This window comes from Molothrus ater, chromosome 1 (genome assembly GCF_012460135.2).
Source record: "Molothrus ater isolate BHLD 08-10-18 breed brown headed cowbird chromosome 1, BPBGC_Mater_1.1, whole genome shotgun sequence".
NCBI classification, from domain to species: domain Eukaryota; kingdom Metazoa; phylum Chordata; class Aves; order Passeriformes; family Icteridae; genus Molothrus; species Molothrus ater.
Genome location: NC_050478.2, coordinates 40,011,973 through 40,133,868, shown reverse-complemented (window position 1 = coordinate 40,133,868; position 121,896 = coordinate 40,011,973). Strand labels below are relative to the sequence as shown.

Here is a 121,896-nt window from a genome sequence, read left to right as displayed (position 1 = left end):
GGAGAGAAGTTTCTTGTGGATCCAGATCAATGATTCCCTGTAGTAGGATAAAGGCTTGTTTAAAAGACTAGACATGGATTTAATACAGTGCACGAGTTCATACTGTCAATAGTTGCATTTTGGGTAGTTCTGTGATGTGAGATTGTATAACTGGAAGAATGACTCTGATGTTCATTGGGAAGGAGCAGCTTCTGGTAGTTTACAATGCTTTTGTTTCATGACCAGTTTTCTTCTTCTTCTTTGCCTTTATGAGGAGGAGAAGTAAAAATCAGTAGCTGAGGAATTCAACACTGCACAGCAAGAAAAGGAGGCCATCAGGTTTGATACAGAAAATCCTCTTAAGGACACACCAAAGGGAACATCCAAACAGTCCATGTTTAGTGAACAGTAAAATAGGTGGAAAGGATCAGACAGCAGTATTATATCTATGGTTTTTAAATTGAAAGTGCTCTACCATTATGCTACAGCTGTATGTAATTCTCCAGGGTAATTCTACAGCCCCAGCCTGTGCCTGACCATTCTTTTTTTTTCACTCAGAGAAGGATCTATATCAATATAGTTGCTTTTGTTGCAGCAAGAGATTCCTCTTGAATATCCTCTTTCCACGTCTTTCTGTATTTTTCTAGGGCTTTAGAAGATTTTCAGTGAACAGGTGTTGTGTACTGTGAAAGTGAGTAGGTCAGGGCTTTTATGGGAAGTCAGACCTACAGATTGAATGTTTTTATGCAGGGATTTAATGTGTGCTAATGGCCCTGATGAGGCCATGCCATACAGATCTGCTCATCTGGAAAGAAGCTGTGTGTCCCACTGCAAGGAAAGCAGATAGGTTTGGTATAAGACATTGAGAAGGCCAAGATTCAAAACTGCTGAAAATTTCTGTTATTCTTTGACAGACTGTGTGGTCATAGATTCACAGAATGGTTGAGGTTGGAAGAGACCTTAAGATCATTGAGTTCCAAGTCTCTGCCATGGCAGAGGTACCTGTAACTATATAGCAGATTGATCACAGCCCCATCCAGCTTGACCTTGGACACTTCAGGGATGTCCACAACTTCTCTGGGCAAGCTGTTCTGGTACCTCATCACCCTCACAGTAAAGAATTTCCTCCTGATATATAATCTAAACCTGACTTTTTTGGTATAAAGTCATCATCCCCTTGTTCTAACACCACATACCCATGTAAAAAGTCCCTTTCCAACTCTTTTGTAGACCCCTTTAGGCAGTGGGCTGCTGCTGGATATCTCCCTTGGAGCCTTCTTTTCTCCAGGCCAAACAACCCCCTCCTCTCAGCACAGGAGAGGTGCTCCAGACCTCTGATCCCCTTTGTAGCCCTCTGGACTCACTCCAGCAGGTCCCTATTGTGCTGATGGGAGCCCCAGAGCTGCATGCAGTAGTCCAGGTGGGGTCTCAGGAGAGTCAAGGAGAGGGAGAGAATCACATCTCTCAACTCACTGTATGCATCTCATTTTTTTGTCAGATACCTCCTTTTTCTACCCTTCATTTGACTTGTTTATTTGGATAATAAAACTATAAATTCTCTGTTGCCTGGACAACAGCTTGTTGTTGACAACCTTGATGTTAGCCTGTAAGCATTGCTCTAACATAAGCAGCCAATTCACAGAGAGAAATAATGGCAAGAAGATGAAATAAAAGGAAAAGTCATAATAAAAAAATACATGAAAGAGCAAGACAGTATTGTCTATGCATGTGTTGGAAAACCAAGGTTTCTGTATGTTAAGTTAAAAGCTTTCTTATTAATATCTGGAATTTCAAAGGATATCCTGATATAATGTCCAAGGCTTCATGCTGAGAAAATGGCAAAGTTGGTTTTTTTTTTTTTTCCTAAAACCAGTATCGGTTGATTCTGTAAGTAAACATGTGTTCCTTTTGCTGCAGTGATATAATTCTCTGTATCTACTTTGCTTTTAAGGAAAAGAGTTTTTAACCCCATCATGATAATAATGATACACAATGCCTGATCAGGACAAAAAGTTGAAGAGCACAGAAAAAGCAATAAAAACAAAAGCCTCCTGGGATCTCTATGAGGTGTAGTATCTGATGTTTTACTTTGAACTTCAGTGGGACTTGTGTGGAATTTACACTGGCTGCCAAAGCAGAATGCTTCAATTTGAAGTGCAGTATAAACATGACAACTGTTACTCTGGTCACAAAGTTTATTTACACCTATGTTGACTTAAGGCATTCTGGAGAAGCTGTGAATTCTTCTGTACGCAAAAGTGGACACCAGGCAACGACAGAAAACTTTATTTTCTGTCAGTAGCATTGTTGCTTGTTGACCTTTTTTACACTTATGGAAATACTTTTATGTAACTATTAACACACACTGTTGTGGTTTTTTCCTAGGGATTATTCTGATCTAAAAAGGCTTCAGTCTCTCTTAGGTGTTCAGTCAAGGAACTAACAGGTATTTTTCAATAACTGTTATTAAATGTGCTTTAGAATTATAATTAATGGTGATTATGGTTTCTGGCATATGCTTAGAACATTAAGTACTATAGTGAATAAAACATGTTAGCAAAATCTTGAATAGAAGATGTCTTTCATCTTGTCTCTTTTTTCTTGGCAACATTAGACCTTCCATGTGGCACAAATCACTTTTAGAATGGGTAAAAGAACAAAACTGATCCATTTCCCATTCTACTATACCATATTTTTTATTTTAACAGGAAAAAATTAAAATTGCTTTATTTTGTATCTTGAGCAGGTTTTATCCAGCTATTGTTGCATATATTAAAGTAGCATAGCAGATTTTTTTTCCTCTGTGCCCTTTCACAATGTCACACGAAGGTAGGCTTAAAGATGTGTGAGTAACAGCATGGGGGAGAGTGGTACAGAATATAAAATAAGATTGGCATTTTAACCTTAAACAATTTGTCCTTGAAGAATAACACCTCAGCTAAAAATATCCAGGGCTTAAATACCAACTTACAGGAGAAAGTCAAATCTCCTTCACCTCAGCTCACTTAGTAAAGCTTGTATTTGCCATTTGAAGCAAAGAAAACCAACGCATGATTTTGGGTGTGAGTCTTTGGAATCACAGAACATTTTCTCCCTTTCAATTCTGTAAAAAGATATGACAGAATGACTAAAGGATTCATCCATGTGAGGTAGGAGTTATGCACTTTCTACCTGGTTAGAGGCCTGGAATTGCTTCTGAGCAGAAAGCTGAAACATGTGAGTTGTACAACCTAAAAAGAATGTGAAGGCTGTGCAGTTGTGGAGTTGGGACAGGTAAGAAACACAGATAATGAGCATGTGTTGCAGATTTTGTCAAGCTTTGATATCATAAATTTAAAAAGATGTCCTTCTTCACCTTTACTTACCTCTCAGTACTTGTTTTTTAGTCTTGCTTTGCATCCCTTTTCTACCACATCAGTGTTGTTTTCCAGAGGAGGTGTGGGTATTCTAGAATGGCAAGTTTTAGGTCCAAAGTTCAAGTCAGAACTTGAGAAAATGTACTTTGGCATGATAATATTCTCAGAAAACTTAAATTGCAGCATTTGCCTCATGACTACTATCCCTCTTTAGCTTCCAGCTATGTATATTGAAAGTGGTCAAACCACTGTGACAAGAACTTGGCAAAATGTCAAAAGGATGAACAGCAGTCCAATGGTCAATGCCAAGAATCAACAGAAGCTGTTGAGCTTGAGAAATTTAGGTAAAAATAATTTAAAGCTGATGATGACACTCTCATATCCCTGAACGAGAGATACCTTTATGTATCTAAGGGTATCACCTTGTTGAGGTGTTGAAGGCATTTGTATTTTTACATATGTACTATTTACTTGTACTTTTCATGTTAATCCAGTATTTGAGATGAGAATTACGTACTTCTAATTTTTAAACCTGTTTATGTTCCTGCCTTTGTAAGTTTCAACCTTTCCCACTCAGCAGAGTATACTAGTGAGAGTTAATAAACTCATTTAAAATGCTGGAAAAGTTATACCATTCTGATAGTCCCAAATTATGCATGAGACAGACTGTTAATGTCTGGCAATCTGAAATTGTGTTATTCTGTGGTAACTGCTGGTATGACATTTCTTAGTTTTTGTTGCTAATGTTAAGCTGTAGCAGAGCAAAACTGTCTTGTGGCAAGTTAATTTGTAATTCACCATTTTTCTTTTTTTCTTTCTTTTTAGTGTGACCTACAAGAATGAGAAATTTTAGCAAGCATCCCAAGCATCAGCTGTTTCAAGATATCTTTACAACTTTAGTTAAGGACAGACTTACCTGCAGATCAGTATATGAAGCACATTCATAACCAAGAAGGCAGGCTACTTTCTTGCCTTCCATGAAGAAGCAAGATGCATGGATAATATCCCATATTGCTACAACACACCTTTCTGTGGGAATTAGCAGCAGCATTTGTGGTTGTTTTAATTAACCACTTGTGTATTGGCTTTGAGGAGCCATGCCCAGGTTAGTGGGACAGAAGAACACAGGACTGGGTATATGACAAAACTTGGATGACCAAAATTCTAACTGCTGTGTTTTCTTGATCATTCATCTGTCTATGATGTCTGTAATCTGTGATTTGCTTCTCTAATTTATTGTACTGATTCTGTTTGTATTTTATGGTCTACTGCCTTTATGGTGAAAGGCCTGTGGTTTCCATAAAATTCAGATGAGTTGATGCCACTTGTTTGTGTTTATTTGTATTTCTGTGTATGACAGGTTTGGAAAGGGTAATACCTTTTCTTATGCTGCTCTCATTTATGTGAGGAATAAGTACAGGACCTTACAAAAATAGAGGGGGCAGAGAAAGATATTTTCAGGGGAAAAATGTATTTTCCAGGATTTTTTTACTATACTCCTTTGCAGTTTATTGTATTTTCCTTTTAAAGCCCAAATACATTTTCTAAAAAACCCTTAAGTGGTACAGAAGTTTAAAGATGGAATGCTAGAGCATTTAAAGGTATTAATATATTACTACTAGAGGAATCTAAAAACACCACATGGTCTGCTTAGACCTTTATTCACAACCAACTGGGGAACTAGGGGTGTCTCTTGATTATCTAAATGACAGTGAGTTTAAAACAGATTATTTAAATGATTTTTAAATCTGGTACCTCTTTTTCACATGTGAACTCAGTATTCACCAGTGGGAAGTCAGTGGCTCAGCTTCATTTGCCAGAAATCCAAGAACAGCTTACACTGTGATTTCCCAAGTTCTGTTTATACATTGTGACATACTTGGCCTATATTTTGGTTTTCTTTGGGGTTCTTTGTGATAGTGATATGGCAAAACAAGCCTCTTGTGTTAAGAATGAAAGCACCCAGGCAAGGTTGGTGAAACAAGCATAAATTAGTAGATATGTAGATAAGCTGGATATACCCTGGTGTGTCTAGTAATGTGTGTTGTAAATGTAACTGTAGTCGAAGGGGCTCTCAAATGTTAATCAGGCTCAGGGAGTGACTATCGACCATGGTAATATCTTCAGGCCACTTTAAAATCTGACCTACAAATTTTGCACGAAGGTATATGGTTGCTGTTTTCTTTCCATGAAAGTTTTGTGCTGTTCTGAAGCAGCCAATTATGGACTCATAATGATAAATGGTATTACTAGGGCAGAATATTGGCATAAAAGGGCTGAGAGTTTGTTAGCATGTATTTGTAAAACATTTATTTTTATGGAATTATTTTTAGCTGTTGGCGTCATTCCCAACTGCAAATGATGAAATGGGAAGAGAACTGCTATGACCCATACACTTTTTCTGTTTCCAAGAAACCTATCCAAACAAATTTTGTCCTCTCAGTTGAAACAGCAACAAAAAATGCATGGCAAAGATGTCTAATTTTAGGTTTATTTTAAATAGGGAAATGGGGATATATACTTTCAACAGGCAATGGAAATAGTGATTCCATTACTGGTGTTTTATGCGGGATTACTGCCCCTGGACACTTTCTGCAAATCTGATTTGTATTTTCTGCCATGTCTTATGCTGGTGAATCATGTGGAGAACTATAAAGGAGGAAGTTCTATATCAAAATACAATCCTATTTCAAGAACATTTGAACTAAATAACAATTTATTTCTAGCATAATACAATTTGAGTTTTTAAAAGCCAGGATATATTATGATAATTCAAAATAATGTTTTAAATATAGCTATTTTTACTTCTGTAGCACCCATATTTTTGCATAAGTGTATTTTGTGCACTGAAGTTTGCTCTGTGGTTTCTCATTTATTTTGCTCTTTTGGGCCTCAATTCAACGACTAAAAGTTTATATAAAAGCACAGTTAGTTTGTTCTTACAGATGAGCATGTACTTTCCCTCATCAGTCCAATGATAATAAGTGATGGCTGGTAATGCTCATATAATGTAATAAATTTATTTATAGCTGCCACTGTGTTACAGTATAAATGGTATTAAAAGTTCTATGGTATAGTATGTTGAACAGTTGTTGTAGCTCACTAATCATCTAGTCAATTGATCCTGAATCAAACTGTTTTATTTAAGTATTTAAACACTTTTAAAATTGCATTTGGTTTATGTTTTGAATATTTAATTTACAACCAATGGGTTATTCAAGCTCCGTGCATGCATTTTCTTAGATCTTATTAATCTGCCTGAGATTATTAAGAGATCCATGCTACCAGGTCAGTATGTCAAAATGTTTCTTGCTTGGATAAGGGGATGCTTGTAAGTGTCACGTGTACAGTTGTGTTGGTGCTTGTGTATAAAAACATTTGTTCTCATGAATGCACACGTGCATGTGCGTATCTATATTTCTGTATGTGAGGATGGGAATTGCAAACAAACTGATTTCAAGGGTGGTTTTAAACCATTACTGTATAACTTGCTCAATTTCTGTTGTTCCTTATGTCATGTCTGTTGTTGCTGACCCTAACAAGGAAACTGTAAATCTCCATAACAGATGGCTCGGTCATTGCTCTGAGCCCTAGACTTGGTATTTGACTTTATCATAAAGATATGTAAAATTCCCATAATGTATTTACTAAAGGAAACTGAAAGCTCGAGTTTAAGAACCTTTAACATTCCACCTCCGTACTTTTATTTATCTACTTATTATAAGTAATTCTGAACTTTTTTTTTTTTTAAATTTTCCTGTAGAAAATGCTCCACAGCCTGGGTGGAATTGAAAATCTAGGTCAGGTAGAATTCCTCATAGTACCTTTGTCCATTATGTTGCCTGTCAGTTTATTATGATTAAAATGATATATACTGTAAAAAGCAGTGTACAGATATTCTTGGTTTATGGAAAGAAGTGAGTCTGTTTCTCTGTTTTCACATGAGAAGTTGGTGTGGGTTTTTTCACTAGTTTTCAAAACAACTGTCCTATAATCTAGGTGCATTCATCTAGGATTTCTAGTTAGGAGACTAAGAAATGCCTCCTGAAGTGGGAGAAGAATTAGAAAAGTCAACACAATTGGTTCAGTCAGAAGAAACTGTAGACTTTTGAAGGGAGATGAGAAAAGTCACCCTGCACTGTAGCAAATGACTTTTTAAAGGGAGAAGCATACTGATAATTTCTTTTTTAAATGTTGAAACAGGTTTAAACCTTGTGGCTACACTACTCTTGCATTACAGAATGTTTTTCATGAAACAGATGCACCACCTACAGGCTCTACCTGTGAAGAGCAGTCTAGGTTTATGAAGTCTGCAAACTTTTTTGCCTTAATGGTATCCTTTATTTTTCCTCCCCTTCTTGTAGTATATGGAAACAGTAGCAAATGGTTATCTTAATTACAGAGAAGAGCAGCACAATGTAGACAAGTTGGTCAACATGACATGTAGGTGCAGTAGCTGATAACAGAAATTATAAGGCTACCCACAACTTTTTGTGTGAGGCTTAAAATGTTTGAAATACTTCAGGTTGTCATTAAGTAAGACAGTAGTATATTTACTGTAGGCATCATCACATGAGTAAAAGCTAAAATTCCTGTAGAAGGGAGCAGCTTGTTTTTCTACATAAGTAATATTTCTTTAAGAAATTAGTATCTTTTTATGCTTTGAAATAAAAGAGTAAATTGTGCTAGTTATGGTTCAAAGAAGTTATACAGTATTTTTCTCTGTTATCTGACTGGTAAAATAGAAATATTAGTGAGAAAGAGTCAATTTGTGTGTCTTCCTTTGTTCCACAGATATTTTCCAAAAGCTTGCTGCTGTTAGAAATCAAAGAGAATAAGTTATAACAAGCAGAGCACATAAAGCAAGTGCTTTATAAAATTGTTAATTTTATTTAATTAGCTACTTAATAAAATAGCGCATGCTTTACAGATTTGACCTAGGTGGGAATAAATTCCTTACCTTGTCAGTCTTGTAAGGTAAGATAATCTCTGTGTTTTACAGATGTATTAATAGTATCATAAAAAGAAGTTCTTCTCTGTAAGTTAATTGGTCTGATGTATTGGCTGTTTGAGATAAACAGATTGTAAACATTTGGACTAAACATTTGTTCTATAAAAAGTAGTGCTCCCGTATACACTGTCCTGAGCTACTCCTTACTGTGATTCAAGTAGTTTTATATATTTTTAAAATGTAAATATATTTTAAAAATTTTTTGCACAAATTTCTGCTGTGGTTTTTCACTTGTAAAGTGTTCTGTGTCTAAATATTCTGTGTCAACCCAGACATCCCTTGCTATATATTACCATCAGTCTAAGAATCTGTACTTGACTATTGCTGGTTTGTGGCTAAACTGAGATACAGTTGAGATCAAAATCAGTATAACTAGGGTTTCATGATTCTATCATGCTGCAGAAAAACAAAGGAAATTGTGATCATATAGTAGCAGACAACCTATTTTTAGAGAATCTAGACAAATACAGAGTTTACTTAGATGTTAATCATGAACAGAAATACAGACAGGGCCTTAAATTACTGTGCTGTTTAAATATAAGCTGAATATTAACTTTTACTTCAGGAGGCCTGAGTTAGTGTTCTGAAGTGTTACACAAAACCAAATTTTTACAATGGTGTAATAGAGACATTTTAGCAGTCAAAGAGATACTAATTGTAGTTTGAGAAGAAACATCCTTGCTTGTCCTACTGGGTGTATTCTAAGATTTTAGGTGTATATTTAAGTGTTCTTTAAATGTACCTAAGACTTTTAACATATTGTGTAAGGACTTGGTACCTGAATTTTTACTTTTCATTAAATATTTCTATATGTTTCTGAGTTGTAAAATAAAGTAATATACTTTATATTTACACAGAATCACACATTTGCTTACTTTTTTTTCATTTTTTTCCAGACCTTAGTAAATTTATTATCTGCCAGAGACAGTTATGTGTTTTTTGGTGCCCTCCTTACTCTGACTAGCTTAGTAGAATGGTAGGTTCAACTTAATGTGCCATAAATAACAAAAGCTTTTTAATGTTTTCTCTTGACAGAATATTAAAACTGCTCTTTATGAGGAAAACTTAAACGTTCTTAATTTTATATTGAAGCAATAGAAACTAAATAGAAACTTTGGTCCTTGCAGCAGACTTCTTGTTCATATGGGTGGCTCTGCAATACTGGAATCACAGAATCTGTTTTTTTAATCCTCATGCAGGATTCTTGAATTCCTATTGACTTCCTGCATATAAAAATCTTCTGTCCTCAGCTTAATATAACAGTGCCTCACAATAATCAGGTAGAATATTGTTCAGTGTAGTAAATAATAAAGTCATACAGCCAAATCCATGTATATGTGCCCTCTTCTCATTAATTAGTGGTAAATAAAGATTAAAAGAGAAAAAAAGGAGCAAAAAGGGGGGACAGAGCAACTTTCATCTATAATGGTATTATAGAAGAAAAACTGCTGTTATTGATCTGCTGTCTCCCAGACTTCCCAAAACTCTGATTCAGTTTAATTTGTTTTTAATATCTGTGTTAATTTAAATGATGTTGTGCATACATTTTCAACTTCCATTTAACTTTCTTCACTGAATGGAATGTAGGATTTTGTGTTACATTTGGACTGGGCAAGAAGGAGTTTGAGCTATATTACAAATCTTCATAGAAATTGTGGTTGTTTTTAAAAATGCACTCCATTTGCTTAATTATCAGTAAGACACAAAATAGAGTTGTCTTTACTTTTATGCATTCAAATTGACTTTTTTTTGTACTGGGAGAACTGGAAAATTGTTGCACTGTTACTATTGATCCAGCATATATTTGTGGCTTTAAGTGCTTGTGTGCACAAGTTGATCTTATTACTTAAGACTTGGGGGAAAAATAATTCATCAATGCACAAAGAAGGAGTCTAAAGAGCAATATGTGTTTTTCATATAATTTCATCTGATATAAATGTCAGGAATGATCAATTTGTAGTCCAGAATGTAGGGAGGAGATAAGTGTGATTGTTGAGAACTTGCTGGTGATATTACTTGAATATGATTTTCTAACAGGTGAGACTTTTTGTGTGGATCAATTGTGTTAAAATAAATTTTGACTTTTTTATTTAAGGATGCATGTATTTAGAGGAATTAGAAAATGTGGCACTTGAATATACCCAAGGTCAAATTCTGAAACCTGAGTTTTTTCAGTCACATCCTGATATAGCAAAATCTTTTCCAGCAGTTTCATTGTAATCCATCTTCTCTCTCTCCACTGTTGGCCTCCAGTTGCAAATGAGTTACAATGTTATCATAAAGTGATTGCAATCACTTTTCTTGATCCATCTCTTCCTTGCTCCTGGCAGACCTGAGTGGTTAGATGGGAAAGCATGCTGGGCCCTGACAGTTCCTGGGATGCTCAATATGAATGAGTGAAATTGCAGGACCTAGAGCTGCTGTAGTCTATGCCAGAGGCTGAGTCAGATCCCACATCCTCTTCATCAGAAAATCATCAATGTTCCTTCAATTGTTTAATCATCTCAGCTAAGACTGCTAGCAAAGCATTACTGAATTTCAGTGAGAAACAGAAAGACTTTCAAATTTGATAATACATCACTTATCACCTTTAAAATTCTGAAGAGGTTTTTAAAATTTCATGCTTAACTATTTCACACATATAAGTGACCTTATATGTGACTAAGAATAGACAAAATTAATATATGAAAAGGTTTTATTTAGTTTCTGTGTTTGAAAATTCTGGGTTATATGTAAATCAAAAGTTAGATGTAAGAGTTAGAATTTGAATGTAGACAAGAAGATGATGAAGTTCAATGCCAGTTAAGGATAATTTTAAATTCAGATGTGAATCTAAATTCCCATGTTTCATTAAACACAAATGGAGCTTTTTTGCTTAAAGTGGAAATGGATATCCTTAACCATATTTTCTATGTGAAGTCCACCTTCATTGCATTTAATGAAAGTCTTATATAAACCTTTTAAATTGTATCTCCAATCACTTTCTAAATATAATATTCAAACTATACTGGAGAAGAATGATGCATTTTTGTGTTATCTGTGGAACTAGGCTATTTGAGTTCCACAGATGGACTTTACAAATTCATGCAGTCAGTGCTACTTGTACTACTAATGCCATTAATAAGAAGATGGTAGCACAGATGGCTGCAGCCCACTTGGCCACCTCCCATTCTAGCTGGGGATGCCTGGTTGACTTTAACTGGGTTGCAGTGACTTTAAGTTGTTTTCTTTAACTGTTTTTTTTTTATTAAATAGGAAATCTCTGTTCGTTTTTAAACTTCCTGTGGCTTTTCCCCCTTTTCTACCTGACATCACAAAGTAATGATGGAGTTATTGTTGAAATTTCTTGCTGATTTTTTTTTTTTTGGGTTCACAACAGAGTTGCTATGACTCCTTTGTGCAGAGTCATGAGTCAAAGAGCAAATAAAAATGAATGAAGGAGTTCCAGTCTTGCTCAGTTTGCTCCATTCTGATCACATCAGACTTCTATGGAGTATAGTTTGGATTCTGGTACAGGTTTGTGAAGATCCTGAGACTAGTGTGGAAATTTGGATCTGGGGTAGAATCAAGCAGCTCCTTCATATGTTACAGGAGTAGGTTTTCAGTCCTCAGCATTGTGGCAATTGTACAGGACTGTTTGTTCTTTTGAGATATATTTGACCAAGCGCTGTTTTATCAAAGAGCATCTTTGGCTTGTTCAGCTGTATGTGATGCCAGCAAAATTTAAAAGGCTATTTAGAACATAATGAATAAGCAATATTTCTCCAGCCTTTTGTATTTCATTGTTATCCTAAGGTGTTTTTCATATTTTTAATGTATAAACTAAATAATGAATAAGTCATAAATATGGCATTACTGTCTGTTTAGTTTTCCAATTAATCAGACACCTATTTAGTGAGCTAGAATTGTGGATGTAATTGATGAACATGGTAAAGGAATTTTCTGTTTAAAGGCTTGTTTACTTTTTCAAAGTGTATTAGCTAATTTAGTGAAAATATACAAATTTTCAGAACTTTGGGAATGGTTAACAAAGACATATTAAGCCATTTTTAACACTGCAACTTGATTTTTTTTTTTTGTTTTGCTTTTTCTTTCAGGGAAAGAAGTCTTGTATCTGACTCTTGTATCAAGCTCTTTAGTTGGAAGTTTATCTAGTACAAATGCAGCAGGGAGAATCCAGTATCTTCATTTGTCAGATGGGCTGAGTTCTGATGAGATACAAGAAAATACTTTGTCACTTCAAGCAGGTAGGTTTATAAGGTCTAATACTCTGTTATGTCTTTACATACACTTGTGCAAAAGGATTAAAATGCTACAAATTTGTAAATAATTACACCTGCTTTAGGGAGTAGGAGCATCAAATTGGATTTATTTATTTTCAAATGAGTGATACCAGCACTTATTTTCAAAAAGTATACTTTTGTTAGAAGGAAGCAAAGAGTAAAGTATTAAGAATCTGGGAATCATATGTATTTCTTCACCTGTAAAAAGAGTGACAAAAAAGTTATTTATTTATTTAGTTAGTTAGTTAGTTAGTTAGTTTTGTGTTTAGCATGAAATTATTTGATCATATTTTTCTTCACTATTTAAATTTTCTATGAAATATCAATATGAATCAAATGATTTCAAAGTGGTATTTTAATGACTTGTATTCAGGTGAGGATTCATTTGTAGTTATGGAGCAAATTCCTTTTGGAGGAGATTTCTCAATAAGGTCAAATGGCCCTAAATGTTACTTCTGGATTTTTATTCTAGCTAATTGTGCTGCAATTACTGAACTAGTGGTCAATGAGACTAATGCTTACCAGGTTGTACAGGTAGGAAGATTTTATTCAGTAAAGTAAGGCATTATAGTTTATAATAGCACTATAGTTTATATAGTTTATAATTTCACTTACTTGTTGTTCTGTGTTGTCATAATTTAAGAGATTGGAAATATGCCTGTCTATAACTTTAGTACTTTTGTTTCTTTATCATTTTACACACAGAGACATAGACACAAAGGTTATCAACATAGGTGTCTGGAAGAATAAACAGCTTTATTCAGACAAGATTCATTTTGGCATCTCTTACCATGCTTTTGTCATATTCAAAATAGGATAGTAAATAAAAGTAATCACAGAATAAACTGGGAAATGCAAATTCTGAATTTATTGATGTTTATTACAAAAAAAACTATGCAGCTGAAAATTGACATGTTGCTGTTTCACAAACTTTTTCTCTTTTCGTAAGAGTGTGGTATTTCTGAGAGAACTTCCTGGCATTCTATCTCCAGGGATTAAACCATTCTTAAAATCCCTGGCTGTATTCCAGACCTGGTCAAAGATATAAATATTAAGGGCATTAATATCAGCTAAAAGCTGTAGCCACCTGTTAAACTATAAATGTTAAATCAAAACCTTCAAGTTAGCTTAAAACCCAACTAGAAGTATTCCTGGAGGAACCAAGAGAACAAGAACCTTAAATATGAACAGGAAAGAAGTGTGTGAATATTTCAAAACCATTGGTTAAGAGAAAATAAAGGAAAGTAAGTCTAGAAAAAAAAATGTTATTTTTCCCCACTAGATTGTCAATAAACTGTACTGATTTAGACAACTTTTATCTAAACAATATAATGATATATTTTATGCTGAGACTGATTTCAGTAAAATAAAATATCACTTGTTTAAATTAAATGGTTTTAACAGAGAGGTTTTCTCCATTGCCCCAGCAGTGCATGGTGACTGTTGTGTCAGTAAATCACTTAAAAATTGATGGTACAATGTGTAGAGCTGGAAAAGGTGTTTCAAACTTAACTTCTTCTGCTCATTATGTTAAAAGACACAGACCTCTCCATTTGTTTAAATGCCAGCCAACATCCCCCTTTCAAATCAGGACATAGCCTCAAGCATGTTTATTTTAACTGGAGTCCCAGCCTCCAATACCACTAGAGTAATTTTAAATCCTACTTCTTTCTTTTTGCTAATATAACTTTGAGAGTTGCATAGTGAAGCAACTCACTTGGGTTAAAAACAGAGGAAAAAGGTGTGCAGCTTTTTCAGTTATGTGCCAAGGAGGTCAATCTGAGTAACCTGTAAAGGTTTATATCATTGCTGTCAAAGGACTCTTGGGAACTTTTGCTTCTGCTGTAGCTGCTCTCTACCTGTCTGTCTGTCCTTGTCACAGCCTTGGCAACAGTCTGCAGTAATTCTGGTAGCAGACAGAATGTGTTTGACTCAATGGCTCTACTGCACAGCCCAAAACCTAAGCTTAACCATGGTCTAAGCTTAATTCTGTCTTCCTGATCAGAAGAAGAAAACATCAGGAACTGCAGATGAGCCTCTGCAGAGCTGACACATATTCCCTTCAAGTCTGGTAAAGAGGAGAGTAGCATCCATCAGGGACCTTGTCAAGTAACTAGGAGCAGTACTCCAACTAAATCTGCCAGTGCCCACCTATCAGACATACCAAGTGGATAGAATAGTGACCTACCAAGTGGATAGAATAGTGGAGGATACATGGTTGCATGAAAATGGAAGCTGAATTCAGTATGGTTTCCACAAAATTCTGGAGGTGTGGACAGACTTCTCAAGCTATTGCTTTTGGTGTCTCTCCAATTTATTTTCATTAAGACTTTAATTTTGTTCCTGACAATTCAAAATATGGTGCCACATGATGACAGGAGATCTATTGCTGCAATTTCCTTCACCTATAGAGATAGAACATTTCTTCTTTATCTGTTCACAGGCTCTCTTTGTGGTATCAGTTTAAATGTAACAATGATTTAATTCTGATACACATTTAAGCTTATATTTTAGGTGTGCAATAGGATGTTGAGAACATGTCCATTGCTATTAGCTTCTGATTTATCTGAACATTAATTTTTATTTGTGGTTTGCATGCAAAGGGGCATTATTAATGCTGACCTCTTTCTGTTTCCAGGCAAATGCAATATATACAATAGCAAAGCTAATTTTATCAAACAAAGAAAGGAATGCTGAAAAAGCCAGTTTATTACAGGTAACTCCCTTTATTATCATTGTACAATGAAAGCCCCAACAGTCCCTGAGAAGTTTTTTATGGATTAAAGTTTATTTTGAAGTACAGTAGAAAAAAATCATATTTAAAGGGGAACCCTTACACCAAAACAATAGCCCAGGAACTGAAAGTTAAATAGAGACTCAATTTCTGTTCTGATTTACTTTGTTTCTGGCACCTCATATAGTGTAAAGGAAAGTCAATATTTTTCTTGTGATAATCTTTCCTCTACTTTTCAGGCTGTCTAGCATCAGACTTTTATAGAGCCTTGATCTTCATTGAAACTTGCCCTAGACTTGACATTCTACTAATATCTGTTTATTTCTGGAACATTTTTCTGTGGATGTTAAATAATATACATGAAAGCAGTGTATAAAATAGAGAAAAATTTAAGTGTAGAATAAATATAGGCCAAATAAGCATAGAATGCCTCTTGGTTTTGCGTGTCATTATCCCTGTAAATGTACTGGTTAGAGTCAACTTAGGCTAAAGGTCATCAGTAGTAATTAATTACCTGGTAGCTTTTCTCAGGCTCTGTGCAGTGGTGAGTGTTTCTCTAAGATATGGGAATGTAGTGCTCAGGGGTTCAGGGATTGTGGATTCTCTGTATTTTCCACCTCTGTCAAGGTCGGGATTGAAGGCACTTGAGACAGTATTTCATGTTCAGACTCAGGTATTTATTATTTTTTATCACTGTAACAGCCTCACAACCATGAGTCCTGCAGCCTTTCATTAGAAGGCACAAAATGGCTAACTATCTCTTGTTCCAATGTCTTTTAAGACTAAACTATCCAATTAAGAAATGACACCTAGATTATTTTCCTTTTCAACCCAATAATTGATCCCTCAACGCCCGCAATGTGGACTTTTCTGTCCAATTACAAAATACCACCCAAACCCATGAAGAAGAAGGTGAAGAACAACCTGCCTCCACCCTAAAATCTCCATCTTGCTTCATATTTAGTACTATATTCTAAAACCCCAAACTAAGTTTTCCACCCTGTGATATTGCACACTTCCAACCAACTACACACCTGTAATCTAGTGCTGTTAACCAAATTTGGAAGTCTTCTCCACACCCTCAGGTCAAATGCAGTGCTCTCTAGCGAGTCTGTGCCTTTAAGCACAGAAAGTTTAAAATTCTCCAGGATTCCAACAAGGAATGAGCACAGCTGCTGCTGCTCTAGTTGGCAAAGTCCTTAGCACAGCTGAATGCATTCATGATCCTGCCTCTCACGTGGTCTTTGTTCTGACAGAGCCCCTAAAATGTGTATATAGCTACTCCACTAGCTAATCAGGTAGATGTGCTTGGATAGCAAAGAAAGGCATTTCCACCAAAAAAAAAAAAAAAAAAAAATCATTTTAGTGTCATCTTTCTCAGCACAGTTCTTCTAGATTAGAATTGGAGGGCAGATTCAGTACAGTAGGTGCCTTTCTACTGCAAGGAGATTTTATAGTGCCCTTCATCTTAAGCGTGAGATAAATGCAAACCTTCCTGGTGGGTAGGTATATGGAACTAACATGTAGTCTAACAAACTGGAGCATATGCTCAGCATAGTTGCCTCACACAACTGTAAGGAGCTTAATTTATGCCCACTGAGGTTTTTAGAATCCAGTAGAATGTGTTGGAAATAACTTACAAGAGCTACCAAGCAGCTGTAGTTGGGTTGAACATGAAGCTGTATGGATTAATAATGGATTTAATGATCACATATGAAAACTAAGTCTGTTTTGGACAAGAAGTTTATGAAACCTTGTTCAGCTTCTCATACTGCTACCTGCATTGCCTTTGAAAATGTTACTGGTATGAAATAGAGTTGCAGATATGGGAATATCCTTTTTGAGTTTCACAGATATTTTTCTTAGAATATTTGCAGTGCTTGTGTGGTTTCTCTACTGCCCCATTGTGTGTGTTTTCAATGATGAAATTTTCATCTTCCTTCTGCCATGCTACCTTAGTGATCTTAATTCATGACTGTCTTTGTTTGCTCAGCTATAAATCTGCTATATCATTGAGTCTTGACAAACAGAGCTAAAGATCAGTTGCATCAAAGCATACATATTAGCCACCTGTCAGTAGCTGTTTTAAAGGCAAGTAAAAACCTTAAACCTTCATAGTTTTAAGAAGTTGTATTCTTGCATATTCTTAGCACAAGAAAGGCATGAAATATTTTAAATTTATTTATTTGTCATGTAATTTATGACTAGGAGGATGTATTGAAGCAAATTGCTGAAAGTACTGAGAACATGAATCAGAATAAGGCACCCACAAATCATGTAGGCAATGATGCAATTTAGAGCTACCTTGGCAGTGGAGCTTTTGGAAGTGTATATAAGGCCAACCTTTCTTTTGCTATTATTTTACAGACTTGAGGAGAAGCTTCATGGAGAGGGTCTAATACCTGTTCTAGGCACAACTGTCTTTTGAATTTTAGTTGGAGAATGTAGGTGCAAAAAGACCTTTGTGGATCTGAGCTTGTTGTTAACGTTTGCTGTGATTTTGTTTGTTCTATGTTGTACTTTTATGATTGACCAGAGTATCTCTTAGGTTTCCTACCTTATCTTCTCTTAATTCCTTTCCACTAACAGCATTTGTCTATTGCAAAGTCTAATCAATCTATGTAAAACGACAAAAATTCAAGCATGTTTCATCTGAAAGGCAACACTGGGCACAGATAATATTGCTTCAAATGCTGTGCAAGTTCAGAAGTGTACTGCTAACCTGTACTGTTGGATTGTAGTTCTTCTACTAATCACATCATACACAAAAAAAAACAATGATTACATATTCTGTGAGAAAATTTTGGACTCTGATAACTAATCTGGTAGCCATAATACCATTCTTCCTGTTCCCATCCTATATTTATTGTAAAAAGCTTTACCTTGGTTATAGGTTAGAAAGCATAATGGACAACATCTCCTGGCAATGAAAGAAGTCAATTTACACAATCCAGCATTTGAAAAGGACAAAAATGACAGAGATAGCAGTGTCAAAAATATTGTCTCTGATTTAACCATCATCAAAGGGCAGGTGTTTCTCATGAACTCTAGTTTGATATGCTGGCATTCTGAATTACTGACTGTGAGTTCTCATGTGGGAAGCTGCCTGGTGGAAAAGGAGACCTGGGGATGCTGGTTGGCAGCTGCCTGAACATGAGCCAGCAGTGTGCCCAAGAAGGCCAAAGACATCCTGGCCTGTATCAGCAGAGTGTGGCCAGCAGGACCAGGGCAGTGATTGTCCCCCTGTGCTCGGCACTGCTGAGGCAGCACCTTAAATCTTGTCTTTAGTTCTGAGCCTCTCTCTACAAGAGGGGCATTGAGGTTTTTGAGCTGGTCCAGAAAAGGGGAGTGGGGCTGGTGGAGGGTCTGGAGCACAAGTCCTATGAGCAGTGGTTGAGGGAGCTGGGGGTGTTTAGCCAGGATAGTACCCTATTTTCCTGCTGATTACTCTAGTAATGTGCAACATTTCTCTGCATTTGGGGTAACAGTGAAGGAAGGTGCGCTGGAGTTCCTAGACAAGTTTGTGGAATCTTTGTAATATCCTTCCTTCCTATGTGTAGCTCAGTATTTTAAGTACTGTGCCGTCAGTTAATTTATTCTTAGCATCTGCATTTCTTTTCTCATTGTAGCTTTATCATCCAAATGTTGTATGGTATTACAGAACCTTCTTGGAAAGTGAGTATAAATGCAGAGAATTATCACATTGTACATAGTGAAGAAATAGAAATATATAATAAAACGATTTACAGGTTGGCAGGAGCATGTCAAATATGAGCAATAATCTTTCTTCCAGAGCTGCTACAAGTTCAAACAGGCCTATATTCCTTTAAAATAAAAAAAAAAAAAAAAAAAGAAAAAGTGTATGTATTTGTTTATCTATTAGTAAAACTAGATGCAATGTAAACAAGTAACAAGCATCATTATTCTCCTCTAAAGATCCAAAGTGTACAATTGAAATGCTAAATAGGGAGAAAAACTATGGTGAGTAGTGGAGTGAATGATACAGATTGCCAGCCATATTGTTTTAATTTTCTTTTCAATAAAGAATTACCTACATACACCTGCCTGCTGAGTGATTATCAGGCAGTGGTTTCCTTATAGTTCCTGACATAAATTGAGGAAAAACAAAAACAAAAAAGAGTGGAATGAGATACAGGTGTATCTATCTGTACAAATACAATTTTTAAAGACTAAAAAATAACAGCTTTTAAAATACATTTTAACCTCAAATACTCTATTTAAAAATTATTTCTGTATAAATACAGTATTCTATTAATCTCTTTTATGAGATGACAGGTTGTATATAGTGATGGATCTCATGGAGGGGATGCTACTGGGAGACCAGTTTCACTATTTCAAGGAAAAGCAACAACAGTTTACAGAAGACAGAATATGGCATTTATTTATCTGAGTAAGGGCCTCCATTCTTTTTGCCAGGATTTCCCTACCTGTAATTAGTAGCACCATGTCTTTAGGCTAAAAAATGATGAAGTAATGCTTATTATATCAATCACTAATACATAGCTATGAATTTAATATGTCTTTATTTAGGTTGTATTTAAGAATCTTTGTGAGGCTCTTTCTGTTTGTTTTTAAGCTTTGTCTAGCTCTTCATTATTTGCATAAAGAGAAAAGGATTGTTCATTGAGATCTCACTGTGAACAATATCATGTTGGAGGATAAAGACAAAGCTACAATTATTAAGTAGAACTGCTTTGCTTGGAGACAATTTCTCAAGATGTACCTGAGAAGCATTTCTTTACTGAAACTCTGAGAAGGTTTCAGATTCCTGCATGTTGGTTATCATTCTTAGAAGCTAGGAAATTATTGCATTATTATACTGTTGTGTGAAATCATTGAATCACAGAATGTACTGGATTGAAAAGGATCTTAAATATAATCTATTTTCAACACTCCCCCCGCAGGGGGGCCTTTCTCTAGACCAGGTTGCTCACAGTCTCATCCATCTTGACCTTAAACACTCCCAGGGATGGATGACCTGTTCCAGTACCTCACCACCCTCACAGTAAAGATTTTTTTCCTAATATCTTATCTAAACCTACCCTTTTCCACTTTGAAACCATTCCCCCTTGTCCAGTCACTATGTGTTGTTGTTAAAAGTCCTTCTCCATCTTTCTCGGGGGCTCCCTTCAGGTACTGGAAAGCCACTATTAGGTCACCCTAGAGCCTTCTCTTCTCCAGGCTGAAAAAAACAAATTCTCTCAGCCTCCCCCTAACAGGAGAGGTGCTCCATCCCTCTGATCATTTTGTTGGTAATCCTCTGGACTCACTCCAAGAGGTTGATGACCTTCCCATGCTGGGACCCCAGAGCTGGATGTGGCACTCCAGGTGGAGTCTCACCAGAGGGAAGCAGAGGGGCAGAATCCCCTTCCTCACCCTGCTGTCCATGCTGCTTTGGACACAGCCCAGGAGCCATTTGGCTTTCTGTGCTCTGAGTGCCTATGGCTGGGTCATGTCCTCTCATCCACCAGCACCCCTGAGTCCTTCTCTTCAGGGCTGCTCTCCATCTGTTCATTCCCAGCCTCTGTTGGTACCAGGGGCTGCCCTGACCCAGGTGCAGCACCTTGCTCTTGGTCTTGTTAAACTGAGTGAGATTCCCATGGGCCCATTTCTTGAGCTTGTCCAGGCCTCTCTGGATGGCATCCCATCCTCCAGGTGTGCCAACTGCACCCCTCAGCTTGGTGTCATCTGCAATTTATTTAGACTGATCTCTCCATTTATGTCATTAATGTATATATTAAATAACACTGGTCCCACTATGGATCCCTGAGGGACACTATTTGTCACTGGTGTCCATTGGGACTTTGAGCCATTGATCACTACCCTCTGGATGAAAGCATCCAATCAATTTCTTATCCATTTGGCAGTCCACTCATTAATTACTATTTTGGGAAACCATGCCAAAGGCTTTTCAGAACTCTTGATGAATGACATTTGTTGTCCTTCCATTGTCTACTGATGTAGTCAGTTGCTCATAGAAGGTCACTATGGTCAGGAAGGACTTGTCCTTGTTGAAGCCATGCTGACCATCTCAAATCATCTCCCTCTCCTACATGAGCCTTAGCATAGGTTCTAGGAGGACCTGTTCCATGACCTTCCCAAGCACAGAAGTAAAATAATCGCTGATGCAAATATTGTGTCATCAGCCATGGCTATATTTTTTGCAGCTATGGATGGTAAATATGATAGAGATGATTTAGCCTTGAAATATTTAAACTATAGTTATGCTTCAAGGCCTGTTTTTATCTAAATTAGCAAGAAGATAGAAATAACTAGATTAGAGAACAAGTGCTAATGAACATATAAAGTGTAACATCTGTCTATTCCATTCCAATTCTGCCATGAAATTGCAGTGAGGTGCTTTTTGTATAAGTCTGTAGTAGTGAATATTCTTGAGTAATGCTTCTGTAATCACCACAGGGTGGAGGAAGGAACCTAGACAGGTTCCAAGACAGACTTTGAAACCAATATGTGTGTCAGCAGTACAAAGCATGGCGTAGTTTTAGTCTTTGAGCAAATTAACACAACCTGGTACACAGAGCAAGCCTTCCAGGAAATTCAGATCCTGTAGTTTTTAAAGTTCTCAAAGAACTACTGCATGTTTTCTTGCTGCTCATGACACTGAAGAAAACAATTTGAATGCTGCAGAATTGTTGTGAGAAGTCTTTATGCAAAATTCCATCTCTCTTCTTTAAATATAACAGTAAACTGAAGACACACTGCACACCCATCCACAAAACACTCAGCTATAAATAGTTAGCAACTGTTGTTTCATAGTAAATATTTTTACCTCATGATCTACATATTTAAATTTATTCATTATGAAATTGTATGCACTAAACCCCCTCAGATTCTTAGTAATGATGCAGTTTTGAAAGAATGTGATTTAATGGTGCAATTGTCCTTGAGTGATGAAAATAAATATTCAAAATATTATTTTAAAGTATCATATAATTGTATTTTATATCAACTACTGCCACTGAGGGGCACTCTTGTCTCAACAACCTTTCCTTATCCTTAGTCCATTCTAAATATGGAGAAGTCTAAATGTACTTTCAAGTATAAACTCAAAATTGCCCTTGAAAAGCATTTATATTTCTGTCAAAGATTTACAGGAGTTCAGGAAAATTGGAAGAACAGAAACTTATTTGGATCATTTCTACAGCAATTAGTTCAAAACTATTTCAGTATTTAAACAAACACTCACTTTATTTAGTCCTACAGCTACTACACGTGTAGTACCTAGTGAATTTTTGGGGAGAGCTGAAGACTTTTATCTATTGTTTCTGAATTTTATTAAGCCTTGCTTTTTTACGACCTTAATGAAATTAAGATGAATTTACTTTCTCTCTGATGTTGGTTAATATGTACTTTATAGATGCATGCTATGGTATTGCTGTAACTCAAACAGTCTGTGTATGCCAAAGACTGGAGCATTTGTGATCTTAATGATTATGTCTCACCATAGCTGAGGATAAATGTACTGTCCATTTAGTACATTTCAAGTGCTCTTGGTGAAAGTTTGTCCTGATTTTGTTTGGGATAGAGTTAATTCTCTTTCTTGTAGCTGGTACAGTGCTGTGTTTTGAATTTAGGATGACAGTAATGTTGATAACGCTGAGGTTTTAGTTGTTGCTGAGGACTGTATACTCTAAATCAAGGACTTTTCAGTTTTCCATGCTCTGCCAGCAAGGAGCTGCACAATGAGCTGGGGCTGGGGAGTACATCCAGAATGGCTGCCTGGAACTAGCCCCAGGAATATTCCATACCATTGGGATAATTTGGCCAGGAGGTGCCAATGGCCACTTTTGGACTGGCTGGGCATCTTTCAGCAGGTGATAAGCAACTGCAGTGAGCATCATTTTTTTTTCTTGAGTTTTATTCTGCCCCACATTCTTTTAATTACAATTGCTACTAATAATAGCAATTATATGTATATAATTTTATATAAATTATAATACTATAATCCTGAAATATTATAATATTTTATTTTGTTTCAGTCGTCAAACTGTTTTTACATTGACCCATGAGTTTTATTTCCTTTTTTTGTGATTCTCGTTCCCAGTGGGGAAGGTGAGAAATTGAATGTGTGGTACTTGGTTGTTGGCTGGGGCTAAACCATGACAAAGTTACAACAAAATGTCAGATGAATGTGAAGCATATGCTAAAATGCTGAGAAATCTCTGAATTTAATTTTTCCTGTCAGCTTTTTAAAAAGAGAAGGTCTGCTCTAAGATCTACTAAAAACGTTGCTTCTGTGTTTACAAGCTGCATGCTCATCCAAAATAGAGAGAATTCAATTTTCTGGAGTCTTTCAAATCTGAAAAGTGACCCAAACTTGCCTTGATCTTACTAGAGTAGTAAACTGCCTATGAAGCAGTGTTGTGTGACTGTAAGTGGGATATGGCTGAAATTATTTTGCTTTATAAAAGAATCTTATAATACTGCTCTATTTTCTTTTCCTCAATCAGTCCTTCTGGAAATAGTAACTCTTGTTAATCTACTGCTATAAGAATCTGCAGGCTGACGGTATAATAAAGGCAGATCATTTGTCTGTTACTAATGTTCTTTAAAAATATTGTCTTTAGAGATGTGCCTTTGTTTCAGACTCTTATGGTGTATTTTGATTAAAAAAAACTAGTGAAGTGATCAATATAATGGAGAAAGACCTTTTAGAGATTCAGACTTTAATTTGGCAACAACCACACCAATGAACTGCTTTTAGAAAATTCTTGGACTCACAGATAGGCATTTTGTACCTTCTATATGAGAATGGGACCACTCATATTCCAAATCCCTTGAAGATCTCTTACATAGTTTCTTCTTTTACGTTGGTTGAAAAGGGTAGGAGTGCATAGAGTGGGAGACACTCCCACCTTGCTGTCAGAGTGGAAAAAGAAAAAGAAACACCTGAGATAATACCTCACTCTCTGATAAGACCTTACCTGAAGTACTGTGTCCAGCTCTTGGGTCCTCAGCACAAGAAGGTCATGGACATGATGGAGTCAGTCCAGAGGAAGGTTATGAAGAGGATTGGGGTGGTTTTGCGTGGGAGATCTGAAACTGACGAACCAAAACCACTGCACAGATTAGAGGAGTGGAGCACCTCCCCTATGAGGAAAGGTTGAAGAGTTGAGATTGTTCAGCCTGGAGAAGAAAAAGCTCTGGGGAGACCTTAGTGCACCTTTCTGAACATAAAGGGGACTATAAGAGAGCTGGAGAAGGACTTTTTACAAGGGCCTGTAGTTGCAGGACAAGGGGCTATGGCTTCAAACTGAAAAGAGTAGACTTAGATTAAATATGAGGAAGAAATTATTTATGGGGGCAGGGGGTGGTGGCGCTCTGGAATCAGAGAAGTTCTGGATGCCTTGTCCCTAGAAGTATTCAAGGTCAAGTTAGATGGGTCTCTGAGCTGCCTGGTGTAGTGAAAAATGTCCTAGCCCATGGCAGGGAGCTTGGAACTAGATAATCTTAACATCCCTTCCTACCCAAGCTATTCTACAATAATATTCTGAAGAATTTTTGAATATTTATAGTCACACTGTGTTTTCTTTTTCTTAAGTAATGTGTGTGGTTAGATACTTTCTTTATTCAGATCTTTCTTTATTGTTTTGTTTTAGAACTTATGCAAGACAGAAATGAAAGTTCTAAGCCCAGGAGGTGCTTCATTCTAACGTGAAAATGGTATAACTTTTTTGTATTTCCCAGGCCATCTTTTACACATGTCAATTAAACTTGAATTATCCTAATCTTTTTCAGGCTCTATAAAGTTGTGTGTTGTTGCAATTGTAAACAGACATTTACAATCTGATCCCAGCCGGCTGTTTCTGACTGTAGAGAACTTCAGCATGTTGTTGTTTTGTAGTCTCTAGAAGTGCTCACCCTACTCATTTTCTGTTTTATTTTTGACATAAATTTCATAGGAAAGGGTCCATAACTGCCATCTCTTATTCTGGTACAGCATTTAATCATAATTGATTGAACTACCAATGCTATGAAAATATAAATATTAAATCATGCCAACCTGCAATTTTGTAAGACATCTCAGTCTAAATTGATAGAAAAGTACAACCAAAACTGTACATCTCTGGTCAGACTGAAAGTCTCATGTATTGTGTCAGACACACACAAAAAAGGTGGAATTTTAGGTGCAGCCTGGTTGAAAGTTGTTTTGTTATAGGGTTTTTGAGATTGATTGAGCCAATATTATCAGTGACTTTCCTTTTAATCTGCCCAGCCTTTTTATATAAGACATTGAGAAGTTACAGTTCTAAATTGAAAATGTGTATCTGCTTTTATTGCAGCTATATTTTACTGCAGCTGTATTTTGGTTCTAGCACAGTGTATTTCTGTCTATACTCCATAGCTGCATCTGTTTGTAGGACAAAACAGAAGACTCTGTAGATCATCACTTTTCCTCAGTGTCATTTAGCTGCAGAAAGGTTTGCACCTTGATGGTCAGAGGGCTGTGTGGAATCACTTTCAGACACCTTTCAGAGCTGATATCAAGGAGAATTGTGAAGAGTACCCTACTCTGCTTTAGGAAGCATGTTCTGTTTAATGCTTAGTTCACATGATAAAATAGCAGTTGGAAAGATCTGTATGGGTCTGAACCTAGGATTATATAGCAGCAGAATGCTTGTTTTGAGACAACTCACCTGTTGGATGAACTTCTAATCATAGCAGGCAGCCATGGAGTGTTAGAATGGTTAAATGAATGTGACTTGGAAAGTTCAAAGAGTTGCTGGGTGCTGGAAGAAAGCTCCCTGTTAGTTTTATAATTCAGAATATTTGCTTGAGTGCATTGTATAAAACACTTACTGGCTCTGGATTGTGTTCCATGCCCAGAGAAGCAGTGGCCATGAGATAAAGTGGACATAATCAGTGTCTGTTGTATGTTAGTCACTGCTCAGATTCTCTTGAATCAGTCAGTGCTATTTTTTTAGCAGATTACACGGCTCATTTAACTAATATTCATAATCAGAATTGCTACCCTTCACACTGAGGTTCAAGGAAGTCCTTGTAGTACTTTATTTTTAAAGTTATTTTCATAATAGGCTGAGTGGAATCTTCTATTTTTTTATATTCACGTTGTAAATCAAACTTTCTGAAAATCATTGGTGGATTAATACCATGATCACATCTCTCCACAAATCTCAGTTCTAGATGTGGATCAGTGCTTAGGTTCCTAGTGCAGGAGTTACAAGCTTCAGTTACAAATCTAGCAGTAGATTGTTTACAAAGCATTAATAAAAGCACACAGAAAGACGAATGATAGAATAGCTAAAAGATTTATTTGGGAATGAGAAGTTAATTCTGTTCACATTCTACTAATGGGTAAAAGTAGAATAAGTATGTACTGTTGTTGATTAAATTGCAAATTATCTTGATTTTAGCATCTGTTTTTATAGAAAATGAAGTTATAATTTTATACTCCAAATCGCTGTACCTCAGGAAGTTGCTTACAAATCTGCTTGATGACAATTGCAAACTTGCTGAAGAGAAGCAAAGGGTTTTTCTCACATCCTGAACCCTTCAGGGTAGAAGAAGAAACTGTTCAGTGGTTACACAGTGAAAATCTGATGCGAGCAGCTCTGAAGTCCACAGATGGGGTGGATTTGATGTTCTTTTTTGCTCTGCTTTTGGAGAGCAAAAAAGAACATCAAAGCCATTTTGTATTTGATTTTAGGAGAAATTAATGGCATTTTCAAATGGGGTTCAGATATAAATTAAGGCAAGAAACTTGCAGATATGAAATCAGTGTTGTTAAGTTGTATCCGGATAATTTTTGTCTTGTTTATATTGCAAAAGATAAATTTAGGTGAGAATTTTGGGAAATGAAACAGCAAATGAAAATCCAGATTCTCTTAATAAAAAGAGTAATAAAAAACACGTTGCAGGTATCGAAAATGTTCATTGGAAGACTGCTAAGATTTGGAAAGTTTTTGTAATTTGGCCATCATGAAAACTGCAGAGACCATTAAATAGAAGATTAAGATACTAGCTAAGTAAACCTAATCCTATTTTCATAGTTCTATCTTTCCTTCATGCCCTCTTCCACAGATTTTTAATCTTTTTTGAAACCACCTTGCTTCATTATGACTTATTCTGCACCTCTAAACATAGTGTAAACAAGTGAAAAAAGTGAAGGAGGGTGATCAGAATCTAAAGGATTATGACTACATCATATTATTTTAATTTTTCTTCCTGTTTGAGGATTGTCTTGTATAGTTGTTTGACTATTTTTAAACAAATTTTAAAAAATTAAAATAAAACTAATTAATAGGGGTCACCTTCCTATTTTGTCATACCTTCATTTAATGATACATGAGACAGGCCTGTCACAGTTCTTAGAAGTTATTTCATTTGTTTGTTAGTCATTGTAGGAACTTTTGGCATCACATACCAAATAATCATGGAATATTAAAAGTTTTAGACCAATTTATTTATTAAGACAAATGCTTAAATAAATTAAAAGAAGCAATGCCACTAGTTTGAGGTAGTTGAACAGTTGGCAGCTCTTTTTCATTTGAATCTCTATTATAGGCTTGAAAAAGCTAAGAAAAAAAAATTATGCTTAATGTAAAGCAGATTGTCCTGGGCTTTACATTCCTTAGCTCTGGCAGCACCAGTTTTATGTAGGAGTTTCTTGCTGGTATCAACAAAGTTTAGCTGATTTTGGAAAAAGTAATTGCCACTGAAAGGGTTTTATCCCTCCATTTCTGAGGACTTGAGCTTAAAATGAAGAGAATATACTTACTCCATCTGGCTGATTTTTCCCTTGCTTTCTTTATTTCTCCATAATCACTCATGTTGTATTAAAATAAACTGCTTTTTTTTCAGAACTGAGATGTTCAGCTGCCTTCTTTCTTTTACTAAATCTCTTAACAGGAACTGAATTTATGAATTGTTGTAGTGTCTCAATACTCTTCCTTCATCAAATATTATTTGAAGAATTCTGAAGAAAGGAATTTAGAATGATTCAGCCCAATTAATACAGGGAAGTATCAACACTGCAAAAAACTCTGGTCCTCTGGGGATTGATATTTCTTGTAGTGAGCTGCCTGAGGACTGCCTTAACTCAAGGGAAAAGGGAGGCTTCTTGGTTATCCTGTGAATTTAGCATTCTTTCTACTTACATTTTCCAAGCACTGCAGAGCTAGTCCTTCTTTGGACATTTTGTTCAAAGAAAAATGATCTGTGGCTTGAGCGTCTAGATTTGGCTTTCTTATCAAAGGCCCTTTCTGAATTCAAGAACTGCTCCTTTTCAGACCCTGAAGGCTTGCACTGAGCAAGAACCAACAGAAACTAATTTTTCTTACCTGTATTTCTTCTCATCTCCAGCTTCTTTTGATGGGTAGTAACATTTTGAAATAAAATTTTTATGAATTGTGTCAGAGTGAAAGCAATTGGAATAGGCATGCTATGGGCTGTGTCCAAGTAGAACAGAAGTTCTTAGAATATTTTAAACATTGTGATTTGTTACTTACAACAAAAATCTTCTTCTGAAGTAGCATTGCAATACAAAAGTTATTAACAGGATTTGTGAAGTGCAATAATGTTTTCTGCTCTTTGTGCTTGGACTTAATGAAGTATGATGTATCTTAACTGCATTGTTGTGTGGAGGCAGCAGTAGAATATTGAATTGGAAAAAACAAACTTGAACTGTTTGCATGGAACTTTGATTAAAAATATAATCTCTAAAGAGTGTGTGTGCCATTTTGTCAAAGACTACCTGATAATTACACAAGGCACTTTATTAACATAATTACATGATCATCTAAATCTACAGCTTTTTTCACAAGCTAAGGCTAAGAGTCACTATTATTTCTTACCAAATTTCATTTTTGAACATGAACTACCAAGCTATTAGACCCCCCCCCTGCCCCCATGCTCCTTTGAAATTAAATTTCTTGGAAAGTCCACCCTTCCCAATTGTCATAATTTCAAGGAAAGAAAACTAATTACCATAGATTTAGATTATTAGAGATTAATATGAGATCACTGCTTATTAGATACATAGCATTGTCATACAGTTTATTGAAATATATTAATAGAAACCTGAAACTGGTCATATAGTTTACACTGAAACCATCAGAAGTGTGCTTATGGTATTTTTAAAGCAGATAGGCCTAATTCAAGTGTAAGTTGCTGATGAATGTGGAGATAAAAAGATATTATAGTCCAGTTCTGTGAAAAGTAAAAGATAAAAAATCCCAAACCTCCCTTCCACCCTCCCCCAGCTTTTCAGCTGTTGTGACTGAGCACTGATTGTCATCAATCAGTGGAGGTGGTGGCTATTGAGATGTGAATCTTTTTGTTCCTTTTTTTTATTATTGTAGCTGAATTTGGTCTTGCAAAGTGAAGGCAAGAAATCTGCAAACTTGCATAAGTAGTGGTATCCTATAATATAGGTAATCCTATAGGTGTTTAAAGACATATATATAAATAGGTATATCTATCTATCTATCTAGGTGTTTATATATTACCTCTAGGTAATCCTATTATCCTATAATAATAGGTAATCCTATATTTGTGGTAAGTACTCCCGCATGTAACTTTTAGTCCAGTGACTTCCTTCTTCATAGTTACTCTTGGAGCAGACAGGGAAGTTGCAATGGAATTAGGAACAAGGTGCAAGTCGCTAGCTATAGTCGGTTGCCTCCCTATTTTGATGTTGCCTGTTCTTAACACTTGGTGGTTACTGTGGGTTAAGTTGGTGCAAAAATGAACGAGCTGCAGTAATGTAGTAACTTATTCATCTATATATAGAATACCCTTATAGATAAGGAAATGGGTGTTTAAATTACAAAAAGGTGTATGTAAACAGTATCAATTACCACCACCACATGTGAAGGCCTTACACCTGTGAGAATGTTTGGCCTGCAGGCTGTGATAAATGATTAAAAGGTCCAAGCCATGAGGGGAGCTGCTGGTTGTTCCTCTGAATTAAGAATCAAGAACTCAGGCATTTGGCAGTTGAACATAATTCATTTTGCCATTTTTGAAATTGTTGCTTGTGAATTCCTAGTGCCAGAATGATAATGATTGACACTTATTCCCTAGAAATCCCTAAATCCTAAAATGGCTTCAAGAATGAGACCTTGTAATATGTTAAATATTCAAGTCACATACCTTGGAAGACATGCTTATAGATCTTAGTGAGCAAAGGTAAGGGGATTGCAAGGCTGCCTTAATTGCTTTTCCAAATATTCCTGAAGCGTTGCACAATCTCTGAGTGACATTGGATCTATGAGTGATAGTTGGGGTATATAAAGTGTAGTAAGAGTTTGGTGTAACAAGTTATGTGCCATCTTTTTTTCAGCTTCTCTGAAATAATTAATTTGTTTTGTTCACTTACAGCTGGGAAGAGAAACTGTTGATGAGAATTTATTCTGCTCTTTTAAACATCAGTTTAAAAATAGAGGTGTCAGGTGTCAAAACCATGCTGCCATGGCCCTCAGGCATACTGAATTGTAATTTTTCTTATCCCATCTACATTTATTTCTTCTTTTTCCTCTGTTAGATGCCTAATATGTTTTCACTGATATCTTTTGGGTTTTTAATATTTTGCAGGAAATTTTTGTTTGAGAGTAGTGTTCTGTATATTTAAATACTTTTTAAAATATAATTTTTGCTTATACTATGTTTATTATTATTCTTATACCCTGTCTTTGTACATGGAAGTTCATATCTGAGCTAGAACTTTGGCAGATCTTTTTCTACCTCTTTGTCCAGTTATTTGGATGCAGGATTGAGGATAAAATGTCCCTTACAGGTTGCAGTCTCTCAAGTAAGTGGTCTTTTGGGACATTACTTGTCAGTTCTACTCCACAGGCAAAATCATGGAAGCAGTGATCCTTGTCTGTCTGCAGTCAGGAAGGAGAACAAGGATAGAGTACAGATGTCTTTGTATTTAAAATATATGCTTGAGTAATATTTAAAATGACAGGCTAAGATATTAGTCCTTCCAATGTCATAATAATTTAAGAGTGCTAAAGAGGCTTTGCAAACAGCACCATGCACTGGAGGCCACCTTCAAGGTGCTTGGTTAGTTCTGGGTGTGACAGTGGGCTTTTTGAAATGGAAGCCTGTTCGCAAGGAATAAGATGAACTGACAGAGTATTTTAGCACAAGTCTTGAAGGAGAAATCAGACCCTATAGATTTAAGCAGTGCTTGGACTAGACTTTTTAATGGTGCTTTTTTGTATGATTTAAGTAGATGTTAAAGGCTATTAAAAAAATTAAAAAGTGCCTACCTATCAATGCACAAAAAAACCTCCCAAACCAAAAAGAGAAAGAGAAGTGAGAGATTTTTTTCTTCTTAGAATGGCAGAAATAGCTTTCTTCTGAATTGACAGGTAATAGTTTTGAGTAGTTTGAGATGCCACCCACCCTTCTTTGAGCAGACAATACAGTGCAGAAACAAGACAATAAATATCAAAAGTAGCATTTGATGCTTATTGTTTAAATTTGACTAAGCAATATTATGCAAAATGGTTCAGATAAAAACACATCACTGTATGTACCAAACATGTTTGTATTTGGGCTTGGCTGAATCAATTTGGTAATGCAATTTTTTGAACCTTGTGTCATCATAAAATAACTGCAGACACTGTTTTTTGTTTAGAGAGGGGCTTATATAATTATGCTTTGTAATTGTGATGGTTTTTAATTTTACTTCATACTAGGTTGCATTCTGCTATCACACTAATTAAATTCCTTTTAATTGGTTATCTCCCTGAACTTAAAAATCCAGCAGTGTGTGTGTTTAGAATACCAAATGTATTAAACGGATGTGTTTACACTTAATACATTAAAAGTTGAGGAAAAGACTGCTTTAGGGAATTGATAATGAATCCTGAAGTCTTTTCCCAGCTCATAAGTCACTAGAAACAATCTGCTCCAAGTTAGTGGTGACAGTCTTTATTATTGTGCTGTCTTAAAGGCCTTCCCAGAAGAGACACAGCAATTGTCCATGGTTATAGAGAATGATGTTTCCTTTCAATTATACCTTCCATTTCTTTGTTTCAAAAAAAGGATTGTGATTTAGGAAGAGAGGATATATTGCCAGCAGATCAAGAGATGTATATAATTGTATATGTATAGAGACAATTTAGATGAACTCTGGGAAATTAACTTAATTTTGAGATTGGATGGAATCGAGAGTCCCATCATAATTGCTTGAGAACTTGACTGATCTTTAAAAGCTGTTGAGAAACTATGAGTAGATCCCTTAGGTGTCATTAAGAAGCAGGCAAGAAAGTTCTACCTTAGTTGGTGAGCTAACTTGATCTTTCTGAAACAAAATTGTTTTCAAATGTTAGAAAACTGATGCACAGAACAATGCTGTTTATTTAGCTTTTTGTGCCAGTGTTGGGGAATTTTCTTGCTCCGGTGTTTTAAGGAAACTCCCATTTCAGTGGTAATTGGAGGTATTATTTTTACTCCCTCATCTTCTCTGCTGTGGAGGAGAAAATATTCCTTGATCTTCATTTATGTTTATGGACTACACACTGGGTCTCTGTACTGTATTATGTTAACCAGATTTCTTTTCTAGTACTGGTCACTGCTTCTCTTTATAACCATATCTTGTGACAGCATTGCATAAATCAATAGTCTGGTATGATTTCTCATGTAGAGACCTGCAGTAGCTGCATTGCTTATTATGGCGACATAATATTTTCACTTAAAGCATTTTTGTTTTGGGAAAGGTAATTTAAGATGAGGGAGTGTGTTGTATTTTCAGAAATACTTTATTTTTAGCCTTTATGATGCTATATGGTCAAACTGATGATGAGATTTCCCAGCAGTACTTTATTCCTCCAAAAATAGAATCTGAAACATTTCACTAATTTCAAGCATGTTTGAGTGTTTAGCTTCTTTCAATGTTTGTGAAAATTTGGTGATGGATATCAAGTAGTGAAACAATTCAGTCTTGGTGAGAAAAGTTTTTAAACTCAGCTGAATTTTTCCAAATTTCCAAAATAAGCTGCAGTATATGCTGTTGTGTAACAGCAGTTTGGTATGTTTAGACAACCCAGAGAATAGGAAACTGAAGGTATTGTGTAATGGTGAGACGAAACAGAAAACTAGTGGAAAATTGGTCTTGTGCTAGTTTTGCCATTCATGGAACAGATGGCTCCTGGAGGGGATTTGTTGATTTGAATAGAAAGGTAACAAAAGTTAAATAGTCCTTTCAGTACATCAATACTGATTTTTTTACCAGAGGATCTTCTGAAAGTTGTTTAATACAAGTGTTCACTCTGAGAATGAAAGATAGCAATGAAATACAATTGTGAAAATTTGGTTGTAGTGTAAACATAAGTTTATAATACTGGGCATCAGCAAAAAGTCCAGTCCAATTAGAGATGGAATCCACAGGGAGAATAAAGGTTGGACAGACAGGCAGCGCTGTCCCTGTGTGTAACCCATGGGACAGCTCGGTTTAGAACATTATGTTTCATTGTGAGCACCTGGTGACTAAAAAGACACCTGGAAAAACCTCAAGGAAGAACATTATAAGTACTTGACAGAGACTGCCTTACAAAAAGATGTTCAAATGATTTAATTTTATATAGTTTTTATTAAATAAGAAGTTTGTCTAGTTTACTGTCACCTGACATTTGAAATATACTTAATACCATGTTGTGTGTGAGATAGCATTATACTTGGAAGTAAAACTGGAATTATGTGAAACAAAGTAAGAAAGCATGAAGATATCTGTATTTATCTCCAGAAAAATGTTCCAGTGGCAATTATACAATTCTCACCATAAGAGATAACTTAATACCAGACAGGAAGGAAAAGGAAGGAGGAAAAAAAAATCTTGGACTAAAAGACGACCAGCCACACTATAAGTAACATGGACTAGTCCATATTATGTATTTTTCCTATCCTGAGTAGAGTTGTACTCACAAGGGTTTGTAAGTAGCTTAAAGTCACAGCACAAGTTGTTTACATGAAAGGGAATGTGAAAACAGTTTTCTGTACTTCTTTTCTATCAAGTGAATGGTGCTGATCCAGCTTCTAAAGAGTTACTTTAATGCTGAGGGGTGGGATGTAGCATCTAATAATTTTATAGGCTCCATGGTGACTTTAGACTGCTACCTTGAGGGAAAAAACTAGTACTGTTTTACTACCATAATACATTATAAATCAACAATGTACTGCTCAGTTCTTAAAACTTATACAAGTTGTACAGCAATTATTTTCATCTATAATAATCATTATATTATTATCTCTTTGGAAGAGATAATAATGATAATGAACAAATACTTTCAACAGAATAAGATTAGTCATTTAATCAGACTAATTTATCATCTTCTAAATGTCTTTTAGTCCAATGTTACTGGCATTTGTTTGCTGAAATTCTTCTTTCATTTTTATTTTAAGAATGTTAAATGAGCTACATTAAGATAAACTGTGTTCTTATGACACCTGAACTGCAGGACTTAGAGTAGTTTTGGTGAGTTTATTTCTAAATAAACTTTTCCATTCTATTCTATATGCAAGTTTTTAGCTGTATCAGTACCTTAGCAAATCCTTACTATTTCTAAATCTTACTATTTCTTGTTCTTCTTTACGTTGCTGCTCAGTATATAGTATGCTGTTTGAATTTCTTGTGCCACTATGTGTCATCTTGCTGTCTTGGATGTTTCCTAAAGAGCCTCTTTGCTATTTTACCATTTCTTTGATAGTCAGTTAAAGCTGTTTGCTCTTTTCATTTGGGTCTTGGGGTTGAGTTTCTTGTGTGACCTTGCTTCAGTTGCTTGCTTTTTCATAGAAGCCAGATTTCAAAGCTCTATCAAGGATTGTTCAAACTTAGTCTTTCCTTGGTTTGTTCTATATATTCCAACTGAAAGAGTTTGAATTTAAATACCCCATGGTTTCAGACAGACTCATATGTCTGCATTTGCTATTTATTCTGCCGAAGAAAGCTGTTTTCCTGGGTTACTGCCCAGTATCTCTCTAGGTTCTCCACAATTTAATCTACACAAGCAGGGGTAAATGATTTTATGACTAGAGAGAGAGTACAGTGTTACTAACTATGTGATCCCACTCACAGACAACTAGTTTGTGTATTTTTATGGAGAGCAATGTGCCAAGTTATTAAATTGAGAGAAGAGGATATGTAAATGTAATTTGTGGGTGGGTTTTGTTGATTATTATTTACAAATTAATGTGTATGTTGATTCTCTTTCTACTTCCCATCTCAAGGAGAACTTATAAAAGCTTTAGTTTATCCTGAAAAGGATTTTTAGAGAGAATTTGGAGAAGAAAGCTGTGGAATTAAATGTTTTTCTCATTGGAGGATCATGTGACAGCTCCATTTGGATGTCTTGTCTTATTTTGCTTCTGATCTATTTCTCAAGGATGCCCATTGCTGGGGTTTGTTAGTGGGCTGAACAGAATGAGGTGATGTCTCAAATCTCTTCCTTCTCTTTAGTCTTTGCTGTTTCCCATGTAACCTTACTTTTCCAGTTGATGTAACCTTACTTTTTCAGTAAGTGAGGTAGGAAGCAATACATTTTAATAAAAAATACAATAAAATATGTATAGATTATTGTGTTATAAGCCTGTGTGTTTATTTAACCCATTGACCTTTGTCATGATTGTTGGGGGCATCTGGATCAACAGATCCAGATTTTATTTAGATTGGAGAATTTTAAATTCTATGCAAAAGAAAACAATGAAATCCCCATCTTATTAGGTAAAATTTTCATTTGTCTGCTTTTTTTCCTGGTTGTTTTTATTTTTCCATTTAAACCGTACTGAATGTGATTGCTAGACAGAAGAGTTGTTATTAGTTAATTATATTATGTATTAGTTTCCAGCAAATCCAAATACTTGCAAAGTCATCTAATTCATACCTTACTGTGAGACACAAGTTACTGTCAGAAACAAGTCTCTGTGTGGCTGGGATTCATCTTGCTTATATGCAGCAATTTAAAAGCTGGGCATCTTACTCAAGCAGCTAGATTATTGAAAGTAATGATTACTGAAAGTAATGGAAAAAATGGGCATTCTGATAATGAATTTCATCCCATCTACCTTAAACAGTTATGTTTAGTTGATGAGATGAATCAACCAACTGGTGTGTCTATCTCTCTTCATTTGCTACAGAGGGATCTTAGCATAAATCTCTTAGAGGAGTTTAAAGTTAGATGAAATTGACACCTTCTTTGAAATCAGTTATCAAAGATCTTGGTTTATTTTAGAGTTGTTGTAGAATAGGATTTGCTATTGCTTGTGTTGTCTTTTTGCAGATACTTACTTTTCCATGTCTCCCTCAAAAATGTAAATATTCATGCAATTTCTTGATAAGCTTTGTTATCCAGCTTTTAATCATGATAAAAGCACTGAATGAAGTTTATTCCAAAAGCATGTATCTCAAAAAGCAAATCCTTTACCATTTTTTAACTGTTCAGATTTCTGTTCCATAGATAAAAGGGAAAAAAAAATATTTTCTTGTTCTGTTATACAGTTACAGACTTATGGCAATTCCTGATATATTTTATGGGAAATTGGGATATTAATTCACTAAAAAACATCTCTAGTTGGAGGGAAACTCTTCTTAGAAGAATCTGCAGATGCATGTTAGGAGTACCTTTTTAGAATATGAGTGGTTCAGGTTTTTATATGTATGGATAGCATTTGCCACAGCTAATTGTCTACAGCATTTGCCACAATTTGTCTACAGCATTTCTTTTAAAACTGACAGCTTGACAATTTGATAGGTATTTTTGTATAAATGGTATAACATCCCATGGGTGGACCATGCAGTGACTCTTAGTTTTGATAATATAAATAATAAATCATATCAAAAGGAAATTTTGGTTTCTTTAAGGTTCAGAATGCAGCTTATACTTCCTCGTGTTGTTTTATACTTCATCTTGTTCCATGATGTGTCTGAAGGAATAACAGATATAAATTACAACTTTAATGTGTTTTTCTGTTTTAAGCCTCCCAGCAGTTCTGTATGTAATACTGGAACAATAAATTACAAATTAATGGTACTGTGATTTCTTCTTATAACTTAGTCAAAGATGCATATAATACTCTTGAAAATTCAGAAGCAAAAAAATGTTGAAACAGCTGTGCACATTTTAAGTTTAATTAGATAAGTGTATTTTTATCCCAGTGTGAAAGGTGGTACTTTGTGACATTCTTTAGTAACAGTTATACAACTGAAGAAAGAATTGGCTTGATGTAAACATGAACTTTTCAAATAGAGGCTGCAAGGCTTTTAAAATTGTCCTTGACACAATTTTTTTTTTTTTTAATGAAGGCCTAGAGAGAATAGTATTTTTCCACACTGACTCCCAGCAAGTTTTTTCTCCAGATGGACAGATACAGTATATAGAGGAGAAGGCCAAATTCAAACAGAATTGTATCTTTATGGGACATTTTCCCAATATGCCTATGCACCCTATCCTGATGAAGGGTAAAACACATTGCCAATAGATTTGTGTCATGATTTAACCCTGGCCATCAAGCAAGTCTATGCAGCCACCAGTTGTACTGGGGAGAGAATCAGGAGCGTGAAAGCTGAAAAACTCATGGGTTGAAATAAAGGCAGTTTAATAGGGAAAGCAAAAGCTGTGCATGCAAGCAAAGCAAAGCAAGGATTTCACTGCTTCCCATGGGCAGGCAGGTGTTCAGCCATCCCCAGGAGAGCAGGGCCCCATCACATGTAACAGTTACTTGGGCAGACAACTGTCGTCATTCCAAATGTCCCCCGTTCCTCCTTCTGTATGTACAAAGAATGATGTCATATAGTCTGGAATATCCCTTTGGTCACTTTGGGTCACCTGTCCCATTCTGTCTCTTTCCAGCCTCCCATGCACTCCCAATTTCCTTTCCAGCATGGCAGTACAAAAAGCAGAAGGGGCCTTGGCTATGTGTAAGCCCTGCTCAGCAGTAACAAACACATTTCCCTATTTACCATGACTGTGTTCAGCACAAACCCAAAACACAGCCCCATTCCAGCCACTGTGAAGAAAGTTAAATCTACATCAGCCCAAACCAGCACATTGTGTAACTTTTAAAGAAGTGCATAGAAGTGCTTCAGTTGAGGGTAAATGCACATCACAGCCCATGAAACTCTGATATTTGTGATCTACTTGTAATAGATACCTAAAGGTTGAGACATGGGCCTTCGGATTATGTTAAGAGTTCTCCCAATTTTTATAGCCAATGTAACTCAATAGTACTGTACTCTCTAAGTGCTCCCAAGCCTCTTCGTTTCTGAAATGAAACATTCTGTCTGGAAAATTCTAGAGATCCAAAATACGTCTTTGAGCAGTAGTACTGTGTATATATGCATACACACATATGTGCATGTACATATATATGCATATATATACTGAGACACACAAGGACATGCACATACACACACATATATGTAAAAAATCAACGAGAATGTTCACAGTTGTAGGGACTTTAGTTTACAGAGTGTAAAACAGATTCTATTATGTTTAGTTTTGTGTTTGTTTTTTTTTTTGGGGAGGGCAGGGAAGGTTGTGTTTTCTTTTCTTTGTTTGTTTTGTCTTTGTGGGTTTTTTGTTGAATTTGTTGTTCCACAATGCCAAATTAAACATAGATTGGATTAGCAACACTGTTTCTGGCAAAGCCACATATTCAGAAAGTTGCTATATTGATGTCTCTCATGCTTTCAACCTATGACATTTTACATAATGAGAATTCTTTTCTTGTTCTACCTGCTATTGATACTTAAGCCAATGTGTCCTAGCAAGTGGTGTCCTAGCAAGTAAACAATTGCCATACCTGGGAGTTGTTGGAGGGTGTTGTTTTCTGTGTATTCAGACATGGGAACATTTAGAAATGGATGTCCCTTAGAAACATAATCAGGAAATATATGTGAAATATATCCTTTGGTTTTAAAGATAGTTTTAAGAAGACACTTGTGTAATGAGCTGCATTGCTCTATGAAATTCAGAAAGGGCTGATATTTAGCATTTGTTTTCTCTAGCACTAGAAGTTCATATGTGTAAAAACAGTGAAAGTGTAAAGTTGCCCCAAAAAAACAGGTCTGTCTGCCAGAGATGTACACTCTTGCAGAAAAGGTACAGAGTTCAAAGATAGGAGAATGTGTAGTAGTTGAATATAACTTGCTAGTCTTCTGAGTATGAAAACAAGTCCTGACAATAATATTCTTCTGTTCCTTTCACCAGCTTTTTATCTAGGCTTTATGCCCAGAAAGAGGAACTGGTAATAGATAGGCTGAAGTTTTTTATCCATTTTCTTGTATGGTTATATTTTGATTGACTTAATTTTTCTTAGTAAAGGTAAAAGAGAGTTTCAGTTCAGCATTATGAGCTAAGGGTAAAACTGAAAGCTGTGTTTCAGTGAAAGCTGATTTTATATTTCTAAAGCTGACTCTTTGGCAGTTCTATTTAGTATCTCTCTTCCACAGGAAAAAACCTCCCAAACTTCTGCCAGTACCAGTTGTTTCTGAGGCTGTGATATAAACTGTGTCAATGAAATGATTCAAGGCAAAAAAATGCAATTGTGACAGCAACCACCCAACCTAAACCAGCCATACTCCAGGGCAACCACAAGCATTTAGGTAAACATATAATGATGAACTAGATTAGAGAACTGAGCTGGCTTAAAAATATTTTAGGTCTTTGATGTGTAAAGCAGCTGTAGAAGTACTTGTGCTGGCACAGGAGAGCAGACCCTGGTGAAAGAGAGTGACTGGAAACAGCAGAAGCAAGACACCATCTTGGCTTTCAGTATCTTTTGAATATACAGCCTAAACAACTTACCCCACATGAGGCTGTTGTGATCGTCACAGTTTCATTTGTGGTCTAAATTTTTGATGGAGGAAAAAAGTAGTTACAAGTGCCTCTTTGCACTTACGAATTGAGAAGAGGACCTTGTGCTCTGAACATGCTTTTGCCTTGGGTATTTCATGATTTAGGTATGAAGAAGGTGTTTGTTTGTTTGGTTTTGTTTAACAATGCAATATGAGTAAACAACAATAGAATAAACCTTTAAAAATGTAATTTGATTTATATTCATATGTGGCAAGGGTGAATTAGAAGTGAGTTGGTGGCAGTTTTTCATGTATTCTGGAACAATATCTTATTACAGTGCTAGGGACCATAAGTTATTTTTCAAATTTAGTATGTTTGGCATTGCTAAGCAATGTTGTATAAAGTTGGCATGCATAAAAGCTTGAAGGTTTGTAAATTCAAAGAAATATGAATCTGTTGCTGAATGTTAACTGGATGTCCATATCTTTATTTTCAAAAATATAGAATAAGCAACCCAAGAAAGTAGATTGTGAAACTTCTTGATTATTTCAAACAGAGAGGTAGTGAATTGTGCTGAAAGGAAGCAGTAAGTTAGTGAGTTTTCTAAATTTGTTGATCAACGGCAGTGTAACTGAAATTTACACTGGTTTATTACTGGGATCTTGTTTTTACATGTTTCTCAATGCTCATTAACATTTGAGATTGAGACAGACTACACAAATTTACAACTATTTGCATTGAAAAGCATCCTTCCACATCAAACCGGGTGGTTTTTTTGAAGATATTAGTAAAAATATAAGGCAGGCATGATGCAGTCTGCTATATCCTACAGTTATTAGTGGCCTGTCACTGACTGTGGATTGGTTTTGCCTCTCTATAGAAGAAATTATATGAATATAGCAGAGCTTTCTGGGCAGAGGCAGGCAATGGTTGGACTAGGAAATGAAACTGTTGAGATTACACTGATGAGAGAGCAATTATACACATGAAAGTGGTCTCTCTTAGCTGACTTCACCCATTTTAAAATTACATTCCCCACCTGGTGGCGCGAGGATTTATCACAATGTAAAATTGCCATCTGAAGATAGTAAATTTCTTCCCTACCCCTGTACATTTTAAAACTTGGTGGAACTGATGAATAAGTGATGAATTTTTCTCTAAGTGTCAGTAGAAGTTTAGGATGTCTGCAAAAATGTCTTTTGTGAATAAGAAATTATAGGTATATTTTTTCCCAAAAAATATTTAACATAATTTGTATGAGAAAAATGGTAGCAAGTTAGACAACAACATAATAAATTATTATAGACTTCCTTGACCATACTTTTTCCATTTCAAAATAGAAAACTGTGAAGGTAAAATTTTAACTAGTGATTGAAAATCCTGTTCCTGCTTCATCACTCAAGGGATAGACAGACTATCCCCAAAAGGCTTGTGTTGAATTCTTTATGTGGGTGAGAAATGCGAATAGCTTTCAGCATTATTCACAGGACCTCTTTATTCAAACTGTCAGTTTTGTGGCTCCTGTTTCTTTTTCCATTGGTTTTAGTGGTAATTATGAAGCTATGGTAATGAATGTGTATCTGTAGCTTGCAGCAAACTATCCAGAGAAAAATTGTGATATGCAGCAACTGCTTTTCTATTTTTCATTTTGGGATTGTGCTGGTGGTGTTTCTTTGTTGTTTTTTTTTTTTTTTCCTTTTCCTTGCATTATTCCTCTCTCTTTCTGTGACTCAGAGAACTGATTCTAGAGTAAATGTAGGGGTTTTTTTGCAGTGGTCTCCAAATACTCACGTATTATCCTGCAGTAGTTTGGTAAAATGAAGATGGGTTAGTAAAAACCTAGAAATGCTGTCCAAATACAAGCATTTTCTCATTTGTTGCACTGCAATTCATGGTCTTGAATCTTTTCTGAGAAAATAGACATAAATTGAAAGAGATTCTAACTTGATATATGCAATTTTTTTTTTCTTACTTGTAACAGTCAAATATGGAAATGAGAGGTTGTGTAGTCTTTACCTCTGAAGATTTTCAAGGCACTACTGGATAAATCCCCGTTTATCTGGGCCAGGGAGCAGCAGGTTTCATTTTTATAATACTCATTTTAATTGTGGCAGTCATAGGTACAAAGATTGTGAAAATCCTTTTCTCTGCTTTGCTTTGGTGAGTCCTGCCAGCAAGTAGTAAGGCTATCCATTGCAAGTGAGTATTACTATATTGCTATTTTAACAAGGATATCGACTTACCTGAAGTAAATAGAAGCTGCAGAGACTCTTTTAGCATTTGGGACTAAAGGAAACAAAAACCCCCCATTGATCAGTGTATGGCAAGCTTGTCTACTGTCTCTCCAACTGTCCTGCCTCCAACAGAGGGAAAAAAACCAATATTCTTAGGTAAGGAAGAATGGGATAAGCATATTGGATTCTTTGCTACTTTCCAGTTATTTTCAGCTTGGATTGTTTCCTGAAATAGTTATGGTTTCTAGGCATGAGTGTTTGTATAGCTAATACCTACTGCTGGAATTCTCCATCAAAGTTTAAGTAATGAATTGGAGTTATGTTAAAGACTAAAAGCAATAACTGTCATTGTTAAAATCCTCACCACTGGCAGATGATTCTTTGTTTTGCCTTTCATTATAACCACCACCTTCTCTGTGAGTCAGCCTTGAAGGATCACTGCTGTTTTCATGAATTCCTAACTGTCCAGTTGAAACCAAGTCTCATTTAAAAGTGCCCCTCCTACTGCAGAATGCCACATACCAGTGTGTTCCCACACCTGTTGGAAGCACCAGTGAACACTGCACCAAGATAAGTCATGAGTGGCTCTTTGAAGTTCTGTGCAGCTTGGGAAATCTTCACTGGCAGTGTCCCATGTAAAGTCAGCCTGAAAGTATTGATAATGTTCTTTAGAAGCTTTAGAGGTTCTAGAAAATTAATGCTGTTTTGAAAACATCATTCTCTCATCTCCTCTTTTCCTTCCTCTCCAAATTTAGGACTTCTTTTTTAATTTTGGCACTTCTGTCCACTAATAACTAATGTGGACAGAAGCTAATCTAGTGAGGATAGTAATCTTTCATATAGCTGTGTGGTCGTGCAAATGTAGCAGACTGGGATACAGTCTGTTTAAATCTCTGTTAAAAGAGCTCTTGAAGAAAAGCAATGGTAAAATAACATCACTAAGCAAAATTATAAATAAAAGCTTGATGGTAAAACTATCTCCAAGGCCATGTAGATGTTATTTGGTTAAATGTGTTAATGTGTTTGATGTTTTGCAAGTAGCACTATACTGACAAGATTTGGTTATTATTGTTTCTTTTTTTAAAAAATCCTCCTAATTATAAATGTGCTGTAGTATGGGAAACATGTATTTAAAATAGCTGCTTAATTTTGTAAAAAGGAGTTCAGAAGGAAAACCAGCTATTTGGATTAAGCAGTGGCTCATTTTGAGGCCATGGTCACAGATGATTCTATTATTAAGAATAAAAGCAGTGCTAGTATGTTGACCTTTCTAAGAAACAATTATAAAATTGTCTGTTAAAGGATGCTGAGAATTTGGATGGTTATTCTGTGGATATAATTCTGTCTTTCATTTAAAAGAATTTAGTCTTTTATTTGCTATGGACATTTGTTTAGTGAAGGACTCTCTTACAGTTAGCATAATGATGCTGGAGTAAGCTTTTTCAGCTTGAATATGTAAGTTGGAAATCACCAGTGATTTGCAAACTTAGATGAAAATTATCTTGAGCTATTAGATGAAAAATATCTTAGAGCTATTATCCTGAATATGTTAGCTGCAAGAATTACATGCTGCCACTTCTAGTAGCTGTGGCTAATAGCATCAGCACTGCTGCTTAGTGGCAGTAAGCTCAGCCCTTGGAGCAATGGAAATTAAAATCTTCATAATCTCTTAGGGGCTCCCCCTTTCTGTATTCTGTTTTAAATGCATTTTATGATGTAGACATCTGTTCGCTAAAAATTTAATTAGTACTGCTATCTGGTTTCAGTCAATTGAGTTATCTTCAGCTAAAAGTTAAAGGATGAGTACTGCCTTTACAAATAATAATAAAAAAGTCATACTAATGCTTGTATTCTCAGTGTTTGTGAGTAAGACTGGTTCCACATATTCTTTCTGGTCTTGACCAAGCAGTGACAGTTTATAGACATTTGTCATCTGAATTAGGCAAACCAAATGTACTCCCACCACGCTCCTGTTGGTGGGTGGCAGTGTACAGGAACAAGATCTGGGTGCTTTCTCTGCTTGGCATCCCTGCCACTGAGGATCCAAAACGTGCAAATTGACTGCAGAACTGTTTTGCTAATCAGCTACTGTACCCCACCCACATTTCTAACTAGCAGATGGTGAGGCAAGCCTGTAGAACATGGTGATGGGTTTTACTACGTCCCTTGAAAAGTAAATAAATAATATTTGAAAATCCTAGATAAAAATCTAAATTACAGAACTAACTAGCTACAAAAGCATAGCATCATATAAGTAGGGGATTTATATTCTCTGTAAAACTTTCATGGACACATTAAATAAACACTGCTTCAGTAATTTAAAGTACTTCTTAAGCAGGAGACAGTATTTTTTAAGGTGTTGGTCATCCTAATGTTCTCAATATCTGAGACTTCTGACTAAGACATTTGTTCTGGAAGAAAAGATCAAACACTATTCTGCTACAAGTCTTTTTGATTAAAAAAAAGAGGGATTAGATAAGCATTTAGAACAAGAAATCTTTCAGCATGAATAAACAGAACAAACGACTTCATTAACTTTCAGCTACTGTGCTTTTGTGTGAAACCATGCTAAAACTATAACCCTGTCAGCACTGTATTCTTTCTATGATTTCCAAATCATAGTATGATTTTTCCATGTCACCAGCTGATGGGCTGCTGTTTGCTCTGGACATCAGGCAAGATTTTTCTCTGGAAAAATCTTCAGGAATCAAGATGCTGTAGGCCAGGACATGGTTGCCTCTGTTTCTCTCTCAATTGTATTCAGCTTATTCTTTCTGTGGCTGCTACACAGATTTTTCCATAATTACTTAAATTTGGCTTGAATAATCTCAGTTTGGTATTTTAATTAAATTAATAATGTAAAATAATAATTTTTAAGTTGATCTTTCTGTGGATGAAAATTATCCTTAGAACAAAGACTAAAATTGAGTTCAGATTTTTTTTCTGATTCGGAGCATGCTTAGAACTTGACTAAGATAGGGGCTTTGCCTTATTGAGCTCACCATCTCTATGATAAGTTGCAGTATTAATGTTTGCTAGTAGACACTTTTAATACACAAAAAGGAAATTTTCACAAGGACATCTAATGAATTAGTGTCTCAGACAGTGTGATTACAGAAATACTGTTATGTCCTAAAACAACATTCAATACCCACTCTGTAATTATGTAACAGCAGCAGCAAGATTCAAAGAAAATTGCTTATTAGATTTGACCCAAGAATCTGTATCTTGCTTGATAATTTCATCAGGAGAGTGTGACCTGTCAGTCCCTCTCACTTCCCTGCACTGTGACCTCTCTTCTGACTTTCTATGGTAAAGTTCATGTAATTAATCTTATCTTTTGTCTAGGGACCTCATCCCATATATTTTCAAAATCTGCATTTTGTATATAACAGCAGGATATCCTCCAGCATCATTAATTGAATTTACACAGTACCTCTGAGCACCAAAATAAGGCATTTTACCAAAGATATCAGTACTATAATTATGAAGAAAAAGTGGCTCCAAATTCTAAGCTGAAGGAAAATGGTAAACAAGTTGGATTTCAAATTAATTTTACAGATGAAAGAAGTCAAGTATTTTTCTATATCTCTGAATGAAAAAAGAATCAAACACATTCTGTGATATGATCTTTACTTACTGCTAAGACTTGAACTCCAACACAGAACACACCTATTAGTGTAAATTGTTATCATCCAGGTTCATGAAAAGCACTGCACTGAGGAAGTTAAACAAAGGAAATAAATTCTGTTTTGTACTGCATCAAAATAAAATTACTGCCTTCGTCCATTTTCTTTAAAAGTAACTTTACAATGTTTTTTTGTATTATCATTTGGCTGCCGGCTGAGTGTGCACGTTACATCCTCACAAGGAATGCGTTACAGTAGTTTTAAGAGGATGAAAATGATACAATGAGTCAAGTTCATTTACTTACATTAATAGCAAAACTACATCAATTATCATTCGAAATAGCATAGTTGTATTCAATCTTTCTGATATCTGAATTATGAGATGAGAAGCCATATTATCTGTTCTCTAGTCTGTTTTATTGAAATGTCATCATTGTAAACTTGTTCTAAATGCTGTAGTTCATGTCCAGTAAGTCCAAAGACAATGTGAGTGGAGAGGAGAAGTGAACAAAATGTAACCCCCTGCTCTTGTGAGAAAAAGTGCAGCAGAAGTTGAAAATCTATTAATTGTACTTCCCCTTAAAGAATTTGGCTGGTGAATGACACATATGCAACATTTTGAATGTAATTGTGTGTGTAATTATGTTGTAATGAGTAACTAAATATTGGGTGAGTTGGGTTTTTTTTTTTGTTTGTTTGTTTTTTGTTTGGTTGGGTTTTTTTTAAGAAAATAAGCCTACTTCTAGGGGAATTAATAAAACACTTGTGGCTTGCATTGCTTTCTCCCTAGTCCTGAACTTGTAAAGGGTGAGCTGTATGGAGAGAGGGCTGATGTCTGGGCTGCAGGATGCATCCTTGAACAGATGGCCACTCTGAGCCCACCAGTTTACAGCACCAATATGCCCTCCTTGGCAACTGAGGTATCCACATTTTCCAGATCAACCTCCCAGTTATTTCTGCATGTGTTGTCATGATCCAAGAGAATTTATATTTAAGTTTATTGACACATAAACTGCTCTCAGCTCTAATGTGTGTGGCTTGTGAACAAGCACAAGTGTTTATCATTGTATGAATTGCTGTCTTACCATTTTACCAATGCAAAAATTGCTTGTAAATGTTCAATATTGTAGCACTTTAACCTACAGTAAGTACACTGATGTGGATACCTGACTGAAGGAGACAGTCTGCATCTAAGTTGTTCTGCAAGTTAGAGCTGGTGATGTAATGCTCATCAGATAGTTTCAAGGGACAACACTTACCATACTGGATGCTGAAATAAATACTGGAGTATTTTTCTTCAACAAACTGTAGATTTTTTTTTTATTTTTCAGATAGTAGGGGCTGTGTATGAACCTGTGCCAGAAGGACTGTACTCTAAAAATGTCTCATTTACCATTAAGAGGTAATTACTCATTTTATTTCAACATCCTGCTGTAAAGATGTTTTTGTTTTGTATGCTTCCAGCAGAGATAATGTGTCAGTTTGCAGACTTAAGCAACTGCCGGTATTTGTCTCTGAATAGGAAATATCTTTGGATTTAAAGAAAAACAGAGCTATCTCCTTACACCCATAATAACATGTAAAATATAGCTGCACACATGCAACTGGAAAACTCATACCAGTATAATCAGGGCATTCATTTAGCCAGTATAGCCTTTATATTCAGTACTGAAATTTACATTTAAAGGTATCAGTGCTGTACTTAATTCCCTGCACATCATTTTTTTCCCAATAAAAATCTATAATTTGAGTGATTTTCAAATGCAGATTGTGGTCAAGGAAATAACCCCATCAGAATATATTATTTATAGATCACTGTATGATCATGTTCATAGTTTTTTCTGTTTATTTGACTGATAGAAATATGTTTTTCATTACCTTATAATTCTGTTTGCACAGCAGCAGAGGTAACAAAGCAATGGAGGAAAAGATGAGCCTGTACTTGCTACACTCGCTCATCACAAATTTCTTAGCTATGTTTATATCTTCCTGGAGATAATGTAATGTGTAAGGCAAAGTATAGAGTGAATTAGAGATTTAGTTAGCTCCCTTGATTTTTCCATTTTAGAAAAAAACCCAAAACACTTAGTATAAAAATGCTTATACTTTTTCATTCAGATATTAAATTCTGTCTCTAAAAAGCATGTAACAAAAAAGGTTTGTGTAAGGTTATAAACTAAGGTTTTTATAGTATGTTTTAGTGTACAGAAAGGTTTCTGTTGCTTAAAGACCTTGTGGATAAAGGACAACAATGGAGAGTACAGGCGCTAATAGAATTAACATTTAAGTTTAAGAGTTTCTGAAATGAATTTTAATGAAAATGTTAAAATCTTAACATTACACAAGAATTTTTCTACATATTTTACTAACAATGTGAGGCATAAAGTTTTTCTGTTATGGGTAATTTTTGGGGGTTATTGTTTTTAATAATATCTCTTACTATGGGTTAAATCTTAAATGATTTGTTATGTTTAGGTTTCTGCTAATGCTATGTGAGCTATTTAGAAAAAATAAAAACATCAAAGAAAAGCAGTAATAATGAGATTTTAGTTATATAGATGAGGAAACTAACAGATAAGATGTTATTTTCAAATGACTAAAACAGAACACGTTTCAAAGATGAATATTGAAAGTGAAAAAATAATTTCTTGATAATGATTTGAAGAAATATCGAAAGCTTCTTGTTGCAGCTCTAAATTTTCATTTAGTGTTATCATTACTATTCTTTAGTATTGTTATTAAAATAGGCAATTAAAATAGTTTTATTGCTTTAAGCTTCTAAAGAAAGTATGGCTATGGATTCTATTCTGGAATCATAGCCATAAAATTCCTTCAGAGTTGAACATCAACCTACTTGATGTTTAGTCATAAATAATTTTTAGATGCATGGGAAATGGATATAGGACTTATTAAAAAACTCTTCCAGCTCCCATTGGTCTTGGAACTTTTGTCAGTTTCAGTGAATTAAAATAAAAAATCAAAAGGAAACCCTAAGCCAAAGTATTTTTTAAGGGTGAAAACTTGCACCTCTTTAAAATAAATACAAAATTTAAAGTAAAAAATATTTTTAAAGTTATGAAAATTAGTGAAATTAATCAACACATTTAATTTAACACATCAAATTCAAACAAAAATATTAAAATCAAGAAGTTCAAGCATTGTAAAGCATTTTCAAAAGTGCTACTATGCGTGTCAGTTGTGTTTTACTTAGAAAGAACTGCTGTACAAATCATAAGTCATTGTATGACATTTTCTTTGAGGAACAGTGTTGGGTTATATGTTTGTGTTAGCAGGTCAATGGTGCTGTGCAAGTAAATCGTAGTAAATTACAAGATTCATTGGAGTTAACAGATTTAAGACACTTTTTAATACCTGCACGACTGTCCCTAGCAGCTTTCCTGTCCTACATTGCATACACTGCAGAAAATATTTTGGGGATTTAAAAATAGACCTAATAATACATTATTACCATTACTAAACAGCTACCTAGGGTGCCTTTAACATAGACCTGTTGAAGTATTTTAGGTTGCAAGGGACCCCTGGAAGAGTCCAGTCCATCCTGCTCAATGCAGATACAATTAGATCTGGTTGCTCACTGCTCAGGGTTTTGTCTATGTCGTTTTTGTATTGAAGGATGGAGATTCCACAGCTTCTCTGGGCCCTCTGTAGTGTTTGTCTGCCTTTGTGATTAAAAGTAATAGTAATAATAATAACAAATTTTGGATCTATCCAGACTTCCCTGTGGTTTAACTTATGTCTCTTGGCTCTTGCTCTAACACTGTGCACCCCTGAGAAGGATCTGGCCATGCCTTCGCCTTATGCAGGTAGCAATCAGATCTGAGAATAGGTGATCCAGGTCCCTCTGACAACTGCCCTGCCCATGTATCCCTGTAATTAATTCATTGTTCACAAACCTTTGGAAAATGCACTCTCTCCCATGATCTAGGTCATTAATAAAGACATTAAATAGTGCCAACCCAATCCCCCAAGGCTGACTCCATCTCTCCCATCCCAGGAGAAGGCCCCAGGCACTCCTGAGTGTGTCTGGGAGTGCACAGCCACAGTTCCCAGTAGCAGTTCAGTTTGGGTCAGTGTCAAGGATAATTGCTCCAGCTGATGCTGGAGGCTGTGCTGTGGTGTGGCAGCACCAAAGCTGCCCAGCATCAAACTGTCCCAGGCAGGATGAGGGAGCAGTGCTGGCTGGCATAACTCCATAATTACCAGGGCAGAAATTCAGTGGTGGAAAGGAAACAAGTAAATAGAGAATGTTTTTCCTGTAGCTGCTTGACTCCTGATGGAGAGGCACGTCCAGACATGGTAGAAGTCAGCTCACTTCTGCCTCATGTGATGATGAAATATCTGGAGTTTTTATCCACCTCTCATCTCATGCTGGAGAAGAAACTGGATTGGGAGAGGAGACAAACCCAGTGGTACTTCATGGAGGCTAATTGAAATGCAATAACTTATCACCATCAACTTCCCATTTTATCACAAGTAAGTACATGCATTAGCTTTACTTTTTGTTATTGTTATTTGCCATATCTGAGAAAATAAGGTGCAGCAAAGCAGAAAATGAATCAAAATTAAAAGACACATCCTTCTGTAACATTTTTCCATTCAGGCTCTTTAATTTATTTTTAACAAGGTATTCATTAATTTTTTTTTTGGACATTCTTATGCAGGAAAAATGACAGTATCTTAAAACCCAATGTCATTCTATGTTGGAAAATGTCATTGTTATGGAGGTTCTTACCTCCAAGCTTTGATAATATCTGATAACATTTAATTATTATGCGAGTGGTTTGTGAATAGGAGAATATACACTTGTTTAGGGTGGAACAAGTTGATAATCTTGTGAATGATTCATAAACAATGACGCCTAGAAAATGGAACCTACAAGAATAAAATTTTTAATTACAGATTGCAAAATACAGACCAGTGGTGCTGATAAGGTATTTGTTCATGTTTTCTAACTCTCTGATACAGTTCTGCAGAAATACTTACAGTTCTTCCATTTGCTTCAGGCTGTGTTTTAAGCATCCTTCATGAAAAACATTGGTAGTTTATCTACCATATATAATCTCAGAGAATTCATTTAAAAATACAAGGACAATGCTTTTGTGTAGCAAAATTGCCCTTTGAAAATTGTTAAAATAATTCCAGTATAAAGTTATAATTTACACAGCCACTCTTATCTGTTCAGATATTGCATCTCTTAGATTCCTTTTGTCAGGGCTCAGTAGCTTATACAAAGAACCTCTGTGTAGGAAAATGGTTTTCTAGAACACTTGGTACCAAACATTCTAGTCTTCACCTTCCAAAAATAAGTAACTTGTATCAATAGTTAATATTTTTTCAGGAGTTTTTTTACCAATCAGTCTAAGATAATTATTTATATTGCACCATTTTTTTCAATAAAAAAGAATGCCAAAACCTGCCGGCAAACTGTAACAAACCACTGCCTTTTAAAATGTAAGAAGTATTGGTTTGAAAGAAAGATACAGAGTGGGATTTGTAACTTAAAATACTATAAGCAACTTTTCCATGTGTTTTTCATTTAAATTTTCTTAACCTACAGATTTGGAAGCTTATTGTATGCCATTATCTTTTGTATCTTGATATAGTCATTCTCTTGCATAACTGCGATGAAATTTGCAAAAAAATGTGCTATAGATGTAAAGATGCTAGATTTAGGATTTTGATGCAGTTATTGTGTCTTTGAGAAAAGAATGCCCTACCCAGATATTTGTGAGATATGATAGAATGGATAGTTTTACACTGAAGTTAGAATAGTTGTATTTTGTATCAATACTTGGAAAATACACCTATCTACAAAACTGCCTGTGTATTTTAGGCAATAATGGCTAGTTTTCTCAAGGAGGAAACACTGAAGTTCTAGTTCCAATTGATATTTTTTTATGCATATTAAAAGAACAAGAGATTCTGACAAAGATCAAGAACACTGAAGAAATGGAGGGGAATATTGCTTAGTAATGAGTCCTAATGTTGCAAACTGTTGTAAATAAGAATAAATCAGGCTAGGATCTTTCAAATTTCAGAGGCATGTTACAGGGCTTAGAGACAGAAAGAGCCATGTTGTTTCTTTCTTCCTGGTATTTAGGAAAACTTTATAAAGTTGAAGGGTTTCTAATAAGGAGAATAATTATTCCTGAAAAGTGTGCTTTTTGAAAAAAAAAAAAGGCAATGTTCTGACTAAAAGCGCTTGGAAGAATTTCAAGCAGCTGCTCCTGAAATAAAAGCTCTGTGAGATGTAGATGGCCTAATTTATCTTAGTCAAGGCCCCAGCAAGTCCACACCCAAGTAATTTGTCATTTTTCCATAGTGTCAGAGGATTTGGTGTTTGGAATTTGGAACCAGCTAGCTTATATGCTTTCTCTACTGAAATGTACTTATGGCCTCCTTTTTCATCCCAGTTGTGTTACATTGTGAATGTTTCTGAAATTAGGACTGTACTCTCTGTCCTTGTATATGGAACTGAAGAACAGAGATATTTTGGAGCCAGAGTGGAATTTGTTTTATAAGTAGTTTAAAACTACAGCTCGGTAGCTGGTAAACAGGCAGTTGAAAGGCAGATCAGTCAGTTAGTTACCTTGTGTGGTAAATATACCATAAAATCTATTCTTGAAAATAATCCCAGTAAAAAGAATCGTCATCAGCTCCTCACACAAATTCTTATATTTCCTAGTTTTCCCCAGCAACTATTTATGTTAGAGCAGAAACAGATATAGGGGTGGCAGGTGTTTGATAGATTTTGTGTGTTCAGTTCTGAAAGGTCAAGGTTGCTGACACAACATGTGCTACAGAAGACCCACCCAAACAATTAAGTATAATGGCAATAATTCTTTCTTATTAACATTAATAATTCATGTTGCACCTTTCATTTCAAGGTGATCAATATTATATTTTCATGCTCTGGGTAGGAAGAGGTGGAAAGGAAAAAGGTAGTTTGTGTAAGGTCACCAAACAGACCAATAGCAAATTTGAATTTTCTGTGTTCCAAGGCAAGTATAAGTCTCAAAACAGTAGTTGATCTAGCTAATGAATTGTCTTTCTAATATTTTCCTTTGAAGAGATGAATGTATAGCCAAACTATGATTTGATTGCCTTTTGAAGTATATAGGTTTGAAAAATGGATTTTGTCTGTTTAGAAAACAGTGAAAATAAGTCACTTTTATTACTTTGGAAACATGTGTTTCATTACATGGGCATCATCCATTATTGTTTCATTTACTGTATATATCCTAAAAGGTTTTCAACTTTTCTCTCATTTCCACATTTTTTAAATGTAAAATATGTAAAATATACATATACCCAAAACAATATAGAATGATACTGTTCAGTCCTGTCTTTTGAATGTGGTAGAGGAAAGTATAAGTTTTATAATTGGAGTCCATCAGCTAGAAATATATGACAAAATATGAGCCATTTGTACCTTCTACTGCTCTGAGAATATATTAAAAATGGGCAGATATGGTAGACATTCCACAACAACTTCCTTTTCTCAGTTTCTGTAGTTCTGATCTATGCATAAAGCACATATATTCTGTCACTTTCTTTCTCCGTGCCTCTCTGTGTTCTTTGGGAGTTTATACTTATTTTCATTTTTGTATCAATGATGTCACTAGAATATGCATTTCATTTTAAAATTCACATATGCAAATCTGTGTATTCAGATCAAGTTCCCAATTACTCAGAGTAATGGGGATGATGCTTAGATAGTGGGAAAGGTAGGTTCAGCATTTTTTTCTGATCTATGGAGTGTCTCCCCATTCCATGTCAGAATGGAAGAGTCAGAATTCATTAATTGTGCTTGGTTTGAGCAGGTTCATTTAGGTTGCCCTTAGCTGAGTGTTTTGTCCTAGTGTTCAAATGCATGAGAATGCCCATTAGCAAGGCTGCTCTCTGCATTTTCCTGTTTTCACACTTGGACTGGTCTTTGCCTAACCCAGCATATAGACCACAGTGACGCATCTTCTATCTAGATAGGATTTTTAGCTGCAGGTCAGCACTGGCCCTCCCAGGCTAGGTCTGTAGGTATCAAGGTGCTGTGCTACTGGACTAGGTTGGTGCTGACAGAAAACATACTCTGATTATTCCTCTTGCAGGCAGCTTGGCTAGCTACAGCCCATGCTAGGAAGTCTGCCTATCTCTCCTGCAGAGGCTCTTCAACTATTTGTTGGCTGAAAATAGTAAATGAAGCAGTGTAGCTGTTTTCAAACTATATGTAAATGACTAAATTTAAACTAAAGAACCTGACCAAACCTGAAATAGCTGATGCAGTTTCCTGACCTTTATCTCTGACATAAACCTTCATACTCCACATCGAGATGAGTATGAGTTGATTGTATTTTTGAGGATCATAGCTATATGAAGGACCAAGAAACACAACATAATTTAACTGTTTTTTCACCCAGTTATTTTTCTCCATGTCCAAATTCAGTTCTGCTCTGCTGGCAATTGTTGTGCTAATAATCGTGTCAGTTTCTAAGCATCACCACATGCATTGCAAAGTAGTACTTAATTAGCAATTCGATTTGAATTAATCAAGTTTTTTTGTTAACTCAGAAAAAGACATAAAGATTGGATTAATGTTCATTTTAATTTCCTTTGTGTTTAGAAATAGATTTTGTGCCATTCCGTGCATAAAAGATTTTCTTTCTTAAAACCGTGTCTGTGTGCAGCAGTTGTTTTGGTGTTGGTTAAAGCAATGAGTATGCTTGGGTTTAAAACACTTGGCATGCAACAGGTTATTAATATTTCAGAAATATAGTCAATATAGAACATTAAAATATTTTTGTTAAAATTATCACTAAAACTTGTTAAATTTTTATAAAATAAAAATGTGGATGATCATGACCATGCACTGCTGCATACATATCCTTTGGAAATGAGCGAGGACTCAGGAATGTCATGAAGACTTCCACAAATTGTTTTCTAATTCTTCCACCTTTCACTCCATTGTAACACCATTCTGTTCTGCTAATTAAGTAGCAGGTACTAGAACTTATGCCTAAATTTTAAAAATGTTGGTGTGATTAAAAGAAAGGAACCTGTTAAAATTTATACTATTTAACTTTGGAGAATAAAGTGACAATACAAGAACTGTTTTGAATGTATAATTTTTTAAGAGTTGCTGAATGTTTGTTAGTGCATCAAAGCTTTTTAATAGAATTGCAGAATATAAGGGAGGAAGAGTTGTCAAAGATTATCTTGTCCACTTCCAAGCCTTAGAAGTCACTCCTGACAGGTCTTTGACCAGTCAGTCTTAAAAATGTCATGTTATAGAAACAGTTTGGAAACAGCAGAGATGCAAATACTGTCTTTACAGTAAACAGTCATATGTCTGATTAAGTATTTTTTTTTCATATGAAGATAACATCTGCATTTAGTCTGATGCTTGCAGAAAATTTTGGTCTTTGCTTGAAAGGGTTTATATTTCATGTATGTCTGGTTTCCAGGAGACATTAGATTGACCTATGCCTGTGCACCTATGGGATGTATATGGCACTTGGAATTTTCAGACCCAATCTGAAGTGTCATATAAGGGCTCTGATAGCACTGAGTCCAGAATATCCCCAAAAGCTGTTTGCTGTGTGCATTCAAACCTGTTACACAGTGAAATATGAACACATATTTCTCTCTACAGGATCCCAGATAGATGCAATAGTTAAACACTTAATTACTGAAAATTTCCTCCCCACAGTGGAAATATGTAAAAGTTATATATGGTTTTTCTTTTATGTTGTATCCCCCAGGTTTTTTTTTTCTTTTTTTTTTAATTTTATTTGAGCTGAATAATAAAAAAAGTGGAGACAGAGAAGGAAAGAAATGAGAATGATCAGAAGTCTACAGAACATGACTTAAGAAGTAAGATTGACATGATTTTAAGTGTAGTGATCAAAATTGGACCTAATTACTCCGAGAAGCTTCTTGATACAAAGTAGAAAGAATACAAAATTTTCAGAATTAGTCTCTTTTTATATATCCCAGTATGATGTCTACCTTTTCGAACAGCGTGGTATTGTAGTATAATCAGTTTCTGATCCAGTGAACTCCCCATGTCTTTTACTGCAGAGCTACTGTCACCAGTCCTTCTCTAGTCTGTGCAGTTGTATGGTTGTTTCTTCTTGCTCACAGAACTTTGCATTTTCCCTACTTAAACTTCATCAGTTCTTTTAGTTTGTCCAGTTTCTCAAACTTCCTTTGACACCCGCTGTCACTTTGAGTGGCGCAGCTCTGTGTATGATGTATGTGCTGCAGTGTGATATACGATGTGAATGGATCACAGGCCGGGCACTGCTAATAGGCACTCTGTCTATCCATTATGCAGATTGTCACTGTAATTCAGTGACAACATTCAGTGCTTTTGGAACAAGGTCAAAAAGGAGCCTGATAAATTGTGCTCACTACCCATTTTCAGTTTAGCAAACACTCAAAGTAGTTACCAGGTTGAGTACAGTTTTTATGGTCAATTATTCAGCCAACTGGTCATGATTTTGTTTAGCTCACACTTCCTAGCTTTCTTCTAGGACCTTATGAAAAACATTGTCAAAAACCTTGCTAAAACCCACATATGTAACATCTACTTCTTATTCCTAATGCACAGGAGCTGTTACTATCTTACTGAAAAAGATATATTGGTTTAGCCTGGTTTTTCCCCTGCCAATTTCATGTTATATATTACTTTTTTATTGGTAGTTTGCCAGTGGAAATAGGTTGTAGTTTGTTCTTGTTTTTGTTTTTATTTTTTTTTAATAGAGATTCAATTGACTAGCATAATGCTGTAATTGTACATGTCTCTAATAAAGAAGATTAATTAAATGTTGTTTGCAAATGCCACTAGAGAGCTCTATATTTCATGAAGACAGAAAAGTTAATTATTCTGGACATCAGTATAACAAAACAGAGCTAAATAAAAATCAGTATCTTTATTTTATTTCAACCTACTTTTTTTTTTCCCTAATAGCTTTTAGATTCCTGTTGGAAGTCAAAAGCAGCAATTCAGGTTTCACTTTTCCAAAAACAAAGTATATCTCAATTTTTGTGTTGATAGTTACCAATGAAGAGATAGGGCAAGTATACAGGATCTGAATGAATACATAAGTTTTCTTCACTGCTGGGACACAAATTTCCAGAGATGATTTTGCTCAGTAACAATAGTAGATGAATGCTGGAAAAAAATGTTAATTGGTTCATAATTTGAACACTTTTTTGTGGGAGACTTTCTCCTTAGCTTTCCTTTTCAGCTGTGTTCTTTATACAGGAAGGCAGAATTGGTTTCAACAACAATCTGATGAATGGGGAAACTGAGGCACTAGTTTATAAGGAAAATGTGAAAATACACTGTATCAGCTGATGGAGCCTCCAGAGAGAGTTGCAAAATACTGGACTCTAGAATCAAGTGTAGGTATGAGCACAGTTCAAATGAATAAATATCAGCCTAATTCCTTTTTCAATGTTTGGGATATTTTGAATATTCCAGTTTCATAGACAGATAAGCATCTGTCTTTCTCCTTATCTGAAAGAAGCTTCTCTGAGACTTCAAGGCATATGAAAATGATTGTTTCAATGTGTTGGCATACACTTTTCTCCATGAACTTACAAAAAAATTATGTTATTTATAACCTTATATCCTTATGTAGGTCATTTTGGTCCCTCTGCTATGGTGAGCAAAAGTGACACTGAACTTGCCTTCCATCCTCTTCTAGTCAGGGTACTTTTGTTCTTCTAAATCAGCCAGTGTTTTACTAAAAAGAGAAAAAGCAGTACATAATATCACTTTTAAATTTATTAGCTATTTTCTAGGTGGAGCAAAATATATCACAGCAAATTTATTTATTATTCTCAGATTAGTAATGAAATACTGTGGTTTTTCTATATTCAAGTGCTATGGAAATGGACCAGATTTTTTTTCTAGACAGGTTATAGCTTTACAGTTTGTATAACTACTTTAACGCTTTAGGATATGTTCCACTGATATTTAAGAGTTTCTATAGTAGGTTTGTCCATTATTTTCAGGTTGAGGTCTATGGAATTCCATTCAGACATTTTGAACAGGTTTCCTTTCTTAAGGGACAGTGAGATCTGGCACCAGATGATATCAGATGTCTTTTTGATCTTTTCCCCCCCCTCAGTTCCGCCTGATTTACAAGTTAGTGTTAACAATTAGTCTTTTGAGTATGAGGTTCAATACTGAAAATGTTGAAAGGAGATTTGAGTTTGAAATGTCCATGCAGTTTGACCCTTCTCTGTCTTTGCTTTGATTCCTTTGATGTGGAGCAGGTGAACTGTTTCTCTTCAGTAACTATGCACTGAGTGTTCAGGGCACAAGAAGTGTGTTCCTGTGCCAGGACTGGAGTCCTCTCTTAAAGTCAGCTTGAGAGTCATCGTTAGTGGTTTTCATGCCGTGCTACACTGCAGTCACTGCTATTGTGGCATCTTGGACATAACCACAGCCCAGTACTGAAGTATAAAATGACCTTTTTCCACCTGAATTTAAAGAGAAAACCTTAACAAGCCATCTCTTGGCTTGTTATAGATATGGGACTAGAACAAAGGATGGGAAGGTAGTTGAAGCAGATCATTATGTAGACAGTGGTATGTATAGTGAATGCTCAGAGATACAGTGAAGTTTCTGAGGAGAAAGTTTCTAGTGCATTCACTTTGCTGTGTCCTAATAAAGTTAAAATACTTAATGGGAAAACCTTTGAATGACTGTTGTCTTAGATACAAGACAAATTGCCTTATGCAAAGTCAGTAAGAATATAAGTATTTAGGAATGTATTATCTTCTGAAATGACTTTAATATTAAATAAACTAATTTGTTTAATCTGATATAAATATATAATTTATCTCCTGTCCACCTTTATCATGCTTTACTTTGACAGGATGGAGTAAAAAGAAATATGAATTTTTTTACACACAAGAGAAATAACAGAAATAATATGCGAAGATTTGGAAAAATAGGAGATCATAAAAAGTCTTCCTTCAAAATATGTTGCATTAAAATAGAAGCAATAGCAGGGACTGGGGATTTCTATTCATTCTGTAAAAGTGATAAACATCGACAGCTGCAGGAGCAGAATTTTATATACATCAAATAACAAACAAGATGCGGCACTTAAATGTTACAAGCAAATAATTTGTATTCAGTGTTTTGATTTTTGTAGCTCTGCTTGATAATGCCAGCAGCGTTTGGTCATTTCAGCCTTTGTGTCTCTCTGGCATCACATCTGTATTGGTTTGGCACAGCCTGGCTTTAGGTAGCAGGGAGTCACAAAGATGGATCCTGTGGGAAGCTGCTGGAAGCTTCCACCATGTCCAGCAGAGCCAATGGCTGATGGCTGTGAAGATGGACATGATGCTGGCAAAAGCTGAGCCAATGAGAGAGGCTGGTAACTCCTCTGTGATGACATTTTTAAAAAGAAAATCAAAATAAAGTTACAGGTTTTGTTTCTAGTCAGAGAAGAGGAGGAGGTGAGAATACGTGAGGGAAACAACATAGAGACACCAAAGTCAGTGGAGAAGGAGGGGAGGGGAGGGGAGGGGAGGGGAGGGGAGGGGAGGGGAGGGGAGGGGAGGGGAGGAGGTGCTCCAGGTGCCAGAGCTAAGATTCCTCTGCAGGCCCTGGTGATGATCATGGTGAAGCAGCTGTGCCTCTGCAGCCCATGGGGATCCACAGGGTATGCAGAGATCCACCTGCAGCCCATGGGGGAGTGGGTGGATGCCTGGAGGAGGCTGAGATCTAGTGGAAGACCTGGTGGAGAGGGAGGGCCCTGGCTTCCAGGCTGGAGCAGCCTGTCCTTGGAGAACTGCACCCCGTGAAGAGAGACCCGCGCTGCAGCAGTGTTGGGAGGACTGTGTGCCCGTGGGAAGGACTCATGTTTGCAGCAGGTGCAGAAGGCTGCTGCTCATGAGAGTGGCCCCACGATGGAGAAGTTAATGGAGAGGTCTCCAGTGGGAGGGACCCCATGACCTCACAGGGGAAGGACTCCTCTCACAGAGCAGCAGAAGAAAATCCCAGTGATTAACTGACCAAAACCCCCATGCCCTGTCTCCCTGCACTGTTGGTGGGAAGGAGGGAGGGGCTGGGGGAGCAACGGTGTTTTAAGGGCTTATTTTACCTCTCATTATCCTCCTCTGATCCAGTTAGTAATAAACTTCATTTTACTACTGAAGTTGGGCCTGATTTGCCCTTGAAATATTTCTCCTGGTCCTTATTTCACTCACAACATAATTTCAAGTTCACTTCATATTTTACTACTCTCTTGACTGTTATGTAGGTTTTGCATTATCCAGAACTGGACTGCTCTTCGTTATCTAAGATGGAAGAGAGCAAATCTCCCAGTGCTTGTCCTTGGGAACCTACTACCTTTGTCCAGTCTGTTATTTTTTCTTTGTTCAGTATTTGCTTCTGCTCTGGCATTTGTTTCATTTTTCTCACTTTCAGTGGTTGTTGTGAAAAGACTGTCACCAAGAAGAAATAAATTGTTTAGTTTAAGAGTTTGAAAGTCTTGCTCTAAATTTAGAATCAGTAACTGAACCAGGTACTGTGCAGTCCTGGACTAACAGCTAAGTCTAGTTCTGTGTGTGCATGCACAAGTGACACTTCAATTTTTGGTTTTTCTAGTAAGTGTTGAAAAAGGACAATATCTAACATTGCCTTTTTGTTCTTTCTTGTCAGAAAAATGATGAGAAGTTGAGTCTGCGTCATAGCAGCAGTGGAGCAGCCAGTTGCAAAAGTGAATTTTCAAAAAATACTGACCTTCCAGTTGACAGTTGTCAGTCTGCACATGGAAAAGATGAGGAAAGAGCATATGAAGCAGTCCTGGTAGAGGATGACTGGACTATGAGAAAGGTAGATGTCAGCAAAAGAAGCATCAGGTGCTATCATGCTGGTCAGAGGTGGGTTAAAAATTTCTTTGTTTTCATTTGTATGTGCAGGTATTTTCTCTGAATGACTATGAGATAGACATAGTGGACAATTCAAGCAGCTCCAGTTCAAGTAATTTGGAAGAGTCTGCTGTTGGTAAGATTCTTCAAGAATGAAATGTACAAAACTTTCTAACAGTGAAGCAGTTGTTTAGTCCAATATATGAGGCTATTTCATGATTTGTCACAAGTTCACAATCTGTTGTTACCTAAGTGAAGAAAATCACTGTGCCTCTGTGATAGCCATGTCCAGTTTCATACATTTGGTACCACCAGGACTTTGTGTAGCTTGTCCCCATATTTTGCAGTAGCAACTATGAAAACTGGAATATTATTGAGCTTCTTGAGAAGGAAGGTCGTTTTTAATTTAAACATAAGATGACTAATATTGATACGAAACAGATGGAAGAGTGTGAAGAAGAAAGTTGAAAGAGGCAAGCTTTAGCTGTCTGGAAGAATTGACTGAATGGAACTGAAGGAATGTGCAGATTTAATTAGGGCAGAATTATGTGGCAAAACACAGCATTAATTCTGCTTATAGTTATTTATGGTAATCAAATTGGAAAACACCAGCTGTGTTGTGTGCAGTAGCAGTTTTTTGGGATTATATTTCCAATTTGAAAATTAAAAAAAAAAATCAACTCGAAATATACTAGCACTAACCACTATGAGTTTACTTGCTAGATCGTGAGCTACCATGACCTACCTATTAAATGCAGTGGGATTCTGATTAGTGAAATGAAAGGGAATTTTATACCAGAGAAAAAAGAGGTGGGTGTTAGAGTTAAGCAAAATTTAAGGTTTCCATTAATAAAATATGGGGATGATTTAGATGTACTTTTAAAAGGTAATGGGAATGTAGTTGTCTGAAGATTAGAAAATATTATTGCTGCAAATGTCCCAGGCTTCAAAAAACGTAGAATAACATTATTTGCTTATAATCCTATTTGGTAGCTAGATTTTATTTTGTATTTTGGCCCAGATACTGAAGAGCTCGGATGAGCTCTTTTTACAGAAGCCATTAGTGCAGGGCAAATAATGATGTGGTAATTCTACTTAAAATCCATTAAAATGATTTGCTAATTGTAACTGGATAGCCTGCCATTCTGAAGGCTGGAGGACCTGTGGCTAGCCAGCCCTGAGATTATTGTCAAAATTTTCCTTAAAAATAATAATTTTAGAGAACACTTTTTTTGTGGCCCCATTCTTGTGCTAAGGGAGTAACAGGAGAAGGTTGCAGGATAGAGGGAAGCTGTGAATAACTGTGGGAAGGGGCTGCATAAAATGAAGCCCTTGAGAAAAAGCAGCTTCCAGGGACAAAGTTCTGTTCTGTGTTCATACTGAAGAATAACACATTGTGTATCTCACAGGAATGTAATTCTTTGTGGGCTAGTTCAGCACTGTGCACAGAAATTTGAAGCCTTTCTGTAGTTTGTAACTCACCACACCCAAAGCATTAGTGGTAATGATTTCCTTGTAGCTAATTTTTCTTTGTTAAGATTTTGACTTTAACAAAATATCAGCTTTTCCTAATATTTGAATGTTCCGTGCCATATTGACATAGTTTTAATTAAATATTTTAAGTGGAAAGATCCCCACAGTTCTTATCAGTCCCAGTAGCTTTAATCAGTATTTCTAGAAGTCATCCATTTTTCTCCTGGCATAGAGTCTAATTATTATATAGATACTTCAGGATTGCTTTTTCAGGAAAATAACTGCAGTCTTACATTCTTAGATCAGCTGTAGTTTCTACTTCATGTTGAAGTCAGTGGTATAGATCAGTGGTAATTAATGCTGGAAAATGTTTCTACTTTTCAGGGGTAAAGAAAAGATAACTTAAAAAAATATATAAATTCAGGATAATTGGGTATTGCTTGAGAAATGTTCCATTCATTAATAATAAGTGGGTAACAGAGTTTGAATTATCAGCCATGGTTTTGTCAAGCATGTAGCATTACAGGGGAAAATGTGGCCAACTTTGATCTAGCTAAATTGGAAATTTCTAAAATGAAGATGAGAGTTTTAGTTTCAGGTATATTGATGAGGATCGTGAAAGGATTTGTCTAATTGTGCTGTCATCACATCATTCTCAGAGAAAACGTGATCATTCTAATTTGAAACTAGGGTGGTATTTTGCAAAAAGGTGTGATATGCTGAGCTGTTCAGTAGCACAGACACTGGTATGGATTTGTCAGTAATAGGGGGAAGCTTTTTTTATAGTCCCATATTGTCATAATATTTTTAATGACTTTGCATACTCAGTGTTTTTCAATTATGCTTTAAAAAAAGAATTGTTCTTCTTAGTACAGAATGTATAGACAATGTATTTCTACAAGACCAGCTCCTTTAACAAGATTGCCAAGTGCAGGGTGTGTAGATTCTGGAATAGTTGCTCCTGGTACTTGAAATGATTAATCCTACAGGAACAAGATTCTGCAATTTCAGAAGCATAGAGGCAGCAGTGACAGATGCATTTTTCTTTTCCTGAAGTAATTATAATTTCAAATTATGAAGATTGACAGAGGATAGGGACATACTGAGTCAAAAAGCTGTGAAGAATGATGGGATGGTAACAGTTTATTAGTTGCACTTTTTTTTCTTAGTTTAAAATTACAAGGTTCCCAACTTTACCTTAGCTTAGTCATATTAAACGTTTTTTTTTTGCATTTGGTTTACAGTGTAAACATACCTTTGCTTCTGTTGGTAAAACCAAATAGCAGGAAAATATGTGATATGTATTAATGCATAGTAGTCCAGTAGAGCCAGCGTGTCAGTTGGGTGAGAGTTGAAAAATTTACTTTTTGTCTGGGAATGCTCTTTTGGACAATATTTTTTGTTTCTCTTAATTGTGTTCATTTTCATCACAACCAGGACACTGTCCTAAATGCATTAAACAACAATTCTGTGTAAAACCTGCTATTAGAAAGCCCTGGTCTAAGGCTTTATGTACTCCTAACCTTCCTCACAATATAGAGGCAGCATGCAATAGATTCTTTTCAGAATTGCTCAGCCTTTTCAAGAGATTAGGAAGTCTCAAAACACAGTCCTGTTGTACAGCTGTATCTTGTTTAAAAGTTTTTCTCTTACCTCATAATTTCATTTATGTTTCCACTATTTGGAGGAATCCCTGCACTTTTATATCTTGTGACCAATAAGCAAAGAAACTGATATTCAGGATTCCTTTCCTGTAAATAGTATTTCCTGTAAATAATAAAAATAGTATTAAAAGTTACCATGTAATGAAGATATCACAGATCTACCTGAACAATATTCTAGTGATGTAACTCTAAAAGGGTCTCCTATATTCTTCTTTGAGAAATGCAACTGGCTTACACATTGCCAGGACTTGAGTATTGTGCAGATAATGCTCATATCCAGTTGAATAATTGAGGATTTCTAGAAGTAGGATACTCTCAAATAGGAACTCTGTGTGTTTTATGTAGCAAGTGATTTGGCTTATCACTTAGGTCATGATTTTAGGTCATCACTCCAAATTTAACTACTTTTGAGGATAACAACAAACACATTATGAAAGAAATCCCCATTCACTAATATAATTTGTCTTCTGGAGCCTGCGATTTGGGCTACATTGCAGGCAGTTACCTTATATCTTAAAAATTCTGTGCCCACAAACATGAGCCTTTTTTTTTTTAAATTCAGACCAGTTGTATTTAATGGATTTGGTGACTTGACAAGACATTTCTTCTTTAAATAAGATGACTAGATAGTAAGTTTTGGAATAAGATTGTCTGACATCTGCTATATATGGTTTTCTGGTTTGTGAGGATAAAGTTTAGGGATTTTCTTGAAAATTATTATTGCACCAAGAAATCTACCATTTGAGCAATGGGTGTCTGTGAAGAACTTGGGAGACCTTAGTGTTTTGTAGGCTTGTTTTTCATTATTTGTCTAAGATTCAGATTTCTCTTGAGAACTGAGACTAATGGGATTTTGTTGAAGACATCAGCCAAGACCTGGTTTTCCTATATGATGCCTGAGTTAAGTCTGAAGTATGTTTATGTAACCTTCTGTTGCTGTTCATGGAATCACTGCTAGCAAGAAAAAAACTTAGTTGTTTGCTCTGCAACACAGTTTAATTAACCTGGTTGGGATTGCCCATTCCTGTGTATAGTGATTTGAAGAGCAGTTTACTAAGAGTATTTTGAATGAATAAAGGTAATTTCATCTTACTCCTGAAAAGATCATTGAGCTGCCATTCAAAAACCACTCCCTTTGCTGCCATTTCTTTCAAGGAGATGTACTGAAGTTCTCTGCTAATACAAAATTTTAATCCAAATTTCCTGCCAGTCTGATGAAACTTGGAAAGGTTTTCAGAGGTTTTGTTTTTTAGATACCATTGAAGTGAAAGTTAAAACCAAAGCAAAAGTTACCATCTTCTCAGGTTTTTCTGATCTCATATCATGTTACCAGCTCTTCCCTTGCAACTGCCTGTTTAGGTGCCTGCAAGAGCAGAACATGAAACTTCATATTAAAATGTATTTGTATGATTTTTACTGATGTTGATACATGTTAAGAAGTTAAAGTCTTAGAAGTTGCTCTAATTACATCAGCTGCTAAAGACCAAAGTAGCAGTCAGAGAAATTATTTATGCCTCATTTAATACCTTTTTTAATGTCCTCAAGGAATCTGCATAGAGCTATTCAGAACAGGGAGGCTGATGGGTATTAAAAGCTTTGGCTTTTGTGTGTCTTTCACATTCTAAGAAGAATGGGGACAAAACAGGAAAGAGATGGAGGGTTTGTATTTCATTTTCCTTGAGATCGTCTTGAATGAAAAATGCCCTCTTGCAAGGCATTTGAACAGAACATGTTGCCTTGCTCTTCCTGTCCGTGTCAAAGGAGTAGCCATGGTAAAAGGAAATACAGCCCAGGAAACCCTGAGCTGAACACCAGGGTACACTATGTGCCCCATGACTTACATGAGTCACCTTGCTGCACATCTGTGCTGTTTCTTACTCCCTGACTGGCTTTGTATGATTAGCATAACTCATACACAGAAGACCAGGGATTATGAATAAAGTCATTTGTGTACCTTGAATGTGTGGGTACACATGTGAGTGTGTTTATTACGATGATTTTTACATGTTTGAGTCTCCTTGTGTGTAGTTATTAAGTAAATTATTTTCCTGTGTTTTCATATTGAGTAACATAATGAGATTCCTCTCTCAGGTCTAGCTGCTCAGTGGGTCTCTAGCACAATAATAAGCAATAAATATAGGCCTGAAGGGTGTTTGCTATTGTGTAGTGATGTTCATCATCTTTGGGGTTTTGTTTTTTAGCATTAATAAGTATTTTCCTAACTTTAGCATATGAATCAGAAAATATTGCACCTCTGCTGTGTACAGTCAGTGGTGATACAGACTCTTTGGTGTGAAATATCATGCACTTGTAAATACGCTCATATGATGGCAGATTAGCAAGTCAGATGTGGTGAGTCATCAAACTGATCAAACAAATTTGGATATGAACCCTCTACTGATAAGAGACCCACTATTTGAAACAGCCAAAGGGTGAAATATTTCAAACTCAATTTTGTATATGAATACTTGAAAAGGGGTTTGTTTTTTATAAAATTCTAGCAAACATCTGTGTTCACTCTTAGCTTTCAAGCCAAGTGGTTTTAGTTACAGATTTTCTTGCACGTATTCACACAATGTATTATGGTATTTGTTGTGACAGAGAGTCTGAGGTTGCAACTCAAAATCCTTACCCCAAGCAACATGAATCACATTCACTCAGAGTTTCTACTTTTGTATTTGTGTTATTTTGTCTGTGTCCTAAGCAGGTAAAATATCTGTTCCTTGAATAGGCACAATGATATTTTTCATTTCCTTCACTTTCTAGGCTGTGGGCATTCTCTTTTTCTATTTTTCTGTCTCATTAACAAAGTTAATTGAAGAACTTCTGCTTCTATGAGGGCCTAGTTTGTTTGCTCTTATGTAATTTAGCTGCTCTTATCAAATAGTCTTTTGTGCTAACTAACACAGAATTTTGGTGTCTGTTTTGCTAAGCAAAGTATCAGCAGAGATTAAAATGTTGTTTCTTTCTTGTTTCTTTCTCTTTCATTCTCCCTCTGTCTCTGTGTCTCCTTTTTAGGGAGACAGATTTGGCCTAAAGATGTATAATTTCTTTTGGTTTTAAAGTGAATTCAGTTTGACAGATGAAAGCCTCCTTCAGAATTTTTTTAAATTTAGAGGATCTCAGAAAAGTAGGAAAATATTTCAGAGTCCAACACAAAAGTACGTTTGAACATGAAAAGATCTAAGACTCTCAAAAATATGTTTGCTCTACAGTTGCTCAAGAACTAATATAACTGCTATAACAAGACCGACAATGGGAAAACTAGTTTAAGTTTGACATAAAATCTTTTTTTTTTCTTATCTGCTGTTTGAGTGTTTAGATGCATCTTTTCTTGTTTAGAGATAATGTTTATGAAGTTACTAGTGTGGGAAAAAAATCTCATGTAGACAAAGATGCAGGCCTCGTATTAAAATACATTAATTGTATGTGAAAATTGTAAGAATGTCCTAATCTTGCTACTCAGACTCTCATTTAGCAGAATTATCTTTTCAGTAAATGTACACTAAATCAAAATGAGATACCAGGGTGGTCTCAAATTACCATCCAAATTACCATCAAAAGAATGGTTTTACAGGAATGATTTAAGATAAATGATTAAGACTAATATTTGCTTTAAGACAATGCTTTCCAAGTGCATGAATAATAGATGTCATCAAACATTAGCTTTCCTTCTACACATTTTTTGGCAGTATGCAATAAATGATTTAAATGTTTACATTCAGTTTCATTGCTGATTAGATGTTGGCCCAATAACTGGTCATGCTGCTGTCTTCAAGCCATTGACTTCAGTAGGATTATTTTAAAAGGAAGGTATTGCATGTGTTATTGCATATAGATAGCCACCAAATGGAATGGTGGCAGTAAATATCTGGTGAACCTCTAAGAACATAGGCAAATATTCTATCTCCATATCCAGACTAGAGACAATGTTGTGGCTATAGTGGTAGCAGTACCTGTAACAATTTAATGCAAATCCTCATGCATATTCTGTGGACATCTAATCAGCCTGTGTTGTTACTTTCTGTAACAATTTTGTGACATAATTTATTAAAATCATCTGTCAGGCTGAGATTTTTGTTATGATCCAAGCAAATTTCTGATACATCAAACAGCAACTTAATAGTCAAGTGGGGGTTTGGAGTTTGTTTCATGCTGATTTTTAGAAGTTATTTTGACACCATGTCTGGGAATAGAAGATATTAACATGCATGTTGTACATTTCTTTTAAACAGAAAATAATATTTACATGTTTGTTTCAGGTATAATTAAACAAAGTTTTAGTGTTTCTGAAAGACAGGCTCAGATAAGGTATGTGTAATTTATTATTTAAATATAATTGATCATTGTTGCTATCGGTTCCAGTTGGTTGTTTCACAGTGGAACAGTTCCTCAAGTTCCTTGTGAAACATGTCCTTGGTTCCTTTACAACTTCATTTTCCCTCAGCCTAGGACACCAATTCTGCTTGAGGATATGTCAGACGGTGTTTGCACACAAAAGCTTTACATAATAGATAGTTTTAACTGTGGACCTTGCTATTGAAACTTAAACTGACATCAGGTGATTAGCCAAATTCGGGTTTTATATTTTTAAGCAGATGCTTTTCCATAGAAAATGGTGCTTGTGTATTTGATAGTTTAGATTATGTAGTAGAGTTTAGAGATAGTTTAGAGTATGTAGCTGTAGTAGTCTAGAGTAGTATCTTGTCCCTTTGAAATCCTCTGGACTTTCTGTATAAGCATAAACACCCATTTCTTGCATTTTGGAGGCCTCATTTCTTCAAAAAGGAAACAAACAGAAGCAGAATACGTCATGTCATCCCTCTTCTAAAGATCTTCCTTTTTCTTCTCTTTCTTCAGTAATACATCAAACACATTCTTGACCATTATTTTTCTGATCACTTTGGCACCACCCTTATTCAGAAATGCTGTCAATTGTTTCTTCATTTCTACTTTTCTTCCATATCTGGAAAAAACCTCTCAAAATCACTCCTGGCAGCATCTGTCTCCCAAACATTTTTTTCATTTTACCTTTGACTTAGCTAGGTAAGTATTTATAATGATTGCATTGATTCTTTTGCTGTGTTTCTCCACAGACCCTGTTTGAGTCAAGTGCAATATTTTATTTTTGCTTTCAGAATGGTTCTTAGCATAACACCCATCTGGTCTGCTATTTATCCCTTCCTAACCTTACATCTTCTGCAGTCCTGTTACAGCGTCCCCATGCTTTAGCATTGAAGAAAGCACATTTTCTTTCTCTTTGTAGAAACTCATTACTATACAAATCTCTGCCCCTCACATAATCATGAGCAAAACTATTTCCTTGTCTTGATTTGTAACTACTCCTTGAAACAGTGGTTTTCCCTACTGCCACAAATATAGATAAAAATTCGGGCTATCGCGGCTGCCATCCATCAGGACATCATGTTTGTTCTTTCAGTTCCCTGATGTCTGTGCCCATTTGTTATTGCTTATCTCAGCTAGTGAGATCTGCAGGCTGGGAAAGTATTTGTCTAGAGTTTAGAGAAGGATCTAGCTTTGATACATGTAGACCTGTATTTCTGACATTGAGATATTGCTTTCCTGGTGATGTAATACCAATTTTTTCCCCATTTTACTAGTACTGACCAAGGAAAGAAATTTTTATTTAGTAGAAGTCATTCTATTTTGGGCATGCAGGGTAAACCAGTTTTTAAAAATGGACAGTTGTAAGCTAGTGAATTTGGACAGATTTCCTTTAGGTGAAACATGAGAAGGAGCCAAGGAATACTGCTGTTTTCTGTACAATCATTGATGCCAAACACAATTAAAACCTTTTTCTTTTTTTAAAAAAATTATAGATTATGTTGACAGTTCTGGATCAAGACTGCAATCAGGTAATCTTGTGCTCACAAAAAATTCAAACTTTAACTTACATTAAACCTAATGATTTTCAAGTTTTTGAACATTATTACATTATTCTCCCATTGCATATAGAATGTTTCCTCTTTTATTTCTTCCTCTTTATTGCCTATTGATTTGCTTTTAAGAGTACCTTCACTCACCCACAGGCCCCACACTAAGAAAGTCAAGTGTTTGTTCGTGATGAGATGGCAGTTTCATAGTCTACCAGTTGTAGCTCTTTACAATGTGAAACATCATGATTTTATTTATAATTGTATTTTTAAATGTTAGAAAAAGAGATAATTACATTTTACATACAAATATGTTATCTAAAATATCATTAAGGTACTTCTTAAGAGTATGAATTCCAATAGTGAATCAGTAAGATCTCATATTAGTTGTCATTATCTCAGCTAAACTTCTGCAGAATGAAATGGGAAATTCTCCTGTAAAATGAATATTTCATACAGCCCTTGCAAATTATCATGTATTTATGCATGATGATTGATGAAACAAATTTTCCATTTGAAATACTTTTACCGAGAAACTTCACACCCTGTAAGTGGCTAAGCTGTGATTTCAGAATGCATATTGTCTGAGTTAAATAATATTTGAAATAAAATTATTTTGATCAGTTAGGATATTGATCTTCACAAAAAAAGTGCTTTTCATCTGTACTAAGTTCTATTTTACAGCTTTTAATGTAAAAACTGTATTAAGAATTTTAATCATGCAGTACAAATCCAAATTTGATGTCAACCTTCTGTAGTTTCAGTGCTGTTTTCTAAAGGGTGCTAAGTAATAACAATTCAGTTTAAACATAATGTCTGTGTGCTATAATGATCTACAGAAAAATATTTTAGCCTTTGTTGATATTTTCAGTTCTGTGAGTAAATTGAGTAAATCCATTATCTTTTGTCAGTGATGTTTTCCTTTTGGATAAAAGTCTTAAAAGCTTTGGTCAAGTCTTCAGCAGCCTATTCACACATGTACCCTCATCTTCCAAATAATGCTTCTGTATTAAAAAAAAAAAAACAAAACCAAAACAAACAAACAAGGAACTTGGAGTGGTCCAGTGTGTGGACTTCATGGGAACTCCTAAAGTCTTTGAAGCACACAGATACTACAAATAGACATTAAATCTGGTCCTCATAGACTTTTAAGTCAAATTGTTGCTGTCATCCTAGAAAACAGAAAGAGCTGAATAACAGAGAAATCCAATATCCATAAGCTGAATAACAGAGAAATCCAAATTATGTCCTTCTTGGCCTTTGCTGTTATCATTCCAAATATATTTCTATTCAGAAAAAAAAAATTAAGACCTACAAAAGAAAAGTCCTTGATTTATTTACTTTTGGTTTATAATACAAGCTATTGACAGAAAAAGAGGAGACAAATACCACAGAAGAGGGAGCAGTGAAAAAGGGAACATGTCAAAGAGGTAAGTATTTTGTGAGTGTCCTTAACATAAGTGAAGATTTTAAGGCTATAATGGCAAGACCACACTGGATTCTTTTGGGCCTTGATTATAACAGTATTGAAACAGTTGGTAGAGAGGTGAAAATGAAGCAGAAAAACTGAATCAAAATTGTTCTTCACGCGGCATGTATTTTTAGATTATTATAGCATGGCTTCCACTGTCACCTCGATCAGAACCAATGTAAGTAAATTCTTCTTTAAGTGACTCAGAGGAAACGCAAAGCTTCTTTTTGTCTTACTGACTATTAAGAGAAGACCTAGGGAAAATATGTCAAACTGAATTTCACTTGGCTTTCTCAAGACATTTGCCAAAAGTCAGTGCAACAAAAAACCCCATAAATATCAATGATGTTGTCTTCCTGAGCCTACTAGAAATGTGTCTCCCTGTGATAGAGAAGGATGTTTATCTGTATTGCTTTATTTCTGTGAGAGCATAGTTCAGATCTGGATGGTCTTTAGACACTAATATTTGTGAATATCTTTCTTCTTATTGAAGTAGCCAGCACAGAAATTCTTCAGCAAAAAAGTGGTAGTAGTTCTGTTGTGGACTAGTTAATGTTGGTATTTGGATTTCATCACCCTCTCAGTAGAATTTTTAATCTTGACATAAGATCACATTGGGAAAAAAAAAGAAAACTTTCTGTGGTTGTAAATTTATACATCAGACTTGATGATCCTCAGGGTGTTTCTGTGAGAGTAAATGTTAGAATATCTAAATTAGTCTCTGAAGTGTGGTTTAGAGAAAATTGTTTTTAGGAGAGGTCCAGTGCTGCTGGCTGAAGTTCAATACTTTGGCCAAAGCTCTTTGCTTAGCTCCCAGGTCTAATGGTCAACTTGGAAAGATTATTTTGTGAACTAATGTTCTTCTGTGATCCACTATGTGTTTTATAGTGGAAGCCTGCTGATAAACTTTTATTGAATCTCTGGGCCTGACAATGTGTATGACTTCAATACACAAGATTAAAAATCCTAAACAATAGATTTACCTCATTGAAATAATCCACGTCAGACATATTATTATAATGCTTAGGGTAGAATGAAAATAAATTCAATAACATCAAAATATATGAAAAAATATATTTTGTTAGTCTATGTAAAAAAATCAGTTAAGAAAATTATGTTTGTCATATATTTATCCTTTTGAATAAATGTGACAAAATTTTAACAATTGTTGAGGTACTTTAATACTGCTTCTGTCATGGAGTAATTTAGTGATTCAGAGAAAGGGATTTTCTTTTGAAACACATTGTCACTTATATTGTCTAAATTTTTAACATTTTAGATTATCCTTTTTTTGTTCCCAGAATTATTGGAAAAACAAGTCAAACATTTCAACTTGGTATTTACAGCTGTGAGTTTTAAACATTGTATGCTATTAATGTGCAAAGGCAACAAAATGAGCTGCCCTTCTGATTTTTCTCTTGCCATCTACAGCATTGGCAGGAATTGATGTATCACAAGGAAAGGTGCATCAGATCAGTGACCCTGTTCAGCAGATTCTTTTTCAGCTGCACAAAATTATCTTCAGCACTAAAGTATGCATTACTGTTGCTTCTGACATTCTGTACTTTTTAGTCATTTGCTGTTGCCAAAATGATGTTACTGCAAAGTGCTGCTAATTTAGTTACTGTTCTTTAAAAACAACAGAACTTGACATTTTTGCAGATGGCAGGATGCTTTAAAAATATATCATTAAAATAAAGACTAACTTTGAATATTAGTATGTGGAGAATGGCAATAATTGAGTCATATAAAAAAAAAGCTGTAGCTCACCTCAGAAAAATGGATTGTACAGTAAAGTATTTTTACAACATTCTGTCATACCAGCAATATGACTACTTAAGGTGACAATATCATATACTGACATGGAGAGTTAATAAAATGCTTTCTTCTGTAGTAATAGTTTTGATTATTTTAAGTTGTATTTTAATTATCAGTACATAGTAATGCTCTCTTGGGAGTTTTAGTGCAATAGATTAAATCCTGAACATGTTAACTTTTTGAAATGTCAGATATTTTTCAAATTTAAGACTTATTTTAAAATTAAGTTCAACTGTTTCACAGTGAGAGAGAGTTGAAATTATTTCATTTTGATTCCAAAACTAAAATGGAGCAGAGCTGATACAAAATCTGCTTGAGTTCTCATAAAAAAATGTGATTGGGAACCTCTTTATTCTGCAGAAAGATGGCTACCATGCAGCTATTTGAAACATTTGCTATTATTAGAGAAACAGCTTTTTATTTTCCAAAATGAAGTTTACATTTGGGACGTGGTGTTTATCACCTCAGGGCTTTTGAGATTTATCAGCCAAATTTGTTTGGTTTTGTTTAGAACAGAATAACATAACAGAACTTGAGTGTGCTTTACATGTCTCTCTTCTGTTTTCTTTTTTTTTCTTTTTTTGTCAAGCTTATCAAAACAGGTAATACAAGAATTAAATTATCAGAGACAAAAGAAACAAACATTATTTAAAACAATTGGAAATTATATCTTTCTATCAAGAGAAATGAGGCAGTTCAGTTTTTACATCATATTTCAGGAGCATGTCCAAGGTGCTCATTAGTTCTATCCTATCCTTTCTGTTGAAGGAGGTTTTCTCAAGTGGCTTACTACTTAATATGAGTTATTGTAATGTGGATGCTCAAGAACTGAGAACTAACAGCAGCTCAAAAACTGGCTCAGAATTGACCACTGAAGCAGTAGCAACAGCTTTTCTCTGATTTCAGAGAAACCAGAAGCCATACCTGTACTTGTTTACTATGTTCCACTGCCTCCCTTGCACTTGTTTATATTTTTACAAATCTGAGGTCGAGTATTTTTTATAATACACAGCTGTTTTCTCAAACTGTTACATATTCCAGTTGACAGTTCTAAACTGAAGTTTGCAAGGAAGAGTTCTTGCCTGTTAGTTCTTGGCTGCCAGCAGCCTTCCCTGTTTCCATGGGAACAAGAATCAGAGTGATCTCTGGAAAACAATGTAAGAGAAAGCTTTTTAAAAAGCATTATGTAAATCCTTGGCTTTTTTTTTTTAACTGATCTGACAACTGATTTGATTAAAACAAAAGCTAAAATTGAACACTAGTGCCTGAGGCAACTCCAAGGTTCTCAAGCACTGGACTTGTTCTTTACCATTTCTGCTTCAGAATATCCCAGTATCCCCATGGTACATTAACTACACACTGCAGTGGTATGTAATCCATAGAATAGGTTGTCAGCCTTTCCTAGGGCATCATTTTTTTACTCTCTCATAGGCTAAGGAACATTCAACTTCTGACTTAAAGCATATGTATAAGGCCTTATCTGCATGAGAAAAGAGTAGTGTCTGTCTGTGAGAAAAAAAAATATCTCTGCATGCCAGCAGCTGTCAGGAGAAGTCTTTTGTGCTTAGCATGTGACATTGATCCCTGGTTTGTTAGAGAAAATCAGGACTCCTGTGAGGCCAATAAAACCATTCTGGATTTATAGCTGTCTAAGAGCAGTAATTTGTTCCAGTGGGATAAATGTCTCTATAATGTCTGCTATGGCAGTGTTTGAATGTGAATCATTAGGGGTCAACCCCTCCCTAAGTAGTCAAAAAGCTTCCTGAATTCAGTTGAGTGGTACTTCATGAATTTACATCAATGAAATTATTATAAAGTGTGTATGAAATGGGAGAAAATCATAGTTTTTCAAACAGTGTCTGCAGGTATAAGCAACTATGCAGAAGCAACAGAGAAGATTAATTCAAAAGGGTAGTAACAGACCATAGAATTGTTGTCATACTGGGTTGATGTCATTGCAGTTACCAACAGCTGAAACTGTACATTTGCTGTTGGAACATAAAAATTATTTTAAAGAAAAAATATTTTAAAGTCTTTATTGAAGACTTTAAGTACATTATTTGTGGGGGTTTTGTTTGGGTTTTTGTTGTTTTTCTAAATATAGGTGAAAGATATGTTCTTTTTCAACCAAAAGGATACAGGAAGAAAAAGTATATAAAACCAGTTATGCTTCATAAACAAGTGAAAGGTAAATTACCCCCCTCAGGAAGCTTAGAGCAAAAGGGGTGCTCTGAATTGTATTAAGACCCTTGAGGACATTAAAAGAGGCCATTGAAGCCATTCTATGCACATTCAATGAAGGTCTAAGCTTCTTCATTAATTTCAGATGGAGAGATTCATTATAGCCAACATGAAATCTAAGGCAATGTTCTATGTGCTTCATCTGTAGAAAAATGTCCCAAATACTGACACTTTTATCAGGGAGGCAAATCTGGCATTACCAGTGTTAGGCTAATAATGCTGGTTACCTTCAAGACTATAGGAACTGAGTTATGTGGTAAGCTAAGCCTAACAGAATGGACAAATAAAGGAGCCTTATTATAATATGTCACTAAATCAAGTCTTACGCTGTTGTTTATCACTAATATCATCGATATTAGATATCGATGTTTCTTTTTGCCAGGTAGCTACATTTCTCAGTAATGGCACTTCTGAATGGGTCCTTTTCATGGCAGGTGTAACTGAATGGTGAAAGTGCATTTCTTTGTGTCATGTAGCTTCCTCCAGCTTTGCAGTGCAACTTGGAAAGGAGAATCGTTGAGAGATTCAAGAAATCCGTCTTCAGTCAGAAGAGCAATCCTTGTAGACTGGAAACAGAAATCAAAAAGGTGTGGTACACCATTTACTACTTGTGGTCAAGTTTGTCTCTCTTTCCATTCAATCATGCTATTGAAATTAGTATCACAAAAATGAAAGTGTAAGAGTCCATTTTCAAAAGGAAATATTTTAAATATTCTCCAGCTATACTATATTTGGAAAATATGGAGTCTCCTTAAGTAAGAAGTTTCTGCAGGATGGTTTCAGGTTTGTATCTTGTCATTAGAACTCTTTCTGTAAATGGAAAGGACCTGCTAGCTCCTAAGACACAAAACCAGATTTCATCTCATCAGAGCTCAAAAAGGCAAGAGGAAGGGTAACATAACTAGAGATTATATAAGCTCCTAATTTATGCAAGCTCTGCTTGATTTGTTAATAGTTCCTTAGTATTTTTCATATTTTGGACTGTATTCCTACTTAAACCATTAATCTTAAGAGAGCAGTTTCCCAGAGTACCTTAAATATAACATACCTTGTCCTGCTGTTGCACAGTGTGTCAGCAGCATTTTAGTGTCATCAGTTTAAAAGTACTGCAGATTTGTAAGAATAGCCTGACTGGAAAAGCATTCTTGCTTTTTTTCCAGTGATATGCTGGATGCTTTCCAACAGAGAAAGATCTAATGACTAATATCAGAATTTCTAAATGTTCCTTCAGAATCTCCTGAGAGGACTGAAATCAGCAAAGGAGTTGAACTTTCTTCCTTGGCATCTGTGTACTGTGGGATACTGAAGCTAAGATATTTCATTTATGAATTGATGATAAAGTAGTTATTAGATTCATTATTGTACCTAAAATTTGATGACTAAGGTGACTTATTATCATTCACATAGTTCTCCCTCTGCAACTTAATTTGATTATCGCCTACTTGCACTGAATTATGGAATCTTCTGTGTAATTGTTTGCTGTGAAACAGACTGATCCGAAATTCTGGATCCTTCCTTTGCTTTTGTAATAATTAACCTGAGGTGCTAAAACTTCCTGGAGGGTGGCACATTGGCAGTACATTAGATGCTTCTAAGGATGCTTCTAAAGATGCATAAGGATGCTTCTTTCTGAGCTATCAGTTTCATGCTGTCCTGTTAAGTTGGAATTTGTGTTAAACATTCCTGTATTTCAGCCATAACATTAAATCTAAGAAATACCTGCTCATTGTGTATTGAGTTGATGTTTTCAGAAACAAATCCCCAAAAATATGGTAAGAAAAAGGAAGTGTTTATTATAAAATTAACTTAATTTTCAGGTGTTCAGAAATGAAGGAAATTATTTGTAAATGTTATCACCTGTAAAATTGTGTTAGCTTCAAAACTATTTGACTTAAACCTGTAGAAAAGGAAATAAATACTTTATTTAAAAAGTAAATGGTAGTAAATTGAAAATGCTTGAAACATTGAATACAATTCTGGGCATTCTACCTTGAAGGAAATAACATTTGGATATCATTTGGAGGTAATGGGAGGAACCTAAATAGAGAAAATAATGATGTTGAACTCTTACAGCAAATGTTGTTATGAGGTTTTACAATTTCTGGAAATAAAATTTTAAAATAATGGGTTTTTAATTACATCAAGTTAGAAAACCTAATAAGAATTACAGACAAAAAGATTCCTCCACTAATCAGTGGTGGGGTAAAGGTCTTCCAACAACAGAGATTCTCCTGTTTCTATAACTGTAAAAGTTATCATGCTGCAGAAATGTGTAACTGAGATTTCTCTCCCATACACAAAGGTGGTCCTGTTAGAGTTGTTACCTTGTTACCTGTAGATATTTTCAAAACTAGATGCTTTAATGTCAGTATCATTGCTCGTATAATCAAGTAGCTGAACTGACTTTCAGATTTCAAAAGTGCTGGAATTCCTCTAGTGGGAATTAAACCACTTGAATATCAGCTAAGAATTTCACTTGAAGCCACAGTTTTAAAAGCAGAGTCATAAGCTGCTTCTCTCATAGGTTCAAGAGAACACACTTTCCTTTTATCTTCACACAAATGTGTAGTTTGTGACATTTTTTCAGATAATCTGAAAAATTCAGTGTTTTATACTAAGTGCAGCTTGCAATGTTCAGTGTTTCTGGAGAGAAAAAGGTAGAATGTTCGTAATCATGTTCACCACTTTTCATTAATCTCAAAAGTGCTGAAATTTCTTTTGACTTCTGATTGCACTGGGAAACATAAGTGTGAACTGCCTCCCAGAAGTCTGAAGTTTTGGCAAATGAGAAGGACATACTTTTCAGGTGTCTTTACTTTTTTGGTCTCTTTTCTTTTTCCCTAGATGCTGCTGAATTGATTGAAACCAATATCTTCACAACAGATTGGCATAGGGTACATCTTTCTTCAGGTGGAAATATGTTGCTCCAGATGATAGAAAAGGTAAACAAAGCATCATAATCTTCTGTAGTGGCATGTATTTTTCTAATAAAATGTATGGTATCAAAGCAGAAGGAATTGCTACTCTAAGATCAGTCTTTAAAGACAATAAAGTTATGTTGACCATACTGATTTTCTAGCAGGGGTTGTTTGTTTTTAGTTTGGGGTTCTTGGTTGGTTGGGTTTTGTTTTGTTCAATTCCTGGTAAGATATACAGTTCAGCACTGCTGGAACTTTCTAATGATTGAAGAGAGTACACTTTGAAATTATAAAGAAATATCACAGATACAAATAGTTCATGATTCATCCATGAAAATTAATAGAAATGTTTGTAACTGAAAATGTCATACTAAGGAATTACCTGTCCTTGTGTATGATTTTTAAATCAATTATGTTTAAGCCCTTATGTTGTTCTTTTGTCATGTTTGAAACAGTTGTAATTGGTTGATTTAATTACATAGCTAGATCAAACCATACAAACTTGAGAAGGGAAAAATACACACATACATATATATACATATACATATACATATATATATATATATGTACTTTAGAAAATATATCTGTATGTGTTTAAATTCTGCTTTGGACTAGTGATTCTCAGCTAGACAAATCATAAACACCATGGAAAATCAAACCTTCCAGCCGTGGTGTCACCCAGGGTGGGGAACTACAATTCCTGGTTCAGAGACGTTTTTCATCATGTGTTTTTTTGTGCAATGGACATAAGGGAAATGTGCTGCCTGTATTTTGGTAATTGTGCCGTTTGCATTCTTCTAACTACAGAAAAAACTGTGTTGCAATCCATGGACTAGAGGATACAGTAACATTAAAATCTGTGGTGCCAGAAGGAAGAGTGAGAAACTCTAGTTTTGATGGTCTTTGTGTTGAAAATAGCCTGTCTGTTCCACAGCTTACTGCAAAAACCAGAATTAATACTAGGTGTCAAGGGTGACATTGGAGTAGGAAATGAGTCCCTAACAATCACCTTAAATATGAGCATTATTTTGTTCCTGGAGACAATAATGCAATTTTTTGAGGTGCTCATTATCTGTAATTTGTGAATCTCTTAACCTGCAGACAATACTTTTGTCCTCACAAATTACTGCTGGCTGTGTGCCCTTTCCACCATAAATTTCCACTGTACATGAGAAAAAATAAGAAAATTACATTTCTGAGTTCTGTTACATTAAGTAAGTCTTTAAATTATTTTTCATTGATTAGAATATTTCCATAACGTGTGTGCGCCAAATGTTCCTATCATGCCATAAAATGACCTCACTTTTTCGGGGGTCATTGTGCTCAGTGGGAGTTACTGATCATGAAGCATCTGGCTTGTCATTGTGTTTGAAGTGGAATTGCTAAGAAACTGATAAGGGAGCACAGATTCCAAATTCAGTAGTATGACATTACTTGCCTTTTACTTGAAGGGATTCTTGGCACCTCTGGCATGGCAGAAGGGATGACATATGAGCAGTTGCAGGTAAGCTGTATATTTACCTATATGTATTCATTTATTACTCTTAATGAACATAATTCACTGAAATTAAGTTATTTTGTGTTGTACACTCTAATTGAAGAGGTTCTAGAGGAAAGTGGTTATTACAGTTTCCCTTCTTACAGGTCAGTCTAGTCAATTTAAAAAGAAAAGGTTAATTATGAAGTGCTAAACCCAAATGTATCATCTTCCTGTTTATGTGACTGCAATTCACTTTAAACTTGGTGCAGTATGTGGTTTATTATAATACATGGTTATGCATGGACTGGAAGAAATGTATGTGGGATATATTAGCTAATCTAAGCAGCTTTTTTTGGCCACATCTGTTTTCTTCATTCACATGAAAGAGTTGTACAAGTCTGGCAGCAATTTCCTCACATTTTTTCCCACATAAACTCACATCTGAACAAAAGGTTAATTACATAGAAGAATATTTTATTTTAACACTCTGCCATTACAGGGTTTAAAGGACAAAGCTGATATCTTTAGCAAAATATTGGAGTACAGTGCAAAAGCCAGTATAAGTGTTTACTAGCACAAAAGTGCAGGGGATAAAAACAAATGTGGTGGTCTTTGAAACTAGGCAAATGCTTTGTCCTCAAGATGGTATATCTTTTCCTGCAGGAAAATTTTGACACAAGAAATAAAATATATTAACTCTATAATTTTTCATGTTTTTCACCTGATATCCTATTATTTATCATCTCAAATATTCTTTAATGCAAAAGAAACATTAACTACTTCAATTAAGTAAGTCTGTTCTTGTCTTTACATTAATCACCATTTTAAAGTCTGGGAGACTGCAGTTAGGTTTTCTAAAACAAACAAACATAAACCCTCCCAGCCCCTTGCCCTCTCTAGTATAAGTATTAAGAGATTTTAAGACTGGTTCCTGGTGCCTCAGCAGTATTTTTCAGTTATTTTTTATTTTTGCAAGGTTTTTGGTATGATTCAAACTCAAAAAATTTCTGATGGTAGTCTGTAGGCTACTCATTAAACTGGTATTTCAGCTGCCAGCTCAAAGTATTGAAAATCATGATTCAACATTCCCAAAATAAAATAACAGTTCAATCTTTAAACCTTCAGGGTGTGCTTGAATTATGTTTACAGATTACTTTTTCACCCATGAGGTCTAACAAACTTCTTCATGAATGTTTTCAAGTATTTTAAAATTTTTGTCCTCATGAAAATCTCCCAGAATTTGATGCTTAGAAAAAGCATTGCACAACTTACGGAAAAAAAAAAGAAAAGAAAAAGACATCAAGATCTGCCAAGTCCTGTTATAAATACACTAATGTGTTGTAGTTTCATAGGCATTTATCTTACAGAATAGTAAAAAGTGTGTAATTAACTGTAACAAAGGAGGTGACTATACTGAATATGGACTTCAGTATTTTTTTTTACAAGAACTACTAGACAGATAAGGTATCTATTAAAGGAAATCAGAATGATAGTGTATCTTATTTTGGAAGGACATGTAAGGATTGAGTCCAACTCCCTGCTCCTCACAGGACTTTCTAACACTAAGCCATATGACCAAGAGCTTCATCCAGATACTCCTTGAGCTCGTACTCCTTGAACTCAGACGGGCTTGGTGCTGTGATCACTTGCCTGGGGAGACAGTTCCAGTGAGGAACCTTTTCCTCATGGCCAGTCTGAACTTCCCTTAGCACAACTTCATTTCATTCCCTTGTGTCCTATTACTGTAAATGTAACTGCTGAAATGTAGAGCATACTTCAAGGTTGCAGGCACAAATGCTGATACTTTCAACATATGAGTGCCACAGAAATGCACATGGGATTAACAGTGGTGAAATAATTAACTGTCTTTTTTTTCTGATTTATTCAGAACTTTTTTTCTGCTCTGCTGGAATTCCTTAGAGAGTAGCTGTTCTGCAGAAAACTAACTTAAGATTCTAAATCTTTAAAAATGTTATTTTAAGGGAGGCATAAAGAGTTGTCCTTCATAGCTACATGGGATGACAGCATAGTATAAGGAATTCTTCTTGATCCTGCAGAAGGAAATGGGTGAAAGAGTAAGCAATACATTTCAACACATATGTAAGCTCTGGAGAAGGCCAGGGATATTCATCCTTAATCACACTGGTTGATGTGCTATGTCTTTGATTTTCACAGGAGCACAGCAAGATTGGAAAGCACATTTTGTTTTCCCTGAGTCACACAATTTCTTTAGCAGCACTTCGAGTATGTTATCCACAGTCAGTGCTGATCTGTGTTTTCTTCGTGGGATTTGTAGCAAAGAAAAAATCGATTTTGGAGTGAATTTTGGAGGAATGGAGTGAAATCTCCTCACAGGTGTGAATCTCCTTAGAAGCTAAGATGCATGTTGTCTAGATTTTGTTGGGGTTTTTTAATTGCTTAGATTTGTTAATGGCATGCACAAAACTGCTATTGCAGATTTTGCCTGACTCCATTGCATGTGTGTCACTAGAGCATGTCCTGGCTTTAGCTGGCAGGTACAAGACAGGTGTACTGCAACCCTATTGTTGGTCTGTCACCAGCAACTTGTTTGTTCAATATGTTTTTTGTGGTGGATTGACTGTGGCTGAATGCCAGGTACCCACTACAGCTGCTCTGTCACTCCTCTCCACAACTGGGTGGGGGAGAGAAAATATAACAGAAGGTTCATGCATTGAGATAAGGACAGGGAGAGACATCACTCACCAATTCCTGTCACAGGCAGAACAGACTCGACTTGGGGACATTAGCTGAATTTATTACCGATCAGAATCAGAGCAGGATAATGAGAAGCAAAACAAATCTTTAAAATCTCCCCACTCCCCTCTCTCCTTCCTGGCTTTATCTGCTCCCCAAAAGGGTGCAGAGAGACAGGGAATGGGGTCTGTTCATCACAGAATACAGTCTGTTCATCACAGGTTGTTCCTGCCACTGTTCAGGGAGAGGAGTCCTTCCCCTGCTCACTGTGGGGTTGCTCCCACGGGAGACAGTTCTCCACAAACTCCTCCAGCCTGAGTGCTTCCCATGGGAGATCCAGTTCTTCACAAACTGCTCCAACATGGGTCACTTTTCCAGGGGGCACAGTCCTTCAAGAACAGCCTGCTCCAGTGTGGGTCCCCCACAGCATCACCAGTCCTTCCAGGAAACCTGCTTCAGTGTGGGCTCCTCTCTCCATGGGTCTGCAGATCCCTGCCAGGAGCCTGTTACAGCATGGGCCTCCCATGGGCTCACAGCCTTCTCTCAGGCATCCACCTCTCCAGTCTGGGTCTCCTCCATGGGCTGCCGGGGGTTCTCTGCACTCCCATGGACCTCCATTGGCTGCTCCATGGACCTCCCATGGACCTCCACAGCTGTCTCACCATGGTCTGCAGGGGAATCTCAGCCCTGGCATAAAGCAGCTCCTGCCCCTCCTTCCCTGCTGACCTTGGTGTCTGCAGAATTGTTGTTCTCACATTCCTCTCACCCTTCTCTTCTCTGAGCACAACTAGATCTGAACAATAACTTTTTTTTCGATTTGACTCTGTTATCACAGGGGAATTATCACCATCTCTGATTGGCTCAGCCTTGGCCAGCAGCAGTCCTGGGGCCAGTGGGCATTGGCTATGTCAGACCTGGGGGAAGCTTCTGGCAGCTTCTCACAGAAGCCACTCCTGTAGCTCTCCACTACCAAAACCTGTCCATGCAAACCCAGTTTGAATACTATTATTTGCTGTGATGCATAATTCTGTTTGGTTCCCCTGTCACTATTATGCTAATTGTTTCCCAGACAAGGTTCTGCTCCCAAATAACTTTTATTCTTTCCTCCAGAAAACTGATAGACCAGGCTTTAGCCTTGGCTGTCAAAAACATGTCTATATTTCCAGAGAACTTGCTATATTTTCTGAAGTGTGTTCTGCTCAGTGCTATTCAGAGCCTTCTGAACTTAAGCAATTTTTATTTTTTGCTGCTCACACTCTGTCCAAAAAGCCAGAGTCCAGTTTTGATAGCTGTCCAGTATTAAATGATTCATTTGGTTAGCAGACAGAATCATTAGGTTTCACCTCAAACTCTCAAACAACATGAGCAAGCTAGAAGAACAAATCAGTTTCCTGAGCTGCACTGCAAGTCACTTATCAGTGTCCACCATTACCTGGTTTTATTCCATCACACAGTAATTGGTTTGCAGCCCTCGCAGCAACATCCCGTCAGCCGTTCCTGCCTAAAGCTGATTTGAGCCTGGCTCTACTTCCTCTCTTATACATACACTGAGACATTTCAGAAGCAACTGCAAATTTTCCAGCAGAACCTCAAGCCATCTTGTAGCTTTCCTGCCATCCCCTTCTTAGAAAAATGTTCACAGAGGAGCTTTAGAAAAAAGTACTTAGAGTAATGAATATCTGTATCTTACTTGCTTTAGCAACATATAGGGCAATGCTATTTTTAAATTTACTTGTGTTACATTAAAAGCTTTTAGTTTAGACTGGGTTTTAAATTTTCTAAGTTGTAATGATGCAGCATGTGCGGGTCTTTCCCAGTGGAAACAGAATGACAGTGCTTCTAGCAGGAAACAAATTGCCTTCCCTTCAGCTCATAATATGGTTCTAGCTTGTCTAGTAGAAGTGAGAAAGGAAAAGAATTTCAATGGCTCAAAAGTCCTTAGAAGGCACATCATAATACCACAAACTTGATTTGAGAAATTGCAAATGTTTAAAAATGTTTTTCGTTTTAGGGCCAAATTTCCTCACGTTTTCTGACCAAGTTGACATTGACATTATCCGTTACGTATATTGTAAGGCTACAAGGTGAATCTTGGTTTAGAACAAAGAACTGGGATGTGTGCTATGGCTAAAAGCGTGGTTAAATGCAGAATAATTAGCTAGATAACATAATAATTTAATCTTCTACCTCCACGTGTGTGGAATGTGCTTTATAGAGAAAATTCTGAAAATATGTCGTATTTATTTTCTGGTTTAGGGAGAATTTATATGCATTGTCTTTCTCTCCCATCACTGTTGCCCCTTGCTGTGGCCTTCTAAAATTCCAAGATGATAAAATGGGAAACCAAACCTTAAGTGAGGTGATGACATGAAAATTGTAGTAGGACAAATGAACTGTATAAAGAGTTAAAAATAATTCAAGCAACTTGATTGGGTGACAAGAAACATGAATTCTTTAGAAACTGACAGCTTCATAAGAATAATGTCATGCTGCTTTTTTTACCCTATTTTCATTATAGTAGTAATTACTATCTCAATACCAGTAATTTCATGGGGATTAATGACCAGCTGAGGATAATGACCCTCAGCTTTATGTTGAATAATCAACTTGTGCCCATTTATCACTAATCTCCTGAAATTACTCAGCACTCCAATTGTATTACTTATTTGTAAAGAAATTTGGTAAACATGCATAAAAAGACCCTGTAATGTTTCCAAATTATTCTGCTCACATCCATTGTGCCACTCTCTCTTTTCCACCTTCTGATTTAAAATTATTCTGCACAAGAGGCAAGCTCCTTGTTTGTGAGGCTATTTATGAATAAGGTAGTGAATACCAGTTTCAAAATTTCATGCTGCTTTTTTATATTGAAGTACATATGTAATACCCAAATTCATGCAGAAATCTATTTTTTAATAAATTGCTTGAAGAGACCTAATCCAAGCAGAAACTCAGTTATAAGAAAAAATGCAGTGGTCAGAGACAGGAGATGTGTTCAGCTGAGTGCTGTAGCTCTGTTGTGGTTTCACTCCCATGGGCTGCCTCAGCACCACACAACCACTCGTGCACTCCCCTGCAGTAGGACAGGTGAGAGAATTGGAAGAATAAAAGTGAAAAAGCTCTTGCCTTGAGATCAAGATAGTTTACTAGGTAAAGCAGAATCTGCACCTGCAAGCAATACAAAAGAAAGAATTCATTCTCTGCTTCCCAACAGCAGGCAGGTTTAGCTATTTCCAGGAAAGCAAGACTCCATCACGTCTCACAATTACTTGGGAAGACAAGTGCCACAAATCCAAATATACCACCCTGCCCTTCCTTCCTCTTTCCTCCAGCTTTTAGTGCAGAACATGATGCCACATGATGTGGGGAACATCCCTTTGGTCAGTTAGGGTTAAAGGGAACATTCCTTTGGTCACTTAGGGTCAGCTGTCCTGGCTGTGTCCCTTCCCAGCTTCTTGTGCACTCCCAGCCTAAGCAGGTGGGGTGGTGAGAGATGCAGCCTAAGGTGGGGTGGTGAGAGATGCAAAAGTGGCCCTGGTGCTGTGTAAGTGTTGTTCAGCAATAACTAACACACTGGTATGTTGTCAAGGCCGTTTTCAGCACAAATCCGAAACATAGCAGCATGCAAATTACAGTGAAGAAATTTAACTCTAACTCAGCCAAAAGCATTCAAGCTCAAATGACCATGTCTGTTTGTGAGGAATGCTTCAACATTTGTTTTGCAGGAAGAAAAATGGTTGCAGTCCAAGTAAGACTAGAAGGAAACAGGCTTGTCACAAAATTTCTTAATTTTTTTCAGTGAAATTTATTCCATTGTTGTTAAAATTTTAGAAATAGAGAAGCAACTAATTTTGTCGTTAGAAAGAGCTATTTCATGAAGAGCATGTCAATTCTGGCTCTAATGATAGCTATACATTTTTAACTACTCAAAGAATATCTCAAGGTATTATCCCCAGAAGGATTATATAGCTCAGGAATGACAGCAAATTTCGAACTGTGTCTGTTTGAGGCAGCTCTCATTTGTATTTGGTTTCTGGTCCATAATTTGAAAATAGAAATGCATTAGTGGAGCTTTTGCTGCCTGCAAATTTTTACCGTGTTAATTAAGTATTCTTCAACATAACGTACCACTTTAATTCTGTTAGATGGCTAACGGATTCCATTTGTACTTCGTTTAGTTAATGTTTTGTTAATGTTCTAGAACATACCGAGCTAGGGAATAGATGACACTACACAGCTCCAACACTCCTGGAATCTAAAGCAGATTTTTGACTTGGTGATACCTAGGTGATTTAAGACATTCTGCTCCTTTTTATTCTTGCCTGGAACCATTTTCACTAATGCTGCCAGGTATCTGTTAATTGTTTTCTTCTTCCAAATGGTTCTGCGTGTAGGTTCCTAGCTCTCACACATACAAGAGATTGTTTTGGCCAGCAAGTCATACCAGCATTCTGCTGAAATTGTCCTTCTCTCCAAGGAGGTAAAAAAGTTTGCCAAAGCACAGAAGTACTTTTATATTATTATTATTATTATTATTATTATTATTATTATTATTATTATTATTATTATTATTATTATTATTATTATCATCATCATCATTATCATTATCATTATTATTATATTACTATCATCATTATCACTAGTAAGCATTCGTGGCTGCAAGAGTTTCATTTAGCCACCTGCAGTTCTGATGGCTGCCAGCTGAGGGTCTGTGTGGTGCTGGAAGTTTCCAGTCCCATTTCCACAGACCAGCATTCACTTCACCTTTTGAGTCAGCTGTCCTTCCACTAAGAGGCAGTATTGGCCTATCTTTCCTAAGCCACACATCCAACAGAAATTAAAAGCAACATGAAAACCAGGTGTAGCAATTGATCCTAGCTTTAATTTCATCCACCTCCTGGGGTTAGACAGTAACTAATATCTGTCACGTTGATGAATACAGAGAGTTCCAATGGCAAAAATTTGGCCATGAGATGGATTAAAAGACACTTGCTGGACAGGGTTCACTGCTGCACATGGTGATTGTCACAGTATGCCTTTTCACACTTGCTGGAGAGATAATTTTAACCAAATTGTTCCAGCTGCACAGATATAGGCTGCATTCAGAAGATATATGTCCAGTCTTCATGGTAATGGTAGAAATTTACAGAAATGATGACTTATAAACTAGGAAAAATGTATGCTTTGGATTCTAGGGTATTACAGCTCTTCATGTCAAAATCAAATGACCAGGTGTGAAAAATGTACTGCTAACTCTATTTTTAGAGAATTGCAGAAATGTTCTGGTTATTTCATGGGTAACCAGTAAGCTAATAACAAAGAGTATTTGAATTTTTTTTTTTCCTGGTATTACAGTGCTGTAACAAGACATTTTTCTCACATTGGTTAGTAAGTCAGTCTTTTAATTTTTTTTCAATTTATTTGAGGCTTATTTTTCCTGTGAGTCAGAATGATAAGGACTGTGGAAGAAACTGTTTACTGCTTTTTAGCAACTAGTCAGCATCAAGACTGCTAGACTTGGCTCATATTCACAGTGCTAGGTATAAAAGATGGATAACCTGGCTGTTATTCATGACATTGTGTGGTGTAGAACAGAGAAGTGATCCATCTGGTGCAAGTACCAGAATAATCTGATCACGTGGTAGGACTGTCATTGATGCAAAACCTCTTCCCTCACTCAAGCTGAGGATTATCTTTAGCAATAAGGTCTGTGGAAAGGTGCATTTCACCTCTTGTTGGAAAAATGAAAGAGCATCTGGCTTGAATTTAGCCTGACTGGTAGGTACCAAGTCATTGATACTGTTAGTGATGGATAGACAAAATTAAGTGGTCTCCTGGCACTAGGAATGCCTGAAGTCCACAGTGCCTGTAGAAAAAGTGCATGTTTATGAAGCTGTCTGTCAGCATTTGGACTGTGGGAATGACTGTTTTCAACAGCAGGCAGATGGCTCTGGTCCCTTGAAGAGATCACATGCCCTGAGTGCTCAGACATTCTTCTATGAGCTCTCCACCTTTGAGTGGAAGCATCTGTCATCACAGACTCGTTTGGCCGAGATAAAATGGGTTTGCTCTTGCAGTTCTGAAGCAGGTCTTTCTGCCAGTTTGATGAAAAGATTTAAGAACAACTACTGTGCATCAGAGATGTCTGCATGGTGGAAATTGTGCATAGAGCACAGATAAACTCTGTCAAAGAACATCAAATAAGAAGGCACCTTCCTATTTAAGCTGGTTCAGAAAGCTCAGTATAGTCTAAAATCATTCTTGTGCAAGTATTCAATTCACAGCTACTGTGAACTGAACACTTTCAGTTGAAGTAAAGAGGAAGGCTTTCTGGGTTTGCTCTTTTTTTGGTTGCTTTGTGTTTTTTGGTGGGGGTGGGGGTGTGTAGGGGTTTCTTTTGTTGTTGGTTTGGTTTGGTTTGGTTTGGTTGGTTTTATAGGCTTTAATGGTTTGGTCCAGCTGGTCAGTTTAGCTGCTAAGAATGTAATATCCTTCCATGTCATAGCAAGATGATGTTTAAAGGCATTTTGGGAACTCTTAGACTAAATAAAAGACAATCTGAAAGTTTGGGAAGAAATGGAAGATGAAATTGACCTCAGTGTTCAGAAATCAGGGCCATACAAAGATAAATTATTTTTTACCTGTTTCAAGATCTCCTTAATAACTATGGCTAGAGGAGGAATTGCAGAGTTACATAGGTGGGTGTTTTGATATAAGGGTGCAAGACAGAACAAAAGCTATTCCAGGATATCAGCATAGCACTAACAGACACAATGTTCCTCCAAGTACTGTAGTTGTGTCTTTTGTTTTTGGGTACTCCCTTTTTACTAGCAGAACTTCCATTTACTGGTAAGGGTAAGTCAAATATTCATGTTTCTGACATGGTATTCCATAAACATAATTTTTAGGTCTCATCATAGTATCAACTCCAGTTTTGAAAGTTAATTTGACAGCTTTTACTAAGACAAATAATGGGAAAATGATATAAAAAGAAGGAATAACTGTTTTTCTTACTGTGACATGTTTTCGTGGAGTCTTACAGTTCTAGAAATCTGTTCTGTGGAAGGATCTGAAAAATTTTAGCCTTTACAGCACTAAATGAAGGCATTTGGCCTACCTTGCTTGCCCATGTTAAAAACATTCTAGTGTTGTTTTCTTGATTAACTTGTGTGCCACAGCAAGGATTAGCCAGAAAAGTACTTTTTTGTTTGGTTTTGTTTTTGTTTTTGCTCACAGGTATGAATTTCGTCCTTCACTTAACAAATCTGTCCCAGTGTCATAATTTCAAAAAAACCCACAGTAGTAGGTGTATGCTTAACAGTAGGCTTTGTAGAGTACTGAAATATCTGAAATAGTGTCAGGTCAAGTCTAGACATCAGAACAGAAAGGGAGGCTGTCTCATCATCTTAAGGTAATGCCTGGGCAAAGAACTGATAAGGAAAAACTGATGAGATAGAAGGTAGGAAATGAGAATACATCTAGTGCAGAGCCAAGAACAACAGGAGATGGAATGCAGGAATTTTGAGAAGGAGATTGGTATGGGCAGAAGGAAGAACCTGCCTATAGCTGGGGCTGACCAAGGGAAGAGAGAAGGGTTTGCAGCTGGGGCAGATGGTAGACACATAGAACAGCAGTCAGGCTTAAAAGCTCAAACAAAAGGGAATCCAGGGAGAAAGTATTACAGCCTTTAAATAATTAAAAGGGCCTGAGAAGAGATTTTTTTTTTTTACCAGGGCTTGTAGCAATCAAAAAGGGGCAACAGTTTTAAACTTAAAGCAGTAGATTTAGATTGGACATAAGGAAGAAGTTATCTGTGGTGACAATGGTGAGACACTGGAACAGGTTGCCCAGAGAAGTTGTGAATGCCCTGTCCCTGGAAGTGTTCAAGTTCAGGTTGGATGGAGTTTTGAGAATCTAATGATAGTCTTTCCTGCCCATGGCAAGAGCATTGGCCTACATGAACTTTAAAGGCCTTTTTGAGTCACAACTATTCTGTGACTCTAATTTTTGCACAGATATGGTGCCCCATAAAGGATTATGTTATCCACATAGTAGGCTAAGTGGAAGTTTGCTGTCAGCCTTTACTCCACGTGTTTTGTTTTTCCTTAAGTGCACTTGACTTTACAACTTTAATATCAATCTTTCAGCTTAGGGATTTCTATCTACCTTTGTTGAAGTGTGCAAGCAAAGCTATAAACTATTTTTCATATTTTTCCTTTCCTCATTCCTGGAATACTTTGATATCCTTCAGTACTTCAGTAATCAAAATAACACTGCTTCCCGAGGGACCACATGAGCAGAGGAATGTTTGCACTTTATGTATCTGAGTTATATAAATTGTATACAAGTAGTCTGGGAAAATTTCAGAAGAGGTCTTACACTTGTGTTGGAGACTGATAGAGTTTTGAGACAAAACCAAAACAACCAGTTTTACTTTTTCACAGCATTGATTATGAGAAATCTTTACATCATATTTTCATAGAATAATTGTAACAATATAATGCCTCTTGATTATGAGACAAGTTTCACCAATGTAAAGCTGACAGATGCAGCTCCATCATTTTCTGTGCTAATTTTCCATGTAGCAAGCTAAAGTGAAATTAGAAAAGGAGAAATAAGTGATGTTATAGACTTGCTTTCAACTAGTTCTCCATAGTGCTGAAGTTTCTGGATATGTTACATCAGCAACATAAGTTAAAGCTGTCCCACAAATACATTATGTTGCATTCTGGCTTCATTGATTATCTGTGGGAGACCTTTGCACCATGCTGTTCTAATTCTATTTGTGTGCTGTGGAGACTAGTCCATAAATTTTGAGTCAGAGGATCATTAGACAAAGTAATTCCCTGTGTGTAGCATAAATGATAGAGTTTTACCCAGAGATTTCTGCATCGAACTGTTGTAAACTATGAACTAAAACCATTTCATTTGATAGACTTTTGAGGTTCCTTGGCTTCTACATCATGCTCATACATCAGCTTTCTGCTGGTAGCACAAAGATTGATCTCATGCCTGGTGAGTGTGAATAGTGGGAAATTCTTACTTCCAACTACCTACCAATTTTTTTTCCCCCAGGTATCTCTACTATCCTGAAGGGAACAAAGAACTATTCAGCAAAAGAAGAGAATGTGTGGTTCTAAACAGAGGGTTTGGAATTTTTCCTAATGAAACCAACCTGCCTGTACTTCAGCAGAGGCTGATTACCAAAGGGTCAAGCTTTGCTTATTGAATTGAATACCAATGTGGAACAGCTTCAAGGATCATTTCCAGATGATACTCTTTAGCTTTGTTTACAGCACAAGCACTTTACAAGAAGCATTGTGAAAAATGCTTCTAGGTTTATACATTAGGAAAAAAGCACAATTCTCAATAGTACATATTTTCTATTTTTAGAAATTTTTTTTGAAGCTGTTGCATAGTCAGGTTTTCTGGAATGATGGTTTGGTAGCCTTATTTATATTCATGTATGCCTTCTGTGTAAAGAAGAAAAGCTTTGTAATATGACCAGACAGAAAATACATGTAGATTCACTGTGTCAGAATTAGAAACAGATTAAATAGCATCAGTATGATTTTAATATTTAGAAGGAGCTTCACTTCTTGCATTTGGATAGTAGCAAATTCTAATGCTGATGTGATGTGCTAATAGTCACTATTTGCAACTGACACAGCTTCTGAAATCATTGTTACTTTAAAACCAGCTGGTTTTATTGCTATTTCTGTCTTCATATTATATGTCTGTAGCCACACATTATATAGATCTATGTACATAAAATGCATCATGTATATCTCTATACATTTTATATACACAGTCATTTTACTCTGTAACAGGCTTAAGTAAATTAAATGCATTTTTTGCTGCTAATGAAAAGTACTTAAGGACACTTCCAGAATTTCAATTTTTATTCACTGTGTTGAATGTAGATTAAAATGTCTCACTCCAGTAGCAGAGAAGCTATGGTTTTGTCCACAGTTTAGTAAGGAATTCTTAGTAAGTGCAAAGGCTTTTCCCTGCAGTTGCTACTGTGGTAACCATAACTGTTTCAAATAACCAGGATGCAGCACTTGGTGATTATTGTTGTTGAAAATTGTTAGCTTTATAGCAAACACATGATTACTCGTAAGTAATTTGATACAGATGTATATTGTGCACATTTTTCTTTATTTTCCCCCCAGTGGTTCATTTGTAACTTTAAATAGCTAATTGGCATTCATTTTGTAACAATTTAAATGTATAATTTTATCTTTGTAACTTCAATGCCCTGAATTTTGAAGCAGTGAAAAGGGGCCCAGTAGATAATGTAAAAAACCCCAGAACAATAGTAATTAAACTGATCCTTTTTTCACATACATATTATGTTGAAAATCATCAGGCATTGCCTTTGCATCTATACAATGGTGCAATATTGATGGTAAAGGTCTGCTAAGGGTCAAGGCATATCATTGCTAAGGTGTCACCAGCAGGTAGCTGTGGATTCCACAGGTAGCTACGGTTTGCACCATGAATCACCAGAGATGATGCATTTCCTGCAATGGTGCCACTCAAAATCAATTTCTATTCTAGTTCAGAGTGTTAGTTTTGCTTTGCTAGAATGAAGAAAGGGAATGCAGTATGGTTAAATCTGATGGATTATAAAGCAAATCCACATTGTGTATGACTGCCAGTGGAATGGATTGCATGGTTATTTTATCCAAAATTCTTCATTTAAAATCAACCTTGGTATGTTCTACTCAAATTGTGTATGAATTCTAATAATAATTTTCCACTGAAATAGCATGTAACACTCTACACTTAAAGTAACCTATTCTAAGATAATTTTTTCATAAATTTTTATAATTCTAAACTGCCAATGTGCACTGAATACCCTAGAAGTATTTTGACTTTATTTCAAGTGTGTTTTGAAGTATCATTGTTTATATTTTGTCTGGATTTGTATGATGTTAATTTATAATTTATAGTGTTTTTTATTGAGAAATAGTATATAATTAATTAATGTTACTGCTTTTTTGTTAAAATGTATTTTTAGTGCTTTTAACTTTGAAGCAAATTTTGTGCCTGTTTTTGTGGCAGTGAGAAGTGGAATACTAGGTTGTGGCCAGCAGAGGGTCAGACTTCTCTCCAGTAACTCCAAGAAAACTCCAAGTGGATTGGTGGCATGTGCAACCACCAAGGCTTTGATATAAAGCAGGAAATCAGTGATCTTTTCTGTTTCTTTCCCAGTTTTCCATGGGATTATTTTTCCCTCCCTGGTTGCAACAGAACAGACATACTGACTGTGATAGGAAGGAGCTGATTGATGCATTTTGCATGTAGGGCAGCCAGTGGCTACAGAAGATCCATTATCTAAGCTGTTAAATGGTTTATGGCATGAGTACATAGATGGCCTCCACTGATACCAGCTTCCACTGTGTTTCCCACTGTATGAAAGGCAACAAGAGCCAGTTCTGACATGAATGATTTCTGTATGGCTGAATTCTGTATAGATAACATGGGTAAAGCATATTTAGGGAAACACAGAAACCAAAACTAAGTTGCTCAATATCATTCAGCAAATCATCAGCAAGGTTGAGAATGGAACTGATATCTCCTGGGTTCCAGTCCAGTTCATAACTGTATCCTTCATGGTGCAGAGCTCTTTTTTTTCTCATGTTTGCCATCTTTAATGTAACCTGTGCAAAAATCTGCGAAACAGTCATAGCTGTACTTACTATTTAGCTAATTGAGAAAGATTCTGCAAAGTGTGGTACTAACCATGTTGAAAAACTGTACTGAACTACAGGTAACTTTAGGTAATTTGTGAGTTAATCATAACTGTGACTTATGCAAGCTTTTCTTTAAGTTTGCTTGGCTGCAGTGGAGTACCTGAGATTATGTAGTGTTCTGTCTTCTATTATTCATGCACTCACTTTCTACAGTCATCTGGTTACAAATACTTTCTCAGGAGAATGTACCGTGTCTGTATTCTGTAGCCTGATTTACATATGTTGTGCTCTGTCTGAATCATTTCCCAGTCTCCTTTCATATCCATCTGAATAATCAGATGTTGACATTGGACCAAATCATGAGTTATATTCCTGTTTACAGGCACAAAATAATGGGTTTAAAGACTCTTTCTTACTGTCATTGTAACTTTGTGGGATTAGTGCCTGGTTATTGGTATTTCACATCAAGAAATTTGACTAGTTAAGGAATTTTTTGATTTATATTCATTAAAGAAGAAAGGCCAACAAATTTCCATGCTGTAAACAGGAAAGCTTCTAACAGTGACTTCTCCAAACTGAATAATAGACACAATTTTAGCATGTATGAATTCTGCCCTACTTTTGGGAAGAACCAAGCAATTCTGAATGACTGCATTTCAGGAGATGTGAAAAGAGGAAGCCACTTGAGAATATTTGGGTTTGACTGTATGAATTCACCATGCACTTGAATTAAAAAACTTCTCAGCTGAAGGTTTCATCATTCAATTTGTCTAGACAGATAACAGCAATTGGAAACAAAGGTCTTCTAATTAATTTTGTTTCATGACTTGAAGGAAGCTAAATTGTATGAATACTCTGTATTCAACTGTTCTCAACAGGAGACAGTGAGAACCGTGATGAGAAAACTAGTAATTTAAAAATATTTAACATTTGAGTCCTCAAATTTCCTACCAAACTAAAACTTATTTCTATGAAAGCTTTATGTCCATAATTGAACCCATTGTCTACTGCTGTATTTTGACCTATGTTTCTAATTTCCATCAGTCAGGACATGTTCCCTGACTTAAACTGTAATTGGATTTACTCAGTTTTGCTCCAAATTTAGGCTTGGTGTAGCTTCATTACTGTCTTTTGTCTGCCTCCATCTCCATTGGTGCAATGTAAGCAAATACAGATTATTTTTAGTGGAGAGTTTGCTTAGCAATAGAATCTATAGTCAGTTACAGTCCAAATCTTTATAAACAATGAAGACACACACATCTTTATATATATATGTGTATATATAAATTATAGAAATATAGATGTAATTTTTTAAAGTTAATATAGTTGAAATCTTAGCAATCTAATTAAAGAATCATTATTAGTCTAGATCTCTTGCAGAAGAAAGAATTATAATGCAGTTGAATTGTTTTACAAACACTTTTTAGCTTCTCCCCATTTGGGGCAGTTAATGCTCACCCTTACAGTGCTCCTTAGTGTCCCAGGGTCAGTGGTTTGGTTCTGGTGGGGTTGTCAGCAGTTGTAGTCCTGTCCTAGGAAGAACAGGATGTTCATATTGATGGCTCCATCTTCCTCACCCTAGGATCCACCCTTCAGGATCATTTTTCTACATTTGCTAACACACTTTTACTCCTTTGCCTTTTCTTTGTTGGTTTGCAGCTCCATGAGACATCTGGATTTATAATGTGTGGTGCATTTTACATGTACAGGATATTGTTTCTCTATTCTCTTAGATACCTCTAACCCCAGTTTTGTCCAGGCCTGCATTTTGTTGCTGATCATGGCTGAGTTATAGTTACCAGTGCCAAGCCTGTGCCACAACCTTACCATCCCATAGCTGAATTCCTCTACACCACATCCTATGTTTTAAGGCACAGCCCCCTTAAGGACTCTGCTGTCTGACCTGGCCCGTGTCTCTTCATGCTACATCCTTATGTTAGTCTTGTAAATATCTCAGTATACATTGAGTAACCACTTTTTACAGCTCTCTGCATAAAACTATCCTTGTTCAAAGAGAAATCAAAGTAAAACAATTAGAGGTATTGGACTGGTCAGTTGAAGGAATCACAAACACAGCTGTTCCAATTGAAACAAAGATACATTCAGACAAAGCACAGCTGACAAGCCTCAGGACTTGCGAAGGCTTGCAGATTAAGTGTTTATGGCCCGTTGGTGGTAGTGGTACTGCTGTATTACAGACCTCTAAGATTGCAGCTTCCAAAGCTTTTAAAAATGCACTGACTCTTGTTCCTGTACCCCGTGTACTGCTCTTAATGCCTTCAAAAGGTACAAGTCATTAACACCATGGCAATATTCCCATGTGTCAGAAAAGAAGGAAGATCTTGTTGCTGAAGTCTGCTGTCTGTGATCTGTCTGTTGTGTGATCAGCAATACTCATTTAAAGAGGACTAATGTTTCCACGCTTGCCAAAATGGCGAATTGCAGTTGCCAAGTGTGTGACCGTGTGGCTAAGAGAGGCCAAACAGCCACCCTTTGGAGCAGCAAGCAGTGCTGCTGCAGGGTAAAAAGGAATAGATGAAAACAGGAGGTGCACCTCACCAGACAGAAAATGAGTCTCTTTGCCGAAGACATGGTTTGAATACAGAGGACTCACTGCCTGTGCATCTGGTGCAGCCTATGCTGCAGTGCTGGTGGATGGGAATAGACCACTGACTTTGTGAACTGAGCAGAACATGCTCTGTGGTGTTCCAGCAGTCTGTGGGGATCTTGGATCCTTGATGGCAGGGCTCCATGAGGAATAGTTTGATTATTACTGATTGTAGCCACTGGAAAGATCATGACTATGAGGGTATGCTATTGGAGGGTGGCATGTCAGAAAATTTGCTCTTTGAGCTTGCTTATAACTTTCTTATTTCTGCTACCTGGTCCTCAGACAGCATAGGGATGGAGTTGTTCCACAAAATACTTGAGTTTCTGCCACAGTGTAATACATATAGATTCTACAAATACATGCATAAAAGAATTGAAACAGTAGCCATTGAAACAATGTTTATTGACATTATTTAGAAAGATTTTTTAAAAATTGTTTTAATTAGCAGTATTTGGAATCAAAGTTTTGCCTTTCTTTAGCATGATCATGGTGATTAATTCTTTACCTTTTCTTAGGTAGGTCATGAAGCAGTGGAATTATACAAGATGATTTATGTTAGCAGAACATGTCAGTTTGATGTAGTGGGTCTGACACTCTGGCCCACAGCTGATGACACAGCATACACCTGAAGGGATGTGGATCTACTGTCAATTGCGATCCTTTGTAATCCAGTTGGAGCCAAGGAAAATAGACTGTGAAAATAGACACAGACCAATGTTTCACCTGTTGGCAGTGTTGGTAGGAATGATCCTCTCCTGGAGACCTGTAGGAACCAGTGGGAGCACAGTAAACCCCAGAGACTTCTGTCAACCTCTACAATGCAATCGGTTAGTCCTAAATTATGTTGTGCTGTATGGATCATTTCTGCAATTAGTTTTATATTGCAGAGAGTAGGTATTATTAAATGAATGAGTGAGGTGTAGCACTCTGTAACTACAGACAGCTATTTTTAAAGATGTCTTCAATGGGGCCTAAATTAAGGTTGACCTATTTGTCATCTTCACTTCTTTGAGACAGACATTTACCATGCTCCTTTGCATACAGTTTGAATACCCTCTCTGAATAAGAAAGCCTGGCAGTCAATTAGAGCTTTGCCTTGAGTGACCTGCCCACTGACTTTCAGAAAGATTAAATGATGATGCAATACAGTGATATTTTATTGAAAAATAATTATAGAATGGATGGAAATAGATGTTCCTGACATGAAGGAGTAATGGACAAGGAAAAATATCGTGTTCCAGTTAATCAACAGTGAACTAATGTCTCCTACTCCTGTTCTCAGTAAGAAGTCACTGCTGCGAGACATTCTGGTGAAAATCAGCGGTAAATCCATTTTTTTACCAATAGGAAACTTACTTTGTGTTCAGATTTTACTAGGTGAAACTGAGTGTACTTGATAGAGCAAAAGTTTGGAACAACTGTTTAAAAGGTTGAGTAAATTCAAAAAAAGGTATTAATTGAGCACTATTCTGCTGAAATCACTATACATTGTGGAGTATTTGAATATCTGATCAGGCTACTTCTCTGCAATTTCCTTTATTGAGACATGAGATTTTCCATACTGACAAAATAAGTATTATAAGTATTCCTAAGAATGAGTCTCCTCCTTCATGCATTTTCTGAACCATGTGACCTTTGCATTGGTGCACCTAGCACTGAGGTCACACAGAGAATCAGGATATATTGCTATAGAACCTGGGGATCAGCTAATCCCCAGGAGGTATAGTAAGGGAGATATTCTTGCAGATTTTTCTTACCAATGTAACATAGAAAAACAGGTAATATTGCTGAAATATAGAGCTATAACAGCAGACAAACACCCACCACACTGATACTATCCTAATGAGTGCTCAGGGAAGACTTTGTTGAAGCTGCCACTGTAGAGGCTTTTGGGAAACTGACTGTGCCCTAATTGCAGGAAGCCTGAAAAGTATGTATAGCATCTAATCAAATTGAGTTTTCTTAGAATGAGTAGCAGGAAAAAGATAATCCCCACATAATCAAAGCTATGCTCATATTTTTAACCTAACTTTTTATCACCTTCTGTTTCAATTGCTTCATGCACTCCTGCTTGTTTTTGTGAGCCTGTGAAGAGAAGATAGGATACTTATATGTGGGAGAGAGATTAATTTCCTCAGGCTATTTTTCAAGATTTGTTATTTGATTTTGTGTATTCCTCTGTAGCTGCACTGTTCTTTTGTATACCTCAGAAAGATCTAGAAGATATTCTTAGTTCTTCGGCCAAGCATTTTTGGCAACAAGCTTCATCTTTTTGTTTAAAAATGAAGAGGGTTACCCATCTTTTTTGAAGTGTGATTGTTACCCCTCTCTTGTTTCATTTCTATTTTTCAAGACTGCACATTGCAAATGTTCACTGTTTACTGTTTCAAAGAGACAAGCTGAACGCACTGCATTCAAATAAACTTAAAAATAAAATATTGAAGGGTATCCTAAAACATGTTTCAACATAATCTGTAAAAGAAAGCCCAGTGAAATTTTCTACTGTAATTCTGTAATCATCACTGCAGCACATACTGCTGTTTTTTTCCTAAAGCAAATTATATCCATCCTCTTCACTAAAATGTGTTGAGTGCTTGACAGTAATTATTCTACATGTTTGCTTCATTAGCAAGTAAAATATTAAGTCTTAAATACCCTTAATGGTAGGGATTGACGTCCTGTAGCTTTGACTCATTTGTATATTTTTAAAAAGCCTTCAGATTTCTTGGTGTTTCAGTATTAGTCTTTCATATCTGAGAAGGTTTTTATCCATTTTTTCCCATTCAGTTTTAGAGGACGGTGAAAAGTTATTACTGTGTGTCACTGGGGCAAAGTAGATGGAGGAGGAGGCGGAAAGAATTGTGGGAAATATTTTGAAATTTCATTATTACAGTGGAGAGCTTTGTTTAGATGAGGAAAGGCTGCTGTATTTTTTGTAATGTATCAGAGGATATAGTGATAATTTGCATTCCTGTACAGCTTTCCATTTAAGGCTCTGAAGTGCTTTATAGACATCAATAAACTAAATCTTTTAGCACCCAAACTAGGTAAAGATTAAGATCCTCATCTTACAGATGCAAAAGTTATGCAGGGACAGATGAGCTAGCAATAGCTTTATTCTTTTACCCATAAATCAGAGCTCTAGTGAAACGTTTGTTGAGTGAAACAACACATGTCACAATTGAGAACTGCAAGTTCTTGAGAATTGTTGAAGACCTATTTCACTTCAGGATGTAAGATCAAAGTTTCCTGAAATTTTGACTTGTAATTTAGCAATTACATCCTTTTTGTTTTCTTAAAAATAAGATCTTAATCTTCTTATTATGTTATATCTAAGAATATTATTATAATTATTGTTCAGAAAAATAAGCTTTTCTATGTGCTCCTGGAGAGATCAAACCCAATTTCTGTGAGCTTGGCTCACTGTCTGGTCCTGCTACTTAGACCACAGTTAATAATTTATTTAAAAAATAAAATCTGGAAGCAGAAATGTAGTGATATAAAGATGCCTTTTCACCTCATTCCTAGTTGCTCTTGATGCAACTGATTGCATGGATGTCCTAGTACTGCCACTAGCAAACTGGGAAAAAGCCAAACACCAAAGGGCAGAAACTAGAGTGGTGGAGGAGGATGTGCAGATTCATTTTTACAAAGGACTCAAGTTGAACATGAGCCAGCAATGTGCCTTGTGGCACAGAAGGTGAATGGGATACTGAGCTGCATTCTGGGCAGTTTTGACAGCAGATCAAGGAAGGTGATCCTTCCCCTCTGCTCAGCACTATGGAGGCCATACCTGGAGTGCTGTGTCCAGTGCAGACACTGTGCTTGAGAGACATGGACACTCTGGAGAGAGCCCAGCAAAGAGAGGCAGACAAAGATGATGAAAGGACAGGAGCATCTCACATAGGACAAAAGGCCGAGGGAGCTCTACAAAGGTAGAAGAGGAGGCTGAGGAGGGTCTTATCAAAGTGCATAAACATCTGAAGGGAATGTGCCAAGAGGACAGAACCAGGCTCTTTTCAGTGGTGCCCAGTGTCAGGACCAATGGCAGTGGGCACAGAGATGAAAACCAGGAGTCTCTGCCTGACCACATTTTCACTGTGAGGGTGACCGAACACTGACACAGATTTTCCAGGGAAGTTGTGGATTCTCCATTCTTGGAGCTATTCAGAAAGCTTCTGGACATGGTCTTGGGTACTGAGCTCTCTAGGTGGCCCTTCCTGAGCAAGGTGTTGGGCCACATGACCTGCAGACATCCCATTCACCCTCAACCATTCTGTATTTCTGCAAATACCCATTATTTTATCGGTTTCTCTGTATCCTTGGGATCTGCAGAACCCAGAAGTTTAGAACTGGTCTGCAAAAGTCAGTTTTTAATCACTGCTGTGGATGTCAGAATTTCTAGTTCTAATCACAGATTGTTCTATACACAATAGTCATGAAAGAATAAGAGAAAACTGCAGGCTGGCATTGGGATAGTTTTTTTGAATGTGGAAATTCTAAGTGCTCCTGTGATAGTCTTACTTGATGGTACTGAACACACATGGAATTACTTCCTTTTTGAGTTTTTCAGTGGTAAAAGGGAAATGGTACAGTACACTATTGAATAAAATAGATAAAAGATATATAAATGATGAAATGTGCTATTTAAGAGGATTGTCTAACAACAGTCATTAAATCAGTCTTTTTTTCCTTAGCTTGTTATAGTCTAAAAAATGGCCTGTAAAGGATATTAGGAATGTTGAAAAAAAACTACAAAATGTAAAATCAAGAATTATGGCATAATTTGGTTTTATTTTGCTCATAATATATTGCATGAAACTGAAAATAAACTGACTAATAAAGGAGCGTGGAATTGGTAACATATCAGAGGACTGAAAAAAATTGCTCACAACCTTCTAAAGCAATGACCCCAAAATGAACACTTTTCTCATATTTAATTTTATTTATTAGATAAGAGAATTTATTTATTAGATCGGGGGAAAATGGTAAAGCAAGGTGTATCTCTGTATCAAGGATTTTCAATGTCTTAGTAACATATTTTTTATTAATACCGCTTCCTTTTGTATTGCTTTCATGACTTGTTTTTCTTTTTTTTTTGTGTGTGTGTGTTTCTCAGAATTTCAGAGATGGCATTAGGGCCACTTGGAAACATTCAGCTTTAGTGATCCTGTAGAAATGTGCTCTCTGCAGGGAGTGTGGGATTGCCACACAAGTATGTAGACTTCCTGTCTTCCAGCTGAGCTTCTTGGAAAATGACACCCATTGCTACACAGCACTGCCTAGCTTTTTTCAACAGATGAATTCTATGCTATTTGATCAGTTTCTTTGTATCCTTGGGATTAGTAAATTCATGTGAGGATTGGTTTTTTCTTATTATGCAGTAAAACCATATATTTTACATGATGCCTGGACAGGCTAGTAAAATTTGATCTTTGCGTAGCTTCAATCTCTTACCTTGGAAATTCCCAACTACTGGAGTATAGTGCCCTCCTTCACAGACACACATCTCCTTCCTTATTTAGGTGCACTTTGTTTACTCAAACTTTTTATACCATCATTAATTTCAGAGCTGTGTAGTCAAAACCTTTCTGTGTAATTCTTCTTTCTAAATATTTGGGATGCTTATTTGTTCACTTCTTTCTTATAGAAAATATGTTGCTGTTTCAAAAAATGCTTATTTTGTTCTCTGTTACTTGGAAAGTTGTAGATGCTCCAAGGTGCCATCAGATGTTCTCCAAAAGCTACTGACAGTCATACTTACTAAAATATCAAAATTCTTATTCACAAAACTTAAGGGTATAACTAAGTTTTTTTAGAACACAATGAGGCATGAAATGTTATTTATGCCTTCTAAAAAAGTATATTAGGTATACAAATGCTAACTCTCCAGTTGCTTTGTATATAATTTTGCTTGCTAATACTGACAGAAATGTCTTGGCTTTCTATAAGTTTCCATTTGCTTGTTAGCGTGCTCCTCGGGTCCAAATGTAATAATTTCTTATAAACATATTTAGACTTCTGTTTTTCCTTTTTTGATTATAGACAGTGTCATTTGCTTCCTGACTGTTTGACTTTTTATTTAATATGCATTAGCTTGAAACATTCCATGAAAAATGTGTTGAATGTGAATTTTAATATATTTCAGTGGCTTAATAGATATTAATAGAGCAATAATACAGTTGCAGACACAGACCAGATTACAGCTTGTAAATTACAGCCAGTGTACTGAGGGCAAACACTATTAGGAAAACATAATTTGAACATTAAAGAGATTGTGTTTGTAATCAGGACATCTGCCAAAACCATACCCAAAATGTAGAGGTCCTCTAGCACACTTCTTTTGTGGCTTGCATCTGTACAACCTGATGTCTTCATCTGCCCAATTGAATTAAGTATTCTAAAGTACAGCCAGAAGGATAATTGCTACAGGAATACCAGATACAGATACAGCAACTTAAGTGGTGGTAATGTTTGCAAAATGTGGTCTGCGGACAGGCTTGGATGTGGAACTCTTTATCCACATTAGCTGATGGAGTGATTCCTGTCCCATGTGGGGCCTCTTGATTTTCTAATCAAGAGAACTGGGTCGTTGCTTTGCTATTTTCAGTCTCTTCCTGAAACTACATTGGTGTGTATCAATCACCTGGATAAGAACAGATTTGAGCTTAGTGTTGCTTGAAGAGGAAAGTGATCTTCCTAGCTGGAGACTGAGTGTGGCTGAAAATCAAAAGGAGAATCATTTGCATTTTATATTTTTCCAAGGTTTCTGACAGTTTGCCTGCTTTGAGATTTCTGTTAAGCAAAGCAATCAGATCTTCCCAGGTGTTTCACTAGTCCCTGTATGAAAAGTTGTCATTTTCCCAACCCTGTCAACATCTCCAAACACTTAAGAAAAACCCCAGACCTGGGACCTAATTCCATGTTGCTGAAGAATTTTGAAAAATTATTCTGGAAAGAAGGGGTGAAACTTGAAATGCAAGATTATTTTGCATTGGACAAGGTGCCTGAAAAGTGATGAAAAACAAGGTATTTTTCTTCTGTTCCATCCTTGGTTTGTGTAGTGCAACAGATTGGCATCAGTTCTGTTGATAGATTTTGACATGATATCTATCAGTGGGGAACAATTTCTTTGAGCTCCAAAGAAATTGCTTCATAGGAGCTGGAATTTCAGATTATTAACAGGTCATAGATGGTAAATGACAGGCACCACTTTTATAAAGATCCATATTCAAAGAAGTGACTGAGAACAGAAAGGCTAATTAGAAAGCTATGGACCAGTCATCTAGCTAGAACATCATCACAAGCTCAACAGCTGTTTCATGTCTAGCTCTGCAAGTCATCAGGGACTTAGCCACTGATTTTCTTGGCAAACTGCTGAAATTCTTGAGTTTGCTCTCTACGTGAGTCAAACTCTAATAATGTATTGGTTTATTTGTGTGAATCTTGCCTCTGTCCATGTAACATCTTTCTACAGTGGCTCTTAGGCGCCTCCAGCTGTGTTTCCCCCATCTATTTTATATTTTGTTTCTGTTGCTCTCTAACACTGGCTGTTGTAGCAAGCTTGCAATCATTTTCACCAAAAGTGGACTGGCTGCTCAGCTCTCTTACAAGGGCCCCACAGGCTTATCACAAACCAGGTCTTCCCCACCTTGAGGAGTAAAGGGCAAGACCATTTTCAAGTTGTGTGATACTGATGGACTTCAGCATTTCCAAAGAACTTTCCTCTTTTTTGGCAATGACCCTTTTAAAACTAGTTTTACAAATTTATGTTGTGCCAAAGAGCCGTCCAGGACCTTTCAGCCCAAAGTATTCATAACTCCACATTTTACTTCATTGACAACATGAAGGCATTTAAATAACCAGTTGCCAAATATTCTTGCCTGACAGTAAGTAGTCTTGATCACAGGTAGAAGGAGACAGGAGAGGAAGTGCCACAGTGTTATTGCAGTGTCAGGGTGTTTTCTGTAGATGTTCCAGGTTGTCAGGCTCCATTCCCAGGCTTTAGTTACCATGCATTAGTTATCACCCATACACTTTCCTATATGCTGGAAGGACCAGTATCCCTACAGAAAATAATATTCCTTGAATCACTTTAAGGCTTTGCAGCCCTTTCAGCTTCCCCTACATTATTATTTGTGTGTGAAGCTAACTCATGCAGTAAATTAGGCAACTGTTGATTAAATTAGAGTGATGTAAAAGAAAAAAAAATAATAGAAGCTAAGGAAACATTCTTAAAGGAAGTGTTTTTAGTGGCTCAAAATCTTCAAACTGCTGCAGAGCATAGCTGGAAAATCAATTTGGAGTTTCATTTGTTTCTGTTCTCAGAAATTACACAGATTTGGCAGTTGTGCTCCAACATGAATGATTTAAGGGACTTAACCTTGCTTTATGAATAGAATTCAATCCAGCCTTAAGGCAATTACTGCAATAGGCATCTGCATGACATGCCTTAAAACTCTATATACATTGCAAAAATGTGGTGAGGGGTGGGGTTTGTAGGGGTACAACAAAGTCAGACGGAATTCCTAATGGCACAACTGCATGCTAATCTTTATCTAAATATAAAGATCATATAGTGCAGGACAAGATGTTGGTAATATTTGTCTCACACTAAGAAGGCACCATGTCCGGTAATGCAGGAGAAATAAGTATTCTTGAAGGAATCAGACTGAGAGTGTTGGTGCCCCATAAAGTGCTGCCTAAAAGTAAGTGAATTTTCTGTAAACAGTGGTGGAAATTGACGACTGCTATTATTCAGGTAAGTTTTTGATGTAGTAAGAATAAACAAACTCTGGAAGACCTGGACCAAAATCAAGGGGTTTAAACATAAAATACTGACAGATCCATTCCTCATCTTAGCAACTATTGTTCTCCCAAAATTTTAGAAAAGTTATGTTCTTGATTAATATAAAATGATAAAATGGTACAAAACTACCCCAGATTTAGTAATCTTGTTTCTATGGGTAAAGAACAGAAGAAATATGCCAACTTTTTGTTCTCACTGCCATCTAACAGATTCTGCAGGAATTTTTCCTGTCTGTTCGTGCAAATCTGCTCTGGATCCTTCTCATTTCCTTCCCATTTATTCTTATAGGAAGTGTTAGATATTGTCTTTGTAACAGAAGTGTTGGACTGAGATGGTGCTATCTTTCTAACATTCCCCTGAAATATTTATCTGTTGGCTGTCTGAATTGTAGCTTGTCTTCACATTTGATTAGTGAATGCTTGTCACTTAAAAAGGCAGAGTAAGATGGAAAGAAGCGAAAAGTTTCAACAGGAATGGTAAAATAGAAGCATCTGTAGACTGTTTTCTGATCTTTAACTCATGGGACCATTTCTCAAACCTTTCCACAAATTTTTTAATCAGTGTTTCACATATTCATACTGCTCATTTTAAAGAAGGCCTTCTATCTGCATATAGTTACATTGGAAGAAAACTCTGGATTACTTGCATGTGTTGACTCTCATTAATGCAGGAGTCCCTGATCTCTTGTAGATCAAAGTATCTGGAAAATAATAGCTTTAAGAATATCCATTTTCATAAAAGCAATGAAATATATAATTATATCCTGCAGCTCATTTACTACTGCAATTGGTGCAAGACATATTTTCCTCTCTTTCTTTCTCTTAGCTAATAGGATCATTAGAATAACTGAAAATAAGGCAGGAAAGGATTTTGGGATTGGTTCTTTTGCCCCAGGGTAGGATCAGTTAGACTTGTTAAACTTCTCACAGATGATTGTGTGTAACTAATTATTATTTTTACTTTTTTTTTTGCAAGTTTCAAAGGTCGTTTCAGCCATTTACCAGTCTCTAAATGAGCAAAACCTCAGTAGTTCTGAGACAGAGAAAGAACCAATAGACCTGCTACCTTTATAATTTGTATTTGCTGTCTAGCCTTAGTTGAACTGGTGTTGGTAATTAATGGACTAATGGTTTTGGTAATTCACTTGACAGCCAGCAGTTTTGCTCTATGCTTAGGTAGACTCAGGCTGCTGTGTTGGGGGGGTTACTGAATTGCTGCTGACTGTTGCTACTTAATATTTGCAATTACACTGGATTTTGACAAAATCTGTGAGGTGACATATGACCAAGAAAGTCACATTGAAAGAAAATCTCACAAAATTTAAAATCTGTCCAGGTGCCCCAGGCCACTCTTTCACAATTGTTAACATTAAGAATTTTTTTTGTGGTCTAAGTTCAGCTTTTTCATTTTAAAGTCCAGTTTCGATTCCTTATTTGTTATCCTTTTCTTTTTAATGAATACTGTTTTCTCTTTGAAAAACCTTTTATACTCTCTTTCTGTGTTCTTCTGGGTCATCTTTGGGCTGAAAAGTTTGATTTAATTTTTTCTTAGAACCCACTGTCTGAGAATAAGAATGTATTTAAAGTCTTCCTTTCCTTACGAGTTTTGCCATTGGTTTCTCTGGAAAAAAGAAGTACAGAATACTACCAAACTATTATATTTTGGTTATTAGTTAGCCCTTGAAATTGATTTTTAACATTAAATAGTTTAAAAAAAAACCCCTCCTTACACATCCTTGCAGAAATTGTCATGTAAGAGGCAGAGACATAAGTTTCTGATACGTAATTAAAAAAAGGGAGAAAGTTAGTGGTCATAATCTTTAGTATCTGAAGTAATCATCTTGCTTTCAGAGTTGTGATCTGCTGTAACGACATGATGCGTCAGCTGTACACACTCTGTTGTACCTGGTTGGTGCACTTGTCTCTTTTCATTAGCAGATTGTTTCTAGATAGTCTGACACAGAGTTATTGTTTAGTTTCACAAGCATCATTTCAACACGGGTGCAGGTAATTATGGCTTCATGACTTTAGAAAGTGCTGCTGATGTCCTCTAATTATAGTAGCTACAGCAATATGTTAGTTGGCCTTGCACGTTGTGTTCTGGTATGGTTGGATTGCTCACAAACTGTAAGGGTGATTCTAAAAACTTTTAAACAAGGTTAACAATCTTTTTAAGGTTTAAAAATGTAAAACTGTTTTGTCTGTGAATTCTAACACAGGGTGATGTTTAACACCAAAATATGTGCTCACTGCTTCTGTTCTGTAGTAAACTGGTGCACAGTTCAGAGGCAGCTTATGCAGCTGCAGAACCTGTTTAACTGATGGACTGTTGGGTACAAATCATCTTTAAATTGATTAGGTCATGGTCATTACAGTGAAAAAGAGCATTACCATATGATCAGTGCTTTCCGCAACCCAGCAATCTAAATGAAGATCAAAGCTCAGGAAACTAAAAGCCTATGAAAAGCGAGATGAAATGCAATGTGCCATGTAAAATATTTGAAAACTCTTTTGTCAAATGATTATTGATGAAATAATAAGATCAGAGCCGGAATTCATCACACAAAATCAGTTTTAAGTAGTCATGGGAAAGTATCTTACTGTCACAACGTGAAACTAGAACTATGGTTGATATGGGGAGTGGGCTACAGATTTAAACACCAATAAAATGAGGATGATCAATGGTATACAAAAACTTAAAAAATATGGGAAAACATATTGCAAACCAGCTAAGCATCAAGAATGGGAAAATAATTAGATATTACAGGGAATGGCATAGGCCAGCACAGGTTGTTAGCACAGGAGCTTGAGATAAAGGGTAAGTGAGAAATGGAAAAATAAATCAGAGGAGTAAGAACAAGGTAGGGCAGAGTAAATGGGAACGTTGCAAAAAGCAGTGGTATGAAACTTGGCATAGAATTGTGAACTGTGGAAGTTGATTGTATATAATCAAAGTATATTCCTTGGCATCACATAATCAAAGTACACAGATTATCAGTTGCTTTTACTATTTACTCTCATTTATCAATCAAGTCTAAGATTGGTTTTCAGTAGTTTCATGGGTTTTTTTCATTTGTTTTGGTGATCTAGATCACACCAACTAAGCAATTAAGCTTTTAAGTTTTTACTGTGAATCAGAAAATTGTTCACTTATGTTAGAAAATGCTATATATACTACAAAATATGAAGTAGTGTGAGTCCTGTCCTTGTAGGTCCTCAGAGGTGTCAGAACCCAAACCAAAAAAGGACTGGATTTCATCTGGTTTGAAGGTACTTCTGTTTCTATTATATTTTTTTTATATTTTTTTTCTGATTTCCTGGAAAGAACTTAGATTTATTGGTCTTACCCATGGAAATGTTTCAATGAATTGTCATCAGATTTCCTTTCCTCCTGATAATATGTCTGATTTCAGTGAGGGTTTGCATCTCACTTCCTTCAGGACTCTTCAGAGTAACCTGAGTTTGGTGAATTTTTTTATGCTGCTTCTACTGATTTGTTTTAAGACATTTCTACTGTTTCTTCAGTTTGACCCAGCTCTCCTAATTGCCCCTGCAAAGCACTGTGTGGTTAAAGATATCTAAACAAGCTCACCAGTGCAAAGCATTCATTCATCTGTACCCCTCCAAGTGTGCTTTGTTGCACCCCTATGACCCCAAATTCTCCTGTTTCTCATGCTCTTGAGTTCTAGCCAGTAGCAGGTTGCAGCTGTTCTATCACGTTCTATACTTCTAATGTGCCAGTACTAAATGCTGTGTTTTGGCATGGATGTGATTTGCTCTCTTGGAGATTTTTTAAAATAATCACAATAATTTAATAATCAAGACTCTCTTGGAGTCTTTTTTTAATAATTGTGATCCCTACGTCAGTATCATTTTGATCCAAGTCCAATAGTGTACTCAGGAAACAGTCAAGCATTGCTTCTCCTTTTCTGGGTGTTAGCTGTTCCAAGAAAATATAGTTTAAGTGGTGTAAAATTGTTTCTTATGTGCTGTTCTGACATTTACTCCATATGTAGAAAGGTAAAACTCCTCTACACTCACACCCTTTTCCCAGCAGCTCCTCTGGATAGTTAGGAAAGTAATAATAAAAATAACAGTAGCAACAAAAATAGTAATCCTTTTCAATTTGGGCATTCAAAATTCAGCCTTCAATGTTTCTTATTGACACTATTAATTTTTGTGTCCTATTTGACTATTGGCTTTCTCTAATATGTAAATACTCCTTCATGCATATCCCTACTACTATATCAGTCCTATATAATTAGTTCTCCTTCAGTATTATCATGCATCACATATTGGACTTTTCACCAACTTTTTGAGCTATGTTATTATCACATAGAGCTAAGCATTTAAGACCAGCACCTTAGTTTTAGGCTCTTGAAAAGTATTTGAAAGGATGATCTTGAACTGATAATTTCTTTTTACAGACCTGCTTAACAAGTTTTACTTTTTTTATTTTGGCACTGTAATTCACTGTTTTCTGTTAGATTATCAACTTTTATGCTAAACTTTATTTGAAAATGTTTTCTTTAGTTTAATGACTTAATCCCTTAAATATCTTTTAACATATTATGTTGTTCTCCTTCACATCTGTTGGCTTTTTTTAGTCTTAAAAAGCTGTTCTGTGTTGATTTTAATTTCAGTTGTGAACAAATTCTTTTTATTGTGCAGTGAGACATTTCTTTCTTTGTAGGCTCATCTACCCCAAGCTTTCCCAAGTCATAATAAATTAAACCCACTCTGTCTATTATTGTTTTCTGTATTATGCCTTGAATAACTCCATGGGACCTGCCTTCCTTATCTTGTCCTAGTCAAGACACAAGAAGCACCTCAGAAAATTGCTCTCAGAGAGATCAAAGGCTTGAACTGCCTCGTAGTAGTTTTGCTTTTTGCCTTGAGCAACTCTTGCATCTGCTTCCTTCTCATTGCACTGTAATCCCTTCCCACAGTCCAAAAGGTTGTAATTTTATTGTTCTCTACCCTGATTGTTGTTCCTGTTGCATCTGAGTTTGCCACATTTGTTTACTTATTTTAGCTTGTTCCAGCATACCCTTAGCATAATATGCATGGGCACAGAAGCTTATGGTAGGGTGTTTTCCACCTGTGATTTTTATGTAAAAATGATACTTTGCTGTCTCTCTAACTTTGGGATATGAGCCAACAACAGAGATACCATCCATTGACTTAGTTGTGTTTATTGCTCCCATAATAATTCATTGATTACATGGTTTTTTTTTCCTTCCAGGTCAGTTGCCAACCAAACGAATTTAGTTCACCAGGAAGATGGTAACATATAGAAAGTGGATAAATAGAAAGATCAAGAAAATCTTTGGGGGAGTGTGAGAAAGCTTTAGAAGATTGTGACAACTGAGGTCTGAGACCCAGGAGTCAGCTGGCAATACCGAGAGTCAAGCTAGGCAGACAAGCTCAGGTTCAGGGGTCATCTTAGCACAAATGAAATGATTTTTTATGGCTGCTTAAGTGAAGCTTCTGTTAAAGCCTTGGCAACTGCCCAAAGTAAGTCTGTGTTGAAGAGATTTAACTGCAGTTGGAACAAATAAACCTTATGCAACAACTGAGTCAGTGCTGAGGAAGGTGTGTGTTTTTCACTTGTGTATACAAGAAAGAAAGGAAAAATCTCTCATCTTTTGCACATCCAGGAAAAGCATTCAGGATGTAAATACCCTGTTGTTTGTCTTGAATTTCATTTGCAGTGCTGCATCACAGGACTTCTGTATGGTAAAAGCATGCTTAAGAAGTTTGCGATTGCTTTTCTGAGATCATGAACTCTGAACCTGCAAGTTTTGTTTGCCAGGAGGCAAACTAGTTTGCCAGTTAAAATGCCTCTGACACATGGTGTGTTTCTGCCAGTGTTCTTCAGGCAAGCATTCTCTTGCATTGTGAGGTCTGTGCAATAGAGATAAGCCCAGGCTCACACTCCTGACCAAGCCTGAAAAGACATTTTTTCATCAGAAAGAAGGGATGATTCTAAATTGCAATCCAGACTGCATCTCAGTCTGGAAGCTTGAATGCAACAGTAGTTTACATCTACTGACCCTTGCAATAGCCAAAAAGATTTATGTTTCTTCAGGACAAGTAAGGTCAATGGTTCATTTTCCTGGCTTTTCTTCTGGGAGTCACTGACCATAAGAGGCATCTGTTCACAGCAAAGCTTAACTTGCACATGTGACCCTTCTGACCACTATCAGAATGTCACTGCCACTGGTCAGTGCCGCTGGTGCTTTGTTTCTGAGTATTTTGTTGTGAACTGGTTATTGAACTTTTCCTGCCACTGCCAAGAGATCTGTGCTCGTGAAACTTGTGACACAGATGGACATCTGTCACCTGTACACTGGGGAAGCATTGAGCCCAGCAGGCCATGAGGGATCAGAGTGCTCAAATGTGCTGTGACAGCTGTGTAGGGTGATGGCTGTGGCCCTGTGCTCTGGCTGACAGGATGAGGAGCTCTGCAGTATGTAAGGGATTTTTCTGCCTTCACAAACAAAACCAAAACAATCTTTGTACTGCCTTGAGACTTAAAACACTTGAGTTTCAATTCTTTGTCTGTCCTTTTATTAGTGTTAACATAAAGCAGTATCATTAATGTGGTTTGCATTTCATGTGTGTAGATGGCATCACCTTGCCAAGACCCACAAGTAAGTTTTATAGCAACAGCTAAGTATTTCATTTTTGAAATCTGAAGAACTTCTAGTGAAATTAATCACAGCATAGCCTTCTAAATTTGATATAATTCAATATTAATCAGATTTAATATGCAAGAGGATGAATCAAGGCATTGCTAATAGGATACAGAATCTTTAGACTCCCATCTGAAAATCAGTGCTACATAGAGATTAGTGAGGTGGTTTCTGAGAATTGAATCTGACAATATCTTTGCAGTGTCTCTGGCAATACCTGGAGTGGATACATTCTGCAGTTCACTCCACTAAGTCTTCATTATTCATATTCAGCAACTGGTGTGAAAACCCTGCATGAAAATCAGGGCATAAGTTGGGATGGTGCACCCAACTATGCAGGGGAACAACTGAAATGCTGAACCTCAGAGCACTTTGCAGGGGGCATAGGTTAGTCTGTGACTGTAGATAAGACATCTCCAAATTAGCTCAGGAGCTCAGCAGGTGGTTGCAAGAATGGTTGCACTGACATGTCATCTTTGTTGCTGATCACAGTTTGTAGAGCCCTGGGCAGATGGGAACTTCGCAGAAATTTTTGCACTTCTTCCATGGATGAAAGGAGGTTCCCTTGGGCATCAGCTTAATGACTTCTGTAGACATTCCAATGGTTTTGGAAACAACCAAGAATAGTATGTAGAAAGATAGCAAAGGAGTGAAAAATAAGGTTCTTGTCAGTGAATTTATTTTTGCTATTTTGGTTTCTACAGGTATTCAGCCACCACTACAGTACCTAAGTAACTTCCAGCAATATCTTAACATGTGCAATTAGTCAGGAGTGGCTTTTCCTTCTTTCATATTCTTTTCAACTTGAAACCTCAGGACATATTTCTTTTAGGAAAAAAATTGGTATGTGGTTTGTGTAAAAAGTGTACATATCTTTTTTTCTTTAATATCATTATATTGACATGAATGTGTAGATATAAAATACTACATCTCTCTATTACAAAGACTATATGGTACAGGTTACTCTATTTTATATATATTTATATATTGCCTTTTTGGAGCCAATAATGAGGAGATTCTGCAGATTTTGAGAAGGAGATTCCATTTAAGGTAGTGCTTAAATGCAATGGAAAATTTAATATATGGAGCAAAGACAGCACCGAAGCAAATGTCTGCTTATCTTCATGGCCAGTATGTCAGCTGAGGCTGCAGGCTGAATATTTGTTGAAAGAAAGCAGAAAAATTATGCTTTGCTTTTGAGATAGGAATGCTTCAAGACTTTTGAGGAGTACAAAAGAATTACAGCTTTGCATTAATGTTGTACTGAAGCCAGTGAAAGAGAGGTGCTCTCTAACTGTTGTAGCACAGCCATGAAGTATCTTTTCCATAGTGTTCTCCTAGAGAAACTGATTGCTTGTGGCTTGGATGGATGTGCACTTTGCTGGATAAAAACTACTGATTGAGCCCAGAGAGTAGTGGTGAACTGAGTTATATCCAGTTGGCAGCAGGTCACAAGTCATGTTCCCCAGGATCAGTGTTGGGGCCAGGCCTGTTTAATTTCTTTATAAATGATCTGGATGAGGGGATCGAGTGCCCCCTCAGTCAGTTTGCAGATGACACTAAGTTGGGCAGGAGTGCTGATCTGCTGGAGGGTATGGAGGCTCTAGAGAGGGATCTGAACAGGCTGGAACGATGGGAAAAGGCCAGTTGTGTGAGGTTCAACAAGGTGAAATGCTGGGTCCTGCACTTGGGTAACAACAACCCCACTGAACACTGCAGGCTTGGGGAAGAGCAGCTGGAAACCTGCCTGATGGGAAAGGATCTGGGGGTGCTGCTTGACATCCAGATGAACATGAGCCAGTGTGTGTCCAGGTGGCCAAGCAGGCCCATGGCATCCTGGCTTGTATCAGAAACAGTGTGGCCAGCAGGACCAGGGCAGTGAGTGTCACCCTGTGCTCAGCACTGGTGAGGCCACACTTTGAGTGCTGTGTCTGGTTCTGGGCCACTCACTTCAAAAAGGACATTGAGGTGCTGGAGCAGGTCCAGAGAAGGTCAACAGAGCTGATGAAGGGTCTGGAGCACAAGTCCTGTGAGGAACATCTGAGGGAGTAGGGGGTGTTTAGCCTGGAGAAAGGGAGGCTCAAGGGGGTTCTTATCACTCTCTACAGCTGCCTGAAAGGAGGTTGTAGCCAGGCGGGGGTTGGCCCCTTCTCCTGGTAACAAGCAACAGGATGAGAGGAAAGAGTCCAAGTTGTATCAGGGGAGGTTTAGATTAGACATTAAGAAAATGTTTTCATTAAAAGGGTTGCCAAGCTTTGGAACAGGGTGCCCAGGAAATGGTTGAGTCACCATCCCTGGAGGTATTTAAAAGACTTGTAGATGTGACACTAAGGGAGATGGTTTAGTGGTGGACTTGGCAATGTTGGGATAACAGTTGGGACTCAGTAGTCTAAAAAGACTTATCTAACCTAAGTGTTGGCTCTGTGATTCTGTTATGTACCTGGATACCTAACTTCTTTCATGGATGTTTGTTTAGGATGTAAATGGAAAAACAAAGAATAACTAATCCTTTGGGGTTTCAGTATGTGTATGCTTTGTGTGTCTGTGCCTAACAGAGGCAATACTAGGAAAAAAACCCAAAACTTCAAGGGTTGGAAAATGGCCAAGCAGGATGAGGACACTTGTCAACTGCTTGTGGTATGTGGAGGGGAGATCTCCTGCAGTATCCTAGAAGACCTACTAGTCTTCTCCATCTGTGTGTACTTTTCTATGTGCTCTATTTCATACAACAAATGCCCAGTGTAACAGGAATCCAATCCCAGCTATCTCCAATTCTATTAAAAACTCTAGTTGTAGAAGCCGAGAATGGATTCTAAGGGCACAAATCAACATCTGCTTTTATGTCGTCTTTCTTAAAATCTTCTTTCAAAGAAGTCAGAATTGTATTTGACACACGAAGGAGCATTTCTCTTCTTTCCCAATGCCCTCCTCTGCCAGCAAAACCATAGTGTAAGTACCAGAGTGTGGGTGAATTTGCACAGCCTAACACCTTTGAAAAGATGTTGGGTGGTTTCCCACCAACATCTTGTTCTCTTCTACACTTACACTTTGAAGGTAAGATATGGGTATTTATCTCACCTCTCTTTTGGGCCCTTAAGAAAAGATGAGAGGATAGATTTTTGTACAATCTGATCCTCAGATAAGCCTGATAGGCTCACCTGCCAGAGTTTAGTCACTGTCTCAAATAAGTCACCTATTGAGGTAGAATGTGTAGAATTGCCCAATTTCACAGTTTACTGAAGTTCTTACTTTGCTTGTTTACATAGTCCATCTAGACCTTGTTGTGGAAGAAAGCCTGAAAATGTGAAACAAACAGATAAATTAGAAAATATATCTATATAAACAGATAAATTAATAAAAATATATCTATATAACAGATAAATTAAAAAATATATTTTTATTTCAAAATAGTTTCAAGCAAAAAAATTCTGCCTTGCTGAAGGGCCTGATCCATTGGCTTTGCATACTTCAAGAGTGTCACACTGAATGTAGGTACAGATACATGACTTGAAAACTTTATGTGAAAAGCATTGTAATAGTGAGATGGCCAAGATGGTTCTGTAGCTGCATGTGGCCTGTGGTGCCAGGTTTATATCATACAAACATAAGGAGACTGAGCTGACATGGAATTCTTGAACTAAAGGTGTTTTTGTGGATGTGGAATCAGGGAAGGAAACAGGCTGTGAAAATATTCTTTCCAAGCTGGTCAAGAAAGTCACCCATTGGGTCTGAGATACTTGGATGTGTCCTGGGAGGATTTTTAAACAAATTAAGGGTTTGACATGTAATTGAAAGAGGAAAAAGACTGGTCATCTCTCGTCAGAAAATATGCTTTCCCCATGTTGCCTAACTTCTCCTTTTGGCAATGCATATTCTCACTGCTTCAATTTGCATTTCAGTAATGTTTCTGTCCCTGTATAGAAACACTTCTCGGGCGAAGCTGGAAGCTGCTTCTGATAATAGTCTGCAAGCTTTCTGATTTTTATTTGGGAAGAGGCCAAAGGTAATGATGATTCTGCTGTGGTAAGAGCCAGTTTCTAGGGAGATGAAAAACCTCAGTCTCCAGTGAATGATCAGCCCTCAGTTTTTGTTCAGATGTCTGCTCCACTTGTCCAGCTCCTGGAGGAGAGCAGACAGGCAAAATCCTTACTTCTTTGCTTAGCAGGAAGGTCAGGAAGGTGCAGAAGCATCCCAGTAGCTGTACTCCCTTGTGCCTCTCCCACCTCATGTCACCCTGCAGGAACATCAACGTTTGGTCAATTTTCACAATGCTAAGACTTGAAAGGGACAAGTATGGATCACAAAGCAGGAACTGAAGGTATGAAACCTGGGAAAAAGGTGGTGGTCAGGCTCTTTTTGCCTGGAAATTACTTGGAATGAGAATAAGGCTCCCTAGAAAAGGCTGGAAGTAAGCAACTGCCACTCCTATCTTCAAGGAAAAAAAAATCTGGAGCACTACAGACTGGTCAGTGTCACCCTGATCCCTGGTAGCATGAGGGCACGAGTAACTGTGAAAACTGTTTCCAGGCACTTGAAAGACAAAGAGGTGATTAGGAAAGTAAACATGGATTTACAAAGGAGAAATTCTACCTGGCCCAAACTGATAGTCTTCCATGGTGAGCTGACTGGCTTGTGGATGAGGGAAAAGCAACACTGTTTTTTATTTTGACTTTAGCAAGGCTTTTGACATTGTTCCCTAACATCCTTAAGGCAAAATGGTGATGGATAGTTGAGGTAATCAGACAGAACAGTGGACTGGGAACTAGCTGTAGCAATGGGCTCAGAGGGCAGCTGTGGCACAAAGTCCAGCTGGAAGCTGGTCACTAGTGGAGTATTCTAAGGGTCAAAATTGGATCCAGAACTGTTTAAAACTTCACTAATTACCTGAGGGATGTGACAAAGTACAGACCCTCAGCAAATTTGCTGATGATAGACCAGAGGGATGTGTTCCTACTCAGAAGAATTTCAACAGGCTGGGGAAACAGACAGGAACCTCATGAAGTTCTACAAAGGTAAGAGCAAAGTCTTGCATCTGGAGATGGGTAATACCATGCATCAGCTGTGTTGGGGGCTGACTGGCTGAAAAGCAAGTTTGCAGAAAAGGGCCTTGGGGTTCTGTTGGACACCAAGTTAAATATGAGCCAGTAATGTGTCCCTGTAGCAAAGGAGACCAACAATAACCTGAGCTGCTGTAGGAGGAGTTTTGGCAGCAGGTAGAGGGAGGTGGCTCTTCCCTTTTACTCAGCACTGGTGAGACACACCTCCAGTGATTTGTCCAGGTCTGGGCTCCCCTGTACAAGAGAGAAATTGACATACTGGGGAGTAAGAAAGGTTGAGTCAGACTCTTCTCAGTGATGACAAGAAAAAGACACAAGAGACAATGGGCAAAAATCAAAATGCAGAGAATTCCACTCAATTCTAAGGGGAAAAAAATTTTTATGGTTAACTGCAGACTGGAACCAGGTTGGGCAGAGGGGCCATCTTTGGTGATAGTCAAAACTCAGCACAATATCCTGTGCAAGCTGTTCTAGGTGACTGCATTGACCTAGATGACATCTGTAGATGTTTTCTTCCCACCTCTCTACCATTTCTGTGATCTTTTCAATCAATGTGGAGTCAGCTGTCCCAATTGTCAAGGAAAAGTCTGAAAATCCCATACAAAAACATCTTGCTATTTCAATGCCAGTGATATTTTTTGTGTGAGGGTAACTCATATTTTTTTAACCTTTGGGGTTGTCACTAAAAACTAAGTATAGATGTGCTTTGATGATGAAGCCTGGCAACTCAGAAATGGTTTCTTTTCTTCAAGTATAAATAAAGATAGAACCTTACCAACTGTTTAGCTGGCTGTTGAAACTCCTTAGTTTCTGGGAGTGTCTGTACACATGCGAATATTTTGCTTGAGGGATCCACTAAATGCCTGAACTTCTAGGACATTTAAACCCTGGTGAATGTACCTAAAGAAAAAATAGCTTTCACTTTATCCATGCAAGATGGGGCTGTAAATGGGCTATTGCTCTGTTGGAAATGAATCTTGCTATCAGTTTTTGGCAGTTTTCATAAAATCACAACTCCATGTTGGTAGTTTCTTATGAAAAAAGTACGGAGAATGACACAGAAATTGCCCCTAGATGACCATATCAACTGCACTAAATGCATGTCCATGATGGACAGTGCTTTGATTTGAGTGTTTAGGCTGTGCTTCTGTCCTCAGGCAGGACAGTATAGCAGACCTCAGAACCAGTCCTCTCATGAGCTGTATTTCCCAGAAGGTACCTAAATCTTGTTCTAATTATGCATTTTGGCAGCAGGAGCACAATTTCCACTGAATTCAACACAGATCAGCACAACATATTTTAAAACCTCCTAATGCAATTAGAATTGTATTAAGGTTGTAAAATCCATTGCCAGGACAAAGGAGCTAAAGAAAATGCCAGCAGCAGGAACAGGTTGTGACAATGGTGACATGTGACATCTTTTCTTCCTGCTGTCACTCCTTGTGTCCCTGACTACTAGCATCTCAATTATTTAGTGTCACATGCCAAATACTGATAGAAGTGTTGCAAGAAACTGTGGAGGTAAAGTTTGGAATCCTCATTATAACAAGAATGATTAGGCAAGCTTTCTGTATTTTTGCCTGCAGCATTATTTGTCTTGAACAATGTCTGCCATCTTTCCTTTTGGTGATGGTCTCATTGTTTGATTAGGCATTGAAACCCACTGATTACAGCAAATAATGTGGAAAAGCTCCTAGATATGTGCCAGTCTTCATTTCGCTATGAGTAATGAGTAGTCAGGAAGTCAAAATGTTTGTTTTGTTGTTTTTTCCTGCTTCTCAAAGAGTCTGTTTCATTGGATTCTGATTAATGTTTCGAAGTTAGGAGCCAAGAATAAATCAAGAAGAAAGATCATAACTGGAGGGATGCCAATCCATCTACAGGTAATTTGTCTACTCTGTGAAAAAAGGTGTTTATGGTCATGACTAGTAATGGCATTCTTAGTGGTCTTTTCCACTTGAACAGACAACTTAATTAATTTACAGTATTCTGAACCCAAGTAAGTGGTGGATATCTCTTTATCATGCTTTAGTGTTTTCTGAGGCACCATATCATGTCAGAGCAGGATTTAGCCATGTTCTGAGAAAGTGTCCCATTTAGAAAAGGGTGAATTTGTACATTATTATTCTGCTCTCAGGGATCTCACCTAAGCTTTAGGCTATGTAGATCAGTGGCCTTGAGAAACTTTATCTTCTTTGATTCACCAGAAGGATGATATTGCCTCCCTACAGACCGACAAATCCTTTTGATTCTACTCCCACCCTTTAAAACCTCCACTGTTCCTCAAGTTCTTTTTTTCCCAACATAATCCTTAACATAGAAACTCTCTCTTCATTTACATACTCCACCCAAAGGCCTTTGTGCTCTCCTTTCTAGCCCATCACTTTTTAAGCAGCTGTCATTAAGTTAAATTTACATACACCCCATCATTCATAGCTCCTTAACTTGCAGCATGTATTTGCAGCAGCAGATGGAAGTAGGAAGAAAAATCACCTGTGCTGCCAGGTTTCATTTCCCAAGGCAGAGAGTGGCTATAGATCAGGAAGTAATAAGGAGATTTAATTGGAGAATGCACGCTAACTTTGCTGTGTGGTGGAGGATGCTTGAACATCTCTAAATAAGCTGTACCTCTTGAGTTCTGGTCCACGATCAGTCCCAGGGACAGCTTCCTTTGTTGCTCTGTGTTGGTCAGCTCCCATGGGCAGTTTGTGCAGGACTGGGGATACCCATTAGCCAGAGACAACACTGAAATGGACATGAAGACAATCTCTGCCTTTCTGCAGTGGATCTTGCCCCTCAAAATTTAAAAAGAGTTTTTCTTAAAATCTGTGAAGAGAAGTATTCCATATACCACAAAATTCCTGGTTTCTGCTTCAGTTATGGATGCACCTTGCTCCACAATTAATGCCCTTTATCATTCCTTTGGAATTACAAAGCTTCCCTGATCCAGTCTTCTCTGGATTCCTGTTTGTGAATAGGTGACATGGGTGCTTAGTGGGGACTCCCTAACTCCCTGACACCTAGGGACCTAGGGACACCTAACTCCCTGACATAGCACAGAGTTCACTGGCTGGATATGATGAAAAACCTGACTTAACACATGGGTATTTGGGGGCCAGGCTGCCTAGAGAATCCTGCTCCCTGACATTCCCTTACAATCTTGTGCTGCTCCTGCCTTTGTGTCAGCACACCTGATCACACAGCTGGCTGGAGAACAGTTTTGGGCTGGATTCTTTCCATGCCCTGGGTCTCTGACAACCTTGTTAGCAGTTGTGTCAGCAGCACAGGGATATGACCATACTGCTGGAGATAAAGGTTGACCTGGCGTTTAATAGGCAAAAACAGAGCGAAGGAGACCATTGTGAGTACCCAGAACATTGTGAGAGTTGAAAAGTCTTTTGGCAGAAGGAAAGTGACACTGGCAGTTTGAGCTATGCATACAGAGTATCCATACACATGGTAAGAAACAGTGAATTTGGAAATCTAGAACATGGAAGACCTACACTGTCAATGGAATTTATGGCTCCCTTCAAAGCCAGGCCTGGGGTCCAGCCAGTCCACATGTACTACTTCCCAAAACCAGTACTGACTGCTTCAGTACCTGGCCAGAGTTAGAGCTACATATATGCAAATGTTTGTAGCAACTGTGCTTACTAATATCCAAATTGTGGCAGGATTCAATGAATGAAGATACGTCACACTATGCATAAAGGCACATGAGATTGTTGGACAGAGAGAGGTTTTACCTCTCATCCAGCCAAGAAATTGCTGACAGGCCAGTCAAGTACAACAAATAGTAATTGTTCCCTTAAAGAAACATCTCCTTTTCCTTCCTCTGTTTTAATCCTCCTCTTGTTATCTGTTGGGTGAGACAGAATGAAATTAATTTGATAGGCATTTGGAAGCAGGGTGGAATATGGATGGAGCTGGAGAACCTCAAAAGAGAGGCTGGCTGAAGAAACTGTTAAGGTTAACATGCTTCAAGAGGAAGATGATTTAAAATGAGTCAGGAATACCAATAGTCAACCTTTCAGATGTGATCAGAATAGTGGCAAACTTTTCTTTCATTTCTTCACTTTTATTTTTTATAAAGTTTTGAAACTGGGTTGTTTATTTTGTAGACTGAAAATAAATCATCTTGGAAATAAAATGTGTTTCACTTTACCATGCTTTGAAGGTGATTTTAAGCTAACTGACTAACACAAGGTATTTGTTATCCACAGGTGAGGTCAATCTTTAAGTCAAAGCCCTGGAATGCCTGAAGAAACACCCAGCTCCCTTATATATCTCTCCAGGGTCAGGTACCTGCCAGCAGCTAGGGCAGGTTGGCAGAGAACCATGTGAGCCTGTTGAAGGGCTGACACTGGAACAGCTGGGTCTGGGAGAAGTGTCATCTTGGAT

At 36.6% G+C, this 121,896-nt stretch overlaps 1 protein-coding gene across 1 annotated transcript; it reads left to right on the top strand.

Moving 5' to 3' along the window:
* Positions 1 to 1,971: 1,971 nt before the first annotated feature.
* On the top strand, positions 1,972 to 80,078 carry NEK10 (NIMA related kinase 10). Its single transcript, XM_054514329.1, is given in 42 exon segments — positions 1,972 to 2,016; positions 2,018 to 2,046; positions 2,365 to 2,425; positions 3,550 to 3,610; positions 3,613 to 3,679; positions 4,161 to 4,175; positions 4,177 to 4,258; positions 6,541 to 6,579; positions 6,582 to 6,623; positions 7,099 to 7,140; positions 7,700 to 7,778; positions 8,130 to 8,197; positions 9,243 to 9,322; positions 10,307 to 10,389; positions 11,717 to 11,939; positions 12,444 to 12,474; positions 12,476 to 12,593; positions 13,102 to 13,163; positions 15,268 to 15,345; positions 17,572 to 17,700; positions 18,257 to 18,394; positions 18,993 to 19,038; positions 19,653 to 19,774; positions 19,961 to 20,063; positions 29,727 to 29,782; positions 40,445 to 40,464; positions 46,823 to 46,952; positions 47,364 to 47,434; positions 50,313 to 50,526; positions 60,737 to 60,916; positions 60,997 to 61,081; positions 68,345 to 68,393; positions 69,179 to 69,189; positions 69,221 to 69,224; positions 69,936 to 69,958; positions 72,879 to 72,979; positions 75,983 to 76,095; positions 78,131 to 78,138; positions 78,351 to 78,428; positions 78,431 to 78,448; positions 79,876 to 79,930; positions 80,015 to 80,078. Coding segments are annotated over 42 exon segments (3,123 nt in total).
* Positions 80,079 to 121,896: the final 41,818 nt, after the last annotated feature.